The sequence below is a fragment of the Manis javanica genome, chromosome 4, assembly GCF_040802235.1.
Source record: "Manis javanica isolate MJ-LG chromosome 4, MJ_LKY, whole genome shotgun sequence".
Lineage (NCBI taxonomy): Eukaryota > Metazoa > Chordata > Mammalia > Pholidota > Manidae > Manis > Manis javanica.
Genome location: NC_133159.1, coordinates 20,238,623 through 20,361,546, shown reverse-complemented (window position 1 = coordinate 20,361,546; position 122,924 = coordinate 20,238,623). Strand labels below are relative to the sequence as shown.

The following is a 122,924-nucleotide window of genomic DNA, read 5'->3' as shown; positions in this document are numbered from 1 at the left end:
CTAGCCCCACGTTAGTCCCCAGGGCTCACACACCACCTTCCTCAGGCCTGGCATTCAAGGTCCACACGGTCTGCCCCAAACCCCTGCCCTTTTCCAATGTCATTTGTCTCCCTTGGGACTTGCTTTGCGTTAACCTCCCTGGGCTGTTTGCCCTTCACAGAGTAAGCTCTGCACTTCACACCATGCCTTTGCTCTCACTGTTCCTTCAGGGGAATGCCCTTCCCCTACTTTCCTATACCACTTTCCAAGGTTTCTGGCAAATGCTCCTTCTTTGCTCCCCAAGCACGAAGGCTGTTTCTACCTATTGAATATTCATGTGTACTTGTATTAACATTAGCTGTTTACATGCTTGTCTCCCCCAAGAGACTGTGAACTCCTTGAGAAGGGGACTGACCGGATCTATTGGTCTCTGTAGCCAGCACAGCGCCCGGCAAATAGGAATTGTTCAAGGAACGTCACTGGAGCCATTTGTTGACCACACATTGGTCTCCTGAAGGCTCTGGGGAAGAATCATCTCAATCAGTAACTCAGGGAAGCAGGGTTGAGCCAGGGGTGATCATGGCTGCAGGTTGGAGGAGCTGCTGAGCGTGATGCAGTGTGTGTGTGACGTGTGTGGCAGTGTCCTCTCTTCTACAGCTTTTCTGCTTCTGCTCCATACATTACCTTCTCTGGCTCTTAGCAACTGGATTCTCCCCACCAAGCGCTAAACTGTCTTCCACAATGGCTCCACACCTTTCCACAGTGGGGAGGGGACCATTTGCGAACAGCCTCTTCTCTTTTAGGCAGCACAGTTTGCAAAATGACTTCCTTCTCTATTCCATTTTATAGATGGGCAAACTTACCCAAGATTACAGAAAGCACAGCTAGGACCAGATCTAAGTCTCTTCCTTCCAAGTGGGCAGAAAAGCACAATGATGAAAACACAAGAATTCAGGAGTCAGCCAGCAAGCCCAGTGTTTGAACCTTAGCTCTGTCAGTAGTTACTGTACCTTAGGAAAGTAACTTCACCTGTCAGGGCATCAGTGGCCTCATCTCTAAAATGGGGAATGGTAATTCACACCTTACAGGGTTCTTGGAAGGTTTATTTGAAAGGCTATACCTGAACAGTTTCTGGCCCAAAACAAACACTCAACATTAGCTAATACAGCAGTTAAAACCACACATCACCATCGGAGGACTCTTGATCACTTCAAAAGCACTTTGATGCCCATAATCTCACTATGATTTGGAGCCTCCTTACAATGGCGTAAAGTAACCAGAGCAGATATCATGACATCCATTTTACTGGAGAGGAAAATGAGGCCAGAAAGTTTCAGGAACTTTCTTAAGGTCTGAGGTCTAAGCATATATTAGACAGTTTGGGTTCTGAACCTTGACCCTGGGCTGTCTCTGCCGGAGACCCCTTTTAGAGCCATTAAAGAATGGTGAGACTGAAAACAGCCTGAGATTCTGTAAAACACCATACAAGAGGTGCAAACTACAGCCTCATCAGGACCAGAACCTATTTTACTTATAAAAAAAGAAATGGGTCTGGCACAGAAGGCAGAACAAGGCCAACAACAGAGTTCTCATGCCTGCCATCATGTGCATCAGAATGCCTCCCACTCACCTCCCCTGCCAGGCGCAGAAGCAGACACACGGCCGGGCACTCCACGTCAGGATGGGTGGGGGAAGAGCTACAGCTCTCAGTGAAACCCAGTGTTCAGGGACCATGCACAAGCCCTTTTCTTTGCTATTTCACATCTTCCAGACAATGTGGAGGCTCCTGGAGGGCAGGGACTAGTCTGTTGTGTGCGCTTTCATTAAGCCCACGCCAGGCAAACAGGAGGAGTTCAAAAAGTATCATGAAAGAAATTGACCAGGAATCAAAGATTAGGGACCCAGTCTTGGTTTTGCTTCTAATTCCTGGGGTCCTCAGGCAGCACATCCCTTTTTCCTGCCCCTCTTTGGAACTCACTGTCCCTATCTGTACCGTGTAGAGATAGGGTTAGGTCAGTGGTTCTCAGTCCTGGTCATACATTAGAATCAATCTGGGACACTTGAAAATAATCGGTAGATGCCTGGGTCCCACCTTAGATCAGTTAAAATAGAATCTCTGTGGTGGGGCACAGGTCATTTAAAAAATATACTGGGTGATTTTAATGTATAGCCTGGACAGAGAACCTCTGAGCTAGATGATCTCTTATCACCTTTAAAGTTCAGCAACCACATTTCAGCCTCCTAAGCACAGAGACCGGCACTGAAACTCTGGGGCCACAACTGCCCAGGACACAGGGTCACAATTCTAATGGGTGTTACTGTACATTCACTGTGCAGGCTCATCTGAGCCCTGGGCTCTACCAGCAGGGCTGATGGGAACTTAAGATGAGTCACACATATGGAAGCATATTAAAAAATGGAGAACCATGGGTCTTCTTACTGTCTCTAGTTTTGCTTTTTTTCCAGAATGTCACATAGTTGGAATCATACAGTATGGCTTTCAGACTGGCTTCTTTCACTAAGCACCATGCATTCAGGTTCCTCTATGTCTTTGTGACAGTAACTAATTTCTTTTTATCACTGAATAATATTACATTGTATGCTCACACCACTGTTTATTCATTCACCTTTTGAAGGACTTCTTGGTTGCTTCCAGTTTTTGGCAATTATGAATAAAGCTAATGTAAACATCTGTGTACAGGTTTTTGGGTGGATCTAAGTTTTCAACTCATGCGGGTAATATTAAAAGCGATTGATGGATCCTATGATAAGACTGTATTTAGCTTTGTACAAAACTACCAGGTTGTCTTTCAAAGTGGCTGTACTATTTTTGCATTCCCACCAGCAACAAATGAAGAGTTCCTGTTGCTCCACCTCCTTGTATTGTCAGTTTTTTGTATTCTAGCCATCCTAATAGGTGTGTAGTTGTATCTCATTGTTGACCTAATTTGCAATTCCTTAATTACATGGGAATCTTTTCATATTTCTTAGTCACCTGTATATTCTCTTTTGTGAGGTGTCTTTTCAAATCTTTTGCCCTGTTTTTAGTTGTTTTCATATTGTTGAGTTTTAAAAGTTCTTTATATTTTTTGGATACAAGTTCTTTTCCTGATGTGTCTTGCAAATATTTTCTCTCAGTCCTTGGCTTGTCTTTTTCATTCTCATAACAGTGATTTCATAGAGCAGAAGTTTTTACTCAAGTCCAATTTATTTTTTCTTTCATGGACTGTGTTTTTGATGTTTGATCTAAAAACTCATTGCCAAACCCAAGGTCACTTAGATTTCTCTCCTGTTTATCTTCTAGAAGTTTTCATTTTGTTTTCACATCTAGATTTATGATCCATTTTGAGTTAATTTTTGTGAATGGTGTAAAGACAGTGTTCAGATCCTTTTTTACACGTAGATGTCCAGTTGTAGCACTATTTGTTGAAAAGTCTGTTCTTTCTCCATTGACTTGGTTGTGCTCCTTTGTCAAAAATCAGTTGGCTGTATTTATGTGGATCCACTTCTGGGTTCTCTGTTCATCCCACTGATCTGTTTGCCTATTCCTTTGCCAATACCGCACTGTCTTATGGTAGCTTTACGGTAAATTATGAGGCTGAGCAATATCAATCCTCCAACTTTCTCTTCTTTGCCGTTATTATTGTGTTGGCTTTCGGTTTTTTTTTTTTTTTTTTGCCTCTCCATATAAACTTTAGAATCAATCTATTGATATTCACAAAACAACTTGCTGGGATTTGGATTGGATTTCATTGAAGCTAGAGATCAATTTGAGAAGAAATGACATATTAATAATATTGAGTCTTCCAATCCATGAGCATGGAATATCTCTTCATTTATGTTGATTTCCCTTATTACTTTTCATTAGAGTTTTGTACTTTTCCGCATACGGATCTTGTACATATTTTGTCAGGTTTATTACTGAATTGTCTTTTTTTTGTTTTTTGGTGCTGAATAGGTGGAGCACAGGGGATTTTTAGGGCAGTGAAAACTATTCTATTTGATACTGTAATGGTAGATACATGACATTAAACATTTGTTAAAACCCATGGAACTGTACAAAATAAAAAACAAACCCTAATGTGAACTATGGACCTTAGTTAATAATAATGTATTGATATTGCTTCACTGAATTTAACAAATGTACCATACTAATGCAACATGTTAAAAATAGGGAAAACTGAGCCAGAGAGAAGGAAAGTATATGGGATTCTCTGTACTATCTACTCAATTTTCTGTAAGCCTAAAGCTGCTCCAAAATATAGTCTATTTAGAAAAAAAAAGGAGTAACAACCCCAAATGAATGAGAGCACCTGGTGAAGTCTTCAAATGGCTCCACCTTGCTTATACGCTCAGGCCTACAGTCTCTCACCAAGTACAGGAATTCACCACATTTGACAGCCCCTTCAGTCCATAAGCCACCCCACCCTCTACAGTGCAGCTGACTGGAACCACTCAGGCTCTGGGAGGAAACCCGGGACTTGGAACTACTCTCTTCACCTGGAATATTGTCCCTTGCCTCGTCTGCAAATGTCTTGAAGACTTCAATTTGGGAACACAGAGGAATGATACCAGCCCACAGCACCTGCTTCACAACACCAACTATTGTGGCTCTGGCAGGATGTCTTTCCAGTCTGTCTTTTGCATTGAACCAAGCATACCCTGCTGGCCCCAGCCTGATGCTTTCTAAATGTAAAAACAGAAGAATCACAAAATTTCAGTAGTAAACTACTGTTCCCATAGATCTGAGCCACAGTTCCCAAACTGCAGCAAGGCACGTTGGGGTGCCACAGCAAACTCACAGGCACACAGTCAGATATTTTGAGAAACATTCAACATCTGTCGGCTACCGAGAGAACTACTAGCTCATCATTAAGTTGTGATACATTCCTGTGATTATGTCATCTTTGAGAAGCTGAGTTGTTATGGTTGCTGTGATGAAAAGCAAATGAAAGGCCATGTGGAAAAGGAAACGAGGATGGTGGTGTGCAGTCTGATGAAGAAATTTAAGTTTTGCAGTGCCCAACAAGTACATGGGTCTCATTAGTTATTGAAGTTATTTAAGATGAAATAAAAATATTGTTCCTTCTTATTTATATGTATTATTTGTTTAAGTGATGACTGGCTTGGTAGGACATAAATTCTTATTAGGGCTTATAACTACTTACTACATGGAACTGTTAAGTGTTTCTTTTGGCTTAAGAACTCCATGAAAAAATTACTGAGACACTCATGGTGGGCTGAATGCTGTGAGCTGAGAAAGGTTGGGGACCTCTGGTCTAAGAAATCTAATCCAGGGCATATCAAAAAGCTGTGGGTTATGAAATCAATTTAGTGGGTTACAAGTAGCATTTTTTCTCTGTAATAAAACAGAATGGTAAATAGAATCTACTACATGTAGTGAGGGTGAGTATTGTGTAAAACTTAGTTTTTGTTAGATATTTTCAAATATGCATGGGTATCTAGGGTTACAATGTAAAATGTGTATTTCCAGTTTGGGTTCTAATTTAAGAAGTTTGAAAAACCACTAAGACTCCAACCTCCTTATTTTACAGATGTGAAAACATCTCCACCAATGAAAGCTGATTATTGCAAATCACAGCCACCAGTGCCAGGCTCTACAGCATGTGGCCCTGCTGGGCTGGGTAGCCACTGTGCACAGGGACCCTCCAAGGTAGGCCTCATTCTGCCTGGTAGAGTTGTGGTTACTGTAAGTCACAGAGCTACAGAGGTGAGGGCTCAGGTACCTTCACCTTGGTCTCAAGACCCATTTACACCCCACAAATGCCACCAGCCACACCTAGAACAAAATGGTTTTAATCAATTGCGTCACCCTCACTCTCTTGGGAGCAGAGCAACAAAAAGGCTCGGCTCCTGCCCCCAGAGGACAGTAAGGCTTAAGTGTCTCTCCACACTGCAGGGCCCAGGCTGGGCAGGCAGGGGTGGAAGAAGGGAGGGCGGGAGGCTGGGAGAGAGGAAATGGCAGGTGGCTGGAACACAGGAAAGCAGAGGGGCTCCTGCTGGTCCTTGGGCCCCAGGGTGTAGCTCCAGTACTCTCACTCTCCATCCCTGGCTGGGGAGAAGTCATGGAGAGGAGACAGGGGAGCAAGTCCCAGCAGTAGGAGAAGCAGCAGCAGCTGTTTCCTTCACCAATAAATATACTTCATTACCAAGCTAGGAGAGAGGGGTGGGAAGAGCGGCCAGTGGGGAGGAGGCGGGATAAGCTGCCACCTGTGTTGCTGGAATTAAAGCAAAGACGAGATGGTGCCAGACACCCCACCACTATCCTCATCTCCCGTCTTCTTAAAACTGTGAAAAAGCTTTTAACATGGCCCTCCTGTCTCCAGGGCTGCTCTGAAGCCTGACTGAGAGGAGGCACCTGGCAGAGACGGGCGGAGGGAGGGAGGGAGGGAGGGAGGGAGGGGGGAGGACGCGAAGGAGGACGCTGCTTCTCCCCAGAGGCTGCAGCTGGAGGGCTGGAGCCCAGTGAGCACTGAGGGGAAGGGAGGGAGGATGAACCAAGTACGAGGAACAGCTCCTGAGCCGAGAGCCCAGGGGGGCAGCGAGAGGCTCGGTGAGTGGTGGGGTGACTGCTGCATCCAGTGTAGAGCTTGGGGCTGCTGAGGAGGGCGGGGGCTGAGTCAGGGACTCCCCCCACCCAGGGGCTCAGGAGACCCCTCCCCCTCCCCCCAGAGCAGCAGGGGACAGAGAAAAGCCATCACTTCTTTGGTCTTTGTGGCGGCTCAGCATGTGGGGCGGGAGGGAGGGCAGAAAGGGCCCTTAGCAGGGAGAGCCACCTCAGCAGGAATTGGCCTGGCTGGGAGCTCTGGCAGAAAGGTCACAGTGAGGCCGAGGTGCCCGAGAGGAGGGTGGCCAAAGTGTGGAAGGGCTGGCACAGGTGGATGGGGTATGGTGCAGCCCCACCCTCTGCCAGGGCCTTTGGGAAAGGCTGAGCCCCCAGAAGTGGCCAGCAAAAGCAGGTGCAGGGCCCAGAGCCAGTGCCCAGGAAGAGGGTAAGGATGCTCTCCTATGACCAGATGGCAGCCTGGCCTTGCGCAGTGCATGGCTCCCATCCTTCCTTCTGCTTCCACCGAGACACAGAAGCTCTGGAGGGAGGGTGGGACCCCATTCTTGTACAGAGCTTTCCCTGAAGACCACAGGGAGGCTAGGCTTGCCCGCTGTGGAGCAAGAGTGGCAACAGGTCCTGGGCCTCAGGGACTAGGAATTACACTCCCCTTCCAGGTGCTAACTGAAGGGTCCAGCAGTCTTGGAAGACAGCTTCGGCCCTTGCCTCCCCACCTGAGGCAGGCCAGGGCCTTCCAGGGACATGGAAGTGGGAGGCTGGGGCAGACGCAGGAGCTGCCTCTCCTGCTCAGGGCTGAGGCCAGTCAAGAGGCATCACCCAGCAGTCTGAAAACCAGCAAGTTGCAGCAGCCCCCACCCCCAATGCCAAACTAACAAACAAAACAGGAAAATGAAAAAGTGGGGGTGGGGAGACAAACCAAAACAGAACCCCCTGACCTCCTGCCCAGGGTGGAGGGTCCAGCCAATAGTGAGGGCTGGGAACCAGAGTCAGGAGTGTCTAGCTGGGCCGGCACTGCACCTGGCCCTCAGAGCTGTCCTCATCATCAGAGGCCCCAGCGCCCCCACTGCTCAGGCCTGTGATCCGGTAGCCCATGTTGAGCAGCATCACCTCCAGTGGGTCCGCATTCATGCGCCGCTGGTTGGCCTGAGAAGCACCCTCCATGTCCTCCACAACTCGGCCTGTGAGGTCTTCGCTCTGCGAGGGAAGGGACACCAGGATATACAGGGAAGCCCAGATGCTACTGGGGTATGCGTGCAGGGGAGACACACAGACTGAGTATATACATATGGAGGGGTGGATACTGGTACAGCCACATGTGTCTACAGGTGGAGGGGAGTGCACTCACTGGGATGTGTAGGGACATCCACCCTCTCCCTGGGACCTCTGTGAGGCAGACAGCACAGCATATGTGGGCCCATGTGTCATCTACTCTGGGCTATAGATGGGACTGCACACGCTGGGATACATCCTGGGGGACCCCACACCAGAAAATGATGGCACAGATATGGGGACCAGCACAGAGGGTTGCCTCTGGGAGGCAGGGGGTGCAAAGACAGTGTGAGGGAGGACTCACACAAGGTTGTGCTGGGCACACATACTAGATATGAGGTGGGGGCCACAGACACAACTCCCTCCAGGTGCCACTCCCAGCAACTCTTTATGTTTTTTTCCCTCTCTCCATGGGAAGGCTTGTGGGGTTCTCTTTTTAAAATTCACAGAAGATTGCCTCTGTAATTAGACACATCACTTGACTTCTGTTTTGCCAGCTGGGAAGGAGGAGGAGGTGGGGCAGAGGGCAGGGGAGGCCTTGCTTGGCTGCCCACCCTGGGGGTAGAGGGGAGCATGTGTCCTAGGTGTCCCTGTGGGCCAACTTCACAGGCATCACGTTCTTAATCTTTAAAGCAACCTTTTCAGGTTTTGCTGTCATTCCACGCCAATGCTCAGATGATAAAAACCTGGGTTAGAGATGGTAAACTGCCTCAGGCCATGAGTGATGGGACCAGGACTCACTCAGGCCCACCGGACTCCAGACTTCCCTATGTGACTGAAGAACCAGGCTTCTGTACAGCTTCTGGGGCCCAACCCAGTGGTACTCAGGGGGCCATCCTGCCCTCCAGAGCCTCTGACGTACTGGAGCTGGTCTGGCTCCCTTCCTTGCCCTGCTGCACCCCAGCGCTGGTCCCCGGTTCCTGTATGTGAGTCTCATCTCCACAGCTTGCTCAAGGAAATGCCCCTACAAGGCAGGAGGCAGCTCTTGCCCTGAGAAATGACCACTGCATTTGGAGCTTTCAGAAATTGGTGGCTCCCACCTTGACACAGCCTTGGGTTCCTGGAGAAGAGCTCACTCATCCTTGAAGCTTCTGGCCTTCAAGGTCCCAGGAAGAGAGTGGATGTCCCTACACATCCCATTTCCCTTCCCAACCCCACAGGCTCAGCGGGAGGCCTTGCACAGGGTCCATCCCTACCTTCCTCCCTGTCTGGCTTCAGCCATCTTATCTGTACCCTCACCTCTGGTCGGGGGTTCCAGAGCCGCACAACAGGGTCGATGCCGCTGGTGGCCAAGAAGCAGTAGCTAGGGTGTGGCTGCAGGCAGTTGACAATGGACTCGTCTCCCTGGAGCACGCGGACCAGATTGGTGGTCTCCTTTTCCCAGATGAAGAAGGAGCCATCGTCAGAGCCACTGATGATGTACTGAGCATTGCTGGCAGGGGGGCAAAGGGCAGGGAGGTCAGGTGGGGTACTGCCCTACAGCCTCAAGGAGAGGCTGTGTGGCTTGGGGCAAGGAAGCAGGGAAGTTGGGAGCCGCTCAGCCCCCCTGAACTCTGGGGTCCCCACTCGATTCAGAACTCCCACACGTGTGGGAGTCCTTTCCACGCTGCAGGTGTCACTGTTCTCTTAGGCTCAGCAGCGGGGACTGCTTGGGTCCCTCCAGGGTACTCTCCCCCAGAGTACACCATAAGCCTCTTGGGTGCCAGCATGGCTTCTTTTAGGTCTGCAAACACCTGGGCTAAGCCTGTCCTCAGCAGTCCTAGCCTTCCTGGATCCAGACCCCAAATTCTACAGTACATCTGCCCCTCACATACCGTTGACATTTAGAGGGGATGTTGATGGAGAGAGTCTCAGTTCATATTCTAGTGTCTCACCTATCCTAACAAAGTACATCACCTACAAAGAAGGCGTGGGGGTGATGGTGTCTCAGACATGGGCAGTGTCCCTTAGTAACCAGGACACAGTTCTGAGCATACAATAGATGCGCCAAGAGTGACAGCCTCAGAAGGCTCTTGCCTCATACCCCAGCAGAGGGTGGCTCCAAGCACCCAGATAAAGAGACCAAGCTGTGCACATGGAGACAGTGGAAGAGGAGGATAAAGCATAGTCCAGGCGCTTTCTGGATTACCTCATTAGTCCTTGTTATTGCCCATGAGTGGAGATGGCTGACTTCATTTTATAGATGGAGAAACTGAGGCTCATAGAGGTGAAGCCAACTGCCCAAATATACAGAGGCAGAGCTGGGACTGGAGACTTTTCTAAAAGCATTCTGTTCCCATGCACCACCCTCCATCCCCACCCTCCTGCTGCCAATGGGGCTGGGCCGCCGTCCTCTTCAGGGCCTCAGACCTGCCAAAGAAATTGGCCTCCTTGATGTCCGTGGTGGTATTGCAGTGGCCACAGTAGCGGAACTGATAGTCGTAGCTTCGCTCCCGTAGTACCATCTCATCCTCTGAGATGGAGTCCTTGCGGCTCGTGCTGCGGAGACGAACTGGGCCGCTGCTCCCCCCACCAGCTCCCTTCTTCTCCTCTGGAGGCAGAGATCAAGCCAAGGTGAGTCGTTTTCCTCTCTCCCTCCACCCATCTTGTCTCCACACTGGCCCTGTTTTCAGCCCAAGTACTAGCAATGTATGGCTTCCTGCCTCTACTTCTACACTGGAAAACTGGGAATGACTGTGGGGAAGAAGCATCTTTGGGTACAGCCCTTGAGGGTGTTCAAGAGGGAGAGCTCTGATGCTGGGAGAGCCTTGGCTCAGGTCCCTGAATAATGTCTGGAAGCCCCAAGGACGTACAGGCCCAAGGCCAGTTTCTGTGGGGGTGAGAGACTGTGAGGGGTGGGTGAGGCTACCAAGAGAACTTCAAGGGAGCGATTTTTCTAAATAGATCCATAGCTCTAAAGGCAGTATGGTCAAAGCCCTTAATCAGAAAACAACTTCTCATGGATCCCAGTGGAGGCACTGATAGAAACTTGGATAAAGTCACACCAGTTTCCCCAGTGCCCTGTTCCTGCTTGCTTCAGGGCCACTGCACATGCATGCTGGTCCCCAGGTCAGGAATTATTCACCTCCCACAGCTACACTTTGTATCTGGTCTCTTCCTTAAGAACTCCAGGCTGCCATAAAGCACTCCCCATATACCACTACCATAGAGGTCTCCGGGGCACTCATTACACTGTTTCTCCTTCATCACTTGGTTCCTTCACTAGGCTGTAAATGCCATGAATACAGAAATCCCATCTGACTTGTTCACAGCTGTATTCCCAGGACCCAGCGCAGTGCCTGGCACATGGTAGGTGCTTGATAACTACTCAAACAAAGGAGTCAATTGCATGGCTAGTACACTGCAAAGGAGAGAGGGGAGGATCCACATCTATCTCCAGCAAGCTCACCTTTCATGTTTAGAGACCACACCACAGACCACTTAGCTCACTCTCCAATGCTACTGGGGTGAGCTGGACAAGACTTCACATGCTCTCTGTGCAAGTAAGTCAGGGAGTTCAGAGAGATTGCTTTGTCTAAGGTCACATGTTTACCATTTAGCACAGCTGAGATTGGAACCCGAGGCTCCACACTGTGTGCCCAAGGCACTTCTGCTGTCCTGACTGCTGACTCTGCTCCAAGTGTGCAAACTGGAACAGGGCAACCCCAGCTGCTGCGCATCCTCAGAGGCCCAACACGGTGGCCAAGGATATGCGTGTGAGAAGGCGAGGATGCCCAGTGCAGCTACCTGGCCTGAGTGGGCTTAGCTTACTCCTATCCTGAGACTCAGGTACTGTACCAGGTGCTTTGAAAAATGCTATTGCTAATCCGCAGTAGAAACCCTGAATGGAAGGTGCTCTCATTTCCTCTTTTCAGATGAGAAAACAGAGTCTCAAGGAGACTAAGAGACTACCCCCAAGGTCACATGGTTTCTGAATCAGCATCTAAACCTGGGCCTCTCCTTTCTCAGAACATGTCTTCTTCAGAATATCAAATAGCACCTCAAATAGAAAGAGTGACAGCAACCCCTCCTCATGCCCACTCACCACCATCATTTTTGGAGAAGAGGGCGGCCGTGATGTCACGACCCAGTGCATCACAAGCGCTGCTATGTGCCTGTTCTGGGAACTTCCCTTTGAAGTCATCCAGGCACTCCAGGGCCTCAGCCACGTACTTGAGCTCAAAGAGGCAGCGGGCCAGGCGGAAATGTGCCTTCAGGTGGCATGGATTTAGGGAGATGGCCTTGAGGCAGTCTCTCAGAGCATCATAGTGGTCACCATCCCTGGGAGAGCAAGGCAGTGTGGCTTAGAAGTGGCAAGCAAGGAGTCTCTACTCAGTCTTGTCCCAGTCGTTTGGCCACCCTAGCCCACCTCTGACGTCTCAGGGTGAGGGTACATGGAGAATCCTGGCTCAGTCCAGGTCTTGCTTCCCAGGAGACAGAGTACGTGAAGGAGGCAAGCCAGGAAGCCTGAGGTCTTGGGGGCATTGGGAGGGTGAGGGGTGGGCGTGGGGATGGCAGAGTGACAAAAACCAGTGTCAGGCTGCCCTCTGCTGGACATAGAGCACAACCGCGAGCCTGCTCACACCAGGCACCCGCAGCTCTGCAGCAGAAGGCCTGGCATCTTGCCCGCCTCAGGCTCCCCAAGCCCTTCTTCTCTCTTCCTCCATCCACCTCCTCAAATCCCCCCGGCTGGCTTTCAAAGCCATGTCTGAGGTAGGGGGCCCTCGAGGACAGTTCTGTGGTTTGGGGAACCCAGAAGTGCCAGGCTGGGGACTCAAGGTCTGACCAGCAGGCAGCACGCCCTCAGCCAGACCCCCCTCCGTCCTGGCTGACTGATCCACAGCAGCTGTGGCCTCTACCTCCTGGAGCTGGAGGATGGGGCCTGACAGACTGGCAGAGTCAGCTCTCTGGAAGCTCATGGCGATGGGGGGTATGCACACCAGGAGCTCCAAATCATCCCCACTCACTTCTCCAGCCTACCAGAGCATGGAGAGGGATAGGTGGGAATGTTTTTTGAGGGGAGAGTAAGTTGGGAAGGGGTTCAAGGAGAAGCCCCTTCTCCCACCCTGTGCCAGAGTACAGGATACACACGCCCCCAGCACCTCTCATCTGCTCCCAGCTCATATGGAGAGCCAGATGGGTCACAGGAACCACTTCTTTGGGAGCTGTTGTTTTCCTACAGGGCTGAGGTGGGCCTAGGACTCAGCTGTGACAAGCAGCCCTCCCCACAGCTGATGGCCTCTCCACAATGGCAAAGCTCCCAACCCTCCTGCATAGGGCTAAAGCAGGCCCAACATGGGCAGTGTCCACCTGACCCTCCTCTCCTATAGCACCCAGAGGGAGCAGCCATGCTCAGAACAGGAACAAGCAGCTCAGCCAGGGGACTGAGAGCTCTGATGGTGTGCCTGAGTCAGAATGAGTGGCTGTGATGGAGGAGCAGGCACTGTTTGGAGACCCAATTACCACCTGCAAGGTGGCCCTCTGAACTCATAGGGAGAGCCAGACAAAGACCAGCCAGGAGCCAGGGGGTGACAGCTCCCCTTGCATCCAGGAGCAGATGGCAGCCCTGGGGGAGAGTGGCCTGGGACAGAATGTGACATTCTACGGGTCACTGGCAGGAATGGGGGGATAGGGAGAGAGCAGGCTGGCCTCAGGGCTCACCCATCCAGACTCACTGCCAGATCAATCTCCCTGAAAGGACAGCCCTCAGCACATCCCTCTCCTGCTCAAAACTCTTCAGTAGCTGCCCATCATCCACTGAATAGAGGCCAAAACGCCACAGCTCTGCATTCCAAGTCCTTCCCAGGCCGGCCCCAGGCTACCTCACAGACTCATCTCCTGCCAGTCCCTTCCTGAACCCTTTGCTCTAGCCAAGTGGATTTGTTGTTCTGGAAACAGGCTCTTCAGTCAGCCTCCCACCCCGCTGTCTTTGTTCACATCATTTCATCTCCCTGGGAATGTGCCCCCCCACCCCACCCTGTTCCCTCATCCTTTTCATCTCCTTGTTTAAGCCTGCCCACACTTAAAGCCCATTCAGATGCCACATCTTCCTGATGCTTCCCCAATCCCCAACTAAAGTAACCCAGCTTCTCTTGATGCCCACAGCATCTCACCTGACCATTCAAAGACTTACTGCTTCATGCCTCTCTGATGATGAGCCATGTCCATGTCCTTATTCCCTGTCCAGAGTCTGGGTGCTTTGGAGCAGAGGAACTCAGAGTGACAGAACTATGTGTCCCTAGCACCTAGCACACAGTAGGAGTGCAGAGAACATGTCGAGGGCACCCATGGATTGGGAAATTGTCAGCCTCTCTTAGCAAGAATGCAGGAGGGAAATAGTTCTCAGTCTAGTGGCTAGATGAGGATGACTGCACTCTACCCAACTGCTGGTACAGAGGTGAAACTCCTCAGGATGGCCCCCAAACTGTCATCTCCTGGGTATGGCTGCCATCTGAGCCCTTGGCAAACTTGTGATGCCTGAGCTAAGGCCTGTGAGGGAAGCATCTTCCCAAACCCCCATTCACCATCCCGCTGACTTGGGTGGGTTTCTTAAGCTTCCCTCTCTGGCCTGCCTAGCTGCAGCCAGACGATGGCACACCAGCTGGCCTGTCTGTCTGGGCAGAGCTGACAAATGCCAGACGGAGCAGAAATGGCTGTGGGCCCAGCTCTATCCATCTCCAGTCCTGGCCCTGGCTGGGGGATGGGGTCTGCCTGCTTGCTCGCCTGCTTGCCTGCTGCTGCTGCAGGCAGAAGGGCTGGAGGCCCTGATGGCCTCCAAAGATAAAGGGTTCTTCAGGATATGGACTTTTACTCCTTTACTAGCCACTACAGTCCAGCATGGCCAGCTTCAGATCCCCAGGATCTTGTTTGGGCTTGGTCCAACTGGTCTAAAAGCACAGGAAAGCAAACCCCAAGGTCAAGGAGTTGCACAATCATTTCAGACAGATACCAACTGAGTTAAATGCCTCATTTCCATCGAGCAAGATTCCATTGCTCCTTTAAAGTTCAATTCAAGGCCCAATTTTCCAACAGTTGGGATTAACCATTCTTTCAATTCACATTTCCCCAGTGGCCACAGCATTTTATAACAAAACACCATGTTGAAGCTACTTGTGAACATGTTCCACTTAACTGTGAACTTCCTTGGTGCTTGAGACTTGCTGATTAGTGGGTCAGGTGCCTGCCCATCACCCCCTGGAGCAGAGGAGGAGAGGGCTGGGCCTCAGAAGCCCTGAGAGGCAGCAGGATGTCACTGCTGCTTTCCCTGGATGCTTTAGCAACTTGGCTCCATCAGACCCACTGCCTTCACCCCTCAGCCTGGCCTGGGCCCACTCACCACTTGCGCTTCATGTAGGCAGCAGCTCGGTTTCCGTAGAGCATGGCATTGTGAGGGGCCCTCTGCACGGCTTTGCTGTAAAGCTGAATGGCCTGTGTCCACTGCTGGCAAGCAAAAGCCTCATTGGCTTGCTGTTTCACACGCTCCAGGTATGGGGGCAGCTCTACCTGGGGGCTTTACGGAAACAGAGCAAAGTGAGGCCAGTCAAAGGTCAGAGCAGCCCCTCAGGAAGTCTGGCTCTCATGATCTCCAGTTCCACCTAGAAGAGGGGTCCTCTCCTATCACTGACCTGGGTTACTGTAATAGGCAATGGGTACAACTGCAGATAGCTGAGCCAGTGAAAAAACAGAGGGACAGAAAAGTGGTCCTGAACAGATTTAAGACAATTCTTAATCAAACTTCTAGGCAGATAGTAGCTGACACCATCTGCCTCCACACAGAGCTGAACCTTGTGACCATCCATGGCCCTCCCGTGGGTCTCTCTACAGAGAATTCTCTCTCTCTCTCTCAAGGCCTAGAGAATTTGAATGCTTCCGTATCTAAAGCCAAGCACAGGGCCTGGCAGAGATAGAGGCCAAAAGATGCCATGATATGGAGAAAAATATCATGGGGGAGGCCCATCTGTATGTAACCCCTTTAGGAGGAAGCTTAGTGCTAAGAGGCAGCTATGCCCTGGGTCCTGGCCTCAGTTGCTGGAATAAAGGGACCAGAGCTTCAGTCTGAGCATGCCTGGAATCCTGCTAGGTAGAAGCAGCACTGGAACCACTAGCCACACTCTGGAAACCTCTCTGTCCCAGTCCCCTGACTCTGGGGTATAGGCCTGGATGGCAGTCTGAAGGAAGGATTATAGGACATGCCCTTTCCTCTAATCTGTAAGGTGTAATTGGGGCTCAGAAGGCTGGACAAGTCAAGTTGGCCTCACCTGACATGTCCCCTACTCTCTGGCAGCCGGAAGCCATTGCTGTGAAGGTGCAAGCCATTGGACACACCGTTGGACACACCATTGGTAGACATCTTGCCATTCTGAACTTCTGGCAGGGGGTGGGGAGAAAGGAACAGCAACTCAGGAGAAGGGCCTCATTTCTCAGCAGCCCTCTAGCTTCCATCACAGGGTCTGATGGATCCACTGTGAGGCCATCCTCCCACGTAAGATCCATTCCCAGAAAGCAAGTTCTGACAGACCAGGCAGGCAAGGGCATAAAGAAAGGTTTGTGCTCCCTCTGCTGGCTGGAAAGGGACACAGCTTTCACTTGGCATTATCCTTAGCTGGGGGCTTAGCTTGGGGGTAAGCCAACTGTAGGCCTCAGGAAGGAGTCACTGAAGAGACCAGTCCAGGACAAGAAGGGAAGGGCAACCATTTCAGGTCCTCAAGAGACAGGCCTGCTTTTTCAGGGGAGTGAAAGGGCTATGAGGCAAACTCTTTGACAGATCTCTCTGACCTACTGTTAGCTTCCTTACCGCACAGACAGTGTTATTTCAGAGAAATTGACTCGTTTTGTAGGATCAGAGCCACAGCACAAGGTAAGGGGCAGGCTTCACAGGAGAGGTAGTACATACTAGAGCTCCCCAGCAGAGATACACTACCCTAATGGAGAACTTACCCCCTGAGGAGTGGCATTTTCTAGGCAAGAGGAAGGTGTACGGCCTCTGTTTGTAGGTCAGGTCAAACAAATAGACCTAGAGTAGAGGGGTCAAGAGAAGAGATGGAGGCTGTAAGGTGAGAATGTGGCTGGACCACGAACAAGGCCTCGGTGGCTCTCAGGGACACAGTGAATGTGCAGCAGGAAACTACTGATGGAGGCCAGGAGGGTTTCTATGGCGTACACCTCAGGCAGGAAAATCCTCCCAGTTCCTAGCCCGTAGGGTGGACTGCTTGAAATGTCATTAATTGGAATCACATGTTTAAGTTGAAAAGGTCCTCAGAAAACACAAAGCCAAATGTCTCATTTTACAGATGGGAAAACTAAAGCTTCAGACATGGGAAGCAATTCACCCAAAGTAACACTGCTAGTTACTTCTCTTGGTGAGTATCATCTATTATTACTTAAAATTTATTGAATTCTTACTTTGCTCTGGGAATTCTAAGTGTTTTATATAACTTATCTTATTTCATCCTAGAAACCACCTCATTAAGTTCTATTACCATTATCCCTTTTCTATGAAGAAATGAATGCTCAGAGCTTAATTTATCCAGGGTTATAAAAGCAGCATGTGACACAACCAGGACCCTAAACCAAGTGTGTCTGGCTCTAAACCACTCTGCTAGACTGCCTCTTCACTTATCCTTCTGCTACCTTGGGTCAGGTGGTGGCTCAGCATGTGAAGCCAGAGCTGTACTCTGAATTCAGGTGCTCACCTTCTGCATCCCATTTCTTTTGTACACAATCACACCTTGCCTTGTATTGTCATCAACTGTTTCACTTGCCACATCTTCCCTGTCTAGGGGAGATATTTGTTTGCATTCATCTTACTCACGTCCCAGGGTAGGTACTTAGTACTTCTAGAATAGATGAATTTATGAAAGGCTTACTAAATATCCTGACTGAGAGGATATAAACAGAAGGTGTAGCAACCTGCCATTATCAAAGAACACTCCTGAAGCTGGCCCTAAACTGCACCCTGGGTGCATGCTTTTGGCCTAGGATTTCCTCCTAGGAAAACAGTAGATGAGAAAACCCAGGCTCAGAAAAATGAAGAGACTTGTACAAAGTCACAGTATGTAGAAGGCCAGCATTTGAATATAGGTCTGTCAGTTCTAAAGCTTATGCTCAAGAAAAAGACCAGGCCAGGCACTCCTTTGGGAGTTCCAATGATGTCATGTCACTCCCACATTTCACTGTACAGTAATGCTGTTGCTTCCTGTCTGGTTCATGGCAGTGCCAGTGAGGTACACACACCTGGCTGCTGGATATGAGGTGTGGGGGGGCAGAGCCACCTTGGGCAGCTATACTTACCTGCTCACCTCCCATGTTGACAAGTAGCTCTGTGCCATTGGGACTGAAGGTCACATAGGTGGCAACCAGCACTCTCAGACGGTTGTTGTAGTCAGGCAGCTTCACTGGCAGATGACCTGCAGAAACAACCCATTAAGGCTACTGAGGCCCCCAATTCACCCTGCAAAAAGGGGCAGTGAGTTGTGTGAAGCCAGCCATACAGATAATGATAGCAATCATCTTCATCATAAAAGCAGCTACAAGTGTTGAGCACTTACTGTATGCACTGGGCTAATGGCTTTATATACTTTATTGCATTTAGTCATTTCAACCCCATTTTATAGGAAAGAAATTAAGTCTCATCAAAGGTAAGTAATTTGCCAAAGGTTCATGATGGTTGGTCAGTGGAAGCCAGAATTGAAATCAAGGTCAGTCTCACTTTAAAACTCTTGCCCTTGACCATCAGTGCCAGGCTACCTCCCTGCACTGCCCCAAAGAGTCAGGACCCAGCCAGCCAAGAATTTAAGCATGGAGCTGGGTTGAGCCCTGCTTACCTGCTACATAATACTGGGCTGCACCATCTGGAAGGGGCTTCTGGCGGTCACAGAAGGTGTGCACACCTGCTGAAGGGCTCTGCTTCATGCTCTTTCTGGTAGGAAGGCAAACCACATAGGTTACAACCCCTAGCACTATCCCTGGCTAGACCAGACCACACTCCCTAGAGGAAAACCTGTTTGTGTCCCTGAAAGGAGGTACCTTTCTTCCTTACCTCAGCAACCCCAAAGGTCCACCAACTAGACAGCTGTAGACATATACTTTACAGTGCTTTACAAGTAGGTCCTGTCAACTGTCTTGGGCCTTATGACCACCTGATTGTCCCTACTTTACAGATGAGGTCGCTAAGGCTCAGGTTCCCCTCCAAGTCATGACTGCATGACTGTGAGGAGTAGCAGCGGCCACCCAAGCCCACAGTGAAGTGAAGCAGGCTGATGTTCCTGCACCTGTCCCAGAAGTCCACTGAAAACCCAGCCTGGCAGGGCCACTCACGTTTGGGACTTCTGTGGAGGCTCTGAGTATACTCCACTTAAAAAAAAAAGGATAAAATTACATGTACAAAAAAGAAATTACATGTACAAGGTCATAACTCTGTACAAATGCTCATAGTAAAAGAACAGAAGAAAATACTATTCACAGTGATTACTTGCAGGTGTTGAATTATGGAACATTTCTTTATTATACTTTTCATATTTTCCAAATAAGCATGGATTAAATTTTTAAAAAAATCACAAATTAAAAAAAAAAAACCCACCTCAGAAAGAAGAGGGCATGATATGAGGGAAAGGGGCAGCAGGTTCCCAGGGCCTGGCCCACTGGAGGCCAAGCTCTTCGTACCTGTGGTTATGGATCATGCGGATGTCGTAGAGCCTCACAAAGGGCCCACTGGCTCCTACTGCCAGGCAGTTGTTGTCCTGGGGATTGACGGTGAGGCACTTGGCCTCCACCAGCTGGCCGCAGTACTCTGTCAGGTCGATCAGCACCTCCGAGTGTTTGCTGTTCTCCCGAAGGTCATACTGGCTGTGAGAGGGGACAGAGTTAGGGGGCTGGGGGCCGGCTCCTTGTGTGGAAGGCAGGGGAGAAGGCTTGGGGGGCTTTGGACCTGTTTGTAAATAACAGGAATATCAAAAACCACTCCCATTTCTTGAGTGCCTACTGTGTGGCAGGCACCTCATATGTTCTGTTTTATTCTAACCTAACTCCTTAAGGTAGATAGTACTATACCTATTTTTAAAAAAATCAAATGTCAGTGTTTTTGCTACTAAGTACTTTTACTACTGATTACTAACACTTAGTGAGAAATTGCTTTTTGTCCAGTATTGTCCCTAAGGGTTGTACATGTAATACCTAATTAAATTCTCACAACATCCATAGGTACCATGAGAACAGTGAGGCTCAAAGAAGTTAAATAACCTGCCTTGGATGACACTGCAAGTAAATGGAGAGCTTGGGAGACTAAATTTTTAAACACTCTGCTCCTTTTTCTTTTTGTTCAACTAATTTTTTAAATTGTTTCACAAATTTTCTAATTGTGGTAAAAAAACCCCATAAGACTTGCCATCTTACCCATTTTAAGTGTACAGTTCTGTGACGTTAAGTACATTCATGATGTGCAACAGGCCTCCAGAGCTCCTTTAATTCTAATTCTTAATCCTATTCTAAATCTAGTTTCTTGCAGGAAACTAAAGAAGTATGGAAGTAACAGAGAAGAGTTCAGAGATCATCTAAGAGCTACCTAGAGAGACCAAGCATCAAGATAAGGCCAAGTCCCATCCAGGTGTGGAGGTCATGCCAAAACGTCTGCCTACCTGCAGTCTGGGGAGCTGTTCTGATGATACACAAGTACACTCAGAGAGTAGGGGAAGGGGGACATCACCCACAGGCTCACCCACCTCTCACCTAGACATCTGTAATAATTTCTTCACTGTTCACCTTATCTTTCTAAGCCACCCTTACCAGATTGCTCTTCCTAAAATATTGCTTTACATCACTCTCCTGCTCAAAAATTGCAGAGATTCCACAATACTTTTATCATGAGTTCACTTCTTGTTTGCTTTTACCAAATTCCTCAGCCAGGTTTTCAAGACCTGATTTCATAAACCTCTTCAATCTTGTTCCTCACGGTTTCTAAGTGTGGGTCAATTACAACTATAGAACTATTTACCCTGTGCAGGGCGCACTTACCCTGCCTTCACAAACTCTGTGTAAGCTGGGGGAGTCCACTCTGCTTATCCTTGTCCATCCAAATCCTGTCTATTCTGAAAGGCTCAGCTCATGTTTATTTTCTGCCAGGACCACCTCCCTGACTGCCTGTGCCTAAGTGCTTAGGCTCCTACCCAAAGCCCTAGATGTTCAGTTCTGTACCTCCTGCCCTGGCACCGTCTGGTCAGTCAAGGTCAACAAGAAAATATAGAGTTGGACCTGCCACTGACCATGTGCTTTCTGTCTTTTAAGTACTATGCTACGGTCTTACAAGTACTATCTCAGTGTTAATGCTTAGGCCCAGAAGGGAGATGTTAGAATAGTTCCCATTGTATAGATAAGGAAACAGATTCATGGCTGAATCGACTTGCCCCAGTCAAACAAGAGTGACAGAGGTAGGACTTAACTCCAGGTCTGTCTGACTTCAGCGCCCTGCTTCTAACTGCTGTTTTATAGTTCATGTATAACTTAGATACTTTTCCTCCTTTGTAATAGGGAAGAGGGCACAAAGTCCTATAAGATCCCAAGGGAGGTGATTAAAGCAGGTTGGGAAGATATGGAAAAAGTTCTAAGGTCACATCTGAAGAAAGGACTTAAAGAAGGACAATAGGGCCATTTTTTGGATGAGGGGCAGCAGAGGCATTGGGACAATACAGGTCACTGTAAAGGGGGACAGTCCACTTCACCATTTCTGGCTGGCCACCCCCCTCCCAGGCATATGCCCATTCACCAACTGTTCAAGTGACTCTATGTGTGAGGCACTGGGCTGGCTCTCGGGATATAACCAAGGACAAGGCAGAGATGGAGCTGCTCTGAGAGTTTACTGTTCAGTGAGGGATACGGACAGAAAAGTAAACAAAAAGGCAAATAAAAGAAGTGCAGATGGTGATTAGAGTTGTAGAGGATACTATTAGGGTGCTGAGACAAAGAATAACAGGGGTCTACCTTAGAGAGGATGAGGAGGTGACTCTTAAGCTGATCTCCTTTGGGTGAGAAAAAGGCAGACATGGGAAGAGCTGGGGACAGAGAAAAACAAGTAGATGGAATAGCAAGTTGTGAAGGCCCAGAGGAGGCACACTGTGCATCTGAGGTGGTGAGAGGCTGGCGGCCTGGATGCCGTGCAGGAGAGGGGAAGAGTGGCCAAGGTGAGAGTGTGCAAGTAGGTGTTCCCTGCTGAGTCTATCCACAGACAACTGCCCTGGGAAGACAAATGAGGCTGGAACTCTGCTGGAGGAAAGAAGCCAGGCCTGTAGAAGGAAGCAGCATGGGCAGATGGGACAGGGGAGTCAACCTGCTGTGGGAGCAGGGGAAACACAGGCCCCGCTTGATGCCGCAGGCCCTTACCGGATAAGCCCATCCTCTGCAGCACTCCAGAATGTGTTGGGCCACATGGGCGCCGTGGCAATGCGTTTCACCCGGTTTGTGTGGTCTCCAAACATGTGGATGGTCTCCTTTACTGTCAGATCATGGACATGCACCTTAGAGTCGGCTGCCCCCGTAATCAAGATGCGGTCCCCAGCGTGAGGCAGGAACTGATTCAGAGAGATTTAAGAAGAGATTGGCAGGTGGTGGGTGTAGGGTTGGTTACATAAGACTAGCCTGGATGTTAGCACCCTCTTTCTCTCTCCATGTCAGAAAAGAAAATGAGCCCAGCCAAGACAATCCACTAAGAAAACTTTGGATCCCAAGCATTAGCCCATAGGCCTAAAGGTCAAAATTGGGACATACTATCTTTACTTGCCGGAGTGTTCCTGACCTATACCAAGTAGACTACCTAAGGAACCCTCTTTCTCTGATTCTTCCCCAGGATGATAATCATAGCTGTTGCCACTTACTAAAGCACTTACCGTGTGCTAGACAGCAGGGCAGGTACTTTTATCTTACTCATACTTAAAATAACCCCATTAAAAACTGAGGTTCAGCACTAACAGTCAGCAGGACTGTCTTCAGACTCAAGTCTTGCTGACTCCCATTAGCCATACTGCCTCATGAGGATTATTTAATAATTTAAGTAATAAATTAGTCTTGAAATGAAAAGGACTTGTAGTGTTTTAAGGAAGTGGGTGTTTTAAATTGGTTCATGTATTCTGGACAACAATCTGGCAATAGGTAACAAAGTAAAAACTATTTCTATCTTTTGACCCAAAACTTCTATTCTTAGAAATAATTCTTAAAAAAAAAAGGAGGGGGGGCCTGGGCAGAAATCTCAGAGCAGCACTCTTTATAAAGGCAAATACTGGGAATGGGTCAAATGCTGACCTTGGGGAAGGGCTGAGAATCAAGAGCATACATCTCCATGGGGCTGTACTAAAGAATGAGAATGCCACCATTCTGATGAAGTCAAGTACAAAATAGCCACAATCATAGCTTTGAATAGTAATTTTTAAAACGTATGCACTTCTATCATCTAGCTTTGAGGAGGAAAGATATTTGGGTGTGGTGTTAGTAGAGTTCTTTTCTTTCCTGGGTTCAAAAGATTTAATTATTCTTTTTTCTTAATTGAAAACTTTCTCCCTACCCACAAGGCTGAATGGGGGTGGGGCATTATTCTGCATTTAAATAGCTAAAGTCCCATTGGACTTAAATGTTCACACAAAAGCAGCAATCACTCTTTCCACATATGCTTCTCTAATGGCTCACCAGGACAAGGGCTAGATGAAATACATGAAATTTAATCATTTTTAGGGACAACTAGTAATCTTTAATCCTGTCTGGAGACAGCATACCCTCCACGAGCAATGGAAATAAATAGGTCAGGGACATGGGAAGAGCTTGTGGATGCACCACAACATCACACACCACAGTTGCCATCAGGGGGAGCTCCTGGCTTAAATAAGTAGTGCTATCTGTAGTTTACCACCTTAAAAGAGAAGACTCACTTTCCACACTTTTTTTTTTAACAGAAGAGGCTGAGGGTCTGTGAATATAAGTGCCTTACCCAAGGTCTTACTATTAGGGAGTATCAAGGTCATTGCCAAATTCTGGTGTCTGAGCTCAACGTTCTGTGCTCTATGAAGCCAAACTGATGGTTTAAGTCCCTTCTCCAGATGCCACCCCACAGACTCCAACCCGATCTAACATTTTTCAGTGGGCAGAAAGCAGTCTCTGTTTGCCATGTAAGAGGTGAATTAGCATTGTTTTCTCTCTAAAATCACAGAAATTCATCTAGGATTGGCCCTTGAAACAGGAGATGAGAATCAGAGGCAGGGTTTAAGGAAATAAATGGGCTCTCAAATCTACCTTCTTATTCAGGTATCTTGGAATTCCTCTTGATATTAATCAGAGAAACATTTCTTAGATTAGTGAGGCTTTCCAAAGGACAGCCTCACTCTCACACATATCCATTATAGAATTTCAGAGCTGCAAAGGTGTTTAAGGGTCATTTCCTCCAACCTTAAACCTAGCAGATAAAGGTCCCAGTGAGGAGAATACCTCAATGCTGGACATTTACTACATCCTCAAACAGCTCTAAACATTAGACAATTCTTTTCTTCATCAGGCCAGCATTTACTTCTGTGGATTTATAGCCACTAGTCCTACGGCTGTTCTCTAGGACCAAAAGGACAAGTGCCAGGTCACTTCTACATAACAGGGCTTCAGAGGTCTGAGGACACTTGTAAGAAGTCCCTTCTCACCTTTCTGCAGCTCAGTTCCCTTCCACCAACGAACGGATCAGGAGACTCGAAGGCAGAACAGCTAAAAGCACCTGAAGCAGGTACTTTTTAAAATCAATCATCTCACTGAACTGTAATATCAACCCCCTGGATTGCTACTTCTTTTATTAAAATTAAATGATTCATTTACTCATTTATTCCTGAATCTTGGGGATTTTCCTTACCTTCTTCCTTTTTACAGGTGAGTAAATAGGCTTAGAAAGGTCAGGTGATTTGCCTGGGGTCACATGGCTTCCAAGAAGCAGATAGGGAGTCAAACACAGGCCTCTTTACTAAATTCACACTCAGAACCATACCTCCCACCATCACCACTCATGTAAATATAAACTCATCTAGAATTGGCCTCATGGCTCTAAGAGAGGTAGCAGAGCATGGAAGAGATGGGGTTTCCGGAATTACCATCAGATGCTCAGATCACAAAGGTATCTGCAACCCCAGGGTGCATGGGACACATTCATGCAAACACGACTATGTATACAGCCCAGGCACTCTTTTACTTGTTCTGTGGCTTTATTGCTTACCTTGACAGAGAAGATATTTGCAGTGTGTCCTGTGTGCATGGAGAGCAGCTTCTTGTGGTGTAGTGGGTCCCACACAATTGTGTGCTGGTCATCGGACCCAGAGGCCAGCAAGCTGCAAGCACAGTGAGGGGCTCTGACCTCTCTTCAAGCTCCTGGACCCCTCCCCCTGTCCCGCATTCCCAGTTGATAAAAGGAGTTAGGCCACACAGAACCTGAAGGACAGTAGATGTCATAGAATTTAAGGTTACCTTGTAAACATTAGCTGATTCTCTTCTATTTTGTCCTGAGAATTGCCCATTATTACTTAAACACATTATCAAAAACAAAACAAAACAAAACAATCCAATAGGATTTGGATGGCTATCCAACCTTTCATCTATCTGGGATTTATTGCTTAACTGTGTGTTGATAACAGTGGACTAAAGTTAAGTACACAGAGAGAGTGGCAGTCTCTCTTCACTTGGGTCCACTCTTCCTTAGATCTACTAAGGAGGAAGGGAAGTCCCTTTCTGCCAGCCTCTGGACTCCCTCCTCCAGCACTGTGGTTCATACTTACTCTCCTTTCTCATTCCACTCCAGACAGTTGACACATCCTGAGTGACCCTGAAGGAACAATGGAAAGAAGAAAGCCAGTTAGAGGTTCTCCTGGGGAACTCAACATCGAGAAGAGGAACCAAATGCGTAAACTGGCCTTTTATTGTCACTGTTTTCCAGGTACCTGTGAGTGACCAGAATTGAATTAAACTGCCTGGCATCTTACAATATATAAAGTACTCTCATATTCATGATCTCACTTGATACTTGAACAACTCTGAGCCCTACAGGGCAGGCTTCACTGATCCCATTTTGCAGAAGAGTAAACTGAAGTTCGGATGATAGTGAGTAGTGGAAATGACATCCCAATGAATTTTTGCTCCTAAAGGGACATATCAACAGTCCCTTCAAGGGACATTCCCCAGGCACAGAAAATTTGCCAAGAGGAGCATCTGATCCAAAGGCAGCCAGTTGACTAGCAGGCTGATCTTTTATTCTTCAGCATATATTGAGTTTATTGAGCAGCCACTGCATGCCAGGTACTGTTCAGATGCTAAGGGGTACAGCAGTATACAAAACAAAGTCCCCAATTTTCTGGAACTTACTTCAAGTAGGTAGAACCTGGTGTAGAGTAAGGTAAGTTGGGACAGAGTCTTGGGCTATGGAATTTGAATTGCGAAACTTGGAGAGAGTGAGACCATTAACAACAGACACAAATTGAAAGCATGCAAAAAAGAGAAATCACAGCAAAGCTAAAGTTATGAAGAAACAGAATCCATGAAAAGCAGAAGATATGAAGTGGCAGAAACGAGTCTTACATGGAAGAAGGAGATAACAAGTCACTAGGCATTCCTACATAGTTTTTTTCTGTTCCCTCACCCTCCTTCATGTCTAATAGTACCTTGATTTTTCACTTAATTACCTCCCTGCCCCAAGTCAGACCATGTGTTCTAATAAGTGCAGATCCATTGTGTTTGCCACAGTGATATGTTTAGGAACTTAGGCCTAAGCCAAACTGAACAGGGACAGTATTGGCTCAGAAATGAATCAGATGCAAGGGGGACAACTGCTGGAAAGGGAAAGGAGTTTTCTCATTTTCAGGATGGAGTCTGTGAAGGAGATGCCTTTCTTCCTCTGGATGCTGGGTGTGCTGATGTGACACTGGGAATTTCCACCACAAAGGAAGCCAGCCTGAGAGTGAGACCAACAGAGGAGAGCCCAGCCAAGGGAATCATGGAAAGATGGAGTAGGAGTGACCTGAGTGACCACCTCTGATGCCGACTCTACTCCTGAACTTCCAGTTAAGTGAGCCAATCAGTTCATTATTGTTTATGGCCATTTGAGCCAGGATGTCACCTGTGGCCCAAAGCATCCTAACTGATGAACTCCAACTCATCCTTCCATCTCAGTTTATAGGCACTTAATTCATGATGCCTTTCCTGTTCCTTCAGTTGGGGAGAGAGGCACACCCTCCCTGCAGGCTCTTGCTGTCACACTGGATTATGGGTCTGTGTCAACTTGGTTGTCTGCTTTACCAGACTGAGCCCTGAGGAAGCAGACTTTGTGTATTGTATTCACTGCATCCCAAGGCCAAGTACAGTGCCTGGCACGTATCTGCTGCCTGAATGAACAAATGAGTCCAGTGGAACTAGTGGGAAGAATTGAGAGAGGAACAAATCTAACTCTCTGATGGTCTATCAGAGAAAGATTTTCCTTTGCCTTCTCCTTTCCTCTGACCCTTCAACATCATCCTCAGCGCTCTTTTTCTCTCACCAGGCTGTGAATTGCTTGTGCCTGAGGGTCATATTTACAGCTTGCAATCTCCCAGAGAACCAAGGTCCTTGAATGATAGTCTCCCAGAGTACTGGGGGCTTACAAAGAATTAGGCTAAGCATTTATGGGAGAAAAACAATGCCCCCCCCTACTGATGGCCAACTCCTGATACCCTGTAACCTATGAATATGTTATGTTAGGTGGCAAAGGGGGCTCTGCAGATGTGATTAAGGTTAAGGTCCTTGAGATGGGGAGATTATCCTAGATGACTTAGGTGGGTCCAAATAATCATACTGGATCCTTACAATCATAGAACCTTTCCTGGTTGCAGAGAAGTAGAGACATAGGTGTGAAAGGGACTTGATCCGCTGTTGCTGGCTTTGAAGATGGAAGGGGGTCATGAGCCAAGAAATGCAGCAGCCTCTAGAAGCTGGGCATTACAAAGAAACAGAATCTATTTTACAGCCTCCAGAAGGAACACAGCCCTGTTAAGACCTTGCTTTTAGCTCAGTGAAACCTGTGTCAGACTTCTGCTCTACAGAACTCTAAGACAATAAATCTGTATTGTTTTAAGACACTAGGTTTGTGGTAATATGTTATGGCAGCAATAGGAAACCAATACAGCACTCTACAACTATTGCCTTGTTTAAAAAAGAGGTAATGTTACTCATTTCATGGATAAGAAAAACAATGCTCAGAGAGGTTAGGTAACCTGCTGTGATACTGTGATTTATAATAAAAGTATATTTTTGGTCTTCATCCCCATTTCTGGCAATGAGCTCATAAAACTCTTGGAATTTCCTAAGTGATAAGAGAGAAAAAGGTGTGTTGATATTCATAACAAATCATTTTTAACCACACCTGAGTTTATGTTAATGTAGTGATTTTTGGAAAGCACCTGAGAATGCGGTCTGGTTGTTAGGGCAAACAACCATATGACTGGAGGGTTGGAACTTTCAGTCCCATCCCCTTAACTCCCAGGGATGGGATTAAGGCTGGATGTGGATAACCAATGGCTAGTGATTTAATCAACCAGGCCTATGTAATGAAGCCTCCATAAAAATCCAAAAGGACCAAAAAGTAGAAGAGGAGGGAATACTCCCAAACTCATTCTACAAGGCCAACATCACTCTAATACCAAAACCAGGCAAAGACACCACAAAAAAAGAAAATTACAGACCAATATCCCTGATGAACATAGATGCAAAAATACTCAACAAAATATTAGCAAACTGAATTAAAAAATACACCAAAATGATCATCCATCATGATCAAGTGGAATTCATTCCAGGTATACAAGGATGGTACAACATTCGAAAATCCATCAACATCATCCACCACATCAACAAAAAGGACAAAAACCACATGATCATCTCCATAGATGCTGAAAAAGCTTTCGACAAAATTCAACATCCATTCATGATAAAAACTCTCAACAAAATGGGTATACAGGGCAAGTACCTCAACACACCCAATAGCCAACATTATACTTAACAGCAAGAAGCTGAAAACTTTTCCTTTAAGATCAGGAACAAGACAAGGATGTCCACTCTCCCCTCTTTTATTCACCATAGTTCTGGAGGTCCTAGCCACAGCAATCAGACAACACAAAGAAATAAAAGGCATCCAGTTCAGCAAGGAAGAAGTCAAACTGTTCCTGTTTGCAGATGACATGATATTGTACATAAAAATCCCTAAAGAATCCACTCCAAAACTACTAGATCTAATATCTGAATTCAGCAAAGTTGCGGGACACAAAATTAATACACAGAAATCTGTTGCATTCCTATACACTAACAATGAACTAGCAGAAAGAGAAATCAGGAAAACAATTCCATTCACAACTGTGACAAAAAGAATAAAATACCTAGGAATAAACCTAACCAAGGAGGTGAAAGACCAGTACCCTGAAAACTATAAGACATGAAAGAAATTAAAGAGGACACTAATAAATGGAAATTCATCCCATGCTCTTGGCTAGGAGAATTAATATTGTCAAAATGGCCATCCTGCCTAAAGCAATCTACAGATTCAATGTAATCCCTATCAAAATACCAATAGCATTCTTCAATGAACTAGAGCAAATAGTTCTAAAATTCATATGGAACCACAAAGGACCCCAAATAGCCAAAGCAATCCTGAGAAGGAAGAATAAAGCAGGGGGAATCTTGCTTCCCAACTTCAAGCTCTACTACAAAGCCACAGTAATTAAGACAATTTGGTACTGGCACAAGAACAGACCCATAGACCAGTGGAACAGAATAGAAAGCCCACATATAAACCCAAGCATACATGGTCAATGAATATATGATAAAGTAGCCATGTATATACAGTGGGGAAATGACAGCCTCTTCAACAGCTGGTGTTGGCAAAACTGGACATCTACATGTAAGAGAATGAAACTGGATTATTGTCTAACTCCATACACAACAGTAAACTCAAAATGGATCAAAGACCTGAATGTAAGTCATGAAACCATAAAACTCTTAGAAAAAAATATAGGCAAAAACCTCTTGGACATAGACATGAGCAACTTCTTCATGAACATATCTCCCCAAGCAAGGGAAACAAAAGCAAAAATGAACAAGTGGGATTACATCAAACTGAAAAGCTTCTGTACAGGAAAGGACACCATCAGTAGAACAAAAAAGACATCCTACAGTATGGGAGAATATATTCATAAATGACATATCTGATAAGGGGTTGACATCCAAATTATATAAAGAGCTCATGCACCTCAACAAACAAAAAGCAAATAAGGCATTAAAAAATGAGCAGAGGAGCTGAACAGACACTTCTCCAAAGAAGAAATTCAGATGGCCAACAGGCACATGAAAAGATGCTCCACATTGCTAATCATCAGAGAAATGCAAATTGAAACCACAATGAGATATCACCTCACACCAGTTAGGATGGCCAACATCCAAAAGACAAACAACGACAAATGCTGGCGAGGAAGAGGAGAAAGGGGAACCCTCCTACATTGCTGGTGGGAATGTAAACTAGTTCAGCCATTGTGGAAAGCAGTATGGAGGTTCCTCAAAAAGCTCAAAATAGAAATACCATTTGACCCAGGAATTCCACTCATAGGAATTTACCCTAAGAATGCAGCAGCCCAGTTTCAAAAAGACAGATGCACCCCTATGTTTACAGCAGCACTATTTACAGTAGCCAAGAAATGGAAGCAACCTAAGTGTCCATCAGTAGATGAATGGACAAAGAAGATGTGGTACATATACACAATGGAATATTCAGCCATAAGAAGAAATCAAATCCTACCATTTGCAACAACATGGATGGAGCTAGAGGGTATTATGCTCAGTGAAATAAGCCAGGCAGACAAAGACAAGTATCAAATGATTTCACTCATCTGTGGAGTATAAGAGCAAAGAAAAAACTGAAGGACCAAAACAATAGCAGACTCACAGAACCCAAGAATGGACTAACAGTTACCAAAGGGAAAGGGACTGGGGAGGATGGGTGGAAAGGGAGGGATAAGGGGCGAAAAGGGGCATTACGATTAGCACACATAATGTAGCGGGGTGGGGGGACACGAGAAAGGCAGTATATACAGAGAACACAAGTAATGATTCTACAGCATCTTACTATGCTGATGGACAGTGACTGTAGTGGGGTATGTGGGGGGGACTTGATAATAGGGGGAGTCTAGTAACCATAATGTTATTTAAGTAATTATACATTAATCATACCAACAAAAAAAGAAAAAAGAAATCCAAAAGGACAGGTTCAGAGAGCTTCTGGTTTGGTAAACATGTGGGAATTTGGGAAGAGTGGCACATTTGGAGAGAGTATGGAAGCTGTGCTCCCCTTCTCCCCTTGTCCTATGAATCTCTTCCATCTGGGCTGTTCCTGAATAATATCCTTTTATAACAAACCAGTAGTCTAGTAAGTGAAATGTTTTTCTAGGTTCTGTGAGAAGCTCTAGCAAATTAATCAAACTCAAGGGGGAGTTCATTGGAACATCCAATCTACCTGGTTGGTCAGAAGCACAGGTGATAACCTGGACTTGAGACTGGCATCTGAAGTGGGCCGTGAGAGTGCAGGGGGAAGTCTTATTGGACCAAGCCCTTAACTTGTGGGTATCTGCAAATAGATAGTGTCAGAATTGAGTTAAACTGTAGGGTACCCATCTCAGGTCAGGGAATTGCTTGGTGGTGTGAAAAAAACTAAGACCCCACACATACTGGACCTGCCTAAATGTGGCATAGCCAATAGTTTGACAGGAAGCAGGATTTTAACTTGAGAGCACAGGCTCTTAAGTACTGTTCAAGAAATGCACAAATGCTTCCATAATTACTGTATTTATCTTCAAGTCAGTAACTCATCCAAAGCACAGAGGACAGAGGCCACAGTGGACAAATATGATACTTAGGGTTTAGTTGCACATTGTAAAAAATAGCTCAGATGCAGCTAAGTTGGAGGAAGTAAGAGAAAGCTCAAACCAGTTTCTACAAAAATACAGAGCAACTAATTGAGGAAAAATATTAACAAAGGGCTTCATAAGTTAGAATACCTATTTGGGGAGCTACTTTACAAAGAACAGTAGTATTTAAGAGGAGTTATTTCAGCCTTGATAAATAAGGTTGGCTTAGATATAAGTACATGATACATGAATATGTTGAAGAATACAATGAAAGAAAATATGCCTACAACATAACAATTCAAAAATAAGGGAGAATTAAAATTCTTTTAAAAAGAGGGGGAGAAAACCTCAAACTTTTAAGGAATTGAGAGGAGGAAGTGAGAGATGGCTGCTAGAGAGGAATAGACTTCTGTATGCCTTGCTGGGCCCCTGGAAATGTTTCTACTTAGGGTGAGGCTTGCATATCTGGGACCTGGAAGAAACAAAGTGCATACAGAAAGAATCTTCAGTAAAAGCTCCAAATCTCACCCAAGTTTCAAATTACAATCTAACTTTTAGTTCCTGCTAAACTTTATTAAATATTAATTATGATTACTATTTATTATCATTCCTATAATTTTCTAGGTAGCATAACGTAAGGGAGAAGGAGGCAGGGAGTAGTATTTTAACACTGACACTGCTCAGAAATACAGGTGCATTAGTGATGATAAAAAGCAAATGGACTTTTAGTTGGCTTTATTACTGTTTTCAAATGCTTTACAGCCTACATACCTCCTTATAGCCTCCACTACTGTCCCCACCTTAGTATGCCATTGCTAGGTAGAATGCTAGATATTAACACACATGATCTTATTATCACTCCCTTTTTACAGGTAAGATCAAGTCTCAGAGATATTAAATAACATACCTAGGGGTCACACAAATGTGTAAACACCAGGGTCCAGATGGGAACCTAGGTCAATATGATTCCAAAGTATTTCTTTGGCTAAGATGGACTACCTCAAATGCCACCCTTATTTCCACTGGTACTAAAGAGAGATCTCATTGCCACCATCACCTTAGATAACTATTTGGTAGTCACATATAAAGTCAGACTTTTATCTACCTTATGACCCATAATTCCATTCCTAGTTATTTACTTGAGGAAAATTAAAATATTTATTCACACCAAGACTGGTATAGGAATATCCATAGATGCCCCAAAATGGAAATTTTAAAAGCCCAAAACTGGAAATATTAAAAGCCAAATGGTATCAATAGAAAAATGGATAAACAAAATGTATTATATCCATACAGTAGAATACTACCCACCAATAAAAAGAATGAACTATGGATACGTGCAGCAACATGGATGAAACTCAATATATGTCACATTAAGCAAAAGATGCCAAACACAAATATATATATATACATTCACTATATAATTCCACTCACATAAAGTATAACAACAGGAAAAACTAATCTATGGTGACAGAAACCAGAAAGTGGTTGCTCTGAGGAAGGAAGGTTGACTGGAAAAGGCTCCTAGGTCGATGGAAGTATTTTCTATTTTGTTGTGGGTGGTTAATTACACAATGTCAAAACACATCTAACTTGATACTTGAGGCCTATGCACTTTATTTTCATGTAAAGCATAACCTAATAAAGAGAGAAAAAAGGTAATAATAATGGCAATAGTAGTAGCTAATGTAAACTGAACACTATCTTACCATGTACCAGGGACACTTTTATGCCCTTGTAATGGAAACACTATCAGTATTCTCATTTTTTCAGATAAGGAAAAGGTTAATACCCCTATTGTGTAAATGGTGTTGTCAGAATGTGAGCCCATGTCTGTCAGATTCCAAAGCATGGCTCTTACCCATGATGTCACACTGCCTTTTAAAAATCTGAGCTAGCTCTCTTAAAAGTTAAATGCCTCCTATACTAGGCTCAGAGTATTGCCAGTACTATACTAGGCTCAGGGAGACCCAACTGAGTCAAAAAGATATACCTTCTGTCCTCACAGAGCTCATGAGGTTTTGTTTTCTCCTCTTCTCTTCCAGACCAATAATACTAGCCTTTCCCCATGTCATTATGATTTCCTCATAAGCATTGCTTCAGATGGCTATAGAATACTCTTCTGAAGATTAAACCATATTTACCTCTGCCTAAATGTTGTACATTTAGGTTAGTTCCGAATTTGGTGAATTTTTGTATTTTAAAAGTCTAGTGGGAAAATAATATTTACAAGGGGCTGGGTAGTCCAGACTAGACACAATGTCATGGTTATTAGCATTTGACTGGAATACATAAAATCTGTATTATAATGCTAAGGTATTGCCTATGCTACCTACTCATGAGCTCTGAGGAGCAGTCATGGTGTGGAAAAGTGTACTAAAATGGGAAACACTACTAATAAATACAATTTAGTAGACAGCAATTTGTCAAAGTCTGGGATCCACAGGGGAAAGATAATAAAAGTCATTACAACTAAAGGAAAAAGTTAGGACCCATTGCATTAAGGGAATGAAAAAGAGAAGCAAAGAGATAGGAAGTCTGTAAGTCAGTGTGTATCTTGGTATAACCAAAAGGACCAAAGATAGTTTTGTCCAAATTTATTTCTTACAAGAGGAAATTGAGGATATGAGGTTGGTTAGTGAGAATCAGATTTGTAAAGTGAAAGAATTGTCTGGGTTCCACTGTGGGTTTGCTTCTTCCTAGGTATATGGGCAGTCACTTAAGATATGCAGAGCCTCGTTTTCATTTGGAAATGGAGAGGATAATGTCAACCTGACACAATCACTGTGAAGATCAAATGATGTAATGTATGCAAGATAGTAAATACTGCATATTTATTGTACACTTTAGTAAATGCTGGCTCCTATACATGGAATTTGTACTCAGGTGCCTTTTCTCACCAACCTATGAGTGTTCCTTCCAGATCCTGCTTTCAAAGACCCTTCCACATGACTAGGATACTCACAAAGGATGCATACTTTGAACAGCTAGATTCCTTCCCTTTACTTAATTTTCCAAAAGGGTTATTTTTGCAGCTATTAAATTGCTACCCTAAGTTCTGGCCAGACAACTCATTTATTCAATATCCATTACATATAAGGCACTAGGAGAAAAAGGAATAAATAGGATAAACAAAAACAGGTCCATGTCTATAGCAACAGGAGACAAAGTTCTACCATAATGGAGGAAGTGGACAGAGGTACCCAAAAAAACCCAGAAGACAGGAATGTCAGGCTTTAGAAACAACCTTAGTTAAAGTATCTTTGAGGACATTGTCTGGCTTAGAGGCAAAGCTTATGGCCCAGTTTGCATAGCTGCATGTAAGGACCCTCTCTTAAGTGCAATCCAGTCATATACATGTTTAACTTACCCACTAGCTTCATACCTAAACCCTTATATAATAAGTTCCACTTAAACAGTCAATGTCAAACAGCAGGAGAGTTGGAGATTTGCAGTGGAGCCTCCCAAGATATACCAACTGGGAACGACAGGAAGCAGAAGCCATGTGTTTCTCTATAACTTTTTAACAGTATGACTATGAGTCTGAACAAGCAAGATTCAGATTAAAATCCAGCAATTAAACATTAATTGGGCACCTACTAAATGCCAGGGTAAGTGCTAAGCTTTCATATGTATCAATTCATTTAAAATTCACAATACACATATTTATTAGCCTGTATTAAGATTACATGGGTGTAATATTATAACAGAAAGGGGCAAGTCCTGAAAGCGAACAAAACTCCTTCAAATTCTTCACCCACTCTCCATTCACTCAATGATTTGATAGTTATCTTAAAGGCAGAATGATCTGGAGTACCTAGACAATTCCATAAGATATTTCCTTTTGCTACTTCTTTAATCTAGCCTGATAGTGTCTCAAAGTTTAGTGTGGCTAAGAACTACTATATGGAGTAGTAACACTAATAAGAGTAACTAAAACTTAGCTTACTATGTGTCAAGACCTGACCCAAGTGCTTTACATAATCGCCCCTGAATATCCATTAAATTGTCCATAAATTATAGTAAATGTAGTTTCATGTACACAAGCTGTGTTTCCTTGAGCAAGTTCTTTAACCTCTCTGTGCCTCAGGTTCTACATCTGTAAAAAAGGAAACAATAATTATACAGAATCTCATAGGGTTGTTGTGGGAAATGAATCAATATTTGTAAAGCACGCTGGTCACTTTTTAAAAAAAATTTTTTATTTGGTATCATTAATCTACAATTACATGAAGGACATTATGTTTACTAGGTTCCCCCCTTCACCAAGTCCCCCCAACATACCCCTTCACAGTCACTGTCCATCAGCATAATAAGATGCTGTAAAATCACTACTTGTCTTCTCTGTGTTGCACAGTCCTCCCTGTGCCCCCCCCACTATACATGCTAATCAGAATGCCCCCTTTTTTTCCCCCTGCCCTTATCCCTCCCTTCCCATCCATCTTTCCCAGTCCCTTTCCCTTTGGTAACTGTTAGTCCATTCTTGGGTTCTGTGATTCTGCTGCTGTTTTGTTCCTTCAGTTTTCCTTTGTTCTTATACTTCACATATGAGTGAAATCATTTGGTACTTGTCTTTCTCCGCCTGGCTTATTTAACTGAACATAATACCCTCTAGCTCCATCCATGTTGTTGCAAATGGTAGGATCTGTTTTTTTCTTATGGCTGAGTAATATTCCATTGTGTATATGTACCACATCTTCTTTATCCATTCATCTACAGATGGACACTTAGGTTGCTTCCATATCTTGGCTATTGTAAATAGTGCAGCGATAAACACTGCATCTGTCTTTTTCAAACTGGAGTGCTGCATTCTTAGGGTAAATTCTGAGAAGTGGAATTCCTGGGTCAAATGAGATTTCTATTTTGAGCATTTTGAGGAACCTCCATACTGCTTTCCACAATGGTTGAACTAGTTTACATTCCCACCAGCAGTGTAGGAGGGTTCCCCTTTCTCCACAACCTCACCAACATTTGTTGTTGTTTGTCTTTTGGACGGTAGCCATCCTTACTGGTGTGAGGTGATATCTCATTGTGGTTTTAATTTGCATTTCTCTGATAACTACCGATGTGGAGCATCTTTTCATGTGTCTGTTGGCCATCTGAATTTCTTCTTTAGAGAACTGTCTATTCAGCTCCTCTGCCCATTTTTTAATTGGATTATTTGCTTTTTGTTTGTTGAAGTGTGTGAGCTCTTTATATATTTTGGATGTCAACCCTTTATTGAATCTGTCATTTATGAATGTATTCTCCCATACTGTAGGATACCTTTTTGTTCTATTGATGGTGTCCTTTGCTGTACAGAAGCTTTTCAGCTTGATATAGTCCCACTTGTTCATTTTTGCTTTTGTTTCCCTTGCCCAGTGAGATATGTTCAAGAAGAGGTCACTCATGTTTATGTCTAAGAGATTTTTGCCTGTGTTTTTTTCTAAGAGTTTTATGGTTTCATGACTTACGTTCAAGTCTTTGATCCATTTCGAATTTACTTTTGTGTATGGGGTTAGACAGTGATCCAGTTTCATTCTCTTACATGTAGCTGCCCAGTTTTGCCAGCACCATTTGTTGAAGAGACTGTCATTTCCCCATTGTGTGTCCATGGCTCCTTTATCGAATATTAACTGACCATATATGTTTGAGTTAATGTTTGGAGTCTCTATTCTATTCCATTGGTCTGTGGCTCTGTTCTTGTGCCAGTACCAAATTGTCTTGATTACTGTGGCTTTGTAGTAGAGCTTGAAGTTGGGGAGTGAGATCCCTACATTGGTCACTTTGATAGCTCAGTTGCAGAACTGGAAATCAAATTCAAATACATTCTTTCTACTGCACCATTTTAATTAAAGACATAGTACAGCCTGATGTGAACTACCATTAGTAAGGTAAGAAAAATCCTCTTAGAAGTTATAAAAAGTAACGATTTAAAATATATTTAAATGTATGTTTTAGCTAAAAATTTTAGTAGGGCAAGTCAACAACCATAATGCATACTTGGATAGTTTTTCTTTATACTGCTGTATATCTCTGCAAACTCCCTTTACTCATTAAATCTTTATTCATTCTATCTTTTTATTTAAGTGGCTACTATATGCTAGGTACTTTTATACAAGCAAAGACTATTGTTGTAAAAGACAGAGAACATTAGTTGTGAGGGAAAAGAAAAAACTGAACCCACAAGATAAGTTTAGAGAGTGATAAATGTTATCAAGAAAACAGGATATGCTGATGGAATGTACTATAGATATAGAGGTCAGGTAAAGCCTCTCTGATGATGATGTTTGAGGTGAAATATGAATGCTGAGAAGAGGCAAGTTATCTAAGGATCTGAAGGAAGGCATGCTGTGCACAGGGAAGAACAAGTATAAAGGTAGGAATAGGCTCGGTATGATGAAGAAACAAAACAAAGGCCAGTGTGGCTAGGCACAGTGATGAACAGGACAGAGTAAGGCAAGGTGAGCTCAAGGAGCTGAGTAGAGACCAGATTCTAAGGGTGTCTTCTAGGCCATAACAAGAAGCATCATGAGGCCAGAGACTGTGTTGGTGTCATTCACTTTTATATTCATCTCCCAGTGTCTAGAATATTCCCAGCATATTGGAGGTACTCAATATTTGCTTGAACATATGATAGAATTAATGAATTAATTCTGTCCTCTGGCACTTTAGAGCATGAGTTTACCCCATCGTCTAAAGCAGAGGTTGGTATTTTTTCTGTAAAGAGCCAGACAGTAAATATTTCAGGCTTTCCGGGTCATACAGTCTCTATTCTGTTGTTGAATCTACACAGTTCTGCTGTTGAATCACTAAAGCAGTCATAGATAATACGTAAATGAATGGGTGTGGCTGTGTTCTTATAAGATTTTATTTACAAAAATAGGTGGCAATAGATTCAACCCAATCCCTATATAAATCCCATCTGTCATCTCTGCAGAAATTCACAAGCTGAACCTAAAATTCATATGTAAATTCAAGAGACCCAGAATAGCCAAAACAATCTTGAAAAAGAACAAAGTGCAAAGACTCATACTTCCCAATTTAAAAACTTACTACAAAGCTATAGTAATCAAAACAGTATGGTAGATCAGTAGAATAGAGTTGGGAGTTATATAAATCCTTACTTTTATGATCAACTAATTTCCAACAAGAGTGCCAAGACTATTCATTTTCAACAAATGGTGCTGGGACTACTGGATATCCATATGCAAAAGAATGAAGCTTGAACCCTATCTCATCCCATATACAAAAATTACCTCAAAATGGATCAAATACCCACATATAAGATCTAAAAGTATGAATCGCTTAGAAGAAAACACAGGTGTAAATCTTTGTGACCTTAGATTAGGCAATGGTTTCTTAAATATGACACCAAAAGCACAAGTGACCAAAAAAAAAAAGGTAACTTGGACTTTATTGTAATTAAAAACTTTTGTGCATCAAAGGTGCTATCAAGAAAGGAAAAGACACCCACAGAAAGGGAGAAAAAAATTTAAATCACATATCTGATAAGAGACTAGTATCCAGGACATATAAAGAATTTTTATGATTTGATTATATAAAGAACTCTATTAGAAAATGGGCAAAGGATCTGAACAGACATTTTTCCAAAGGAAATATACAAATGGCCAATAAGCACATTAGCCATTAGGGAAATGCAAATCAAAGACACAATGAAATACCATATCACAATTACTAAGATGGCTATAATCCAAAAGACAGTAATGTTGGTGAGGATATGGAGAACTGGAACCCTCATACATTTCTGCTGGAAATGTAAAATGGCATTGCCACTTTGAAAACAGTTTGACAGTTCCTCAAAATATTAAACAGAGTTATGAAATGACCCACCAACTCCACTCTTAGGTATATACTTAAGAGAGCTTTAAATATCTACATCTGGGGAAGAAGAGAAGCCCCTACAGAAAAGGATAAAATGGCAAAGCTGTGATCTGGCGGGACCCAAACCCTTCCCCAACCCCAGCCCCCAGGTGGGAGGAAGAGGAGCAGAGTAGGGAGGGAGTAGAGGCCCAGGACCACTGAACACCTGGCCCTGGATATCTGTTCCAGGGACACAACCCACATTACATGGTGCCCTGGTGATTGGTGGAGTTGGACAACAGAGACAGGCAGAACACTAGGGGAGGCTGAAATCCCAGCTGCTTGTGGAGAATTGGCACACTCTACTGGCCCCTGAGAATAAAAGCAAAGTGGGCAGTTTGAAAGATTTCCAGTAGTGAGAGGGGCACCAGAGGGGCAAGGATTACACAGCACTCTCCGCTTAGGAGAAAGGTCAGGTAGACAATACCTCCTCAGCCTGCCCTCAGCCCAACAGGTTGGGAGCCCTCAGGAGCTTCAGACACTCCATCCTCCTCCCTGGCAACACAGCCCTGAGACTCTCCACTGTGGTGTGTGGCCTGCTGGCCAGCAGTGCAGTCAGACTTTGCTCCCAGGTAGGCAGAGGGAGATCCCCCAGCTTTCTCAGCCCTATTTTGGGCCAGCGGGGAGCTGTGTGGGAGCCAGCCCTGGGAGCTCTTTTCTACCAGCAGGCACCAGTCCTGCTCACCAGCAGTCCATCATTGCAGCAGGCCAGATGGAGGGCATCTCTGCCCATGGCAGCTCCAGCAGTGGAGCATCAAGGCTCCTTTCTGCATGCACAGTTCATTTAACTTGGTTGTGCAGGCAGGCGTGGCAGCCAGAAAAACAGAGGGAGACCCCTCCAGCCTTCTCAACCTCATTTTGGCCTAGTGACAGAAGTACTGTAGGAGCCAGTCCCAGAGCTTCTTCCTCACAGAAGGTGCCTGTCTTGCTCACCTGTGACCCCCGCCATTGCTGCAGGCTGGGTGGGGGTGGTTCTGCCCACAGCAACTCCAGTGGCACAGCTCCTGGTATTCTCCCTGCTTGCCTGACCAGCCAAAGGCCCACACAGCCAACCTGAAATCAGATCACTATAAGCCAGACAGAAAAATGCCCCACCCACTGCATGCCAACAGCTGGGGCTCTTGCACAGAAAATTGAGCTTCTGGGCACTAGAGGGTGCCTCCTTCATAAAGCTATTACCCCATAGGAAACACTGAAAAAATGAAGAGGCAGAGAAATTTGGTCCAAACTAACCACCAGACAAACACCAGAAAGAGGGTTGAGTGAAACTGAAATCACCAATATTCTTGATAAAGACTTCAAAGTAAAAGCCATAAATATGCTCACAGATCTATAGAAAAATATTCAAGATCTCAGGAAGGACCTCAACAAAAAGATATAAGATCTCCAAAAAAGTCACTCAGAAATGAAAAATACAGTAGCTGAAATGAAAAATACAATGGAGGGAATTAATAGCAGGCTTACACAGGTTGAAGTTGTAGGTGATTTGGAAATTAGGGAGCAAAAAAACAATGAAGCTGAAAAACAGAAAAAAGGATCTCTAGGAATGAAAGAATAATAAGAGAGCTGTGTGACCAATCCAAACAGAACACTACTTGCATTATAGGGGTAGCAGAAGAAGAGAGAGACAAAGGGATAGAAAGTCTCTTTGAAGAAATAATTGTTGAAAACTTCCCCAATCTGGGGAAGGAAATAGACACTCAGGTCATGGAAGCACAGAGATCTCCCAACAAAAGGAACCCTAGGAAGACAACATCAAGATATAATAATTAAAATGGCAAAGATCAAGGACAAGGAGAGAGTACTGAAAGCAGCCAGAGAGAGAAAAAAGATTACTTATAAAGGAAACCCCATCAGGCTATCAGCAGACTTCTCAGCAGAAACTTTGCAGGCCAGAAGGGAATGGCATGATATATTTAATGTAATGAAACAGAAGGGCTTGAACCAAGAATACTCTACCTGGCAAGATTATCATTTAAATTTGAAGCAGGGATTAAACAATTTTCAGATAAATAAAAGTTGAAGGAATTCACCATCACTAAGCCAGCCCTACAGGAAATGTTAAAAGGACTGCTCTAGATGGAAATGTTCCTAAGGCTAAATAGCTGTCACCAGAGAAAATAAACCCACAGTAAAGGTAGTAGGCCAATTAATTACCAAGCAAGTACAAAATAAAATCAACCACTCACAAAATCAATCAAGGGATACGCAGGAAGTGCAGAATATGATACCTACTATATAAAGTGTGGAGAAGGAACAGGAACAATGGAGGAAAAGGTACTATTAGACTGTGTTTGAGATAAGAGTAATCAGCAATTTAGATAGACTGTTAAGATAGTAAGGAAGCTATTCTTGAACTTTTGGTAACCACAAATCTAAAGCCTACAATGGCAATAAGTACATATCTATCAATAATCACCTTAAATGTAATGGACTGAATGCAACAATCAAAAGACTCAGAGTTACAGAATGGGTAAAAAAGCAAAACCCATCTACATACTGCCTACCAGAAACTCATTTTAGACCCAAAGACGTACACAGTCTAAAAGTGAAGGGATGGAAAAAAGATATTCCATGCAAATAATAGAACAAAGCAGGATTAGCAGTACTTACATCAGACAAAATAGATTTCAAAACAAAGAAAGTAACAAGAGACATAGGATATTACATAATGATAAATGAGTCAGTCCAATAAGAGGATGTAACCATTATAAATATCTATGTACCCAATATAGGAGCAACTAATATGTAAAACAAATACTAACAGAATTAAAGGGGGAAAAAGACTGCAACACATTCATTTTAGGAGACTTTAACACCACCACTCACACAATAGACAGATAAACCAGACAGAAAACAAGGAAACAAAGGCATTGAACAATACATTAGAACAGATGGACCTAACATATACAGAATATTCCACCCAAATGCAGCAGGATACACACTCTTCTCAAGTGTACATGAAACATTTTCCAGAACAGAAACGTTTCACATATGTTCACATAATGTTTTCACATACTAGGCTACAAAAAGAGCTTCAATAAATTAAAAAAGATTGAAATTCTATCAACCAGCTTCTCAGACCATGATGGTATAAAACTAGAAATAAATTATACAAAGAAAACAAAAAGCCTACAAATTCTTGGAGGCTTAAGAACATGCTCATAAATCATCAATGGATCAATGACCAAATTAAAACATAGATCAAGCAATAAATGGAGACAAATGAAAACAACTCAACAGCCCAAAACCTGTGGGGTGCAGCAAAAGCAGTTCTAAGAGAAAAGTACATAGAAATATACCCCTACCTTAAGAAATAAGAACAATCCCAAATAAACAGTCTAAACCCACAATTAAACTAGAAAAGGAACAATAAATTGGACAACCTAGAAGAAATGGATAACTTTCTAGAAAAATACAATCTTACAAGACTGATCCAGGAAGAAACAGAAAATCTGAACAGATCAATACCAGCAATGAAATTGAATTGGTAATCAAAACACCACCCAAGAATAAAACTCCTGGAATAGATGACTTCATGGCTGAATTTTTTTTATTAAGGTATCATTGATATACACTCTCATGAAGGTTTTGCAAGAAAAACAAATGCAGTTATTACATTCACCCTTATTATTGAGTCCCCCCCATGATCCATTGCAGTCACTGTCCATCAGTGTAGTAAGATGCCGCAGAGTCCCTATTTGTCTTCTCTGAGATACACTGTATTCCACTGACCACACACACACCACGTCTGCCAATCATGATACCCCACAATCCCCTTCTCCCTCTCTCCCCACCTGCCCTCCCCCACCCTCCCCTTTGGAAACCACTATTCCATTCTTGGAGTCTGTGAGTTTGCTGCTATTTTGTTTCTTCAGTTTTGCCTCATTGTTATACTCCACAAATGAGGGAAATCATTTGCTATTTGTTTTTCTCTGCCTGATTTATTTCACTGAGCATAATACCCTCTAGTTCCATCCATGTTGTTGTAAATGGTAGGATTTGTTTCTTTCTTATGGCTGAATAGTATTCCATTGCATATATGTACCACCTCTTCTTTATCCATTCATCTATTGATGAACACTTAGGTTGCTTCCACATCTTCGCTATTGTAAATAGTGCTGCAATAAACATAGGGGTGCATATGTCTTTTTGAATCTGAGAACTTGTTTTCTTTGGATGAATTCCTAGTAGTGGAATTCCCGGGTCAAATGGTATTTTTATTTTTAGTTTTTTGAGGAACATCCATATTGCTTTCCACAATGGTTGAACTAGTTTACATTCCCACCAGCAGTGTAGGAGGGTTCCCCTTTTTCTGCATCCTTGCCAGCACTTGTTGTTCCTAGTCTTTTCTATGTTGGCCATCCTAACTGGTGTGAGGTGATATCTCATTGTGGTTTTAATTTGCATTTCCCTGATAATTAGCAATGTCAAGCATCTTCATGTGCCTGTTGGCCATCTGAATTTCTTCTTTGGAGAAGTGTCTGTGTACATCCTCTGCCCATTTTTTAAGTGGATTATTTGCCTTTTGGGTGTTGAGACATGTGAGTTCTTTATATATTTTGGGTGCTAACCCCTTATCAGATGTCATTTACAAATATATTCTCCCATACTGTAGGATGCCTTTTTGTTCTGCTGATGGTGTCCTTTGCTGTACAGAAGCTTTTTAGCTTGATGTAGTCCCATTTGTTCATTTTTTATTTTGTTTCCCTTGCCTGAGGAGATGTGTTCAGGAAGAAGTTGCTCATGTTTATATTCAAGAGATTTTTGCCTATGTTTTCTTCTAAGATTTTTATGGTTTCATGTCTTATATTCAGGTCTTTGATCCATTTTGAGTTTACTTTTATTTATGGGGTTAGACAATAATCCAGCTTCATTCTCTTGCATGTAGAGGTACAGTTTTGCTTACAGCTGAATTTTATCAAACATTTAAAGAAGAGCTAATACGCATCCTTCTTAAAGTATTCCAAAAAGTAAAAGAGAAAGAAATACTTTGAAATTCATTCTGAGGCCAGCATCACTCTAATACCAAAACCAGACAAAGACAGCACAAAAAAAGAAAATTATAGACCAATATCCCTGATGAACATAGATGCAAAAATCCTCCACAAAATTGAATTCAAAAATACATCAAAAAGATCATCCATCATAACCAAGTGGGATTTATTCCAGGGATTCAAGGATGGTAAAATATTTGTAAATCAATCAATGTTATACAACACATCAACAAAAGGACAAAAATCACATGATTATCTCCATAGATGCTGAAAAACCATTTCATAAAATCAAATATCCATTCATGATATAAGCTCTTAACAAAGTGGGTATAGAGGGTACCTATCTCAAAATAATGAAATCCATATATGACAAACACACAGCCAACATCATAATTAACAGTGAAAAGCTGAAAGCTTTTCCTCTAAGATTGGGAAGAAAAGGATGCCCACTCTCACCAAGTCTATTCAACATAGTATTGGTGGTTCTAGCCATGACAATCAGACAACACAAAAAGATAAAAGGCATCCAAATTGGTAAGGAAGAAGTTAAAGTTACTGTTTGCAAAAAACATGATACTATACACAGAAAATCCTAAAGACCCCACCAAAAAACTATTAGAACTAGAAACTGAATTCAGCAAAGTTGCCAGATACACATTAATACACAGAAATCTGTTGCATTCCTATATACTAACAACAAATTAGCAGAAAGAGAAATCAGGAAAACAACTCCATTTACAACTGCATCAGAAAGAGTAAAATACCTAGGAAAAACCTAACCAAGAAGGTGAAAGACCTTCACTCTGAAAACTACGAGACACTCATGAGAGAAATTAAAGAAGACATCAATAAATGGATATTTATCCTGTGCTCATAGACATGAAGAATTAATATTGTCAGAATGGCCACCCTCCTTTAAACAATCTATGTATTCAATGCAATCCCCATCAAAATACCAACACTATTCTTCAATGACCTAAAAAAGATAGTTCTAAAATTCATGTGGAAACACAAAAGACCCCAAATAACAAAAGCAATCCTGAGAAAGAAGAACAAAGCAAGGGGGTATTATGCTCCCTTAATTCAAGCTCTAGTACAAAGCCATAGTATTCAAAACAATTTGGTACGGGTACAAGAACAGACCCACAGATAAATGGAACAGAATAGAGAGCCCAGATATAAACCCACATTATATGGTCAATTAACATATGATAAAGGAGCCATGGATATACAATGGGGAAATGATAGCCTCTTCAACAACTGGTGTTGGCAAAACTGGACAATTACATATAAGAGAATGAAGCTAGATTACTGTTTAACTCCATACACAAAAGTTAACTTGAAATGGATGAAAGACCTGAATGCAAGTCATGAAACCATAAAACTCTTAGAAGAAAACATAGACAAAAATCTCTTGAGTATACACACCAGTAAGGATTGCCATCATCGAAAAGACAAAAAACAAATGTTGGTGAGGTTGTGGAGAAAGGGGAACCCTCCTACACTGCTGGTGGGAATGTAAACTAGTTCAATCATTGTGGAAAGCAGTATGGAGGTTCCTCAGAATGCTCAAAATAGAAATATCATTTGACCCAGGAATTCCACTTCTCGGAATTTACCCTAAGAATGCAGCACTCCAGTTTGAAAAAGACAGATGTATCCCTATGTTTATCGCTGCACTGTTTACAATAGCCAAGATATGGAAGCAACCTAAGTGTCCATCTGTAGATGAATGGATAAAGAAGATGTGGTACATATACACAATGGAATATTACTCAGCCATAAGAAAAAAACAGATCCTACCATTCACAACAACATGGATGGAGCTAGAGGGTATTATGCTCAGTAAAATAAGCCAGGCGGAGAAGGACAAGTACCAAATGATTTCACTCATATGTGGAGTTTAAGAACAAAGGAAAACTGAAGGAACAAAACAGCAGCAGAATCACAGAACCCAAGAATGGACTAATAGTTACCAAAGGGAAAGGGACTGGGGAGGATGGGTGGGAAGGGAGGGATAAGGGTGGGGAAAAAGAAAGAGTGCATTACGATTAGCATGTATAGTGCGTGGGGGGCATGGGGAGGGCTGTGCAACACAGAGAAGACAAGTAGTGATTTTACAGCATCTTACTACGCAGATGGACAGTGACTGTGAAGGGGTATGTCAGGGGGACTTGGTGAAGGGGGGAACCTAATAAACATAATGTTCTTTCTGTAATTGCAGATTAATGATACCAAAATAAATGAAAAATATAAATAAATAAAAATCTCTTGAGTATAAGCATGAGAAACTTTCCCGAACACATCTGATCAGGCAAGGGAAACAAAATAAAAAATGAACAAGTGGGACTACATCAAAATAAAAAGCTTCTGTACAGCAAAGGACATCATCAGTAGAACAAAAAGGCATCCTATAATACGGGAGAATATATTTGTCAATGATTTATCTGATAAGGGGTTAACATCCAAAATATATAAAGAACTCATATGCCTCAACACCCAAAAAACAAATAACACAATTAAAAAATGAATGGAGGATCTGAACAGACACTTCTCCAAAGAAGAAATACAGATGGCCAACAGGCACATGAAAAGATGCTCCACATCACTGATCATCAGAGAAAATGCAAATAAATCAAAACCACAATGAGATATCACCTCACACTATTTAGGATGGCCACTTTCCAAAAGATAAGAAACAAATGCTGGCAAGGATGCAGAGAAAAGGGAACCCTCCTGCACTATTAATGGGAATGTAAATTGGTTCAATGGCTGTGGAAAGCAGTGTGGAGGTTCCTTAAAAAACTAAAAACAGAAATAACATGTGACCCAGTAATTCAACTCCTAGCAATTTACCCAAACAAGATCCCTGATTTGAAAAGACATATGCACCCCTGTGTTTACTGCTGCACTATTTACAATGCCAAGATATGGAAGCAACCTAAATGGTCATCAATAGATGAATGGATAAAGAAGATGAGGTACATATACATAATGGAATATTATGCAGCCATTAAAAGAAATCCTCCCACTTTCAACAACATGGATGGATCTAGAGGTTATTATGCTCAGTGAAATAAGCCAGGCAGAAAAAGACAAATACCAATTGATTTCACTCATTTGTGGAGTATAAAAGCAAAGTGAAACAAAAGGAACAAAAAAAGCAGTAGACTCATAGACACCGAGAAGGGACTAGTGGTTACCAAAGGGTAAAGGTTGGTGAGGGTGGGTGGGGAGGGAGAAGGGAATTAATGGACACTGTAATTCGCAATCACAACATAGGTAGGTCACTGAGACAGCAGTACAGCATGGAGAATACAATTAACAACTATGTAACATCTTACTATGTTGACAGTGACTGCAATGGAGGGGGTGAGGTCTTGATACTATGGGTGAATATTGACTTTTTTGTGTATGTGAAACCATCACAAGATCGTATATCAATGATACTTAAAAAAAAGAGAGAGCTGCTAGTACAACTCAAATTAACCCTGTGAGTTAATAATCATATACATTAAATATTTGTTATTTCATGAAAAAAAGAGGTGACAATGCATGTGCACATAAAAGCCTGCTTATGAATGGTCATAGCAGCATTGTTCATAGTAGCCAAAAAGTGAAAACAACCAAAATGTCCATTGGCTGATAAGTGGATAAGCAAAATATGGTATATACAATTAATGGAATGTTATTTGCATGTTAAAAAGGAATGAAGTACTGATCATGCTACAACACAGATGAATCTTGAAAACATCATGCTAAGTGAAAAAATACAGATACAAAAGAGCCATGTATCATATGACTGCATTTATATAAGAAGTCTAGAATAGGAAAAGCCATAGAGACATAAAGTAGATTAGTGGTTGCCATGGGTTGGGTAAAGAGTGGGGGATAGGGAGTAAACAATCTTTGAAAGGATTTATAAGCAGAATGGATAAGATGCAAGAGGCCATTGATGGAATAGAAACCAGAGAACAGGAACGCACAGAAGCTGATGCAGAGAGAGATAAAAGGATATATATGCTAATATGGGTAAAGTGTTTCTTTTTAGAGTGATAAAAATGTGTGGAATGAGATAGTGGTGATGGCTGCATAACTTTGTGAATATACTAAAAAACTGTATACTTAAATGTAAATTGTATACTTAAAAAAAAAACTCACAAAAACAAGCCAAAAAATTGGTAGTTAACTGGGTTTGGCCCACAAGCCAAATAATTTGCTGACCTGATCTAAAGGAGACTCCTTGAAATCTCTCACAAAGTAAGGTCTCTCCTCCTTTTTTTTGTTTGGTTGACTGTTTAATGAACTTGGTATCTAATTTACTTGTCTAAAATGATATGGTAAAAAAATTGATAAGGGTGGAGCCAAGATGGCGGCATGAGTAGAGCAGTGGAAATCCCCTCCCACAACCATATATATTTTTGAAAATACAACAAAGACAACTCTTCCTAAAAGAGAGACCAGAAGACACAGGACAACAGCCAGACTACATCCACACCTGCGAGAACCCAGCACCTCGCGAAAGGGGTAAGATACAAGCTCTGGCCCGGCGGGACCCAAGGCCCCTCACCCCAGCTCCCAGTGGAAGGAGAGGAGTCAGAGCACGGAGGGAGAGGGAGCCCAGGACTGCTAAATAGCCAGCCCCAGCCATCCACACCAGAGTACAGACACACAGTGCATGGGTGCTGGATACTAGGGAAACAGGACAGTAAGACTTGTGAGCGAGTCCCTGCAGCTGGCGCCCCAGAGACAAAGAAAAGCGAGTGCTTTTTGAAAGTCTTAAAGGGACAGGGACCCCACAGCTGGACGGAAGCATCCTGGGACACATAGCCCAGCAGCTGGGAATCCTGGGGAACTCAGGGCACCCTAACCCCTTGGGCAGCAGTGCACCTTGGAGGGCCCTCATGGAGATTAACAGCCTCCTGGCCGTTTCCCCTCTGACACGGCTCTGCCATATCGGAGCAGCAGCCTGAGGGCTGCCACACCCACAGCAATCGCAGAGCTAAACTCCACAGCAGCCAGGCAAGAATCAGAAGCCCCATCTGCATGTACCTGCCCAGCACAAGACACTAGAGGTCGCTGTTCTCCCAAGAGAGGAAGGCCACAAACCAACAAGAAGGGACGTTCTCCCAGCCGTCAGTCATGCCAACTCCACAAACTATCTCTATCACCATGAAAAGGCAGAATTTGAGGCAGACCAAGATCACAGAGTCAACCCCTGAGAAGGAGAGAGACCTATCCAGTCTTCCTGAAAAAGAATTCAAAATAAAAATCATAAACATGCTGACGAGCTGCAGAGAAATACACAAGAGCTAAGGGATGATGTCCAGTGGGTGATTACAGAAGTTAAACAATCTCTGGAAGGATTTATAAGCAGAATGGATAAGATGCAAGAGGCCATTGATGGAATTGAAACCAGAGAACAGGAGCGCACAGAAGCTGATGCAGAGAGAGATAAAAGGATATCCAGGAATGAAACAATATTAAGAGAACTATGTGACCAATCCAAAAGGAACAATATCTGCATTACAGGGGTACCAGAAGAAGAAGAGAGAGAAAAAGGGATAGAAAGTGTCTTTGAAGAAATAATTGCTGAAAACTTCCCCAAACTGGGGGAGGAGATAATCGATCAGACCATGGAAGCACACAGAACTCCCAACAGAAAGGACCCAAGCAGGACAACACCAAGACACATAATAATTAAAGTGGCAAAGATCAAGGTTGAGGACAGAGTTTTAAAGGCAGCCAGAGAGAAGAAAAAGGTCACTTACAAAGGAAAACCCATCAGGCTATCATCAGACTTCTCAACAGAAACCTTATAGGCCAGAAGAGAATGGCATGATATATTTAATGCAATGAAATAGAAAGGCCTTGAACCAAGAATACTGTATCCAGCACGATTATGATTTAAATATGAAGGAGGGATTAAACAATTGCCAGAGAAGCAAAAGTTGAGGGAATTTGCCTCCCACAAACCACCTCCACAGGGTATTTTAGAGGGACTTCTCTAAATGGGAGCACTCCTAAGGGATAAATAGCTGTCACCAGAGAAAATAAAATCACAGTAAAGAAAGCAGACCAACCAAATACTAACTAAAGGCAAAAAATAAAACCAACTACCCACAAAAGCAGTCAAAGGAAACACAAAAGAGCACAAAATAAAAGACCTAACATATAAAGAATGGAGGAGAAGGAATAAGACAGGAGAGAAATATAGAATCATCAGACTGTGTTTATAATAGCTCAATAAGTGAGTTAAATTAGATGATAAGATAGTAAAGAAGCTAATCTTGAACCTTTGGTAACCACGAATCTAAAGGCTGCAATGGCAATAAGTACATATCTTTCAATAACCACCCTAAATGTAAATGGACTGAATGAACCAATCAAAAGACACAGAGTAAAAGAATGGATAAAAAAGCAAGACCCATCTATATGCTGCTTACAAGAGACCCACCCCTCAAATCCAAAGACATGCACAGACTAAAAGTTAAGGGATGGAAAAAGATATTTCATGCAAACAACAGCGAGAAAAAAGCAGGTGTTGCAGTACTAGTATCAGACAAAATAGACTTCAAAACAAATAAAGTAACAAGAGATAAAGAAGGACATTATATAATGATAAAGGGCTCAGTCCAACAAGAGGATAAAACCATTATAAATATATATGCACCCAATACAGGAGCACCAGCATATGTGAAACAAATACTAACAGAATTAAAGGAGGAAATAGAATGCAATGCATTCATTTTAGGAGACTTCAACACACCACTTACTCCAAAGGACAGATCCACCAGACAGAAAATAAGTAAGGACACAGAGGCACTGAACCACACACTAGAACAGATGGACCTAATAGATATCTATAGAACTCTACACCCAAAAGCAGCAGGATACACATTCTTCTCAAGTGTATATGGAACATTCTCCAGAATAAACCACATACTAGGCCACAAAAAGAGCCTCAGTAAAGTTCAAAAGACTGAAATCCTACCAACCAACTTTTCAGACCACAAAGGTATAAAACTAGAAATAAACTGTACAAAGAAAGCAAAAGGGCTCACAAATACATGGAGGCTTAACAACATGCTCCTAAATAATCAATGGATCAATGACCACATCAAAATGGAGATCCAGCAATATATGGAAACAAATGACAACAACAACACAAAGCCCCAACTACTGTGGGATACAGCAAAAGCAGTCTTAAGAGGAAAGTATATAGCAATCCAGGCATATTTAAAGAAGGAATAACAATCCCAAATGAATAGTCTACAGACACAATTATTGAAATTGGAAAAAGAAGAACAAATGAGGCCTAAGGTCAGCAGAAGGAGGGACATAATAAAGATCAGAGAAGAAATAAACAAAATTAAGAAGAACAAAACAATAGAAAAAATCAATGAAACCAAGAGCTGGTTCTTTGAAAAAATAAACTAAATAGATAAGCCTCTAGCCAGACTTATTAAGAGAAAAAGAGAATCAAACGAACAGAATCAGAAATGAGAAAGGAAAAATCATGATGGACCCCATAGACATACAAAGAATTATTAGAGAATACTATGAAAACCTATATGCTAACAAGCTGGAAAACCTAGAAGAAATGGACAACTTCTTAGAAAGATACAACCTTCCAAGACTGACCAAGGAAGAAAATCTAAACAAACCAATTACCAGCAAAGAAATTGAAGCGGTAATCAAAAAACTACCCAGGAATAAACTCCCCGGGCCAGATGGATTTACCTCGGAATTTTATCAGGCATACAGAGAAGATATAATACCCATTCTCCTTAAAGTTTTCCAAAAAATAGAAGAGGTGGGAATACTCTCAAACTCATTCTATGAAGTCAACATTACCCTAATACCAAAACCAGGCAAAGACCCCACCAAAAAAGAAAACTACAGACCAATATCCCTGATGAATGTAGATGCAAAAATACTCAACAAAATATTAGCAAACTGAATTCAAAAATACATCAAAAGGATCATATACCATGACCAAGTGGGATTCAACCCAGGGATGCAAGGATGGTACAACACTTGAAAATCCATCAACATCATCCACCACATCAACAAAAAGAAGGACAAAAACCACATGATCATCTCCATAGATGCTGAAGAAGCATCCAACAAAATTCAACATCCATTCATGATGAAAACTCTTAACAAAATGGGTACAGAGGGCAAGTACCTCAACATAATAAAGGCCATATATGACAAACCCACAGCCAACTTTATACTTAACAGTGAGAAGCTGAAAGCTTTTCCTTTAAGATCAGGAACAAGACAAGGATGCCCACTGTCCTCACTTCTATTCAACATAGTATTGGAGGTCCTAGCCACAGAAATCAGACAAAACAAAGAAATAAAAGGCATCCATACTGGCAAGGAAGAAGTTAAACTGCCCCTGTTTGCAGATGATATGATATTATACATAAAAAACCCTAAAGAATCCACTCTCAAACTACTAGATCTAATATCTGAATTCAGCAAAGCTGCAGGATACAAAATTAATACATAGAAAACTGTTGCATTCCTATACACTAATGATGAACTAGCAGAAAGAGAAATCAGGAAAACAATTTCATTCACAATTGCATCAAAAAGAATAAAATACCTAGGAATAAATCTAACCAAGGAAGTGAAAGACCTATACTCTAAAAACTACAAGACACTCATGAGAGAAATTAAAAAAGATACCAATAAATGGAAACACATCTCGTTCTCATGGATAGGAATAATTAATATTGTCAAAATGGCCATCCTGCCTAAAGCAATCTACAGATTTAATGCAATCCATATCTAAATGCCAACAGCATTCTTTTACAAACTAGAGCAAATAATTCTAAAATTCATATGGAACCACAAAAGACCCCCAATAGCCAAAGCAATCTTGAGAAGGAAGAATACAGCAGGGAGGATTATGCTTCCCAACTTCAAGCTCTACTACAAAGCCACAGTAATTAAGACAATTTGGTATTGGCACAAGAACAGATCCACAGACCAATGGAACAGACTAGAGAGTCCAGATATAAACCAAAGCATATATGGTTAATTAATATATGATAAAGAAGCCATGGATATACAATAGGGAAATGACAGCCTCTTCAACAATTGGTGTTGGCAAAATCAGACAGCTACATGCAAGAGAATGAAACTGGATTGTCTAACCCCACACACAAAAGTAAACTCGAATGTAAGACCTGAATGTAAGTCATGAAACCATAAAACTCTTAGAAGAAAACATAGGCAAAAATCTCTTGAATATAAACATGAGCAACTTCTTCCTGAATGCATCACCTCAGGCAAGGGAAACAAAATAAAGAATGAACAAATGGGACTACATCAAGCTAAAAAGCTTCTGTACAGCAAAGGACACCATCAGCAGAACAAAAAGGCATCCTACAGTGTGGGAGAATATATTTGTAAATGACATATCCGATAAGGAGTTAGCACCCAAAATATATAAAAAACTCACATGTCTCAACATCCAAAAGGCAAATAATCCACTTAAAAAATGGGCGGAGGATGTACACAGACACTTCTCCAAAGAAGAAATTCAGATGGCCAACAGGCACATGAAGATGCTTGACATCGCTAATTATCAGGGAAATGCAAATTAAAACCACAATGAGATATCACCTCACACCAGTTAGGATGGCCAACATAGAAAAGACTAGGAACAACAAGTGCTGGCAAGGATGCAGGAAAAGGGGAACCCTCCTACACTGCTGGTGGGAATGTAAACTAGTTCAACCATTGTGGAAAGCAATATGGAGGTTCCTCAAAAAACTAAAAATAAGAATACCATTTGACCCGGGAATTCCACTGCTAGGAATTTACCCAAAGAAAACAAGTTCTCAGATTCAAAAAGACATATGCACCCCTATGTTTATCACAGCACTATTTACAATAGCTAAGATGTGGAAGCAACGTAAGTGTCCATCAGTAGATGAATAGATAAAGAAGAGGTGGTACATATATGCAATGGAATACTATTCAGCCATAAGAAAGAAACAAATCCTACCATTTACAACAACATGGATGGAACTAGAAGGTATTATGCTCAGTGAAATAAGTCAGGCAGAGAAAAACAAACAGCAAATGATTTCCCTCATTTGTGGAGTATAACAATGAAGCAAAACTCTTACCAAGGGGAAGAGTGAGGGAGGGAGAAGGGGATTAAGGGGTATCATTAGTGCACATGGTGTGTGCGGCATCATGGGGAGGATAGTGTGGCAGAGGGAGGACAAGTAGGGACTCTGTGGCATCTTACTACATTGATGGACAGTGACTGCAATGGAGTATGGGGTGGGACTCGATAATGAGGGTGAATGTAGTAACCACACTTTTTCCTGTGAGACCTTCATAAGAGTGTATATCAATGATACCTTAATAAAATAAACTAATTAACTAAAAAAAAGGAAGCCAATCTAGCTTGATATCACTTGTTTCCAGTGAATTTGGGCTCAAATTATGTGAGAAACAAAATAGAAACAAAGGAGCAATCAAGCCAGATTATGAAGGTGAGATATATAATATTGGCAACTAGTTTTAGGAAAATATTTTAAAAACCAAGGCAAGAGAATAAATCTATCAAGGCAAGAACTATTTGTTAAGCCTTTTAAAAAGTAGATACAAGCTTGAGGTAGAGAAAATAGTAACTCTGGGGCCGGTTAGGCCTGATATAAATCTCATTAATCTTATTTCTACCACTTATGTGACCTTGGAAATGCTTAGTTTTACTCTCCTCATTTTTAAAGTGAGGTTCTTTTCCTTTCCCTCACTCTACCACGTGCCTAACATTGTGCCAAAAAATCCCATAAGTGAAAGAAATAGAATGGATCCAAGTATGAACAGAACTTTTAAGATGGACTTGGAAGATTCTGGTGATGCAACCAAAAAATGAGAGCAAGCACCCATCAAAAAGGTGAGGACTGCAGTCCACAAACTGGAATCACAGGATATTTGCCTCCACTCCAGTTATGACAATAAAACTCACTGAGACAAAATAAGCCAGCACATATAATTAAAGGGGGATGTGGAAAGCAAAGAAAAGATGTCCAAGGGAAACAGAGAAGTGGTTTGGGCTATATACCAAAACATCTCAGAATATTAAATTTAAATCCTCTAATCTCAGCCTCCCTTCTGGCTCTCTTACTCACTGCAAGTTATTTGTGTTTTATCAATGAACATTTTAAACTTTCTATTCTAAAACAATTTCAAACATATAAAAAAGGTGCAAGAATAGTACAAAAACACCCATATATACCTTTCCCCTAATTCATTAAATTAACATCACATTTGCTTTCTCTCCATCCCTCCCCCTCCTTCTCTTTTTCTACACAACACATGCACATGCACTTTTTTTTCCTGAATCATTTGAGAATAATTTGCAGACTTCAGGACCCTTTACACACTTAACTACTTCAGTATTTATTTCTAAGAACAAGGTCATTCTTTTATTTAACTTGAGTACATGTATAAAAATTGGGAGATTTGACACTGATATAATACTATTATTTAATATATAGTCCACACTCAAATCTCACCAACTATCCCAATAATGTCCCTTTGATTTTCCTGATCCAGGATTCAATCCAGGATCACACATTCATTTAAATTGCCATTTTCTTTTCTTTTTTTTTTTTTTGAGAGGGCATCTCTCATATTTATTGATCAAATGGTTGTTAACAACAATAAAATTCTGTATAGGGGAGTCAATGCTCAATGCACAATCATTAATCCACCCCAAGCCTAATTTTCGTCAGTCTCCAATTTTCTGAAGCATAACGAACAAGTTCTTACATGGTGAACAAATTCTTACATAGAGAATAAGTTCTTACATGGTGAACAGCACAAGGGCAGTCATTACAGAAACTTTCGGTTTTGATCACGCATTATGAATTATAAACAATCAGGTCAAATATGAATATTCGTTTGATTTTTATACTTGATTTATATGTGGATCCCACACTTCTCCCTTTATTATTATTATTATTATTATTATTTTTAATAAAATGCTGAGGTGGTAGGTAGATGCAAGATAAAGGTAGAAAACATAGTTTAGTGTTGTAAGAGAGCAGATTTAGATAATCAGATGTGTGCCTGTAGACTATGTGCTAATCCAAGCTGGACAAGGGCAATAAAACATCCACGGATGCAGAAGATTTCTCTCAAAACGGCGGGGGTGGGGGTGAGGTTCTAAGCCTCACCTCTGTTGATCCCCAATTTCTCACCTGATGGCCCCCTGCGACTATGCCTGTCTTAGGTTGTTCCTCCCTTGAGGAATCTTACCCGTCTCTGGCTAACCAGTCATCTTACGGGGCCATACAGGGAAATGTAAAGTTGGTAAGTGAGAGAGAGGCCATATTGTTTGAAAAGGTTAGCTTTTTACTTCTTTGCAGATTTATGCCCTGTGGCTTCTATGCCCAGCATTTGTCTTGAGGTATCTTTACCACTTGGAGTAATTATGATACTCGGTAAATTCGATATGAGGCACGAATTCTATTTAAGGGTTGTAATTACGAAGGAAGAAAAAAAGCTATAGAAGTAGCAGGCGGAAGAAAACATGGGAAGATTGATTATTTGTTTGACATATCTTCTTGTAGAGTAACTTAAGCATGTATAGGTTTTAAGCTACTAATTAAATTGCGCACAGACATTAACATAATAGGAATACAGTTACATAACCAAAGCAGATCTATAATTACCAGCCATCTCCAGTGAAACCAAGAAAACCAGTTAGGCATCCTAGGCATTTGTGAAAATTTATCTATGATATGCTGGATATTGTCCAACTGTACTTGAACAGTCTGAGAGAAATCAGACAAATTAAAACAACCCATTCCTGGGAACTGTTCACATCCCATATGTTCTTTTAACAGTAGATAGTCTGTAGTTGTAAGATTTTGGAGCACTACAACTTGCACTTCTCCTAATTCTTGGTTGAGTTCCAACAGTATATAGATCAGTCAAATTTGTTGTTTTACTGTATGCACAGGCCAGCTTAGATATCTCCTTCTTCATTCCCATGGCAAGTCCAGGAACCGGTGGGATGAATGCAGCTACAGCTGTAGCAGTGCCTGGATCTTTGTTGAGGTTTTTTGGTGATCATCTTCTGGTATGAGTCTTCCAGAGAGTGCTGATGTTGGAAGTTCTTCTTCATATCGTATCTTAGTTCATTTTCTGGGTAGCAAATTAGGCTTTGATCCTCTGTATAAACACAAACAGACCCTTTGCCCACACTTTGATATGCCCTTTATATCATTGTGTAGAACTCATTGGAGGTCACCACACAGGAACTGCTTTTTTTTTTTTTAAGAGAAAGGAATATTATCAGAAAAATGTACCTCCATAGCCGATCATCTGACACCTTTTAAGTGATCAAAATTAAGGATATTTAAAGCATGCATTAATCATTGATTCACAGTTAGTTTTATCCTATCAGGGAGTAATCCCCCTTTTCTTTCTTTCTTTTTTTTTGTTATCATTAATCTACACTTACATGAAGAATATTATGTTTACTAGGCTCTCCCCTATACCAGGTCCCCCCCATAAATCCCTTTACAGTCACTGTCTATCAGCATAGCAAAATGTTGTAGAATCACTACTTGTCTTCTCTGTGTTGTACATCTCTCCCATTCTCCCACGCCCCCATCATGCATGCTAATCTTAATACCCCCCTTATCCCTCCCTATCCACCCATCCTCCCCAGTCCCTTTCCCTTTGGTACCTGTTAGTCAATTCTTGGGTTCTGTGATTCCACTGCTGTTTTGTTCCTTCAGTTTTTCCTTTGTTCTTATACTCCACAGGTGAGTGAAATCATTTGGTATTTCCTTTCTCTGCTTGGCTTACTTCACTGAGCATAATACCCTCCAGCTCCATCCATGTTGCTGCAAATGGTTGGATTTGCCCTCTTCTTATGGCTGAGTAGTATTCCATTGTGTATATGTACCACATCTTCTTTATCCATTCATCTATCGATGGATGTTTAGCTTGCTTCCAATTCTTGGCTATTGTAAATAGTGCTGCGATAAACACAGGGGTGCATCTGTCTTTTTCAAACTTGATTGCTGTGTTATTAGGGTAAATTCCGAGGAGTGGAATTCCTGGGTCAAATGGTAAGTCTGTTTTGAGCATTTTGATGAACCTCCATACTGCTTTCCACAATGGTTGAACTAGTTTACATTCCCACCAGCAGTGTAGGAGGGTTCCCCTTTCTCCACAGCCTCACCAACATTTGTTGTTGTTTGTCTTTTGGATGGCAGCCATCCTTACTGGTGTGAGGTGATACCTCATTGTAGTTTTAATTTGCATTTCTCTGATAATTAGTGATGTGGAGCATCTTTTCATGTGTCTGTTGGCCATCTGTATTTCTTTTTTGGAGAACTGTCTGTTCAGTTCCTCTGCCCATTTTTTAATTGGGTTATTTGTTTTTTGTTTGTTGAGGCATGTGAGCTCTTTATATATTTTGGACGTCAAGCCTTTATCGGATCTGTCATTTTCAAATATATTCTCCCATACTGTAGGGTTCCTTTTTGTTCTATTGATGGTGTCTTTCGCTGTACAGAAGCTTTTCAGCTTGATATAGTCCCACTTGTTCATTTTTGCTGTTGTTTTCCTTGCCCGGGGAGATATGTTCAAGAAGAGGTCACTCATGTTTATGTCTAAGAGGTTTTTGCCTATGTTTTTTTCTAAGAGTTTAATGGTTTCATGACTTACATTCAGGTCTTTGACCCATTTTGAGTTTACTTTTGTATATGGGGTTAGACAATGGTCCAGTTTCATTCTCCTACATGTAGCTGTCCAGTTTGCCAGCACCATCTGTTGAAGAGACTGTCATTTAGCCATTGTATGTCCATGGCTCCTTTATCAAATATTAATTGACCATATATGTCTGGGTTAATGTCTGGAGTCTCTAGTCTGTTCCACTGGTCTGTGGCTCTGTTCTTGTGCCAGTACCAAACTGTCTTGATTACTATGGCTTTATAGTAGAGCTTGAAGTTGGGGAGTGAGATCCCCCCCACTTTATTCTTCTTTTTCAGGATTGCTTTGGCTATTCGGGGTCTCTGGTGTTTCCATATGAATTTTTGAATTATTTGTTCCAGTTCATTGAAGAATATTGCTGGTAGTTTGATAGGGATTGCATCAAATCTGTATATTGCTTTGGGCAGGATGGCCATTTTGATGATATTAATTCTTCCTAGCCATGAGCATGGGATGAGTTTCCATTTGTTAGTGTCCCCTTTAATTTCTCTTAAGAGTGACTTGTAGTTTTCAGAGTATAAGTCTTTCACTTCTTTGGTTAGGTTTATTCCTAGGTATTTTATTCTTTTTGATGCAATTGTGAATGGAGTTGTTTTCCTGATTTCTCTTTCTGTTGGTTCATTGTTAGTGTATAGGAAAGTCACAGATTTCTGTGTGTTAATTTTGTATCCTGCAACTTTGCTGTATTCTGATATCAGTTCTAGTCGTTTTGGGGTGGAGTCTTTATGGTTTTTTATGTACAATATCATGTCATCTGCAAATAGTGACAGTTTAACTTCTTTTTTACCAATCTGGATTCCTTGTATTTCTTTGTTTTGTCTGACTGCCGTGGCTAGGACCTCCAGTACTATGTTAAATAACAGTGGGGAGAGTGGATATTCCTGTCTAGTTCCCGATCTCAGAGGAAAAGCTTTCAGCTTCTCGCTGTTCAGTATAATGTTGGCGGTGCGTTTATCATAAATGGCCTTTATTATGTTGAGGTACTTGCCCTCTATTCCCATTTTGCTGAGAGTTTTTATCATGAATGGATGTTGAATTTTGTCAAATGCTTTTTCAGCATCTGTGGAGATGATCATGTGGTTTTTGTCTTTCTTTTTGTTGATGTGGTGGATGATGTTGATGAATTTTCGAATGTTGTACCATCCTTGCATCCCTGTAATGAATCCCACTTGGTCATGGTATACGATCCTTTTGATGTATTTTTTAATTCAGTTTGCTAATATTTTGTTGAGTATTTTTGCTTCTATGTTCATCAGGGATATTGGTCTGTAGTTTTCTTTTTTGGTGGGGTCTTTTCCTGGTTTTGGTATTAGGGTGATGTTGGCTTCATAGAATGAGTTTGGGAGTATTCCCTCCTCTTCTATTTTTTGGAAAACTTTAAGGAGAATGGGTATTATGTCTTCCCTGTATGTCTGATAAAACTCTGAGGTGAGTCCATCTGGCCCGGGGGTTTTGTTCTTTGGTAGTTTTTTGATTACCACTTCAATTTCATTGCTGGTAATTGGTCTGTTAAGATTTTCTGTTTCATTCTGGGTCAGTCTTAGAAGGTTGTATTTTTTGAGGAAGTTGTCCATTTCTCCTAGGTTTCCAAGCTTGTTAGCATATAGGTTTTCATAGTACTCACTAATAATTCTTTGTATTTCTGTGGGATCCGTCGTGATTTTTCCTTTCTCATTTCTGATACTGTTGATTTGTGTTGACTCTCTTTTCCTCTTAATAAGTCTGGCTAGAGGCTTATCTATTTTGTTTATTTTCTCGAAGAACCAGCTCTTGGTTTCATTGATTTTTGCTATTGTTTTATTCTTCTCAATTTTATTTATTTCTTCTCTGATCTTTATTATGTCCCTCCTTCTGCTGACTTTAGGCCTCATTTGTTCTTCTTTTTCCAATTTTGATAATTGTGACATTAGACCATTCATTTGGGATTGTTCTTCCTTCTTTAAATATGCCTGGATCACTATATACTTTCCTCTTAAGACTGCTTTTGCTGTATCCCACAGTAGTTGGGGTTTTGTGTTGTTGTTGTCGTTTGTTTCCATATATTGCTGGATCTCCATTTTGATGTGGTCATTGATTCACTGATTATTTAGGAGCGTGTTGTTAAGCCTCCATGTGTTTGTGAGCCTTTTTGCTTTCTTTGTACAGTTTATTTCTAGTTTTATGCCTTTGTGGTCTGAAAAGTTGGTTGGTGGGATTTCAATCTTTTGGAATTTACTGAGGCTCTTTTTGTGGCCTAGTATGTGGTCTATTCTGGAGAATGTTCCATGTGTACTTGAGAAGAATGTGTATCCTGTTGCTTTTGGATGTAGAGTTCTGTAGATGTCTATTAGGCCCATCTGTTCTAGTGTGTTGTTCAGTGCCTCTGTGTCTTTACTTATTTTCTGTCTGGTGGATCTGTCCTTTGGAGTGAGTGGTGTGTTGAAGTCTCCCAGAATGAACGCATTGCATTCTATTTCCTCCTTTAGTTCTGTTAGTATTTGTTTCAGATATGTTGGTGCTCCTGTATTGGGTGCATATATATTTATAATGGTTATATCCTCTTGTTGGACTGAGCCCTTTATCATTATGTAATGTCCTTCTTTATCTTTTGTTACTTTCTTTATTTTGAAGTCTATTTTGTCTGATACTAGAATTGCAACACCTGCTTTTTTCTCTCTGTTGTTTGCATGAAATATTTTTTTCTATCCCTTGACTTTAAGTCTGTGCATGTCTTTGGGTTTAAGGTGAGTCTCTTGTAAGCAGCATATGGATGGATCTTGCTTTTTTATCTATTCTATTACTCTGTGTCTTTTTTTTTATTTAATAAAGAAATAACATGAATAAAACATGCTTATATTTCTGTTTCTTAATTTTTCCTATTTTATCCTTGAATTCATTGAGTGCAGTGGAAGATGAGACTGACTCCATCATCCTTTTCTGTTCCAAATGTGCACACACATTCATCTTGAGTTCTTCCAATGTACTTATCATCCTGTCATTCTTTTCAGTTATAGTATTTAGCATTTTTATTATTATGATTAATTCATGGCTGTTTAGTTAACGTAATTTTCTCTCTCAAAAGTAATGTCAGAAGGTAATTGTTTCAAGAGTCACTTCAGTAGGTACCCTTGATGTCTTGATTACATTATCTCTAAGCCAGGAATTCCACTTAAATTCACTTGCTGGGCTCATGCTTCTGAATGAAAATATTTTTAAAATTCCCTGGTTTCAATATTGATATATTGTTTGTTGCTTATGACATATGCTTCATGCTGGAAGACTCATGCCAATTATCCAGATTGCATCTGTTTGCTGATTTGTTGTCTGGATAGCTCTCTAAAGCCATCGTATTCATGCTCTGCCTTCCTGTCTAGATTCAGGTTCAATAGCTGGCTTTCACTTTGGGTCTTGCCATGCACTCCTCCTGTGGATTTCAGCCCCTACTTTACCTCAAACATTTCTTTTGTCATTCTCTTAGTCTGACTTGATGTAGCTGCCAGTTCCAGTGCTGTACATAGTCCTAAAACTGGTGTTGGCTTTTCTGTTAGAACATTGACACTATCAAGCTGGAGAGTATAAATCTGTTTTTTCCCCCTGAATTGTATTATCAGTATAGTTTCACACATATTTAATAACAGATTTCTCTTTTACAGTGGTATTAAAGCAATTCCTAAAATTAGCTGGAGTTTGAAAAATTATCTTTTATTCTAAGGGATCTAAATAATATAAATATTTTATTATTTTAGTCTCTGTAATCAGAATGAATCCAAATATTGTCATAATTATTTTGTTTGCAGAGGGAGAAATGAATTAACTTAGGTTTCATACTGCTCAAGGTAAATATCAGTGAATAGGCAAAGTCAGTCAGGGGAAGTCATCTAGAAATCTCCTGATTTCCTTTTCTAATTTTGGCTTCATGCATATTCCGACCAGTAAGACTGACTATTTTGTGCCAGTTTTCCAATTGTTTAGATTTTGTTTTCCCTTTCTTATCTTGCCTTATTATAATATTCAGACTTATGTCACTATTAACATCAGAAGAGTGTGAACTTTCTGATACATTTGCAGAAATGAAAAAAGGTGCTTCTATTAGTAATGTTATTCAGAAATTGTACAATAAAAGACTACCTGGGTGGGAGACCATTTTTACTAGTTCCTGTTGTACTTTGTTGGGTAAATATCCCCTGCCACTTTCTAATGACACTTCAAAACTTAAGTTTTAATGAGATTATGAGGATAGTAAAGGTGCATGTTTCTGATAAGAAGAAACGCTTCTTGTAACTATCAAGACCCTTTTTCTGTTCTTTTGAAAATTAACAGCAGGTACTTTGGAATTATCACAGAATTTCGAATCATAGTACTTAGTGTACTTTTATATAACACAGTTCTACATGCTACATATGCATACACACACATAAGTAAAAATGTAGAAATATATTTCTACACACTAGTAGTTAACACTATTACTTTTAAATGCCTTTGGCAGATTTTCCATTGTGCTTGCAACTTAGTTTTTAAAAGTAAATACGAGTTTTATAGTGCTCATTTGCTCTCTCCTTAACATGTTCTAAGCAATAGTAATAGGTATTTTGCATTTATTATTTCAGTTAATCATCAAAATAACCTTTTTTACATAAAACCTTTAATATTTGTTTCTATCTTTGTATGCCATTGGGCTAATATATTTTTTGAAATCTACCTTAAATGATTCACTTTTTTTTTTTTGAGAGGGCATTTCTCATATTTATTGATCAAATGGTTGTTAACAACAATAAAATTCTGTATAGGGGGGTCAATGCTCAATGCACGATCATTAATCCATCTCAAGCCTAATTCTCATCAGTCTCCAATCTTCTGAAGCATAACGAACAAGTTCTTACATGGTGAACAAATTCTTACATAGTGAATAAGTTCTTAGATGGTGAACAGTACAAGGGCAGTCATCACAAAAACTTTCGGTTTTGATCACTCATTATGAACTATACTCTGTGTCTTTTGATTGGTGCATTCAGTCCATTTACATTTAGGGTGATTATTGAAAGGTATGTACTTATTGCCATTGCAGGCTTTAAGTTTGTGGTTACCAAAGGTTCAGGGTTAGCTTCTTTACTATCTTACTGTCTAACTTAACTTGCTTGTTGAGCTATTATAAACACGGTCTGATGATTCTTTATTTCTCTCCCTTCTTATTCCTCCTCCTCCCTTCTTCATATTTTGGGTGTTTTGTTCTGTGCTCTTTTAAGGAGTGCTCCCATCTAGAGCAGTCCCTGTAAGATGCCCTGTAGAGTGGTTTGTGGGAGGCAAATTCCCTCAACTTTTGCTTGTCTGGGAATTGTTTAATCCCTCCTTTATATTTAAATGATAATCGTGCTGGATACAGTAGTCTCGGTTCGAGGCCCTTCTGTTTCATTGCAGTAAGTATATCATGCCATTCTCTTCTGGCCTGTAGGGTTTCTGTTGAGAAGTCTGATGGTAGCCTGATGGGTTTTCCTTTGTAGGTAACCCTTTTCTCTCTCTCTGGCTGCCTTTAATACTTTGTCCTTGTCTTTGATCTTTGCCATTTTAATTATTATGTGCCTTGGTGTTGCCCTCCTTGGATCCCTTGTCATGGGAGTTCTGTGTACCTCTGTGGTCTGAGAGGCCATTTCCTCCCCTAGTTTGGGGAAGTTTTCAGCAATTATTTCTTCAAAGACACTTTCTATCCCTTTTTCTCTCTCTTCTTCTTCTGGTACCCCTATAATGCGGATATTGTTCCGTTTCAATTGGTCACTCAGCTCTCTTAGAATTCTTTCATTCCTGGAGATCCTTTTATCTCTCTCTGTATCAGCTTCTCTGCGTTCCTGTTCTCTGTTTTCTAGTCCATTAATGGTCTCTTGCATCTCGTCCATTCTGTTTTGAAGTCCTTCCAGAGCTTGTTTTATTTCTGTATTCTCCTTCCTTAGTTCTTGCATATTTCTCTGCAAGTCCATCAGGATGGTTATGACTTTTGTTTTGAATTCTTTTTCAGGAAGACTGGTTAAATCTATCTCCCAAGGTTCCTTCTCAGGGGAAGATGTAGCAGATGCCGAAGCTGTCTGGGTTAGTCTTGTCTGGATATTTTTTTGCCTTTTCATGATGATAGGTGCTATTGACTGTCAGCTGGGGGGGCCAAACTTTCCACTTGCTACTGGCCTTTCGTTACTAGGACAACTGTGACCCCTAGTGGTTTGTGTTGGGTAATTGCGTGTAGACTGGGTCTTTGTGTCTTGCCCGGCCGGTATGGAGGAAGCTCCCTTTCTGAGGACGTGGCCAGCCTTAGGCTGCTTCTCTGCTTTTGCCTCGCCCCGGTGGGGTAATGGACTGGGGCTGTTTGGCTGTTTACCCCCGTGAGGGGTCTCAGAGCTGTTGCCCAGGGGGTTAGTGTGCCCAGTTTTCCCTGTAATTTCCAGCTACTGGACTGTGACCTGTGTTGTTTCCATCCAGCTGTTGCATCCCTGTCCCTTTAAGACTTTCAAAAAGCACTCGCTTTTCTTTGTCACAGGGGCATCAGCTTCAGGACCCACTCACTGGTCCTGCTGCCCTGTTTCCCTAGTATCCAGGACCCCATGCATGCACTGTGTCTGCACTCTGGTGCGGATGGCTGGGGCTGGGTGTTCAGCAGTCCTGGGCTCCCTCTCCCTCCCTGCTCCAACTCCTCTCCTCCCGCCGGCAGCTGGGAGGAGGTGTGCTTGGGTCCCACTGGGCCGGGGCTTGTATCTTACCCCTTTCACCAGGCGCTGGGCTCTCGCACGTGTGGATGTAGTCTGGCTGTTGTCGGCTTCTGGTCTCTCTTTTAGGATTAGTTTATTTGTTGTATTTTCAAAAATATATATGTTTTTGGGAGGAGATTCCCACTGTCCTACTCAGGCCGCCATGTTGGCTCTGCCTCTCCGCCATTTTTTAGTCTCCTTTAATCTGGAACAGTTCCTCAGCCTCTTTATTTCTTATGATACTGACATATTTGAGGAATATATCAGCTGTTTTGGAGAAATGTCTCTAGTTTGGAGTTGTCTGATTATTTCTTCATGATTAGATTTAGGTGCTGCATTTTGACAGAAATACTACCTAACTGATTTTTTGTCCTCAGAACACACTATCAGGTGGCATATAGTGACTATTTGTCTTGTTTAAGGTGGTATTGATCAGGTTTCTCTATTATGTTAATATTTTTCACTTTGTTATCTGTGAGGAAACACTTTTACACTCTACAAATATCCTGTCCTCCATCAAATTTCCACCTAATGGTTTCAGTCACTCATTGATTGCAATTACTGGTACGATGGTTATACAATGATTTTTTCCAACTCTATCATTTCTTCATTTAGTGGTTGGCAATCTACTAAAATGAAGTGCTTTTCTCCCAATCCCCCTTTCTTACCAGTGCAAACTCAGATTTTTTATTCAGTGGGTTTTTAATTCATTACTGTCATAATTCATCCCTATGCTAAAATTGTCATGGATTTTGCTAGTAGCTTTTCCTTCAGGCTGGCTACTGTGTCCTTATGATATGTTCCTATCATTTTTCATATATTTCTTTACTTTCTGCTTATCTTCTGCCTCAAGAGATAGACTCTCTTGTACATTCCTTGTTGTAGGCTCATCTTGTATACTCCCTGTCTCAGACCTGGAATCAGTTATTTCTCTAAGGACCCCTGGTTCTTTTTAGTGGCAAATGATACTTAGAAACCAGTCACTCATAGCTATTGAGGTATCATTGCTTCTGGACCATTTCAGAAGAGAAAGACGGAAATAACATACAAATACATATTAATATATGTATCTTTAAAACCATGAGTTCATACTGATACTGCTAATTCCAATCCAATACCTCAGAGTTCTTCTTTGCCTGTTTCATATTTGAATTTCCCTTCTCTCACAGTGAGAAGGGAACAACACTGATATATCTACTATATCAATATTATTGATATTATATTACATATTTACATTGATATATTTATGCCAAATACTGATATATTTACTCACTTGTTCAATTCTACACACAAAAAAGTTTCAGAACTGCTACTATAGCGATACCACTACAAATGACAAATACAATAGAGTTCAATCAAGATTTCTTTAAAGTTTACCTTGTTTTTAATATATATATGGCCAAAGAATATAAAGGTACTGTTCAAAAGTTACTTGGGTTAATTGGCATTCTTCTCCCCATCTTCATTGACTTAATTTTGTTTTTAAATATATAAAACCTTAACATGGTCCTCTAAGTAAAACTCTACAAAAATGTCCAGAGAAGGATCACTCCCCTTTCTTTACCTGCTACCCTATACCTTCCATCCCTAGAGGTAACCAACTTCATTAATTTCTGCTTATCCATTCTGTGCTTCTGTTTGTAAAAATATGCAGGTACATATATAAATTATTATTCTTCCTCCTTTGTTACACTAATACTGGCAAAAATGTAACTTAAAACTATATTGAGGTACCATTTTTCATCTGTCACAATGATAAAAAACTCAAAAGCTTAACCACACAATATGTTGGTGAGTTGTGGAGAAACGCACTCTTATACACTGCTACTGGGAAGGCAAAATAATATAACTTCCATGGAAGGAAATTTGGCAATATCTAAAACCATATATATATGATTACCCTTAGGCCAGCACCCCAGATTTTTACCCTGAAGATACATATTCAGCAATGCAAAAATACACATGCACAAGTCATTCATTATGGTATTGTTGTGATTAAAAACCATTAGAACTAACTCTAAAAATCCTCACATGGGAAATTCATTGAATAAATCTTGGTTCATCTGTGTAACAAGAGTACTATGCAGCTATGAAAAAGAACAGTGTGAACTGATAGTGCATTATCTTCAAGATACATTGATAAGAGAAAAAAAGAGAATATATATACATACACCATGTCTCAATGATTCTCCACTCTCAAGAAGTTCTCCAAGTCCACTCACCCCTCTATTCTCTCCTTGCACACTGCCTCATGTCCTTACTTCTTCCCCTGTCCCCATAAGAATCCATGATTCACTATACAGTCATTCTGTTGCAACATTCATCTAATGAAATCCCAAACCCAGATGATGATCTAGTATTCCTGTACCTTCAACAGTCCCTTTCTCTATTGATTCTTTCCCCCTGGGATTAAACATGCTCAAGTTTCTCTAATTCAAAAATTCCTTCCTTGATGCAAACCCACACCTAGTTCTGTTTCTCTTCCCTTCATAGCCAGTCTGAAAAAGTAGTCTATATTTGATATTTTCACTTTCACACTTTCCAATAATTCCCCATCCTCTTCTATCTATCTATACCATATGCTGCAAAAAAGGCTTTTGCCAAGGTTATCATTGTAGCTTCCTTACCTTAGATCAATGGACACTTCTTAGTCCTTTTCACACTTGGACCCTGACACTGTTTGATGGTACTGACCACTAGCCTCCTCAAGGAAACTTTCTTTTGGGGTCTTCAGCATCACCCTCTCTGCTTCCTACTCCTCTAGTTGCTCTTTCTTGGTATCCTCTGCATATTCCTCTTTGTCCACTAGGCCCTTACATTGGTCTTCTTTACAGCTCTATCCTAGGCTTTCTTCCCACTTTACACACTCCCCAAAGGCAATTACAACTCACTTTGCTTCAATCTATATGCTGCTCACTGCTCCCAAACTGACATCTCCATTGTATACCTCAATCCTAAACTCAGACCCAAGTATTTCAACTACTATCCAGACAACACATGGCCTGTGGCTCCAGAACATCTGTAAGCAAGCTTATCATTCTTCCCTCAAACTTATTCCTTCTCCAGTTTTCCCTAACTCAGCAAATGGTACTTCCACTTATTCTGCCACTACAGCCAGAAACTTTTTTTTAAAGTGAAGTATAGTTGACATACAATGTATTCATTTCAAGTGGTTTCAACACACTGATCCAACAGTTACATTAAATCCTTGCCCCCACTAATGTAGTTACTGTCAACATAGAAATATGTTACAGACCACTGCTGTATTGTCCATGCTGCACTTCCATCCCTGTGACCAACTTAGATTATGATTGAGACTTTTTGTGCCTCTTTATTTCCCTCACCCATCCTGCTCCCCCATCCCAAACACTCCCCCATGGTAACCACTGGTCACTTCTCAGTGTCTATAAGTCTACTGCTATTTTGTCATTTTGTTTTCTTCTGTGTTTAGATTCTACAAATAAGTGAAGTCATATAGTATTTGTCTTTCTCCTCCTGGCTTATTTCACTTAGCATAATACCATCTAGGTCCATCCATGCTGTCACAAATGGCAGGATTTTTTCCTTTTTATGGCTGACTAATATTCCATTGTATATGCACTACATTTTATTTCCCCATTCATCTATTGATGGATACTCTGGTTCCTTCCATATCTTGGCTATTGTAAATAATGCAGCAATAAACATGGTGCATATATCTTTTTGAATCAGAGAATTTGTTTTCATCCAGGTAAATTCCTTGGAGTGGATTTTACTGGGTTGTATGGTATTTCTATTTTTAGTTTTTTGGGGCCACTCCATAGTGCTCAAGATAAATTGGTAAGAGAAAAAAAGAGAATATATATACATACACAATGTCTCAATGATTCTCCACTCTCAAGAAGTTCTCCAAGTCCACTCACCTCTCTATTCTATTCCTTCAGTTTTGCTTTCCATAGAGGATGCACCATTTACATTCCCACTAACACGGTGGAAGGGTTCCCTTTTCTACATATCCTCACCAACACTTGTTATTTCTTGCCTTTCAAATAATGGCCATTCTAACTGGTGTGAAGTGATATCTCATTGTGGTTTTTTATTTGCATTTACCTGATGATTAGTGATGTGGAGCACCTTTTCATTTGCCTGTTGGCCATGTGTATGTCTTCTTTGGAAAAATCTCTGTTCAGGTCCTCTACTCATTTTTTAATCAGGTTATTTGTTGTTTTTGGTGTTGAGGCTATGAGTTCCTTACATATTTTGGATGTTAAGTCCTTATCAATCATTTATTGATACATTCTCCCATACTGTAGATTGCCTCTTTGTTTTGCTGATGGGATCTTTTGCTGTACAGCAGCTTTTTTTTTTCAGACTGTTTTTTTTAATATCATTAATGCAGAATTACTTGAACAACATTAAGGTTACTAGACTACCCCTATTATCAAGTTCACCCCACATACCCCATTACAGTCACTGTCCATCAGCATAGAAAGATGCTATAGAATCATTACTTGTCTTCTCTGTATATACTGCCTTCCCCATGTCCCCACCTCCCTACCTTATGTGTGCTAATCGTAATGCCCCATTTTACCCCTTATCCCTCCCTTCCCACCCATCCTCCCCAGTCCCTTTCCCTTTGGTAACTGTCAGTCCATTCTTGGGTTCTGTGACTGCTGCTGATTTGTTCCTTCAGTTCTTGCTTTGTTCTTATACTCCACAGATGAGTGAAATCATTTGATACTTGTCTTTCTCTGCCTGGCTTATTTCACTGAGCATAATACCCTCTAGCTCCATCCATGTTGTTGCAAATGGTAGGATTCGTTTTCTTCTTATGGCTGAATAATATTTCATTGTGTATATGTACCACATCTTCTTTGTCCATTCATCTACTGATGGACACTTAGGTTGCTTCCATTTCTTGGCTATTGTAAATAGTGCTGTGATAAACATAGGAGTGCATATGTCTTTTTCAAACAGGGCTGCTGCATTCTCAGGGTAAATTCCTAAGAGTGGAATTCCTGGGTCAAATGGTATTTCTATTTTGAGTATTTTGAGGAACCTCCATACTGCTTTCCCCAATGGTTGAACTAGTTTACATTCCCACCAGCAGTGTAGGAGTGTTCCCCTTTCTCCACATCCTCACCAACATTTGTTGTTTGTATTTTGGATGTTGGCCATCCTAACTAGTGTGAGGTGATATCTCATTGTGGTTTTAATTTGCATTTCTCTGATGATTAGCAACGTGAAGCATCTTTTCATGTGCTTGTTGGCCATCTGAATTTCTTATTTGGAGAAGTGTCTGTTCAGATCCTGTGCCCATTTTTTTTATTGGATTATTTGCTTTTTGTTTGTTGAGGTGTGTGAGCTCTTTATATATTTTGGATGTCAACCCTTTATCGGATCTGTCATTTATGAATATATTCTCCCGTATTGTAGGATGTCTTTTTGTTCTGTTGATGGAGTCCTTTGCCATACAGAAACTTTTTAGTTTGATGCAGTCCCATGTGTTCATTCTTGCTTTTGTTTCCCTTGCTTGAGGAGATGCATTCAAGAGGAAGTTGCACATATGTATATTTAGGAGATTTTTGCCTATGTTGTCTTTTAAGAGTTTTATGGTTTCATGACTTACATTCAGGTCTTTGATCCATTTTGAGTATACTTTTGTGAATGGAGTTAAACAATAATCCATTTTCATTATCTTGCATATAGCTGTCCAGTTTTGCCAATACCACTTGTTGAAGAGGCTGTCATTTCCCCATTGTATGTCCATGGCTCCTTTATCATATATTAATTGACCATATATGGTTGGGTTTATATCTGGGCTCTCTAGTCTGTTCCATTGGTCTATGGGTCTGTTTTTGTGCCAGTACCAAATTGTCTTGATTACTGTGGCTTTGTAGTAGAGCTTGAAGTTGGGGAGCATAATCCTCCAGCTTTATTCTTCCTTCTCAGGATTGCTTTGGCTATTCGGGGTCTTTTGTGGTTCCATATCAATTTTAGAATGATTTGCTCTAGTTCATTGAAGAATGCTGTTGATATTTTGATAGGAATTGCATTGAATCTGTAGATTGCTTTAGGCAGGATGGCCATTTTGACAATATTAATTATTCCTATCCATGAGCATAGGATGTGTTTCCATTTATTGGTATTTTCTTTCTCTCATGAGTGTTTTGTAGTTTTCAGAGTATATGTCTTTCACTTCCTTGGTTAGGTTTATTCCTAGGTATTTTATTCTTTTTGATGCAATTGTGAATGGACTTGTTTTCCTGATTTCTCTTTCTGCTAGTTCATTGTTAGTGTATAGGAATGCAAAAGATTTCTGTGTATTAATTTTGTATCCCACAACTTTGCTGAATTCATATATTAGATCTAGTAGTTTTGGAGTGGATTCTTTAGGATTTTTTTTATGTACAATATCATGTCATCTGCAAACAGGGACAGTTTAACTTCTTCCTTGTCAATCTGGATGCCTTTTATTTCTTTGTTTTGTCTGATTGCTGTGGCTAGGACCTCCAGTCCTATGTTGAATAGAAGTGGGGACAGTGGGCATCCTTGTCTTGTTCCCAATCTTAAAGGAAAAGCTTTCAGCTTCTCACTGTAAAGTATGATGTTGGCTGTGGGTTTGTCATATATGGTCTTTATTATGTTGAGGTACTTGCCCTCTATATCCATTTTGTTGAGAGTTTTTATCATGAATGGATGTTGAGTTTTGTTGAATGCTTTTTCATCATCTATGGAGATGATCATGTGGTTTTTGTCCTTTTTGTTAATGTGGTGGATGATCCTGATGAATTTTTGAATGTTGCACCATCCTTGCATCCCTGGAGTAAATCCTACTTGATCATGATGGATAATCTTTTTACTGTATTTTTCAATTTGGTTTGCTAATATTTTGTTGAGTATTTTTGCATCTATGTTCATCAGGGATATTGGTCAGTAATTTTCTTTTTTTGTGGTGTCATTGCCTGGTTTTGGTATTAGAGTGATGCTGGCCTCATAGAATGAAATTGGAAGTATTCCTTCTTCTTCTACTCTTTGGAAAACTTTAAAGATGGGTATTAGGTCTTCACTAAATATTTGAAAAAATTCAGCGGTGAAGGCATCTGGTTCAGGGGTTTTGTTCTTAGGTAGTTTTTTTATTACCAATTCAATTTCATTGCTGGTAATTGGTCTGTTCAGATTTTCTGTTTCTTCCTGGGTCAGCCTTGGAAGGTTGTATTTTTTTAGAAAGTTGTCCATTTCTTCTAGGTTATCCAGTTTGTTGGTATATAATTTTTCATAGTATTCTCTAATAATTCTTTGTATTTCTGTGGTGTCCATAGTGATTTATCCATTCTTATTTCTGATTCTTTTTATGTGTGTAGACTCTCTTTTTTTCTTGATAAGTCTGGCTAGGGGCTTATCTATTTTATTTATTTTCTCAAAGAACCAGCTCTTTCTTTCATTGATTCTTTCTATTGTTTTATTCTTCTCAATTTTATTTATTTCTGCTCTAATCTTTAGTATGTCCCTTCTTCTACTGACTTTGGGCCTCATTTGTTCTTCTTTTTCTGGTTTCATTAATTGAGTTTCAGAGTGTTCATATGGGATTGTTCTTCTTTCCTGAGGTAGCCCTGTACTGCAGTATACTTTCCTCTTAGCACGGCCTTCACTGCTTCCCACAGATTTTGCAGTGTTGAATTATTGTTGTCATTTGTCTCCATATATTGCTTGATCTCTGTTTTTATTTGATCATTGATCCATTGGTTATTTAGGAGCATGTTGTGAAGCCTCCATGTGTTTGAGGGATTTTTCATTTTCTTTGCTTAATTTATTTCTAGTTTATACCTTTGTGGTCTGAGAAACTGGTTGGTACAATTTCAATCTTTTTGAACTTACTGAGGCTCTTTTTGTCGCCTAGTATATGATCTATTCTTGAAAATGTTCCATGTGCACTTGAGAAGAACGTGTATTCTGCTGCTTTTGGGTGTAGAGTTCTGTAGATGTCTGTTATGTCCATCTGTTCTAATGTGCTGTCCAGTGTCTCTGTCTTCTTACTTATTTTCCATCTGGTTGATCTGTCCTTTAGAGTGAGTGGAGTGTTGAAGTCTCCTAGAATGATTGCATTGCATTCTATGCCTCCTTTTAATTCTGAGTATTTGTTTCACATATGTAGGTGCTCCTGTGTTGGGTGCACAGATATTTGTAATGGTTATATCTTCTTGTTGGATTAACCCCTTTATCATTATGTAATGTCCTTTTTTGTCTCTTGTGACTTTCTTTGTTTTGAAGTCTATTTTCTCTGATATAAGTACTGTAACTCATGCTTTTTTTCTCCTATTAGTTGCATGAAATATCTTTTTCAACCCTTCACTTTAAGTCTGTGTATGTCTTTGGGTTTAAAGGGAGTCTCTTGTATGCAGCATATAGATGGGTCTTATTTTTTTATCCATTCAGTGGCTCTGTGGTTTTTGATGGGTGCATTCAGACCATTTACATTTAGGGTGATTATCAATAGGTATGTACTTATTGTTATTGCTGGCTTTAGATTTGTGGTTACCAAAGATTCAAGTTTAACTTCTTTACTATTTAAGAGTCTAACTTAACTCACTTAGTATGTTATTACAAACACAATCTAAAGGTTCTTTTTCTCCCCCTTTTTCTTCCTCCTCCATTCTTTATATATTAGGTATCATATTCTGTACTCTTAGTCTATCCCTTGAGTTTGGGGGTGGTTGATTTGATTTTGTATCTGCTTAGTAATTAACTGGTCTACTTTCTTTACTATGGTTTTATTTCTTCTGGTGGTAGGTATTTAGCCTTAGGAACACTTTCATCTATAGCAGTCCCTCCAAAATACACTGTAGAGATGGTTTGTGGGAGGTAAATTCTCTCAGCTTTTGCTTATCTAGAAATGGTTTAATACCTCCTTCAAATTTAAATGATATTAAAATTATTCTTTAAAGTATTCTTGGTTCGAGGCCCTTCTGCTTCATTGCAATAAATACATCATGCCACTCCCTTCTGGCCTGTAAGGTTTCTGCAGAGAAGTCTGATAGCCTGATGGGCTTTCCTTTGTATGTGATCTTATTTCTCTCCTGGCTGCTTTTAATAGTCTGTCCTTATCCTTGATCTTTGCCATTTTAATTACTATATGTCTTGGTGTTGTCTTCCTTGGGTCCCTTGTGTTGTGAGATCTGTGGTACTCCATGGCCTGAGAGACTATCTCCTTCCCCAGACTGGGGAAGTTTTCAGCAATTACCTCCTCAAAGACACTTTCTATCCCTTTTTCTCTCTTCTTCTTCTTCTGGTTTTCCTATAATGTGAATATTGTTCCATTTGGATTGGTCACACAGTTCTCTCAATATTCTTTCATTCATAGAGATCAATTTTTCTCTCTGTTCCTCAGCTTCTTTGTATTCCTCTTTGCTAATTTCTATTTCATTTATCATCTCCACCATATCTAATCTGCTTTTAAAACTTTCCACTGTATGTTTCATTTCTGATACTGTGTTCCTTAATGATTGGATCTCTGACTGGAATTCATTCCTGAGTTCTTGAATATTTTTCTGTATCTCCATGAGCAGGTTAATGACTTTTACTGTGAAATCCCTTTCAGGAAGATTCATGAGGTCCATTTCATTTGAATCTTTCTCTGGTGTTGTATTCATAATTTTACTTTGAACCAGTTTCCTTTGGTGTTTCATATTTGTATGTGGCGCCCTCTAATGCCCAGAAGCTCTACTCTCTGGAGCTGCTCAGCCCCAGGAGCAATGTTGGAGGTCGTAGGGGAGTGGTATTGGTGCCTTGGGGGAGAAAAGAGCTTCCTGCACTGCTATGACTGCCTCCACTGCCAGAACCAGTGGGCTGAGCACACAAGTATAAAACTATATGCTTTGCATTTGTAGTTGCTGTGGATGGAGCTTCCCTCTGACTGGCCTAAAGCCAGGGTAGGGTTTTCCAGTTAGCAATCCACATGGGGCTGGCCAGGAGAAACGTACAGTAGGCTGCATATCATGGAGGGGGTCCTTGGAGCTGTGTAGCCAGCCAGGGAGCTGGAGTGCTTGAATATTATGCTGGGCAGAGTGCACCTGGACAATTTTCTCTACCTGTCCTTTCTCCTGCACAGTAAGCTCTGTGGAATCCTTGCCCCTTTAGCAGCCCTCTTGCTGTTAGGAAGTCTGTCAGCCTGCCCACCTTTCTTTTGTCCTAGAGCAGCTGGATATGGATCCCTGCTTTCCACAAGCAGCTGGATTCTCAGTCTCTCCAGGTATTCTGCCTGTCTTTGCTTTCCAACCCCCTAATCACGAGAGTACCATGAAAGTACCATGAAATGTAGGTTTGTGCTCCCATAGCAGATCTCCGGAGTTAGGTATTCAGCAGTCCCAGGCCTCCACTCCCTCCCTGCCCCATTACTCTTCCTCCCACTGGTGAGCTGGGGTGGGGGCAGGGCTTGGGTCCTGCTAGGCCACAGCTTTGGTACGTTACCCTGTTCTGTGAGGTTTATTCTTTTCTCCAGGTGTATGCGGTTTGGCATAGCCCTCTTTCCTGTTGCTCTTTCAGGATTAGTTGTATTAATTATGTTTTGGTGTTATATGCGGTTTTAGGAGGAAGCCTTTGTCTCACCTCTCATGCCACCATCTTTAATCAGGATGGCCATTTTGACATTAATTCTTCCTATCCATGAGCATGGGATAGAGTTCCATTTATTTGTGTCTTCTTTAATTTCTTTCATCAGTCTCTTAGTTTTCAGAGTACAGGTCTTTCACCTCTTTGGTTAAATTTATTCTAGGTATTTTATTCTTTTTGATGCCAATTCTAAATAGAATTGTTTTCCTAATTTCTATTTCTGCTAGTTTGTTGTGTATATAGGAATGCAACCAATTTCTATATATTAATTTTATATCCTGCAACTTTCCAGCCAGAAACTTGACCTTCATTCTTGACCTCTCTCTTTTCCTAGAGAATTCTATATTCCTAGAGAATTCCACCAAGAATTCTATTAATTCTACCTTTTTAATTCAAATTTATAATTCACTGACTTCTCTCCATCCAAATTATCATCATCTTAGTTTAGGTAATTCACCACTTCTTTCTGAATTTCTCCCACAGCCTCTTAACTAGTCTGGCTGTCCCCAGTTTAAACCTCTGCAATCTTTATTTTTTTTTGTTTAAAAGCTTAACTCTGATCATACTGCTCCTCTGTTAATATGAAAAATGGCTCTCCAATGCCCTCAGGATAAGTCCAGAGTCTTTAACGTGGCTTGTAACATTCCTTATGATGAACATCCCATCCACACTCACCTTGCCAACCTCATGTGTCATCCTTCTACTTGTATTCTGTGACCATTTGTTCTCTTGAACTGAGTACCTCTACTCTCTCTTGTATCACTGTCCCCCCCAGCCTAGAACTTGTTCTTTCCCTACCTCCTTCAAATTTAGCTAAGTCCTCCCAACCATCTTTCAGGTATCTACCTAGACTACATTTATCTTAGGTAGCTGTGTTGAGATCTCTCCTGCCTATCATGTTTCACTCCTTTGCGGAACTTCTCAGAAAAAGCATGGACACATGGGAGAGAAGATAGGGCTAGGGAGAAAACAGATGTATGCTGAACATTATGTTTGATATAACAGTGAAGGAGTGTGATAGGAATATAAACTGAGAGAAACTCCATGAAAGGCAATTTTGGTAATATTTATCAAAATCATGGAAGTGTGTATACTCTCTGACCCACTAATTCTATTTGTTGGTATTTATCCTATTGATATACATCCTCATGTGCCTAATGATGTTTGACATCACAAATAAAAAGATACACAAAAGAATGTAAGCAATCTACATGTCCATCAACAGGAACAGTTTAAATAAATTATGGTACATTCACACAAAATATATACTCTGAAGCCATGACAATTAAAAATTAGAAATATCTGATTGTATTGATAGAAATATCTTAATGTACTAAAATCATGAAAGTATATTTTTAAATTCAAAAAGTAAGGTACAAAGCAGTAAATATGTTATGTTAACATTTATGAGAAAACGTGAGAACTTTATGCATAAAATTTCTCTGAAGGATATTAAAAGTGATTATATACATGAGTTAACTCCAGAGAGTAAATTATGTGGCTGAGAAAAAGACTGGGAAAGAGACAATCTTTTAAACTTTTAAAATTCGAACCATGTGAATGTTTATCTAATCAAAATAAGTAAATAAAAAAGGAAAGGGTCTAATAGTCAGATGCTAGGTTAAAGAAAATGTTTAAGTGGTATTATTCATGGCATCCATCTAAACCTCCAGGTCAAAGAAGAGATACTAATAGTCTTTTTGATTCTGGTATAATGAACAGTTTCAGATCATGACTTAATATAAAAATCTAAAGTGCCAGGATTTGAGAGAACCAGAGATAATTTCTTAATATAAAAAAAGGAAGAATGCAATGGGATTGCTGCAATGGGAAGATCTTGATTCAGATCTTTGGAAGAAAGATAAAACAAAATAAAAATAATAGGAACAAAATAAAAATCTGAAGGTGAATGGAAACTGGTCATAGAAAACCAGAAAAGAGAAACTTCAGGAAAGAAATATGAAAAATAAAGAAATCTAGCTTAGAAAAATAGATTTTTCAGAGGCTTGGGGGACTAGTAGGATGAATACAATGGAAAGAATATCTAAGAAATAAAGAAGTTAGCTTGGATGCTTTTTTTTTATTAAGGTATCATTGATATACACTCTTATGAAGGTTTCACCGGAAAACAGTGAAAAACATCCTTATTATCGAGTCCCCCCACCCGTACCTCATTGCAGTCACTGTCCATCAGTGTAGTAAGATGCCACAGAGTCCCTATTTGTCTTCTCTGAGCTACACTGTCTTCCCTGTGACCCCACACACACCATGTGCACCAATCATGATACCCCATAATCCCCTTCTCCCTCCCTCACCCCTCCCCTTTGGTAACCACTAGTCCCCTCTTGGATTCTGTATGTCTGCTGCTATTTTGTTCTTTCAGTTTTACTTCGTTGTTATACTCCACAAATGAGGGAAATCACTTGCTATTTGTCTTTCTCTGCCTGACTTATTTCACTGAGCATAATACCCTCTAGTCCCATCCATGTTGTTGTAAATGGTAGGGTTTGTTATTTTCTTATGGCTGAATAGTATTCCATTGTGTATATGTACCACCTCTTTTTTATTCATTCATCTACTGATGGACACTTAGGTTGCTTCCATTTCTTGGCTATTGTAAATAGTGCTGCGATAAACATAGGAATGCATATGTCTTTTTCAAACTGGGCTGCTGCATTCTCAGGGTAAATTCCTAAGAGTGGAATTCCTGGGTCAAATAGTATTTCTATTTTGAGTTTTTTGAGGAACCTCCATACTGCTTTTCACAATGGTTGAACTAGTTTACATTCCCACCAGAGGTGTAGGAGGGTTCCCCTTTCTCCACATCCTTGCCAACACTTGTTGTTGTTTGTCTTTTATATGATGGTGATCCTTACTGGTGTGAGGTGATATCTCATTGTGGTTTTAATTTGCATTTCCCTAATAATTAGCGATGTCGAGCATCTTTCCATGTACCTGTTGGACATCTGAATTTCTTAGCTTGGATGCTTTTTTAAACAGGCATCTCTGTGGGTACAAATTCTGCCTATATACAGGAAAGGTAACAAGATACCAGACCGGCTAAACTCTCTGAGTTTTAAAGTACAGTTGACCCTTGAACAATGCAAGGGTTGGGGTGCTGACCCCCATAGAGAGAAAATCTGTGTGTAACTTTTGACTCCCCCAAAACTTAACTACAGATAATCCACTGTATATGAAATGGGTCAATTAACTTGAGATGCAACAAGGAGTAGAGAAGTAGAAAAGAAATAGGAGGGTTGTTGGGTCTAACAGAGAAAAAAGAGCTAACAGAGGGTGAATTAGCTGCTCTACTGGTCCCTACCAGCGTTGACATCTGCCTGCAGATGGATCAGGTGCCCTCTGGGAGGGGTGCACTTTGAAAGGGCAAAAGTTTCCTGCCTCCTTCCTCTGAGTTGCCCGACCTGGTCCTTGGCTCCTCTGCTCCTCTCAAATCCCAGCTTTTCTCTCTGATCTGGAGGAGAGTGGTGGGGAGAGCACAGTGCTAAAAACACCAGATTCATGGGTTTGATTCTTGCACAGGTCACTACATATGATGTTTTTCTTTTTCCATTTCTATCAACCACATCACCCACGGAATATGCTGCCTTATGTCCAATTACAGATATGTAAATTTGTTGAATAAAACCTGAGTATAAGTGGGTCTGCACAGTTCAAACCCATGTTCAAGAGCCAACTATAATTCAAAATGCAAACTAGAAAGCCAAAAAGTAAAAATCAGGCCATATTATTAAGATGATGTCAGAGAAATAGTATGGTTGAAGAACGACAAGGTTAAAAAGTGAACTCTAATACAGGAAATCAAAAAAGCCAATCAAACCAACAAGTTTATAGTGAACTACTAAATGTTCAAGACTATGTCCTAAGAGTTCTCTTTAAGCTTCCTATTGCATTTTTCAAACGCCTACAAAGTATTAAATTAGGAAAAAAAATTTATCCCAGGTATTAAAGAAGAAAACATTATAATCAATGACCATGAGAAGGCAGGAACTTTTATTGTTGATTTTACTTCTTTTATCCCAACCCAACCCCCATTAACCACTTCTTCTTAATGTTAAAAATCAACACTTTTAAACCAATATGGAGTCCATATGTGAAAATGGGTGGTAAATAAAACAAGGGAAAGAAATGACCATAAAGTGTTTTAAAAAAGTTAGATGATGTCATCAAATCAGCATCTTAGAAAACTTTTAGAACTTTCTATAAGTAACAGTAATAATGGCAGCAAATGTGTGAGTGGCACATACCATGAATTTTACAATAGGCTGGTCACTGTGCTAACTAGTTTACATAAATTAACTTATTTATTCATCCTCATAAACCTAAGACAAAAAGGATATGTATATTATTTTATAGGTGAGGAAATGGGTGCTAGAAGTTAAAGGACTTATCCAAGGTCATATGACTTATAGTGACATTTTTATTACTTGGGAAGAGGAGGTCACAAAAATATCCTTTTCAACTTCAAACTAGGAAAGATGGAAATAAGACAGTCTTTTGAGAGTTAAGATTGTAAAAATCAGCACAGTTGAACCTTCCTCCTCCTTGGCTTCCAGGATAACGTGCTTTCCCTAGGGTCTCCCACCTATTCTCCTCGTCTATTCTTTCTGTCTCCTGTGGGTAGAGTTGGAAAAGAAATATGTATTCTCTGAATGCTGAAACACCTCAGTTCTTGGTCCCAGGCCCTCTTCTCTCTCCACCTTCTTTCTCTCCAAGTGCTATTATCCCATTTCATGGCTCTATAAAACCAGTGGTTTCTCAAGCTTTTTAGTCACAAGACCCCTTAACACTATTAAAAATTATTGAGGATCCCAAAAGATCCTCAATATGGGACTCTTTAAAGGGGTTACAGCTATTTATATTTACCACATTAGAAATTCAAACAAATATTTCATTTAAAAAATAAAAAAATGATGAGTTAGTACATTTTAAATGAAAAGTAACTATATTTTCCAAGATAAAATAATTTACTGAGAAGAATGGTATCGTTTTATATTTTTGCAAAGCTCTTTTCAATCTAGCATCATGGAAGACTACTGGGTTCTTATATATACTTTTGTATCCAGTCTGTTGTGATATGTTATTTTGGCTGAAGTATATATAGAAAATCTAGCTTCACAAAGATAAATAGTTGGAATAGGGAGGAGTATTTTAATAGCCTTTTCAGATAATTATAGATAACCTTCTTTTATACTGTACCAAAACTGGACAAGTAATGGTTTCTTAAAGTTACAATGTGGAAACTTAAACCACATAAATGAAGTACTGGTACCCGCTACGTTCATGTATCTGTCTATTCTGCATTATGTATGGATGTTTTACCCACTCATGATATTGTTACATCATACATTGGTCATTTTGAAAACAGTGACTTACTTAATATTTATAATATAATAGTATTGATATTTGTTAATATCACCAAAGAGCTCATCAAAAAAGTCTTTTAAGTATTGAGAAGCTACCAATCTCATAGTGGCAGATATGTTTTCCTTTTTTTTTTCTTAAAAGCTCAACTGTTCGGCAACAAATACTGTTAGTTGTTTTCTTGAAGTGACAGCTCACTTCATTTTAAAGAAAGTGTCTGCCAAATACCCGTATTTGAGTAACTGTAGTTTTTGTCTGCAAGTCATTTTTTCAGATGGTGCTCCATGAAAAAAGTGGCTAGTTGAGCTTGCAACTCAAACAACTGCACAAGCGCTTTCTCTCATGACAACCTTTACAGTTCAGTATGCAGCAGCAGTACTTTATGGGTTCTTCCCTTTTATTATACAGACTACTAAAGGAGGGATTTATAAGAATGGGAAGAAATACTAGAGCATGTTTGTGTGTTGATAAGAGAAGAAGGCATTGCTGATTTAGGAGAAGGACAATAACTGAAGGAGATCCCTCCCGTGATCCCACAGAACTACTCCAGTTCCTGCCCCAATTCTCTGCTTCCTTTTGCAAACAAAGTTTTTTCAAGAGTCACATATACAATTCAATAAAGCTGGAAAAAAAAAACCCAAAACAAAACAAAATGACTTTGAAGGGAGGAAGTGAGGGGATTAGAAAGATGTTATTCTTCCTCTAATCTCCTGAAATGACTCCCCATTGGTTAAAGTCAACCAGAAGACAGAGGACCAGACTGACCACTAATGTATCTGCAAGTCAGTTGTCCAGGCAATGAGCTGAAAGAAAGTTGAACAGCAGACACAGAAGGGCAAGAGAAGATATCTTTTAAAGTTTACCCTTTTTATTGCTTATATCCTATCTTTTCTTTCACCTGGGGGAAAAGTTTTTAATAAATAATTAATTAATTTCCACCACCCTCTTAAAAACAAAGGAAGAAAGAAGAGTTGTCTGTACTTGTTGTTGCTGTGACTTCACCTCCAATTCCTTTCTTAACCCCTCCAGTCTAGCCCATACTCCTACCACTCCAATAAAAGTACTCTGGTCAAGACCAGATTTTACTGAACCTCCCAGAGGCACTGAGTAGAACTTACCACCCCTTTCCTGAAATCCTCTCATTATTTGGCCTTTATACTCTTGTGGTCCAGTTTTCTCCCTATGTCCAGAGGTGCCTCCCAGTTGGTAATGCCAACTGCCTACCCAACATCTCTACAAAGCTCTCTAGCTTTCCAGATCCAACCTTAACATGCCCAATCCCCAATTTTCCCCAAAACCTATTTTTCTCCCAGTATTCTTTTTTCCATCTGCTCTTACTTTTTTAAGTCTCCCAAGTGGCAAAGCTGGGATTTAAACTAGGTTTGCTTTTTTTTTCTTAAACATTTAAGCCTATGTGCATTCCTTCATACAATGCACTGCTACATAGGTCCTGGGCAAGGTGGCCTTTAGGCAAGAGCAGGTTGAAACAGTTCCCCTTAACATAGTTTTGTATTTGAATTCCAAACCTTGGGAAACAGTAGATGGGATCCCATTTTGTGTTCATAGACGTTTCCAAGTCTATTCTGGACAAAATTATCAAACTGGGAAGAGATGGTGAGACAAATGTGGGTTGTGTGGAGGCACAGCTACAAGGAGAAGCCCAGCCAGCCAGCCAGTGGTCACTGTCTACTCAGTACGCAGTAGAGAAGGGTTTCTTGACCTTGACATTGTGGGCATTTGGGGCTGCATAACCTCTGTTGAACATCTCTCATTACACTGTGCACTGCAGGATGCTCAGCAGCATCCCTGGCCTCCATCGATTACGTGTCAGCAGCATCCTTCTGGTTTTGAAACCAAATTTTTTTCTGGATGTTGCCAAATGTCCCCTTGGAGGTAAACTCTTCCACAACCCACCACAAGCTGCACTAGAAAGATGTACTTTGAGTTAAGTTCCGAAGGAAATATGGAGAGAAACTAAAAAAATAGAGTAAAGGCTATTATTTATTAAAAATTATGTTTTAAAAGAATTTTTAGAGACATGGGAAAATAATCATTATATAAAAGTGTATATAAAAGGGTTTTCCAAACTGTGTAAATGGTATGAGCCCTATTTTGTAAGAAAAAATTTACATAAGTATGGAAAAAAACTGGAAGACTTAAGAGTCATAACTGTTATTTATTTAACTAGTTTACTATGATCCAGGCACTGTATTAGTGCTTCACACAAATCTTAACATTTAATTATCAAAGCAATTCTCAGTTATTGCTCTATTTTACAGATCAGGAAACTAGGATCACTTTGCACAAGACTATATAGCTGTGGAGAAGATATATATTGAAGCTAAATTTATTTAGTTCTAATGCCTATCTCTGAATTACTTTTCTGCTTCATAATATGCCAAAGGTAGTATACCAAACATTAACAGTGTTTATCTCTAGATGGTAAAATTAAAAGTGGTTTTGTTTCTTCTTTATATTTTTCTGTCTATGGCATTTTCTACCATACTTTCTACAAATTTTCTACCGTGATATATATTATTTCTATAATCAGAAAGAAATTTTTAAAGTTGTGAAGACTACTTGGTAACATGGGGAAAAGGATTGCTATATGTTAACTTTAAAAAAAATACAAAATTCGAGGGCACAGCCAAGATGGTGGCATGAAGAGAGCAGCAGAAAGCTCCTCCCAAAATCACATTTATCTATGAAAATATAAAAAAGACAACTCTTCCTAAAATAGAGACCAGAGGACACAGGACAACATCCAGACCACATCCACACCTACGAGAACTCAGCACCTTGCAAAAGGGGTAAGATACAAGCCCCGGCCCGGCGGGACCTGAGCACCCCTCCCCCCAGCCCCTAGTGGGAGGAGAGGAGTCAGCAGGGAGCAGGAGGGAGCCCGGGACTGCTGAACACCCAGCCTCAGCCATCCGGACCAGAGCGCAGACACCGTGCATGCATGGGGTGCTGGATACTAGGGAAACAGGGCAGCAGGACTGGTGAGCGGGTGCCTGAGACCGATGCCTGAGGACAAAGAAAATCAGGCATCCTTTTTTAAAAAAATTATTTATTTATTTATTTATTTATTTATTTATTTATTTATTTATTTATATTTATTTATTTATTTTTTTGGTGAGTGCTTTTTGGAAGCCTTAAAGGGACAGGGACCCCAGTACTAGGGAAACAGGGCAGCAAGACCAGTGAATGGGTGCCTGAGACCGGCACCTGAGGACAAAGAAAATCACATGTTTTTCCTTTTTATTTCATTTTTTCTTTTGTTGTTGCTGTTGTTGTTTTCGTTTGGAGAGTGCTTTTTGGAAGTCTTAAAGGGGCAGGACAGGACACTTAGCCCAGAGGCAGGGAATCTGGGGAATCGCTGGGCACTCTAACCCCCCGGGCAGCAGGGAGCACACAGGCACCTTACGGAGATAAATACTCTCCCGGCCTCTCCCCCTCCAACGGGGCTCCACCACTTTGGAGGAGCAGCCCCAGCCAGGCCACGCCCACCGCAGCAGCGGAGATAAACTCCACAGCAACCGGGCAGGAAGCAGAAGCCCTGTCTGCGCACAGCTGACAAGCACAAGCCACTAGAGGTCGCTATTCTCCCAGGAGAGGAAGGCAACAAACCAACAAGAAGGAAAGCTCTTCCAGCTGTCACTTCTACCAGCTCTGCAAACTATCTCTATCACAATGAAAAGGCAAAACTACAGGCAAACAAAGATCACAGAGACAACAACTGAGAAGGAGACAGACCTAACCAGTCTTCCTGAAAAAGAATTCAAAATAAAAATCATGAACATGCTGACGGAGATGCAGAGCAATGGGATGAGATGCAGAGAAAAATGCAAGAGCAATGGGCTGAAGTCCGGAGGGAGATTACAGATGTCAGGAAGGAGATGACAGAAGTGAAACAAACCCTGGAAGGATTTATAAGAATGGATAAGATGCAAGAGGCTATTGAAGGAATAGAAACCAGAGAACAGGAACGTATAGAAGCTGACATAGAGAGACATAAAAGGATCTCCAGGAATGAAACAATACTAAGAGAACTATGTGACCAATCCAAAAGGAATAATATCCACATTATAGGGGTACCAGAAGAAGAAGAGAGAGGAAAAGGGATAGAAAGTCTCTTTGAAGAAATAATTGCTGAAAACTTCCCCAAACTGGGGGGAGGAAATAATTGAACAGACCACGGAAATACACAGAACCCCCAACAGAAAGGATCCAAGGAGAACAACACCAAGACACATAATAATTAAAATGGCAAGGATCAAGGACAAGGAAAGAGTTTTAAAGGCAGCTAGAGAGAAAAAGGTCACCTATAAAGGAAAACCCATCAGGCTAACATCAGACTTCTCGACAGAAACCATACAGGCCAGAAGAGAATGGCATGATATATTTAATGCAATGAAACAGAAGGGACTTGAACCAAGGATACTGTATCCAGCACGACTATCATTTAAATATGATGGCGGGATTAAACAATTCCCAGACAAGCAAAAGCTGAGGGAATTTGCTTCCCACAAACCACCTCTACAGGGCATCTTACAGGGACTGCTCTAGATGGGAGCACTCCTAAAAAGAGCACAGAACAAAACACCCAACATATGAAGAATGGAGGAGGAGGAATAAGAAGGGAGAGAAGAAAAGAATCTCCAGACAGTGTATATAACAGCTCAATAAGGGAGCTAAGTTAGGCAGTAAGATACTAAAGAAGATAACCTTGAAACTTTGGTAACCACGAATCTAAAGCCTGCAATGGCAATAAGTACATATCTCTCAATAGTCACCCTAAATGTAAATGGACTTAATGCACCAATCAAAAGACACAGAGTAATAGAATGGATAAAAAAGCAAGACCCATCTATATGCTGCTTACAAGAAACTCACCTCAAACCCAAAGACATACACAGACTAAAGTCAAGGGATGAAAAAACATATTTCAGGCAAACAACAGTGAGAAGAAAGCAGGGGTTGCAGTACTAGTATCAGACAAAATAGACTTCAAAACAAAGAAAGTAACAAGAGATAAAGAAGGACACTACATAATGATAAAGGGCTCAGTCCAACAAGAGGATATAACCATTCTAAATATATTTGCACCCAATACAGGAGCACCAGCATATGTGAAGCAAATACTAACAGAACTAAACAGGGAAATAGACTGCAATGCATTCATTTTAGGAGACTTCAACACACCACTCACCCCAAAGGATAGATCCACCAGGCAGAAAATAAGTAAGGACACAGAGGCACTGAACAACACCCTAGAACAGATGGACCTAATAGACATCTATAGAACTTTACATCCAAAAGCAACAGGATATACATTCTTCTCAAGTGCACATGGAACATTCTCCAGAATAGACCACATACTAGCTCACAAAAAGAGCCTCAGTAAACTCCAAAATATTGAAATTCTACCAACCAATTTTTCAGACCACAAAGGTATAAAAGTAGAAATAAATTCTACAAAGAAAACAAAAAGGCTCACAAACACATGGAGGCTTAACAACATGCTACTAAATAATCAATGGATCAATGAACAAATCAAAATAGAGATCAAGGAATATATAGAAAGAAATGACAACAACAACACAAAGCCCCAACTTCTGTGGGATGCAGCGAAAGCAGTCTTAAGAGGAAAGTATATAGCAATCCAGGCACACTTGAAGAAGGAAGAACAATCCCAAATGAATAGTCTAACATCACAATTATCGAAACTGGAAAAAGAAGAACAAATGAGGCCTAAAGTCAGCAGAAGGAGGGACATAATAAAGATCAGAGAAGAAATAAACAAAATTGAGAAGAATAAAACAATAGCAAAAATCAACGAAACCAAGAGCTGGTTCTTTGAGAAAATAAACAAAATAGATAAGCCTCTAGCCCAACTTATTAAGAGAAAAAGAGAGTCAACACAAATCAACATAATCAGAAATGAGAATGGAAAAATCACGACAGACTCCACAGAAATACAAAGAATTATTAAAGACTACTATGAAAACCTATATGCCAACAAGCTGGAAAACCTAGAAGAAATGGACAACTTCCTAGAAAAATACAACCTCCCAAGACTGACCAAGGAAGAAACACAAAAGTTAAACAAACCAATTACGAGCAAAGAAATTGAAATGGTAATCAAAAAACTACCCAAGAACAAAACCCCGGGGCTGGACGGATTTACCTCGAAATTTTATCAGACACACAGAGAAGACATAATACCCATTCTCCTTAAAGTGTTCCAAAAAATAGAATAGGAGGGAATACTCTCAAACTCATTCTATGAAGCCAACATCACCCTAATACCAAAAACAGGCAAAGACCCCACCAAAAAAGAAAATTACAGACCAATATCCCTGATGAATGTAGATGCAAAAATACTCAATCAAATATTAACAAACATAATTCAACAGTATATCAAAAGGATCATACACCATGACCAAGTGGGATTCATCCCAGGGATGCAAGGATGGTACAACATTCGAAAATCCATCAACATCATCCACCACATCAACAAAAAGAAAGACAAAAACCACATGATCATCTCCATAGATGCTGAAAAAGCATTTGACAAAATTCAACATCCATTCATGATAAAAACTCTCAGCAAAATGGGAATAGAGGGCAAGTACCTCAACATAATAAAGGCCATATATGATAAACCCACAGCCAGCATTATACTGAACAGCGAGAAGCTGAAAGCATTTCCTCTGAGATCGGGAACAAGACAGGGATGCCCACTCTCCCCACTGTTATTTAACATAGTACTGGAGGTCCTAGCCACAGCAATCAGACAAAACAAAGAAATACAAGGAATCCAGATTGGTAAAGAAGAAGTTAAACTGTCACTATTTGCAGATGATATGATACTGTGCATAAAAAACCCTAAAGACTCCACTCCAAAACTACTAGAACTGATATCGGAATACAGCAAAGTTGCAGAATACAAAATTAACACACAGAAATCTGTAACTTTCCTATACACTAACAATGAATCAATAGAAAGAGAAATCAGGAAAACAATTCCATTCACCATTGCATCAAAAAGAATAAAATACCTAGGAATAACCCTAACCAAAGAAGTGAAAGACTTATACTCTGAAAACTACAAGTCACTCTTAAGAGAAATTAAAGGGGACACTAATAAATGGAAACTCATCCGATGCTCATGGCTAGGAAGAATTAATATCGTCAAATAGGCCATCCTGCCCTAAGCAATATACAGATTTGATGCAATCCCTCTCAAATTATCAGCAACATTCTTCAATGAACTGGAACAAATAACTCAAAAATTCATATGGAAACACCAAAGACCCCGAATAGCCAAAGCAATCCTGAAAAAGAAGAATAAAGTAGGGGGGATCTCACTCCCCAACTTCAAGCTCTACTACAAAGCCATAGTAATCAAGACAATTTGGTACTGGCACAAGAACAGAGCCACAGACCAGTGGAACAGATTAGAGACCCCAGAAATTAACCCAAACATATATGGTCAATTAATATTTGATAAAGGAGCCATGGACATACAATGGCAAAATGACAGTCTCTTCAACAGATGGTGCTGGCAAAACAGGACAGCTACATGTAGGAGAATGAAACTGGACCATTGTCTAACCCCATATACAAAGGTAAACTCAAAATGGATCAAAGACCTAAATGTAAGTCATGAAACCATTAAACTCTTGGAAAAAAACATAGGCAAAAACCTCTTAGACATAAACATGAGTGACCTCTTCTTGAACATATCTCCCCGGGCAAGGAAAACAACAGCAAAAATGAGCAAGTGGGACTACATTAAGCTGAAAAGCTTCTGTACAGCGAAAGAAACCATCAATAGAACAAAAAGGAACCCTACAGTATGGGAGAATATATTTGAAAATGACAGATCCGATAAAGGCTTGACGTCCAGAATATATAAAGAGCTCACACGCCTCAACAAACAAAAAACAAATAACCCAATTAAAAAATGGGCAGAGGAACTGAACAGACAGTTCTCCAAAAAAGAAATACAGATGGCCAAGAGACACATGAAAAGATGCTCCACATCGCTCATTATCAGAGAAATGCAAATTAAAACTACAATGAGGTATCACCTCACACCAGTAAGGATAGCTGCCATCCAAAAGACAAACAACAACAAATGTTGGCGAGGCTGTGGAGAAAGGGGAACCCTCTTACACTGCTGGTGGGAATGTAAATTAGTTCAATCATTGTGGAAAGCTGTATGGAGGTTCATCAAAATGCTCAAAATAGACCTACCATTTGACCCAGGAATTCCACTCCTCGGAATTTACCCTAAGAACACAGCAATCAAGTTTGAGAAAGACAGATGCACCCCTATGTTTATCGCAGCACTATTTACAATAGCCAAGAATTGGAAGCAACCTAAATGTCCATCGGTAGATGAATGGATAAAGAAAATGTGGTACATATACACAATGGAATACTACTCAGCCATAAGAAGTGGAAAAATCCAACCATTTGCAGCAACATGGATGGAGCTGGAGAGTATTATGCTCAGTGAAATAAGCCAAGTGGAGAAAGAGAAATACCAAATGATTTCACTCATCTGAGGAGTATAGGAACAAAGGAAAAACTGAAGGAGCAAAACAGCAGCGGAATTACAGAACGCAAAAATGGACTAACAGGTACCAAAGGGAAAGGAACTGGGGAGGATGGGTGGGCAGGGAGGGATAAGGTGGGGGGAAGAAGAAGGGGGGTATTAAGATTAGCATGCATGCGGGGGAGGGAGAAAGGGGAGGGTGGGCTGCACAACACAGAGAGGACAAGTAGTGACTCTACAACATTTTGCTAAGCTGATGGACAGTAACCGTAATGTGGTTGTTAGGGGGGACCTGATATAGGGGAGAGCATAGTAAACATAGTATTCTTCATGTAAGTATAGATTAAAAATTAAAAAAAAAAAAAAGAAAGAAAGAAAGAAAGAAAAGGGGGATTACTCCTTGATAGGATAAAACTATTGGTAAATCAAAGATCAACGCATGCTTTAAATATCCTTAATGTTGATCACTTAAAGGGTGTCAGATAATCAGCTATGGAGGTACTCTTTTCTGATAATATTCCTTTCTCTTAAAAAAAAAAAAAAAAAGCAGTTACTGTGTGCTGACCTCCAATGAGTTCTGCACAGTGGTATAGAGGGCATGTCAAAGTGTGGGCAAAGGGTCTGTTTGTTTCTATGCAGAAGATCAAGGCCTAGCTTGGATACCCAGAAAATGAACTAAGATACAATATGAGGAGGAGCTTCCGGCATCAGCACTCTCTGGAGGACTTGTGCCGGGGGATGATCATCAAAAAGCCTCCACAGGGATCCGGACGATGCTGCGGTTGGGGCTGCATCCAGCCCACCGTCTCCTGGACTTGCCATAGGAATGAGGAGGGAGATGTCTAGGTTGGCATGTGCATACAGTGAGACAACGAATTTGACCGGATCTGTACTGTTGGAACTCAACCAGGAGTTGGGAGGGGTGCAAGGTGTAGCACTCCAAAATCTTATGACTATAGACTATCTACAGTTAAAAGAACATATGGGATATGAACAGATCCCAGAAATGGGCTGCTTTAATTTGTCTGATTTCTCTCAGACTGTTCAAGTACAGTTGGACAATATTCATCAAAGCATAGACAAATTTTCACAAATGCCTAGGGTGCCTAAATGGTTTCCTTGGCTTCACTGGAGATGGATGGTAATTATAGATTTGCTTTGTTTATGTCACCATATTCCTATTATGTTAATATGTGTGTGAAATTAGTTAGTAGTTTAAAACCTATACATACTTAAGGTACTCTACAAGAAGATATGTCAAAGAAATAATCAATCCTCCCATGTTTCCTTCCATATGCTACATCTGTAGCTTTTCTTCTTCCTTCCTAATTACAACCCTTAAATAGAATTCGTGCCTCATATCGAATTTACCAAGTATCATAATTCCTCCAGGTGGTAAAGATACCTCGAGAGAAGTGCTGGGCATAGAAGCCACAGGGCATAAATCTGCAAAGAAGTAAAAAGCTAACCTTTGCAAACAATATGGCTTCTCTCTCACTTACCAACTTTACATTTCCCTGTATGGCCCCGGAAGATGACTGGTTAGCCAGAGACGGGTAAGATTCCTCAAGGGAGGAACAACCTAAGATAGGCACAGTCGCAGGGGGGCCATCAGGTGAGAATTTGGGGATCAACAGAGGTGAGGCTCAGAACCTCAACCCCCTGCTTTGAGAGAAATCTTCTGCATCCGTGGATGTTTTGCTGCCCTTGTCTAGCCTGAATTAATACTTAGTCCATAGGCACACACCTGATCATCTGATCATCTACATTTGCCCTCTTACAGCACTAAACTATGTTTTCTACCTTTATCTTGCATCTACCTACCACTTCAGCATTTTATTAAAAATAAAAATAATAATAATAATAAAGGGAGAAATGTGGGATCAACATATAAATCAAGTACAAAAATCAAATGAATATTCATATTTGACCTGATTGTTAATAGGTCATAATGCGTGATCAAAACCGAAAGTTTCTGTGATGAATGCCCTTGTACTGTTCACCATGAAAGAATTTATTCACTATGTAAGAATTCGTTCACCATGTAAGAACTTGCTCGTTATGCTTCAGAAGATTTGAGACTGATGAGAATTAGACTTGAGATGGATTAATGATTGTACATTGAGCATTGACCCCCCTATAGTGAATTTTATTGTTGTTAACAACCATTTGATCAATAAATATGAGAGATGCCCTCTCAAAAAAAAAAAAAAAACCTTCTAAGTTTACCCATCTACGTAGCAGTGGACCCAAGAAAAAAAAAAAAAAAAGCAGTTCCTGTGTGGTGACCTCCAATGAGTTCTACACAATGGTATAAAGGGCATATCAAAGTGTAGGCAAAGGGTCTGTTTGTTTTTATACAGAAGATCAAAGCCTAATTTGGCTACCCAGAAAATGAACTAAGATACGATATGAAGAAGAACTTCCAACATCAGCACTCTCTGGAAGACTCATACCAGAAGATGATCATCAAAAAACCTCAACAAAGATCCAGGTGATGCTGCAGTTTTAGCTGCATTCATCCCACCGGTTCCTGGACTTGTCATTGGAATGAAGAAGGAGATATCTAAGCTGGCCTGTGCATACAGTAAAACAACAAATTTGACTGATCTATACTGTTGGAACTCAACCAAGAATTAGGAGAAGTGCAAGTTGTAGTGCTCCAAAATCTTACAACTACAGACTATCTATGGTTAAAAGAACATATGGGATGTGAACAGTTCCCAGAAATTGGTTGCTTTAATTTGTCTGATTTCTCTCAGAGTGTTCAACTACAGTTGGACAATATCCATCATATCATAGACAAATTTTCACAAATGCCTAGGGTGCCTAACTGGTTTTCTTGGCTTCACTGGAGATGGCTGGTCATTATAGATCTGCTCTGTTTATGTAACTGTATTCCTACTATGTTAATATGTGTGCGCAATTTAGTTAGTAGTTTAAAACCTACACATGCTTAAGTTACTCTACAAGAAGATATGTCAAAGAAATAATCAATCCTCCCATGTTTTCTTCCATCTGCTACCTCTATAGCATTTCTTCTTCCTTCCTAATTACAACCCTTAAATAGAATTCGTGCCTCATATCGAATTTACCGAGTATCATAATTCCTCCAAGTGGTAAAGATACCTCAAGACAAATGCTGGGCACAGAAGCCACAGGGCATAAATCTGCAAAGTAAAAAAGCTAACCTTTTCAAACAACATGGCTTCTCTCTCACTTACCATCTTTACATCTCCCTGTATGGCCCCGGAAGATGACTGTTTAGCCAGAGATGGGTAAGATTCCTCAAGGGAGGAACAACCTAAGACAGGCACAATTGCAGGGGGGCCATCAGGTGAGAAATTGGGGATCAACAGAGGTGAGGCTCAGAACCTCACCCCCCCCCATTTTGAGAGAAATCTTCTGCATCCGTGGATGTTTTAATGCCCTTGTCTAGCTTGGATTAACACATAGTCTACAGGCACACACCTGATCTTCTACAATTGCTCTCTTACAACACTAAACTATGTTTTCTACCTTTATTTTGCATCTACCTACCACTCTAGCATTTTATTAAAAAAAAAACAAAAAAAACACAAAATTCCATATAAAGTATGATTAAAATTAAGTAAAAATATGCAGGAAATAAAAGGAAGTATATGAAATCTAATAGTAATTGTATTAGGGAGGTAGGACTAAGAAGTAATTTTTTTGTTTTGTTTTGTTATCATTAATCTACAATTACATGCAGAACATCATGTTTACTAGGCTCCCCCCTTCACCAAGTCCCCCCTACAATCCGCATTAGTCACTGTCCATCAGCGTAGTAAGATGCTATAGAATCACTACTTGTCTTCTCTGCTAAGAAGTAATCTTTTCTTATCTTTTTCCATGTTACTATTAATGTAGTTCTATTTTATAATGGGTAAAAGCTTATAATTTATAGAAAGTAATAACAACAGTCTATAATACTACTACCTTGAGATAACATTATTACCATTCAGCAAATTTCTTTCTAGCCTTTTTCTAAGATCAACATGGTTACTTAGAAACACTAATCTGAAGGAAACAAAGAATTCTTACTCAACCTATAGATAACACTAAGTTGGAAAGCACAGCTAAGAGTTGGATCCAAAACATGATCTTGTGGACAGAAAGGGAATGGAATGGAACTAATATTTTGGAGTGTCTCTGTGTCAGACACAATGAAAAAACTGAACTTCTGGAATGAAGGCCTGGCTCCCATTGACCGGATGGGACAACACTGAACAAGGTGATTGTCATTTCTAAACCTTTTTGTGTCTCTATGAAAAATACTCTGTAAACTCCAATTCCTGTACAAAGGTAAGAATCATTACTCTGTAGGCCAACAATAAAACAGCAATACACAATTCAACAATCTTTTTCCAAGCACAAAGTAAATAATATGACCTAAAACTAATTTCTGTGTGACCATATCAATCACTAATCTTGATTCAGATTTACCTGCTTAATAAAACTGCATACGCTGACTACAGCTCACACTGCGTGCCATTTAATTTTACAAAGATGTTTAATTAAAAATTTTTTAACATTTAACCTTTCAAAGAACTTTCTCAAGTTCTTTGATTTCATTCTCAAGATCAGCCTGGAAAGGAGATGTAACCTCCAGGGAAAAATTGTTTATGTCTTGAATAATACCAAGAAAGTTCTATGCAGGCAGAGAATGGAGAAACAGCCATGTGCATCTATGATACAAACTGGAGCTCTTACCTGCAGCTCTGCTTCCAGGCCCAGCCGTCTGATAAAGGGGTCAGTGACATGGTAACGCCGCTCAAAGCTCAGAGCACCCCGCTCCTGGGGGACAGAAACAAACTCATAGTTTCATTGATTCAACATGACTGTGTGCCATTATATATCCAGCACTATGCTGGACACCAAAGGGGCTAGCAAAGATAACAAGAAATTGGCCTGCTGGAGCCTGTACTATACTTGGACAGGTATTAGTGAGTAACAGAAGAATATATAATTAAGCACTAAGCTGTGCTTGCTGGGTGTTTACAAAAAATAAAAAAAGGAAAGAAAATAATTGGAAATAACAAGTAAGGAATATGTTTCCATATTTAGGCCAGAGAGGGTAGGTTATCTTGAGGATTCATAATGTGGGAGACTAACAAAGGAAAATAATAATTTGCATGGTCCCTCCAACTCCATGATTTTGTGCCTCTAGGAAATGATCCTTGCCCTTGAGTGCCACCCTGTCTAATGAAACCACAAAAAAAACCCACAAATGGACAAAGCTCCAAGAAGATTCAGAGATACATAGAAAAATACATGAACACAGACTAATGTGCACCAAGTATATGGTTCATATAGAGACATACACTCAATCCTTGTGGATGACTACAGCTCACACTGCGTGCCATTTAATTTTACAAAGATGTTTAATTAAAAATTTTTTAACATTTAACCTTTCAAAGAACTTTCTCAAGTTCTTTGATTTCATTCTCAAGATCAGCCTGAATGAAGGCAGACAGATATTATCATCATTTTTTTCTTTTTTTTTTATTAAGGTATCATTGATATAGAATCTCATGAAGGTGTCACATGAGCAACACTGGAGTTACAACATCCACCCATATTATCAAGTCCCCCCCAACACCCCATTATAGTTACTGTCCATCAGCATAGTAAGATGCCACAGAGTCATTACTTGTCTTCTCTGTGCTATACTGCCTTCCGTGTGACCCCATACATTATGTGTGCTAATCACAGACATTATTATCATTTAATAACAGAAAACTGAGGCACAGGGAGGTAAAAATGACTAAACTCTTATAGGTAGCTAATTAGGACAGTGGTGAGATTAAGCTCCTGACCCCAGCTTGGCATTCTTTCTATAGAAACACATTATGGTTTGGTCAATTTATCGGTCCCATTAAACTCCTGTTCACCTTTACCTAGGGTTTCCCTGCAAAGCTTGGGCTACATCTTACTAAATGAATTTGACTGCCCTGTCATCAATTCATCTCACAGCACTGGGGTGTCTTCTGTGTTAAACTGCAGAGGACAGGTACAGGCTTTGGTATATGAGACCCTCACAGAAGAGGAGTCTAAGCTGAACTGGTACTAAGATATTCTGTTCTATGTACAACTTATATGTACAACATGAAGAAGCTATATGTACTCCTGCTCCCTCCCTACCAAGTGCCTACACACACACAGATGTGCACACACATGCACAACAACACTCTGATGGTTCCTTCCTCCCCCTTCTCCATTAATCTTAGCAGCCCAGGTACAAGCACTTGGACAGAGGAGTCTCCATGAATTCCATGTTCTTGGGTAAAAGACATATATGGGAATCAAGAGACCTTGATTCTGGATCTGCCACCAATTAGCTACATGAGTTTAGGCAAGTCACTGAATCCAGACTTCAGTTTCTTCAGCTCTAAAATGAATCTGTGGGGAAGAAAGGACTTCATGCTCTGGGTCAGAGGTCTGGGCTGCTTACCTTGATCTGCCTACGGATAAGGTCTCCAGTTATGTTGACTTTTGCCATCTTCTCTTAATGGATTCAAAAGAAGGAAGCTATAGAGGGATCTTCAGGACCCTTGAGCATTCCAGCCAAGCCCAGGTCCACAAGACACACATTTAATTATCTGGGGGAAAAAAAAATCAAACTTTGAGAAATGGAATAAGGTAGCATTAGAGCCCTGATTCCACCCCTAGAATAGCCCACCAGCTCACCAGTGAACTCAGTATTGCCTGTGATTTATGACATGGTGAGCTGGCCCTGCTCCACAGTGTTGAAGAATCTCCGGAGGGTGAAGTGGGTAGGGGCAGACAATGACTCACAACCCCAGGAAGTATTGGAACAAACACTGAAGGAGTTATGTATGCTTCACCAGAAAATGGGGGCTTGGATATGAGTATGAAGGAAGATGGAAGCATATCTTGAAAGTAAGAACAAGGCACACAGCAAGAAAGTGGTCCAAGTTTCACTTGCTCAGTTTGCATCTGTGGCAACCAATCTAAAATTTTTAATTATGCCTAAAATCCCTGACCCTCAGCTTGACTCTCCCCAAACCAAATCAAAATCACAGACAGAACACTCAGCCCTCTAACAGATTCACAGAATCAAAGAGTGGACAGGAAATGTAATGGTGACCATGTCCAAGAGCCAATCTGATAAAGAAATCCCTCTTCAAGATCCTGATAAGTAGACTTTTAGCATCATGACCTCCTGAAACAACTTACTTCATTGTTGTACAACTCAGATGGTTAGAAAGACCGAGTAATCTCAAACACAAAATATATGACATTTAAAAACTTCATATTTCAAGCATATTCATTACAGATTTTGTAAGAGCAAAAGAATTAAAGCCATCCAAGTTCCCAATGATTAAGGAATGGCTAAATAATGTATAGCCATATGACATTAAGTAGCATTAGAAATGCTACTTATGAAGGAAAAAAACTTACATCACATCAAATGTTTATATAATGATGCTTTTTCAATAAACACTATTATCAAAGTTATGTTTAAAAAAGGAAAGATACAAAAAATAGTCATATCTGGACAACAGTATGAGTGATTTTTTCCCTTCTATTTTGATGCTTTCAATTATTTCTATTAAAGCACATTAATTTTGCAATCAAAAAAAAAAGCACTAGAAAAAAAATTAACCACTAGGTTTTAAAAGAAAGTTCTACCTCTTGTAAGCAACCTAAGTGACTACTGATGAATAAAAAATAAGTGAACAACAAAATAAGACAGAAACAGATTCATTGCAACAGGAAACAAACCACTGGTCATCAGAGTTGGAAGAGGTTGGGGGGAGAGGCAAAATAGGTGAAGGGGATTAAAAGGTAAAAACTTACAGCTGTAAGTTAAATAATTTATGGAGATGAAAAGTGTACCATAGGGAATATAGTCAATAATACTGTAATAACTTTATATGGTGACAGATGGTAGCTACACATATTGTGGTTAGAATTTCATAATGTATATGAATGTCAAATCACTATGTTGCACACCTGAAACCAATATATGTCAACTATACTTAAAAAAAAAAAGTTCTGTCCACCTTTTTGTCCTGGTTCCACTTCTGGAGCCAAACAGGAGGTCTAGTCTTTCTTCCCTATGATGGCTCCTTATGCTGTGATGATGGCTCTTAGGGCCCATCAGCTTCCCTGACAACTCTAAACCAGCAGGACCTCCTGAGGCCACTTCTGAATCTCCTGGCCATGGCTTTCCATCAGCTGGTCTCCTACAAATTCCTAGTACACGCACCTGAAATCATATCTTCTCCACCTGATCTGTGAAGAGACTCCTTCCTTTCTTCCAGCACTTAACTCTCAGATGGAAGTCTCTATATAAATACTATGTTAATGTTTTCTTTTCTTTAGTGCTATGCACACAGTAGGATAATAAAAATCTTGCTGCCTGATTAGATGCTGCCATTCAGCTGGAGTTTTTGGGTCATATGCCTACATGACCTATTTTGGGATCATTAGCTCTTAAAAGGGCAAGAACCTTTCCTTACAGTGTAGAAGCCATCTAGCACTGCATCTTAGGGAGCATTACCAGGGAGATACGGAAGTCACTGGCACTATTTAGGATCACAAGAAGCACTATTTAGGATCACAAAACCTGTGAGGACCAAGAACAACCAGGGAATGCCAACTGAGAACTAGTTTCATAATGGCTTTTCCAGCGGCCTCTTAAAAATGTGAATTTGAACAAACTGACATAAACTAGACACTGGTATGCAATTATGTTGATGGCTCTGGTTTGTGATATAATGGTCAAAGCCAAAACAATAGTAATTTCCCTGATAATCACCTAGAACGTCGGGTAAGGCTTATTATAATGGAAAGAACACCAAAGTCAGTAAGTATCTCTGGTATTAAGCAAGACCAGTTATGTGGCCTCAGTCAAGTCTTTTAATCTAAGCAGGCCCTCATTCCTGTGACTCACAGGCACAGGAAGCATTGGAACAAACACTGAAGAGGCCATGTATGCTTCACCAGAAAAAGGCTCCTCATTCTTTACCTAGAACACCTTTTTCTTTGGAAGACTCCTGGGAAGGTCAAGTGAAATAATGTAAGTAAAAAGTTTTTAAATTTTATCGTGAAAATAATATAAATATTTTTATCTGCTAAGCAATACTAAGTTGCCAAATATTATGCACTTACTATGTACTGGGAATTGTGCTAAGTACTTTATATTTACTTATTCATTCAAACAAATGAGAACAAGAAGCTTCTACGATATGCCAGGTACTATTCCAGGCCCAGGGGATAAAGCAGTGAACAAAACTTGAAAGTGAAAACAAGTTCCTTACTTTCATGGTACTTACATTCTGGCAGAGGAGGTAGACAATAAACAATAATATAAGACTATATCCAGCAGTGAAAAGTGCTATGATGAAAATAAAACAAGTTGATATGAGAGTGACTTGTGGTCAAAGAAGTACTGCACCTTTGTGGAGTTTGCTGGCTGCTCAGCATTTGAACCCCTTCCTACATTTTGGGAACTCCCCATCTAATGAGTCTTGTGGAGACAGAATGCAGAGTGCCCTCCCACTATAAAGTGAGAATGATGGAAACCAAGATTCTCTTTCTGAGGTTCTCTTATAGCTAGAGTGTGTGCATATGGCCCAGACGATGCCAACCAAACTGGCCCCAGACTTTAACTGGACTCTTATCAAAGAATCAGAGGACCAAAGAGAGTCCATGCTGGCAGAAAGGTGCAACTATTGTGGCCATTAAGGCCAGTCAGCTGGTGGTAGTAGTGTAAGCTGTGTATGTAGCAGCAACAAGCTCAGGGACTAGTTCTGCAGATGATTTTGGCTGAGGGTCCTGGCTGCTACCCAGTTTCCCTTGTTCCAGTCTGGTCAAGCCTGGTTTTGTGGCCTTCCCTGACATTTTATGAGTTTCCCTAATATCCTTTCAAAAATCAGCCAGAGTTGGTTTCTGTTACTTACAACTACAAATCCTGTTTGATACAGAGGTGCTCTCTGAGAAGATGACATTTAAAATGAACATGAATGACAAGAAGTGGCAAAGAACTAGAGGAGAACCATTCTGAGGAAAGAGAGCAACTAGTAGTAAGGCTGCAGTGGAAAACTGGTTCAAAAAGCTTACATCATTTTACAGATGAGGAAATAGGGTTATGGACATGAAACTATTTTCAAAATGTCACACAGCTAATAAATTGGAGCTGGAGCAGGGACACAAACCCAGGGCTATATGCATACTCTTAACCACTATGTTTGTATGGATAAATTACAATGGTAATTTATTAGAATAATCATCATTATGAGAATCCACCAAAAGGGCCAACTAAATTTACTCATTTCTTAAAACATTAAGTGGGTTTTCACCAAGTACCAAGCACTATGCTAGACATGGGGAAATACTGAGAGGAAAGACATAGTATCTGTAATTAGAAAGCACAGAATCAAAGTCAAGGGACTTTAGCTAAGATTGGTCTGTGGCTTGGAAATACTAAAAGGTATAAGAGGGAAAAAGCAGAGAAATCAGAAGCAAAAAAACCCCACGACAATTCAGATAAATGGTAAAATGGAAACTGGGATTTAAAACAATTATCAGGCTGGCAGGAAGAGATATAAAAATCATAATGTCAAGTTTAATACAACTTGTGCTCAGTTAGTGCTTTGGTGAACATTTCTGTTCTCATCCTGAGAAGAAATGATAGCACAGTGGCTGATAGCTCATTCTGGAGCATAGCCCACCTTCTCCCCTCTCAAGAAAACAGGGATTCATTCAGTAACTTTCCACAAACTTTTACAGGCAGGCAGGCTTAACTGTAAACACTTTTAAGTAGAGGTTATTTTTAAAGGTTCACATCAGAAGGGAAATACTCTCAAATCTACAAGGAGAATAACTATTTTCATAATTCAGTTCAAAGTCTCTCAAATACAAGTAATCAGAAAAATAAATTAATAGTTATTTGACTATAAAGAGATTTAATCATAATCAAATTCTAAAAGCATTATTTTACGGAGAGTTCTGAAATGGTTAATTCTACAGCATAAAGAACTCATAGATATGGAATAATATGAATGAGAGATTTGGAATTGATAAAAGGAAATTATATATGTATATATATGATTAAGCACTAGAAAAGCCTACAAGGGGATTTTTATCTCCACTGCAGTATGCAAATTATACAATGCTCAGTTCTGCTGAGAAGCAAAAAGAAATAAGTGACTTCAAGAATCCGTAAGATAAAATTTTCAAAGCTTATGGTGCCAGGCACTATGCTAGACTTTGAAAATATGGCAAAATAGACTTTGAAAAATACAAACCAAAAGCAGACACTTCTCTTCAAGAGCACACAATATAGTTGTCATTAGTTGAATATCAATGACACCAAGGCTACTGTAGAACTCCACAGATGGACTGAAAAGGGCTAATTTAACTGAATGACCAAAATGACTAGCTAGGACAGTAAATTCAGAAGAACAACATGGAATAAATTGTTCATACTCATTTATTCATACATCTTAGAAGAAAGCACACAAATGACAGCAGGGGAATCTACACATATGACAGTAGAGCAAGAAAGACAACTTGGAAATCACTAATGCAAAATAAGGACTTGAACAGACTGCAAGCAACTGTTAATACACATTCTTCATTCTAAGGATAGCACAATTAACTGAATGCACCCTTATTTTCACACTTAAACCTTTAATAACATTGAGGGCTAATTTGCTTGCAGAACGTAAAAGCTCAATAAAAACTTTCTCTAGCTAAAGATTTAACATGGCATCTACTGTAATTTAGGATATTGTAGGCCAGCTCTAGTTGATAATGAAAAGGAGAAAGGAAGCCAATTTCTAGGAGAAATGTAAAAATACCTAACACACAAAAGGAAAACATATAATGTTATAAAGAAAATATGAGCTGCTATACAGACGTTACACCTCCCAAAAGGTATTCTATTCCTGGAGCTCCAAAATGCGTAGCATGTTCATCACTTAACCCGATCCCTTCCACAAACTTTTAACTAAGGCTACTGGGAACTTCCATGGGCATATCTCTGCTACTATAAAGGAAGCTAATAGGAAAATAAAATTCAATTAATAGCTCAATTTGGAGGAATTAATCTACTTCATAATACAAAGGGCACCAGTAATATGATAGCCTGAGGTTGACAACCCTTGGAACAAAGTTTACCTGGCAAAGATTACTCATCAAGGACTGAATGGTAATATCTAAACAAATACAAGGAACTACCCATTTCAGGTGTGCCTTAGTCCTTGTTTGGGCTCTGGTTAATGTAACAGAAAGAGCAGCAGATTTAAAATATGTACTTAGGCACCTCGGCCTGAATTCTAGTCATCTCACTGTACCAGATAGTACCTGCTTGGGCAAGTTACTTAACCTTTTTGTTTCAGTTTCCTCACTTGTAAAATGGGGGTGCAACCTACTTCAATGGGTTATTGTGAGGAACAAATGATTAAGAATCTATCAAAGTACAAAACAGTACCTAGATTGTAGTAGGTGCTCAACAGATGTTGGCCAAATCTGAATTCTACTAAGGCCTGATAACTCCTGTTACCTATGCTAGTGGCATGGTTACAATATTTCTCCCTTACTTCCTTCCATACCAGAGGTAAAGCTGACATTGGGGATTCCATTGAGGATAGTGGGGCTCAGAGAGTAGGGTATCTTTATCATCTTTGCTAGCTTTGATTTGCAAGATCAGGAGGAAAAAGGTGACTTCGTTAAAAAATGAACTCCATACAAAAATGTGTATAAGAATGTTTACAGCAACATTATTCACAATAGCTAAAAAGTAGAAACAACCCAAATGTTCATCAACTGATGAATGTATAAACAAAATGTGATATGTCCATATAATGGAATGTTACTTGGCCATAAAAAGGAATGAAGTACTGATACATGCTGCAACATGGATGAACCTTGAAGATACTATGCTAAGGAAAAGAAGCCCACATACAGGTTTCTCCAACTATTAGAAAGCAGAGTGTTCCTATGAAAACTATTGTAAGCTACAATGGCTTAAAGCAAAACAATTCCACTAATGTATATGGCAGATTTTTTAGCATTCCTAGCCCCCAAAAATACCCACTTTTTGTTTTTTCTGATACCTTAGGACAGATCTTGTTAATGGATGCACAAAATAAACTAGTATAAAGCGTTGATGCTCACCCAGTTCAAAGCTCTGGCAGCCTGATGCTGAGATGCTGAGTGTAGTTCCCAGAGCAGGAGGTTGGTGGGACCCCTCTTGCTGCTGAGTGCTCACTGCCTCTAGGTTCGCTGCAAAACAAATGCTAAATGCTACCTTCATTTTTCACCTTTTTTTCATAAAAGTGAAAAGCCTTTTAGAACTTCTTTTGGTTAGCAAAAACAGGCACTAACATAGGTCTTTTGCACAAGTGAAGTGACATAGCATGAACTTTCAGTAAGCAGGGGATATCTGTAATTTCATTTATGTGAAATGTCCAGAGTAGGAAAATCTATTGAAATAGAAAGATCTGTGGTTTCTTGAGGATGGAGGGGCTAGGGGATAGAGGAGTGATAGCTAAAGGATGTATTTCCTTTAAAAAAAAAAAAGGAAATGAAATTCACATAACATAAATCATTTTAAAGTGCATAGTTCAGAGGTATTATTATATTCAGAATGTTATGACTTTGTTAAAAACAAAGGAACTCCATACAAATATTTGTACAAGAATGTTTATGGCAGCATGCTGTGCAACTACCACCTGTACCTAGATCCGAAACATTTCCATCACCCCCAAAGAAAATCCTATATCCATTAAGTAGTCGGTCCCTATTCACTCCTCCCCTAGGACCTGGCAACCACCAATTTATTTTCTCTATATATAAATTTACCTATTCTAAACTTCTCATATAAATGGAATCCTACAATATGTGGCTTTTTGTATCTGGCTTCTTCCACTGAGCATGAAGTTTTGAGGTTCACCTATGTTGTAGCAGATATCAGTACTTCATTCCACCTTATGGCTGAGTACTAGTCCATTGCAGTGCTATGCCATTTTGTATTTATTCATTTATTGCCTACTGTGAATACTACTGCTATTAACATTTGTGTACAAGTATCTGTTAGAGTACCTGTTTTCAATGCACTTGGGTATATACCCAGGAGTGGAATTGCTAGGTCTTATGGTAATTCTGTTTAACTTACTGAGAAATTGCCAAACTGTTTTCCATAGCAGCTGCACCACTTTACAATCTCACCAGCAGTGAGAAATTGGAACCCAAGGGTTCCAATTTTTCCACATCCTCACAAACACTTGCGTTTCTTTTTTTAAAATTATAGCCAGCCGGGGCGGAGCCAAGATGGCGGCGTGAGTAGAGCAGTGGAAATCTCCTCCCAAAAACACATAGAGCTATGAAAATATAACAAAGAAAAATCTTCCTAAAATAGAGACCACAGGACACAGGACAACATCCAGACCACATCCACACCTGCAAGAACCCAGCGCCTTGTGAAGGGGGTAAGATACAAGCCCCAGCCCGGCGGGACCCGAGCACCCCTCCCCCCGGCTCCGGCGGGTGGAGAGAAACCGGAGCGGTTTTTTTTTTTTTTTTTTTTTTTTTTTTTGGCGAGCGCTTTTTGGAAGCCTTAGAGGGACGGGCCCCCGTTGCTGGGGAGGCAGGGTGGCGGGACCGGTGAGGAGGTGCCTGGGAACGGCGCCAGAGGACAAAGAATATCCCGCGTTTCTCCCTGCGAGACCTGGGGGAGGGTGCCTGAGACCGGTGCCTGAGGACGGAGGAGGTCGCGCGTTTTTCCCCTTTTTTTTTTTTTTTTTTTTTTTCTCTTTTTGGCGAGCGCTTTTTGGAAGCCTTGAAGGGACGGGGGACCCCAGTGCTAGGGAGGCATGGTGGCGGGACTGGTGAGCGGGTGGCTGGGACCGGCGCCTGAGGACAAAGAATATCCCCCGTTTTTCCCTGCGGGACCGGTGGGCGGGTGCCTGAGACCGGCACTTGAGGACAGAGGAAATTGCGCGTTTTTCCCCTTTTTTTTTTCTCTTTTCTGCGAGTGCTTTTTGGAAGCCTAAAAGGGACAGGGACCCCGATGCTAGGGAGGCAGGGCGGCGGGACTGGTGAGCGGGTGCCTGGGACCGGCACCTGAGGACAAAGAATATCCCGCATTTTTCCCTGTGGGACCGGTGGGTGGGTGCCTGAGACCAGCACCTGAGGACGGAAGAAATCGCGCGTTTTTCCCCTTTTTTTTCTCTCTTTTTGCGGAGTGCTTTTTGGAAGCCTTGAAGGGACAGGGACCCCGGTGCTAGGGAGGCAGGGCGGCGGGACTGGTGAGCGGGTGCGTGGGACCAGTGCCTGAGGACAAAGAATATTGAGCATTCCTTCCCTGCGGGACCGGTGGGTGGGTGCTTTTTGGAAGCCTTGAAAGGACAGGGACCCTGGTGCTAGGGAGACAGGGCAGCAGGACCAGTGAGCGGGTGCCTGGGACCGGCACCTGAGGACAAAAAAAAAAAAAAAAATCGCTTGTTTTTTCCTTTTTTTTCCTTTTTTTTTTTCTCTTTCTTTCTGTTCCCTCTCTCATTGTTGCTGTTGTTGTTTTGGTTTGGAGAGTGCTTTTTGGAAATCTTAAAGGGGCAGGACAGGTCACTTAGACCAGAAGCAGGGAATCTGGGGATCTCTGGGCACTCTAACCCCCTGGGCAGCAGGGAGCACAGAGGCCCCTTACGGAGATAAATAGTCTCCTGGCTGCTCCCCCTCCAACGGGGCTCCACCATTTTGGAGGAACAGCCCCAGCCAGGCCAAGCCCACAGCAACAGCGGAGATAAACCCCAAAGCAACTGGGCAGGAAGCAGAAGCCCTGTCTGCGCACAGCTGCCCAGCACAAGCCACTAGAGGTCGCTATTCTCCCAGGAAAAGGCTACAAACCAACAAGAAGGGAAGCTCTTCCAGCGGTCACTTGTACCAGCTCTGCAAACTATCTCTATCACCATGAAAAGGCAAAACTACAGGCAGACAAAGATCACAGAGACAACACCTGAGAAGGAGACAGACCTAACTAGTCCTCCTGAAAAAGAATTCAAAATAAAAATCATGAACATGCTGACAGAGATGCAGAAAAAAATGCAAGAGCAATGGGATGAGATGCAGAGAAAAATGCAAGAGCAGTGGGATGAAGTCCGGAAGGAGATCACAGATGTCAGGAAAGAGATCACAGAAGTGAAACAATCCCTGGAAGGATTTATAAGCAGAATGGATAAGATGCAAGAGGCCATTGAAGGAATAGAAGCCAGAGAACAGGAACGTATAGAAGCTGACATAGAGAGAGATAAAAGGATCTCCAGGAATGAAACAACACTAAGAGAAATATGTGACCAATACAAAAGGAAAAACATTCGTATTATAGGGATACCAGAAGAGGAAGAAAGAGGAAAAGGGATAGAAAGTGTCTTTGAAGAAATAATTGCTGAAAACTTCCCCAAACTGGGGGAGGAAATAATCGAACAGACCATGGAATTATACAGAACCCCCAACAGAAAGGATCCAAGGAGGACAACACCAAGACACATAATAATTAAAATGGCAAGGATCAAGGACAAGGACAGAGTTTTAAAGGCAGCTAGAGAGAAAAAGGTCACCTATAAAGGAAAACCAATCAGGCTAACATCAGACTTCTCAACAGAAACCCTACAGGCCAGAAGAGAATGGCATGATATACTTAATGCAATGAAACAGAAGGGCCTTGAACCAAGGATACTGTATCCAGCACGACTATCATTTAAATATGATGGTGGGATCAAACAATTCCCAGACAAGCAAAAGCTGAGGGAATTTGCTTCCCACAAACCACCTCTACAGGGCATCCTACAGGGACTGCTCTAGATGGGAGCACCCCTAAAAAGAGCACAGAACAAAACACACAACATATGAAGAATGGAGGAGGAGGAATAAGAAGGGAGAGAAGAAAAGACTCTCCAGACAGTGTATATAACAGCTCAATAAGCGAGCTAAGTTAGGCAGTAAGATACTAAAGAAGCTAACCTTGAACCTTTGGTAACCAAGAATCTAAAGCCTGCAATGGCAATAAGTACATATCTTTCAATAGTCACCCTAAATGTAAATGGACTTAATGCACCAATCAAAAGACATAGAGTAATAGAATGGATAAAAAAGCAAGACCCATCTATATGCTGCTTACAAGAAACTCACCTTAAACCCAAAGATAAGCATAGACTAAAAGTCAAGGGATGGAAAAACATATTTCAGGCAAACAACAGTGAGAAGAAAGCAGGGGTTGCAGTACTAATATCAGACAAAATAGACTTCAAAACAAAGAAAGTAACAAGAGATAAAGAAGGCCACTACATAATGATAAAGGGCTTAGTCCAACAAGAGGATATAACCATTCTAAATATATATGCACCCAATACAGGAGCACCAGCATATGTGAAGCAAATACTAACAGAACTAAAGAGGGAAATACACTGCAATGCATTCATTGTAGGAGACTTCAACACACCACTCACCCCAAAGGATAGATCCACCGGGCAGAAAATAAGTAAAGACACACAGGCACTGAACAACACACTAGAACAGATGGACCTAATAGACATCTATAGAACTTTACATCCAAAAGCAACAGGATATACATTCTTCTCAAGTGCACATGGAACATTCTCCAGAATAGACCACATACTAGCTCACAAAAAGAGCCTCAGTAAATTCCACAATATTGAAATTCTACCAACCAATTTTTCAGACCACAAAGGTATGAAAGTAGAAATAAATTCTACAAAGAAAACAAAAAGGCTCACAAACACATGGAGGCTTAACAACATGCTACTAAATAATCAATGGATCAATGAACAAATCAAAATAGAGATCAAGGAATATATAGAAACAAATGACAACAACAACACTAAGCCCCAACTTCTGTGGGATGCAGCGAAAGCAGTCTTAAGAGAAAAGTATATAGCAATCCAGGCACACTTGAAGAAGGAAGAACAATCCCAAATGAATAGTCTAACATCACAATTATTAAAACTGGAAAAAGAAGAACAAATGAGGCCTAAAGTCAGCAGAAGGAGGGACATAATAAAGATCAGAGAAGAAATAAACAAAATTGAGAAGAATAAAACAATAGCAAAAATCAACGAAACCAAGAGCTGGTTCTTTGAGAAAATAAACAAAATAGATAAGCCTCTAGCCCAACTTATTAAGAGAAAAAGAGAGTCAACACAAATCAACATAATCAGAAATGAGAATGGAAAAATCACGACAGACTCCACAGAAATACAAAGAATTATTAAAGACTACTATGAAAACCTATATGCCAACAAGCTGGAAAACCTAGAAGAAATGGACAACTTCCTAGAAAAATACAACCTCCCAAGACTGACCAAGGAAGAAACACAAAAGTTAAACAAACCAATTACAAGCAAAGAAATTGAAACAGTAATCAAAAAACTACCCAAGAACAAAACCCCGGGGCCGGACGGATTTACCTCGGAATTTTATCAGACACACAGAGAAGACATAATACCCATTCTCCTTAAAGTGTTCCACAAAATAGAAGAAGAGGGAATACTCCCAAACTCATTCTATGAAGCCAACATCACCCTAATACCAAAACCAGGCAAAGACCCCACCAAAAAAGAAAATTACAGACCAATATCCCTGATGAACGTAGATGCAAAAATACTCAATAAAATATTAGCAAACAGAATTCAACAGTATATCAAAAGGATCATACACCATGACCAAGTGGGGTTCATCCCAGGGATGCAAGGATGGTACAACATTCGAAAATCCATCAACATCATCCACCACATCAACAAAAAGAAAGACAAAAACCACATGATCATCTCCATAGATGCTGAAAAAGCATTTGACAAAATTCAACATCCATTCATGATAAAAACTCTCAGCAAAATGGGAATAGAGGGCAAGTACCTCAACATAATAAAGGCCATATATGATAAACCCACAGCCAGCATTATACTGAACAGCGAGAAGCTGAAAGCATTTCCACTGAGATCGGGAACCAGACAGGGATGCCCACTCTCCCCACTGTTATTTAACATAGTACTGGAGGTCCTAGCCACGGCAATCAGACAAAACAAAGAAATACAAGGAATCCAGATTGGTAAAGAAGAAGTTAAACTGTCACTATTTGCAGATGATATGATACTGTACATAAAAAACCCTAAAGACTCCACTCCAAAACTACTAGAACTGATATCGGAATACAGCAAAGTTGCAGGATACAAAATCAACACACAGAAATCTGTAGCTTTCCTATACACTAACAACGAATCAATAGAAAGAGAAATCAGGAAAACAATTCCATTCACCATTGCATCAAAAAGAATAAAATACCTAGGAATAAACCTAACCAAGGAAGTGAAAGACTTATACTCTGAAAACTACAAGTCACTCTTAAGAGAAATTAAAGGGGACACTAATAAATGGAAACTCATCCCATGCTCATGGCTAGGAAGAATTAATATCGTCAAAATGGCCATCCTGCCGAAAGCAATATACAAATTTGATGCAATCCCTCTCAAATTACCAGCAACATTCTTCAATGAATTGGAACAAATAATTCAAAAATTCATATGGAAACACCAAAGACCCCGAATAGCCAAAGCAATCCTGAAAAAGAAGAATAAAGTAGGGGGGATCTCACTCCCCAACTTCAAGCTCTACTACAAAGCCATAGTAATCAAGACAATTTGGTACTGGCACAAGAACAGAGCCACAGACCAGTGGAACAGATTAGAGACCCCAGAAATTAACCCAAACATATATGGTCAATTAATATTTGATAAAGGAGCCATGGACATACAATGGCAAAATGACAGTCTCTTCAACAGATGGTGCTGGCAAAACTGGACAGCTACATGTAGGAGAATGAAACTGGACCATTGTCTAACCCCATATACAAAGGTAAACTCAAAATGGATCAAAGACCTGAATGTAAGTCACGAAACCATTAAACTCTTGGAAAAAAACATAGGCAAAAACCTCTTAGACATAAACATGAGTGATCTCTTCTTGAACATATCTCCCCGGGCAAGGAAAACAACAGCAAAAATGAGCAAGTGGGACTACATTAAGCTGAAAAGCTTCTGTACAGCGAAAGACACCATCAATAGAACAAAAAGGAACCCTACAGTATGGGAGAATATATTTGAAAATGACAGATCTGATAAAGGCTTGACGTCCAGAATATATAAAGAGCTCACACGCCTCAACAAACAAAAAACAAATAACCCAATTAAAAAATGGGCAGAGGAACTGAACAGACAGTTCTCCAAAAAAGAAATACAGATGGCCAAGAGACACATGAAAAGATGCTCCACATCGCTCATTATCAGAGAAATGCAAATTAAAACTACAATGAGGTATCACCTCACACCAGTAAGGATAGCTGCCATCCAAAAGACAAACAACAACAAATGTTGGCGAGGCTGTGGAGAAAGGGGAACCCTCCTACACTGCTGGTGGGAATGTAAATTAGTTCAACCATTGTGGAAAGCAGTATGGAGGTGCATCAAAATGCTCAAAACAGACCTACCATTTGACCCAGGAATTCCACTCCTAGGAATTTACCCTAAGAACGCAGAAATCAAGTTTGAGAAAGACAGATGCACTCCTATGTTTATCGCAGCACTATTTACAATAGCCAAGAATTGGAAGCAACCTAAATGTCCATCTGTAGATGAATGGATAAAGAAGATGTGGTACATATACACAATGGAATACTACTCAGCCATAAGAAGTGGAAAAATCCAACCATTTGCAGCAACATGGATGGAGCTGGAGAGTATTATGCTCAGTGAAATAAGCCAAGCGGAGAAAGAGAAATACCAAATGATTTCACTCATCTGAGGAGTATAGGAACAAAGGAAAAACTGAAGGAACAAAACAGCAGCAGAATTACAGAACCCAAAAATGGACTAACAGGTACCAAAGGGAAAGGAACTGGGGAGGATGGGTGGGCAGGGAGGGATAAGGGGGGGGAAGAAGAAGGGGGGTATTAAGATTAGCATGCATGGGGGGGAGGGAGAAAGGGGAGGGTGGGCTGCACAACACAGAGAGGACAAGTAGTGACTCTACCACATTTTGCTAAGCTGATGGACAGTAACCGTAATGTGGTTGTTAGGGGGGACCTGATATAGGGGAGAGCATAGTAAACATAGTATTCTTCAGGTAAGTGTAGATTAAAAATTTAAAAAAAAAAAAAGAAAGAAAGAAAGAAAAGGGGGATTACTCCTTAACAGGATAAAACTATTGGTAAATCAAAGATCAACGCATGCTTTAAATATCCTTAATGTTGATCACTTAAAGGGTGTCAGATGATCAGCTATGGAGGTACTCTTTTCTGATAATATTCCTTTCTCTTAATTAAAAAAAAAAAAAAAAAAAGCAGTTACTGTGTGCTGACCTCCAATGAGTTCTGCACAGTGGTATAGAGGGCATGTCAAAGTGTGGGCAAAGGGTCTGTTTGTTTCTACGCAGAAGATCAAGGCCTAGCTTGGATACCCAGAAAATGAACTAAGATACGATATGAGGAGGAGCTTCCGGCATCAGCACTCTCTGGAGGACTCGTGCCGGGGGATGATCATCAAAAAGCCTCCACAGGGATCCGGACGATGCTGCGGTTGTGGCTGCATCCAGCCCACCGTCTCCTGGACTTGCCATAAGAAGGAGGAGGGAGATGTCTAGGCTGGCATGTGCATACAGTGAGACAACGAATTTGACTGGATCTGTACTGTTGGAACTCAACCAGGAGTTGGGAGGGGTGCAAGTTGTAGCACCCCACAATCTCATGACTATAGACTATCTATGGTTAAAAGAACATATGGGATGTGAACAGATCCTAGAAATGGGCTGCTTTAATTTGTCTGATGGTTCAAGTACAGTTGGAAAATATCCATCATATCATAGATAAATTTTCACAAATGCCTAGGGTGCCTAAATGGTTTTCTTGGCTTCACTGGAGATGGCTGGTAATTATAGATTTGCTTTGTTTATGTCACCGTATTCCTATTATGTTAATATGTGTGTGCAAATTAGTTAGTAGTTTAAAACCTATACATACTTAAGGTACTATACAAGAAGATATGTCAAAGAAATAATCAATCCTCCCAAGTTTCCTTCATATGCTACATCTATAGCTTTTCTTCTTCCTTCCTAATTACAAACCTTAAATAGAATTCGTGCCTCATATCGAATTTACCGAGTATCATAATTCCTCCAGGTGGTAAAGATACCTCGAGACAAGTGCTGGGCATAGAAGCCACAGGGCATAAATCTGCAAAGAAGTAAAAAGCTAACCTTTGCAAACAATATGGCTTCTCTCTCACTTACCAACTTTACATTTCCCTGTATGGCCCCGGAAGATGACTGGTTAGCCAGAGACGGGTAAGATTCCTCAAGGGAGGAACAACCTAAGACAGGCACAGTCGCAGGGGGGCCATCAGGTGAGAATTTGGGGATCAACAGAGGTGAGGCTCAGAACCTCACCCCCCCTGCTTTGAGAGAAATCTTCTGCATCCGTGGATGTCTTGCTGCCCTTGTCTAGCCTGGATTAATACTTAGTCCATAGGCACACACCTGATCATCTGATCATCTACATTTGCCTTCTTACAGCACTAAACTATGTTTTCTACCTTTATCTTGCATCTACGTACCACTTCAGCATTTTATTAAAAATAAAAATAATAATAATAATAATAGGAGAAATGTGGGATCAACATATAAATCAAGTACAAAAATCAAATGAATATTCATATTTGACCTGATGGTTTATAGGTCATATTGCATGATCAAAACCGAAAGTTTCTGTGATGAATGCCCTTGTACTGTTCACCATGTAAGAATTTATTCACTCTGTAAGAATTCGTTCACCATGTAAGAACTTGTTCGTTATGCTTCAGAAGATTGGAGACTGACGAGAATTAGGCTTGAGATGGATTAATGATTGTACATTGAGCATTGACCCCCCTATACTGAATTTTATTGTTGTTAACAACCATTTGATCAATAAATATGAGAGATGCCCTCTCAAAAAAAAAAAAAAAAACACCAGTGCTCTCCAATGTATTAACATCCCTTTATGACAAATTGAGGGATGTGTTGCTCTGCGTGACAATTTTTGAAGAGTTAAAAATATGTGTTAGAGTGGTGAGGCTTAGAACCTCACCCCCCCTGTTTAGAGAGAAATCTGCATCCGTGGATGTTTTAAGGCCCTTGTCTAGCTCGGATTAACACATAGTCTACAGGCACACACTTGATCATCTACAATTGCCCTCTTACAGCACTAAACTATGTTTTCTACCTTTATCTTGCATCTACCTACCACTTCAGCATTTTATTAAAAATAAAAATAATAATAATAATAATAATAAAGGGAGAAATGTGGGATCCACATATAAACCAAGTATAAAAATCAAACGAATATTCATATTTGACCTGATTGTTTATAGTTCATGATGCGTGATCAAAACCGAAAGTGTCTGTGATGACTGCCCTTGCACTGTTCACCATGTAAGAACTTATTCACTATGTAAGAACTTGTTCACCATGTAAGAACTTGTTCGTTATGCTTCAGAAGATTGGAGACTGACAAGAATTAGGCTTGGGATTGATTAATGATTGTAGGCTTGGGGTTGATTAATGATTGTGCATTGAGCATTGACCCCCCTATACAGAATTTTATTGTTGTTAACAACCATTTGATCAATAAATATGAGACATGCCCTCTCAAAAAAAAAAAATTATAGCCAGCCTAGTAAGTATGAAGTGTATTTCATTGTGGTTCAGGGTTTCCTTTTGAGGTGATGAATGTTCTAAAATTCTAAAAGTGGTGATTGTTACCCATTATCTGTGAGTATACTAAAAAACATTAAAATTGTGCACTTTAAATGGGTGAATTATATGGATATGAATTATCTCACAATAAAGTTATTATATTAAAAAAATGACTGGTACAGGCAACAATATGGATGAATCTCACAGATTCTGAGCAACATAAGCCAGACATAAAATAGTTCATATGATTTATTTCATTTATATGAAGTTCTAGAACAGGCTAAACTATAGCACACATACAAAAATTCGAAGTGTTAGCTCAGGGCATGGAGATTGATAAGGAAAAGACACCTGAGAACTTTTATTGTGATGGAAAGATTCTATATATAGATGGGATTATGGTTACATGGGTGTTAGGGATATGGGCTACATGGGTATATCCATTGGTCAAAACTGTACACTCAAGATCAGTGCATTTTAATGTTTGTAAATTTTCCAAAAAATAAAATGGGGGGTGAGAAGGGGAGGTATAGAAGAAACAAGAATGGCAGAATGTTACAGTACTGAAATAGGATGATGGGAACCTGGGGGTTTCACTATTCTTGGTTTATATAATTTGGAATTATCTCTAATATAGACCTTTTAAAAATCTTTCTTTACAATTATAGAGTCTTTCAAATCATGGAAGACTGAGTAATGAAATTGAAAACTATAAACTATTAATCATATATAGTTAAAAAATCAAGTTCAAGACATATATATGACCATCTTAGACTTGGGGAAAAGAAGACAAACCGAAAAGTATACCTATCTTTAATGCTATAACAAGGGCATGCACCAAAAATGTTAGCCAGTGGTTAACTCTCTGGTAGGACAACAGTGATATATTTTTCTTTCACTTCCTCTGTATTTTCCAAGTATTCTACTGTAAACGTTTATTGTTTTTATAATAATATAGAAATAGCCATTAGGAGCCAGCTTTGGACCAAAAGAAACTTGAGATTGGATCCGGATCCACTACACACTAGGTTGTATGATCTTAGGCAAAATTATTTACCTTTAATCTCCTGGGTTGTTTTTTTTTTTTTGTATTTTTACCTCCCATCTATATGGAAGGTATATGTAATAATACCTATCTCATTAGGTAATTGGGAACTTTAATAAGCATTGTACCTGCACAATATCTGGCATGTGGTAAGTGCTCAAGAAACAGTGGCTATTTTTTTCATCTGTTACGTGAAGATAATAACAGCACCTACCTAAAGGCTGTTATGAGGATTACAAGAGATAACTGGCACACTATAAATACTAAATGTGACAGTACTATTTTCAGTAAGAAAAAATGTTTAAGAAAAGCCTCCTTTCAAAAAGCTAAACACAGAGTAACCATGAATTCCTTCTAGGTACACACCCCCCAAAAATGAAAACATATGTCCACATAAAAACTTGTACATGAATGCTCATAGCAGCATTGCTTATAGCCCCAAAGTAGAAACAGCCCAAATGTCCATCAATGGATATATAATATGTGGTACATCCATATAATGGAATATTATTCAGCCACAAAAAGGAATAAAATATTGATTCATGCTACAACAATGAAACTTGAAAACTTATCAAAGAAGGCAATCACAATAGGCCACATGTTGTATGAATGCATTTATATGAGATGTCAAGACTAGGAAAAGCTATATAGGAAGCAGATTAGTGGTTGCCTAGGTTTTAGGGCAGAAGATGAGAGTGACTGGGAGATGGTGGTGATAGCTAAAGGGTATGAGTTTCTTGTGGAGGGGTGATGAAAATGTTCTGGAATTAGTTAGTAGTGATAGTTGCACAACTTCGTGAATACATTAAAAAGTACTGAATGTGTACATTAAAAGGGTAGATTTTATGGTATATGAATTACATCTCAATTACAAAGAAGAAAAATCCCAAACCCTTTCTTCCTTTCTCTACCTCAAAAGCACAACTTATGAAAAGAAAATTTAGTTTTTTCCTTCATCTATCTCCTACCTTGAACTGTAGTTATTTATGTGGCTTTTTCTCCTTTAAGAACTAAAAGCATCCTGAGGGCCAGCTCCTCATCTGATTCATCTATTGATCCTCCTACATCTCCAAGTAGTGATGTGGGCCTAGCAGATGCCAATAAATACTTGCTGAATGAGTAACTGCATGACTCCTTTGCATACACACAGTGTTTTATATCTATCAAAGTGCTTTGGTTCATACTTTTAATTTGAACTTCACAACAATCCTGTGAGGAAACTATTATCATCTCCATTTAACAAGGGTGAACTGAAGGCAATGTGGTACTGAGGATCAGCACTGGCCTGGGGTCTAGGGTCTTGTGCTCCAGGTCAGGCTCTGTCTCTGCCTGCCTGTGTGACCCTGAGTGAGGCATTTCACAGTCAGCCTATTCTCCCATCTGTAAAATGAGAGGTAGACTCCGAGATGAGCTACAACCCCCTCTGATGCTACTATCCTATGATTCTGAGGACATTCTGCTAGGTAGCAGTAGAGTGGAGACCTGAGTCATCCATATTCTTTATCCTCTGGACATGCTGCCTCCCACTGAGGGAGGTGCCCCCTGCCAGAGGGACAACTGACTCCCTTTCAACATTTTGAATTATGCAAAAAGATGTAAATGTTTCCTTTCACTCTATTTGCAATGGTTTTCCTACTGCAGCAATCCCACAGAGGAGAAAAAATGCACTTCCATGCATAAAGGTCACTGGAACCAGCATAATAAAATAAATAAGAAGATTTGGGCTATTGAGTGTGATAGACATAAGGGTCAAATCCCGGGGCTGCTGCAACCTACCTTCTGTGTGACAGCATCTCCAAACCTCAGTTTCCTAATATGTACAATAGGGATGATACTGCCTACTTTCACAGAGTGATGAGGAATGGAAGAGCCCCACATGTAAAATGTCTGACACTGAGCCTGGTAAATATTTATTGAACATTCTAAGCATTTTACAAGTGTTATCTGACAGACTCCTCAAAACAACCCTATGGGACAGGTACTATCATTATCCTCATTTCACAGATGAAGGATCTGAGGCACAGAGAAGTAATTTGTCCAAAGTTACAGTCATTAAAAAGAAAGTCAAATAGATATTAAATAGTTTAACTCCAGGACCCAGGCCATTGACTACCAAAAAGTTACTACCTTTAATCAGACTGTGTCCAAGCAGTCTTGCCAAAAGAAACTTTGTCTCTTACCATTCCTTAGGGTTAAGCTAAGGAGTCAAAATTTCCTTGACTCTGTTGGTCTCAAACACAAATTTAAGAAGTGCATTTCAGGGTCATGGGCTAAGTTGTACAAGGACAGCATCTGGGAAAGATGTGGTTGGTAGGACAGGTACATTAGCAAGCATCTTTGGAACAAAGTTCTTGGCCATCTTTGAAGCTTCTTGCTCAAATGATTTCATATGGAACTGACTGAAGCTTTCTCTGTGGAAGTCCATTCTAAGAAATGCTGTACTTTGTGGGAGGCTTCTTATGAAAACTCACCTTGATTGTCTTCTCTGCCTGAATGGTTTCTGTACTGACATTTGAGCTATGTGAAAATATTTCCTTGATATTTTCAGAACATTGCTTTTCAGTGATCATAGCTAATTTATCTGCCTTCTCCTAAGGCCACAAGTACTTTAAGGCAGTAGAAGGGAACAGAGAGAAAAGGGAGCATATTTTGATAATGCTGTTTTCTCTAACTGAATTAAGAACATCTGCAGTCTTGGATTTTGCCTGTAACTTGCATCTTTCCGATCCTGCTATGATTCAAGGTACTTCTCAGGGGGAAGACTTTGAAGTTTCACCCTCTAACTTTACTCCTAGCAGAAATGTTAAGGAAAACTCAGCGAATCAATCTGGAAACACTTCCTTTCAAATTCAGGTGCAGTTCTGTTATAGCCAGATATCCAACTCAAGAAGAAACCAGGTAAGCCATTGGCACCCAAGCATTCAGGCCTCAACTGATGAAGCCTCTTGACCAGAAATGCTCGACTTCCATTCTGAGAGAGGCTCCCTAAAAAGCTTAGGAATAAGCAGTTTTATGCTTTCTGAAAACAGAATTTGGGAGTTATGGACAAGGACAAAATGTTATCAAGATCCTGATCCTCACACTGCCTCTACAGTAGCTACCTGTGCAAGGTCTGAACATGTTCCACACCACCCCACCCCCGCCAAGAAAATGGGGCTAATACCTCCCAGATAGCTTCAGGGAGGATTAAGGATTATTCTTGGCATTCAGCTCTGTCACATTCTACCAGTTGTGACCTTGTTCATCCTAAAGTAAGCTATTAAATATAAAAATGCAAACAGTGATCCATGAATCTGACTCTACAGTAGAATGAGAATTTTCTTTCCACAAGGCCTCTGACATGCTTCCTATACTTCAACCTGTTGGTGAATCCTCCTCTTATTCAGGCCTCAAGTTTTTGAGGCATTAGTCACTAATGCTACAAGGTCCACTGAGGAGTCAGCAGCTATTACTAATAGCACAAAAATGAACCCCAGAACTCTCAGAGTTTCAGTTAGGCCTGAATTCACCTTGAGGAAACCAAAGTGGTGCCCCTTTATCACCAAACACAGGCTCTTGAGGGCAATCAATAAGGGCTAGTGATAAGGGTATATTACATCATTTAGTCTTCATAAACCCATTGAAAGGTAGGTGCTGGCTTAAGTCTCACTTCAAAGGTAAGGAAACTGTAGTCTAGAGAAGACATGTGATTTATCCTCAGTCACAGAGTTAAGAAGGTACAGACATAGTTTCAAATATAGCCCTATTACTAATAGCTATGTAACCTCCAGCATATTTTTTAACTTTCTAGAGGCTCAGTTTCCTCATTTGTAAAGTAGGGATAAAGAGAATACCTACCTTACAGGGGATTTCTGAGGATTAAATGAGATATTGTAGGAAAAGTGTCCAGCAAGTGCCTGGCACACAGTAAGTATTCAACACATGTTAGCTTTTTACAGGTCAAAATTACAGGAGTTTGACATCATTTTCACATAATAACAGAACTTAAAATACTGAAAGATCACTTAGTCCTATTATAATACGTTAGTATGAACTCCTCTACTATATCCTTGATAAGAAGTGACAAAACCTCTGCCTGAATACCTACAATGATGGGTAACTCACACCCACAAGGCAGCCCATTTTATTTTTAGAAAGCCAATTTCTATCAACCAACGTCTACTCCCTTGGAATTTCCATCCTTTGATCCTAGTGCTGCCTTCCAGAATCACACAGAGAAAATCCAGTTCCCTTTCCACATGATACAGCTCTTCAAGTGTTTGAAGGTAGGCGCTGTGTTCTTCCAGCCTCTTAGCTTTGGTCCTTTCAGCTCTTCCTCATGTGTCACAGTCCCGGAGAAGACAGACCTGCATTTGAATTCTGACCCTTTCCCTTAATAACTGTGTGACCTTAAGCAAGTTATTTAACCTCTCTGAACTTGTACCTTCTTATGTATAATAGGGGAAACGATTTAACCTCAAAGGGCAGTCATGAGAGTTAAATTAGATAAAGAAAGAACACGACCCTAGCACAAAGCCCAACATACACCAGGCTCTCAATAAATGTCATACACCTCTTAGGATGTATTCCAATTAGTAAATATTTCTCAAAGTGAATTAGCCAGAATTAAAATATACCACCAAGGGACTGGTTTCTGATGGCAACTGGCATAGCTTGGGTTTCTGAAGAGCTGTCTTAGATAGTTAAGAAGAAAGTGCAGCCTAGCAGTTGTGTAGGTCCACTGGCAATGGCAGTGCAAAGCTACTGTGGAGAATCTGGAAAGGTGAAGATGGAAGAAGAAAAGAAACAGGATGGCTCATCAAACTGGTGACCTAAAAGAAAAGGCAAGTATCACCATATTAGATGTTGTCTATGACCCCCTCTCTTTAACCCAGGACTGCACATGTGGGCCATATGCCCTAATACGAAAAGGAGAGAAGAAAAATAAAAATTTTAGTTAACTAAAGAGTAATCAGAGTCACAGTTCTGGGTTTTCCTAGCAGTTCGCTCCTCAAGATTCACAGATGTTTAGCCACGGTTTCAAGATCTTCATGTATTCTTCTAATTCTGATTTCCAGGTGTGTGAAATACCTTACATAGGATGTCTCGAGTCAATACTGACTTCCTTCCAGCTAGAAAAACTGTCAGCTGTTTGAAAACTCTAAAACTCAAAACTGGCAAAGCGTCAATCACCATAATTATTATACATATTCTCTTTCCTTCAGTGATCCCAAGAGAAGGAGTCCCAGGCAGAAATATGGGATGTGGTTCAATTATTCTGCAGGGATGACCCAAAGCACTGCTTCTACAAATTGAGCTTGACTTGAACATTAGTGTCCCAAAAGAGGTCAAAAGATGGAAGGATAGCAGGACCCCAGAATTAAAGCACCATGATCACAAACTATGGTTTCCCACCTGCCAATCAAATATAACAACCTTCAGTGAAGAAATCCATTGTTTGTCTCAAACTCAGCCCAAAGAAGGAGCCCTACTAGTTACTTCTTGATCTGTGATAGAGGATCTGGTTATTATACTCAACAGCTGAGGTTCAATTTAATCTCTTTAAAAATGTAATAATTGCAAAGAAACCAAAATTCAAACCAGGTATAGCCTTAAGTAGTTTCATCACCATAGTGAACAGAGATTAGCCACTCAAGGACTGTAACGTATAGAAAGCTTAGTGCAGGCTGCTGGGCATACCTATACCCCAGGTGGGAATTTCATAATGTTTTTGAGTCAGGTGTCGTCAGAACAGTTTTCTTCTAAAAAATGATTGAGACTTTGTTAAAAGGGAACACTTAACTGTCATTTACCGTGGTCATCTACCCCATCCTTGGGAAGAATGGGGAAGCTATGGCCACCCTACCAAGCTTCCAAACTCACAAACTTGAGAGGAAAACTTTAAAGTTGCTCTACTAGTACCGCAGCAAGTTAAATAAAGTCACAGAAGAAAAGGACATCTTTTCTTAGGCTGTTAGACATTAGTCATAAGTCCTGACACCTCTTTTCTAGAGACCCTGTTAGCTACACCTGCAGAGGAGAGCCAGAGGTCACTAAACAAATTCAACCTGGCTGACAAGGGGGCAGCTTTCAGTAACAAGAATTGGACCCTGCTGGTTCACAACTGCTTTTCTACTCCATACTTCCTATTTACCCTTTGAAGTGGGTACTGATAGCCAGGTCCCAAGTAAAGGCCCTTTGTACGGGTGCTACAATCGCCCCGGAGGAAACACCTAGGCAGAGTTCAGTCTGGTGCCAGGATGGGCCACTGAAGGTATCTGCAGCTGCAAGAAGCCTAGACACGTACACATGGACGGACACCGGACGGACACACAGACACACACGGGGTAGGGGGCGGGGAGCGAGCAAGAGGGTAGGAGAGAAGGAAACTAAGAGAGATCAGGTCCACCTGCCTCCTTCTTCTTGAGACCTGCGCCAGATCAGATGTCAAACAAAAACTCCGCAAAAAAGTCCCTTGATGGGACGACTTTCATCTCTTCCTCGTTAGAGCCTCCCCAGACTCCCAGAGCCTTCTCCCACAAGTCCCGGCCAGCCCTCCATTCCCACCCCGTCCCCGGCCCACTCTGCCCTCCGCCCCAGCGAGGCCTGCCTCTTCTCCGGACACCCCGGAGCCCCGAAGCAGGAGAGCTCAGGCCCCCGGGTAGGGCTGGGGCCGGCCGAGAACGGGCGGCCCGTGTGCCCGGGGCTGCGGAAGCCGCTCCTTGCCTCGGAGCCCTCGGAGGGCAGGGGGCGGCGGCTATCCGTACCTGTCAGGCCTTTTCCCAGGACCGGCGGCGGCGCAACTTCAAGAGCCCATGTCCGTCGGGGGTCCCGGCCCCTCTCCCCGGAGGGGGGGCGCGGATCCCGGGGAGGGGGCTGGGGGGCCCGGGCAGCCCTAGCCCCTTCCCATGCTCCCTGCCCGGCGCCTGGCCGGGGCCGGACAGCGCCTCCGCCCGCCCCTGCGCACCGCCTCACACCGCGCTCACACACACTCACACTCCCTCGCGCGCTCTCACACACGCACTCCCCTCCCTCCTCCTCTGTTTATCTCCTCCAGCTGTCTAGGGACCCGGGAGAAGCCCGGCACTGCGCCTGCGCCACGCAGTCTCCGCCCCCGTCCCGCGCCTCACAGCCGGCGGCTACGCTACGGAGACGGCGCGCGTCAGTTTCCAGAATGGCGAGTCGGGCCCCTCCACCACCCGCTCCCGGTCAACGTCTGCTGCCGGCGGCGCCTACTAACCTGCTAGTGGGGGAAGCCCTGTATGGCCGTGACCAATCCACTTCGCGGCCCGCTGGACCAGTAGCCAGTGGGCGGGCGGGAAAGCCGGGCTTAACCTAGGGGCATCATGGGAGTTGTAGTTTTGCTTCGTCGAAGAGCTCCTGCAGAGCGGGCTCACCCCCGCCCTGTTGCTATTAGTTACTCGGACGCACATCCCAGCTCAAATCCTGTAAAGTGCTCCCTCACGTCAGTTCTGAGACAACCACCATACTCACCCATTGGCCCCCAGAAC

General features: G+C 41.0%; 1 protein-coding gene across 4 annotated transcripts; it reads right to left on the bottom strand.

Annotated features, from left to right (window-relative positions):
* Positions 1–5,780: 5,780 nt before the first annotated feature.
* WDTC1 (WD and tetratricopeptide repeats 1) lies at positions 5,781–122,497 on the bottom strand. 4 transcript variants are annotated; one of them, XM_073233460.1, is made up of 19 exons: positions 122,181–122,497; positions 104,773–104,977; positions 103,773–103,880; positions 97,075–97,222; positions 95,334–95,417; positions 40,522–40,641; positions 25,591–25,637; positions 25,035–25,146; positions 22,184–22,371; positions 19,475–19,657; positions 18,637–18,731; positions 18,104–18,219; positions 16,751–16,826; positions 16,072–16,180; positions 15,150–15,323; positions 11,859–12,094; positions 10,184–10,364; positions 9,074–9,266; positions 5,781–7,759 (listed from the first exon to the last, which is right to left on the bottom strand). In XM_073233460.1, exons 4-19 carry the CDS (start codon positions 97,120–97,122, stop codon positions 7,562–7,564), a joined length of 2,160 nt encoding a protein of 719 aa, XP_073089561.1. In that variant the 5' UTR covers positions 97,123–97,222; positions 103,773–103,880; positions 104,773–104,977; positions 122,181–122,497; the 3' UTR covers positions 5,781–7,561. The 4 variants fall into 4 exon arrangements, with proteins under 4 accessions (XP_073089561.1, XP_036873716.1, XP_036873715.1 ...); XM_037017821.2 differs by lacking the exon at positions 104,773–104,977; XM_037017820.2 differs by lacking the exons at positions 103,773–103,880; positions 104,773–104,977.
* Between the last annotated feature and the right edge of the window lie 427 nt (positions 122,498–122,924).

Excerpts from the sequence above, each read along its gene's own strand:
- WDTC1 (XM_073233460.1), bottom strand. The coding sequence starts at position 97,122 with ATGGCAAAAGTCAACATAACTGGAGACCTTATCCGTAGGCAGATCAAG. Across the intron at positions 25,638-40,521 it reads AGCAATGGCGGGGGTCACAG|GGTCACTCAGGATGTGTCAA; the intron begins GTGAGCAAGACA and ends TTGTTCCTTCAG. Across the intron at positions 16,181-16,750 it reads AAAATGCCACTCCTCAGGGG|AAGTTCAGAATGGCAAGATG; the intron begins GTAAGTTCTCCA and ends ACCCCCTGCCAG.